We start from the raw sequence: 103,198 nt of genomic DNA on the forward strand, positions 1-103,198 counted from the left end.
GCCCCTTCACCACACCGGGCTCTCCGAGCCTCCCCGGACTACAGCTCCCAGCAGGCCGCGCGCGGGGTGGGCGGCCGTTTCCCCTCCGCTGTGATCGCGGATCGGCAGTTGTACATTCAAACCGGCCAATGGGGACGCGCCGGCACCGGCTGTAGCGAATGGCGATGCGCCTCCCGGGCGGGGCGGGGCCGAGGGGGTGGTGCGGAGGACCAATGGGGAGGCGGAGCGGCAGGTATGAGATGGCGGCGGGAGCACCGGCGCCCGGCGGGCGGCGCGGCGGCAGGTAGGAGCGGGCACCGTGGGGCCGGCCAGGGCCTCGCACTCTCCCGGGGCGGCTGCGGGGCTTCTCTGATCCCTCGTTGTGTTGTGGGTGGCGGCCAGACTCGCTGCGGGCACCCGCACCGCCCGTCCGCAGCGTTCCGCTGGCGGGAGGCGCCGGCCGGTGCCCCTCGGCCCGCCCATTGCGGCGCTCTCCCTGCCTGCAGCCTCTGCTGCGGTGCGGCTGCCGCTCCGCCGCCCCGACACCTTGTGCGGGCTGTCTCTGCCCGGCTGTCCAGGCGACCCCCAGCGCTCTGCCGTGCACGGGCAGCCCCATGGGTCTGCGGGTGCTCGGTGTGGGAGCCCGTAGACACCCTCGTGAGCTCCGTGTCTCGGGGCTGCGGTTCCGTTGTCCCCGTGGGTCCCGCGGCCGGGACGCGCTCCCTGCAGTGTCCCGGTGCTGCATTGCAGGGGAAATGCCGCCAGCTCCTCCTGCGAAGGGAGAGACGCCGTTCCAAACCACCCGCCCTCTGGTTCCCCCCTTAACCCTGCGCCCGAGCTGGCGAGATGAGAATCCCCATTTCCCCCCTGCACCGGCCGCTGCTGCCTGCAGAGGAACGGGCTGTGCCCTGCGGGGCTGGCTTCTCCCGCTGCAGCCGCAAAGCGAGTCCTAGCGCTGAGGCCTTGGCAGTTGCGAGGTTTGGTAGGGTGATGGCACTATATAGACTTGCTTCCCATCTCGCCCTCGTTCTCCCTCGCTTTGTCCACTCTACACGCGTTATTCTTGCTGTCTAAATACACATGTGATGTCAGCTTCACATAAGTCACCTTTAGCACATACTCTTGCATACATACCCATTCTTTAACTGTTGCCAGTAAAATAGTGATGACTATGAGCACGTCACTGCATCAGTGTTATCAAATGACTGCTAGAAGGCTGTAATGTCTCTATCTTTCCTCCCCCTGTGTATCTAGTGTGGAGCTGCAAACTGAGCATCCTTTGATTGGTAATTCCTGTAGACTCGAAAAATGAATACAGCTGAGTGCTGATGCTTCATATCTGTCCTGATTCACAGTGGTGCTGTCCCGTCCTCTGCTGAGGAGGACCCATCTTGATGGCATTTGCTGTGCTTATCCAGAGGCAGTGCTGTGGTGCCTGGGTTGGGGCAGAGCGTTGCTGTGGATGGAGGGATGAAGAGATGGTGCTCAGTGTGGCATGTTTGATGAGGGAGTACCTAAAATGCTGGACCTGGTAAAGGGATAAGTATGCTTTGTGCAGCTGATTACAACAGTTACAGAAAGCATTTTAAATATGACCTGGAGCAGTACAAAAGACTGGACTTATTTATTATGTGCTGGCAATTGTCCTCGGGATGTAATCCTGCAGCTCTTTATGTCCCCTGCAAATGACTGTGTTAAAGCTAAGCCTTAAGTGCAAGTTTTATTCCAATGCTTCCTGTCACCCATAGGTAGCACTAGCAAGTCGATCTCTTGCTTTGCAAGTCTATCACCACAAAAATTTTTTTTTTAATATACTTAGTTACATTTTTAAGTATGCTTCATAACTGTGCCTTTGCCCCTGTTTCTTCTCATCTGGACAGAAATGCAGGTTAGCGAGTAACACTTGCATGCTGCGCATGTGGTCTTACAGCACGCTGACTTAGAGACTGGAAATGAAAGCTGGTTGTCTTAACCTCCCTACCAAATGTTACTGAACATGATAAAAGATGATTTGTGTGGGTCTCTCTGCTGCTTGTGGTCTCTCTAACCTCTGCCTGGCTCTCCATAACTGAGAATGATGATAACAGCGTGCCTGAGAGCTCAATTGCAAAAGAGAAACATCTGTCTGGTTAATGAAGGCATTTAACATTCAATTTGGGCAGTGCCTCTATGCCTCACCAGGCACTCAGGGCTCATGTCAGCTGTTTGATATGGCAGGGGTGGAATGAGGGAAAAAGCTATGGGCCTCGAAGGTGGGATGAACTGGAAAAAGGCATAAGGCGTTTTGCTGAAGTGACTTTAGTAAGTGATGGAGTGTCACTGCATAACTGGACACCAAGAGCTCACATCGTAAACAGGCGATCAAAGGAGCACAATTGCCATCTGTGTTTTACTGGAAATATGAAGTATTTGCTGTAAACATGATTTAATGGCAAAAAGTCAGTGACTTGCTGAGGGTCATGCAGGAAAAATGGTCAATTTCAGAGTTAAAGGCAAGCCTGAACACACAGCTACTTTTCTCTGAAGATAGCCTGGAGCCCACCACATTCCTATTCAAGCATTCCCTTTTTCATAGCCCTCACTAAAATCTTTGAGACCTGGACTTGCCTTTAACCCCCTGCTTAGTCCAAGCCCTGTCAGGCACCCATCCAGATCCGCACTCAAGGCCGTGTTGCATTTGCAGTGTTTTTGTATGTTTGCATGTAACACTCTGTCCTGTTCTCATCCAGTGCCTGGGATGGGCTTGGACAACAGGATCCTTGTTCTGCTACACTTCAGTTTATTGTCTGTTTGCATGCAGGGGGAGCACTGCTTGCCCACATAGCCCAGAGCAGCGTCTGGGACTCCCTGCCAGCCTAGTCATTGCCTTGCTGCTGAGTGCACATTTATATGCACATGAAAATGTCACTGGGCTTCCTTAATGCTCCTTTAATGGTGCCTGGGCACTCAGTTCAGCCTGAAACTGAAGCACTGAGTACTGGACACTGTGCTAGGAAACTGAATTCCTTGTCTTAAAGGTTAACAGTCTCCAGTGCATGGTAGTTTAATAACTGGCATGAACAGATGGGAAGGAGACAGGGCAGCACGGAAATGTTGGTTGCACTGAAGTCAAGCTCCTCTTGGAAACACTGTCCCACTGTATGCTGGGCTAGGCTCTTGATCACAGCTGGGGCCTTGTATTTTCCACTTGTTTCAGAGTTAGCTTTTTCTGTAGGATCTCATTTTCACTTTTCTTTAGCTGTGGCCCTTCCCTTGGCCTGTGTTCTGCTGGGTTCAGGCATGGACCTGCTGTGCTGCTTTCATGCAGCTTTCAGCAAACCTGTGCTGTGATCTGGGGAATGACACCATGAGTTCCTGTGTTCCCAAGTTGCAGGGGTCTTGGAGCCAGCATGGGTAGAGAAATGGGGGGAACCATGGCCCCTTGGTGTGCTAAATCTGTCTGACCCTTTGTTTCAGAGCTTCACAGGTCTGGGGAGCTCCTGGCCTCTCATCTGGGTAATACATTACACTCACTGTTGTGTCTGACAAGCATTGGGCCCTCTTCTCCCAGCGCCTTCTCCCTGGCTCTTGGCCTTTCTCACCTCTACACATGGTAATTGCAATTAAACTATCTAGAGTTTCCTCATAATTTTTGTCAGGAGCTGTAGATAGCAGGGAATGTGATAAGCTGCTTAAATAATTGCCTGCCAGCTGGCTGACAAGAACTTCTAATGTGTTTGCTTTTGGCCTATAAAGCTCTAATAATTTGGACTCTGGCCAAAATATCCTTTCTTCTTGAGTGGTAATGTGGCAGCTCTGATTTTCAGAGGCAGGAAGTTCTCAGGGGAGCCAGCATTAGTTTCCCTTTTTGTTTTTTCTAGAGCTCAGACTCAAGGTTGAAACGTAGCTTTATGGTTTGGGAGTTCCATATGGGCATTCCTGCAGCCCTGCTCGCGAGCTGTCAGATAGCAGGAGACAAGCGTGTGACGGCTGCCTGTGCCTTGGAGAGCGGGAAGCCTTTTAGGAGACATCCTTCACAAGCTCTCAGGGGTGCCTGCAGCTCTCCTCTCGTACACAGGCCACTCGGCACCCTCCTGCGCAGCCCTCGGAGCAGCACATCAACACATCCCTGCTCACCAGGCTCTGCAGAGAAACCGGGTGAATCCAGACAGAGGTGACCTGTCAGGTGGGATGGGAAGCGAAGCCGCTTCTGATCAGTATGGGAGAGTTGCATAAAGTGACAGTATAGGTTACTGCCATAGGAATTTTGTTATCTGTGTGCAATGTTCCAGTTTCTGACATCCTCTCCTGCCCAAATCCCCTTCAAAAGCACTAAGCCCCCATTTTGCTTGCTTTGGTGAGTTAATTGTGCTGCTTTGTGCATCCCTGTCTGTCTGGTGCTGCATGCTGTGCTGCTCTGCGGCTGGCCCAGCCTGTTTATCTCTGTGCTTCAGCAGCCCTGACCAGATGTCACCAGCTTATTTCAATGCTGGCATGCATCCAGGTGTGTGCCTCATTGCAATTCCAGCTTGTGAGAGTTTACACATCTGGAACATGGGATGTGGCCTCTGACATACTCGGTGGTGTCTGCATAGGATTGCTGATGGGAAGGGATTTGATGTGCTCTCATCCTTTGTAAACACCACCATGATATAAAATACAGATGCAGGCATGCAGCTTGCCCACTACACCTCCAGAGCCAAGGAGCATTGTGGAATTACAGAAGTGTAATGAAGAAAAACAAGAGCTGTGGCTTCCTGAGTCCTTTGTCTGTATTTGCCAGGCTGTGACCACAGAACCTTACTCAACAGTACTGTTCGGGGCTGCCTGTGGGTCTTGACCCAGGTCTTGGCATCACCTTGGTCCACTAAAAACAGCAGCAGGCAAGTGACCCTGTGAGTGCTGCAGCACTGGCACTGCGATGTTTGTTCGAGTGCTGACAGTTGACAGCTGGATGGGATTCCCAAATGTATTCTAGGCGCCAGTTGGTGCTACCAATTTTGGGTGATTACCATCCTTTGGGAGGGCTGGAGGAAAACATCCTTTCTGCCTTGCTGGATTGCTCTGAGTTCCCACACTAGTTGCTGCAATAGGTTGCCAATTTTGCCGTGCTAATGTTGTGATTGCTCAATTTTTCATGCCAGAAGTAAACCTGGTTGTTGTGAGGCTCCTCTTTATAGATGGTCATTCTGCTCCGACCAGGGTGCTGGCTTGGAGCCACGAGATTGAGAAGCGTCTACATGATGTATCTTTGCTAGTGTCTGAACTGCATTTTCGCTGCCTCTGGCCTCTTATCTTCAAGTGTAAGGGTGACAATCAAAGGTGCATGCAGCAATGTCTGAATTCTAGAGGCCAAGGAGGTAAAGGCAGGCCTGGGCCATGGCTCTTACTGACTTCCAGGACACTCAAAATGGGGAAGTAAAAAGGTTAAAGACATTTTAAAATGAGAGTAAGCAAAACTATCATTGTTGGCAACTGGAAAGTACCCATTGGCACACTCTGGGGATACAAGACATGCGTGGACCTTGCAGTCCTCCCAGGTAAGGAACAAAAGTGGGAAGAAACTTCCTACTTGGGATAGGAATAAAGTCCCAGAGCAGTCAGTTGGTGAGAGTCCATGGACAGATGTTCAACAAAGAATTTTAGATTACAGAAGAAAGATGTTAGGGTCCATGGGAAGAAGAGGTGTCCCTGTAGTTTGTTATACTTGTAGCCAAAGGTTCTGGTGGGTAATTCTCTAGTGCATGGGGAGAAAAGGCCTAAAATACTTGTCCTAGGCATGGGATATAGTATTCAGCTAACACCTGGCCCCACAGAGTGCCTCAAATCTATGGTATGTTATTCACAATGGCTTAAATTAGTAAAATAAAGCAAAACAAAATTCATTGTTTTGTCTTGACTAGAACTATATGACTGGGGCAGGGAAAACACAGAAATTGTTTCTATACAGACAAGCCCGAGGCCCTGGTGACCTCCCGGAGGAGAGGCAGCATTCCTGCCCAGCATGTTCTGGGTGGTGGGAAGTGACTGAAGGGCTTCCTCAGGCTTCGACCCTCCCACCCTGCTGCAGGGGTCCGGATGCAGCCACATGGTGCCCTGTGGTGCTGCCTGGCTCCTCCAGCACTGCTGGACTGTTGTCTCTGCCTTGCCAGTGCCTGGAGCTCAGCTCTTACATCCTCAGCCCTGCGTCCCAGCCGTCCCTGCCTGATAGCTTTCAAACCAGCTCCTTTGTGCTCAGTCCCATGTTGCCCCTCATGCAGAAGCTGGATTTCTTCTAAATGTCTGCAGTATGACCTGATTATTTTTCCTGTCCTTCCTCGCCCTCCTTTTTAATAGTGTCTACAGAAAAGCTGGCAGAGGTTGGTTATATCAGTCATGCTGACTGATAGTGCTGTCTCTTCTCTTGGGATTCCTCCTTTTCTGTTCCCCCAGCATTCATTTCAGATTTAGCTATCAGCCCTCTGAAGACCAGGGTATTGCCTTTGTTCTGTGTTTGTACAGCATGGAGCACAGTGGAGTCCCCAGCTGTGACCAAGGTTCCCAATGCCACAGTGATAAAAGTGAATAGATCAGTAACGAGAAGAGGCAGCTGCTGCCATCTAAAAAGATTCAGTTTTGGTGCTGATTTCAGTGAAATTGGATCTAAGGCTCCTCTTCTATTGCTGTTCCCAGTAGGGATTTATATTAAAATAAAGACACAAACTTTAGACTGCCTTGAAAGTCATGAAAATTGGAATGGTATTGCTGTTTAATGCTGTTAGACTGTGTTAACCTGATGCTAAAGCATATGTATGAGCTTGCTAGATCCTTATTGTAAAATTGCTGGGTTTCTGGTGGTAGCTGTGTTCCTGCATTTTTACAGAGCCTTGGGTAGGAGGCTGAGCCCACTGCATAGTGTGGGATCATCCAAAGCTGTGGTGCTGGTGCTGGGAAGAAGACTTGGTGAGGAGCACCGCAGTGAACATACGGTTCCTCTCTGAGGTGCTTCTTAGCCCTAGAAGGCATCTGGATGCTCTGATGTTGTAGTGATGGCTGATTGAAGTACTGCTTTGATGACTTTAAAATATTCCAGTGGCTATTATGAAAGAGATCACAAAAGAATTCACTGAGGTCAAACCTGAGAAATTTCATGCTGAAATGGAAATTTCTCGATGCTTCACATATATCAAGCTGTCTCACTGCTGCAGTTCTCTTTGACACTGGCAATATCTTGCATTTTCTTCCAAAGCACACTTCCCACCCGCCCCCTCCAACCCTTTTATCTTCCCAAATAGGTCCATCTCCAGGTTCACATCACAGGTGTGTAGCTGATGTTGCCGTGGTCTGCTTTGAGTCCTTTACTGAGACAGAATTTGAATTCATAGGTTGCAGCAGTGACTGGGATATCCAATTTACCCGCTGTCTAAAAGACAGCCTGGTGTTACATTAGTGCCAGGTTGTCCAGCACAGGCTGCCATTGCATAATAGCAGCTTTCTTCCCCAGCTCCTTGCTGTTTAAATCATAATCATAGAATAGTTAGGATTGGAAAGGACCTCAAGATCATCTAGTTCAAATTGCATATTATTATCTGTTTCCCATAGCCAAAAGGCTGAATCACTCCATGATAGCTTTTAAATGGGAAGAAAGCAAAGCAAAATTTAAAAAGGCAGTGTTATGTAGTATGGTGTACTTCCATGAAGTCTAGAGATAGTAGGCAAGGATCGACATCCACTGTGCTGTGTGCTGTGTATTCATCACAAAAGGACTCTGCCCTGAAGACCTTATGAATATTACCCTAGGCAAAAATTGCTACATGTTTTGATCAACATTTTTCAGAGGCAAATCAGTCATCTTATGAAGAGCTGCTGTGCCAAATCTGAGGCTTGAATGTGATCTTTGTTACACTGTCTTATAAGAATGTCAGTCTGAAGTACAGTCCTCAAAGCAACCTCAACTGTGGAGTCACTTCTAATGTCTCTGGAGTCCATTCCCATTAGACTGCTTTAAAACATATTATTTTTTTTAATCTGGGGAATAATTTGCCTTCTAGTCCTTTTTACTTAAAATGATTCCACATAATTCCACTATGGTTCTTTCATCTCTTTACAAAATCTGGGATGGCTCCTATCTGGCTCTGGAAATACTGTCTTCAGACATCCTTATTAATGGATTCCTTACTCTGGCACGAGATAGGAAGTGATGATACTTCTCTCTCCCTGGGGAAATAGGAGCCAGCTCACATCTGTCCCATCTCCCTTTGTGCTTAGCCAGGCAAAGAATTGCTCATGTTTTGTGTTCTTTAGCACTGCCCGCTTATCTCCCTGCTCTCAGTGTTTGGTAGCAGCCTGGCCCTTTCTTGTAGTCTAAAGATTTTGTTATTACAGAGGGAGATTTTCTTCTATTATCCGCCTTATTTTAATCCTTTCATGAGTTTTACAGCAAAACTAGTCTACTGTGGTGTGTCTGAAGCATTAGGTCCTCAGTGATGACATACAAGTGCGCAAAATTGCACCAGAGATGTATTTTGCCCACTGAATTAGATACATCAGGTTCATCTGAAATCTGCTGCTTCCAGTTTTTCCACTTTCCCAGCTAGACAAACACAGTCCCCTTTTCTTTCTTGGCTGATTATGTTCTCCTTAGGCTGTATTTCACGTTGCTTGAGCCAGTTTTTGCCTTCACACGTGTGGAGTTAGAACAATACAAAATCTGTAAAAGCCACTAAAACAGTTAGGTCTCACCTATATGAATGCAAGCTTGCTGCTGCATGAGTTAATCTGCCTGTTTGCACAGCTCTTGCACCACAGGGTCAATCACCAGGTTTTGCCAGTTAAAGTCTTATTTTTGTCCCAGTTTCCAAGGCATTTCCCTGGCCTGGATCTAGTTACCTTAGGGATTAATTGATTCATCATGATTTTGACCTCCTGCACCATCCACTCCCCATGAAATGATGGGGCTGTCATGCCTGAAGCAAGAACGTTGTGTGTGACAGACAGCTTTCTTTGTGACTTGGCTGGGATCACAGGCTTCGCTTCTGAAAGATACCAGAATGGCAGGAATCTCAGCACAATGTAGGACCCATTTTTTTTAATCTGCTGTCTTAATCACAACCCTATTAGGACAAGATTTTATTATTCTTTGGGATTTGATTTTATTCCTGGGATCAGAGAGAAAGACATTTATTCCTTTATTTTATCATCTTTTTGACGTGTCATAAAGCAGTCTGAGATCACAGCGTGTAGAAAAATATAACTGTGTAATTGCAAGCAAAGCCAAAAAACCCAACAAGAAATCCCTCAGTACACGATTGTCTCCCCTTTGCTGCTGATACATAAACTGTGAGTGTAGGTAGAGTACATCCATCTTCCTTTTTTTAACATGAAAACAGCAGATGGGGCACACGGCTTTTTCTGAAGGTTGTAGTGTGTGCAGCAGTGAGGATTGGCAGGGTTATTGTGTGTAAAGCCAGTGGGGGCTTTATCTTTGCTCAGAAATAGTGGTTTCTCCACATTTCCATTTTGATTAGCAATAATGATACAAAGGCAAATTTTCTATGCGAGGAAGAGCTGCTAATAAAGTGACCTTTCAAAATTAAGTAGCTCATTGAAGTGCCATACCACAATAAGTGTATACAAGGCTGGTCCCAGCTGCGGCAGGCAGGGAAACTGGATGGGAATCTAGAGAAACGTGGAACAGGAAGCCTGAAGTGGATGAACAGCACATGGTGGCACAGTAATGGTAGCAAAGAGCAATGGTGCTGTTCCCAGCTCTGGAGGGGGTGATCTACATGCTTTGTCTTTGAAAGGATCTAAAAGAATGCAAGGCAGGGGCAGAGAGTGTTTCTAGGAAGGTTTCCGGCCATGGAGCTGTGCAGTTAAGGGACTCTGCTATTGTCCTGACAGTGCCGTAGCATCAGTTGTGCTTGGATGCTGTTGGGAATGTGCTTGCGTGGCTTTACTCATGGTAAACACAGTGTAGCTTTGGAGCTATTTTGTAGATTCCTCTTGGATACAGGTGGAGAGCACTTAAAACCACGCTGGTCCTAATTCAGAACCCTGGTTTCTATGTAGGAATTATTTGCCGTTAAACTCCAGCTACGCAGCCTTTGGCAAGAGACATGAATCAATTTGTCCAGCTTTTCTTTTCTGTTTTGTCTCTGTGTGAAGGCTGATGCCCAGTGTGTGCCAAGGGGGCCTTTCAGACCCAATAATGCGCCCTTGTGTCTCGTAGCATGCGTGGAATTTGCATAGGCTGTGCTGGGACAGGCAGGTTTCTTTTGTTGCTGGAAACAAGGAGCAAGTTCTTTTCCCTGTCTCTGCTTCCTAATGCCTCTCCAAAAGCTCTCAGCACTCATGTAAGAAATTTACTTTTTATCTATTTATTTCTGAATTAAATGTTGTTAAACTTTGTGTGACTCGTACCAGGGGCTGTGCAGAGGAGTCCTGTCAGTCTGTTCTAGCTGATGAAATTGCTTAATTTCTGTTCTCTGAATCTAGATAGCTAATTGTCATAGAGAGCAGATAATCTGTGATGCTTGATGTAACTGCTGCAAAGTATTTGCATATCTTCTCTGTGGGGAAACAAAACTGCTAGTGAGTGAATAACAGTGCACGGATCATTGCAGGCAGGGTCACTGGGCCTATACACTTGCTATTAACCCTTCTCAGGATCTGTATTGCCACAGAATGAGTCGTCATGGGTTTTAGGCCAAGGGCTTGCTCCACATTATGGGCAGAGCCGGCAATTGTTTGTGCACTGTAGCCCTGTGCAATGAAACGCAAATCCGATCAGATCGATTGGCAGTTGCTTTTTGGCAGCCGATACTGAGCTGTTGCATTTCGGTCTTGATTTATTGCAGAAAACAAACTGCCGAAAACCAGGCTGGGAGGTGCTCAGGAAAACGTGGTCCCCATTTGGGGCCGGCAGCACGCTTGCTAGGCCGCTCTGCGCCAGCAGCTGGGAGCCTTTAAGAGCTCCCCATAATTTCAGATGACCTGGCAGGCTGCCTTGCAATCTGCCTCCCAGACCTTCCTCCTCACTGTCCTCTTGAAGGAGCCTTTGACATCCATGGGGAGCAGTGGCAAGGGGAGAGGGTTTTGTATGGATTCTCACAATGCAAGCGTTGCTGAGAGCCCGGTTTCCTCCGACTTCAGCAAATCTGAAATCTTGTGAAGCCTGAGTCACAGCTTTCATTGTCTTATTCTGGTCACGCGTTCTGGAAGTCACACCAAGATGGTCTTCAGGTCAAAAATGTACAGCGGTAGCTCAGATAACTGTTGGGTTCACAGACATGGCGTGGAGGCAGGCTGCAGTTCATGTGACCTGTCAGTACCTGCTTTGATGTCCTCCCATTCATCAGCTACTGCTGATTTACATCAGAACAATAAGTTACTGAGATCTCTGAACCAGTGGCTGAAGTGCTCTGTTGCTTGAACCAAAGAATGTAAGGTCCAGTGGGTTGCAAATGCTTTTTGGTGTCAGATGTGCTGAGCAGTAAGTACAGATGTGCAGTGTGGTCTGAACACAGTGATGTGGCCTCCACCCCTCAGCAGAGAGGAGAGGCAGGTCAAGGTGCTCTGGTGTTATGTAGGAAAGCTTTGGAAGGAAAGCCTTTGGCAGGCAATCAGCAGAGCATGTTCTTTCTTTTCACTTCTAAGGGACTTATGTGGTGGGGGGTGCATATCTGTTACCTGTGTTCAGTTAAAGCTCACAGCTAAGGAGGGATATTGGAATGGTGGAAGGCAGATGATTAAAGGATTGGGGAATGTCACACAATGAAAGCACACAGCGTGTGTAAGCGGGGTGGGTAGGCAGCCTCCACCCAGAGTCCTGGAAGAACTGGCACACAGTACTTTATAATATGGTACCAGGGCAGTAGCTTGTGACTGGAGAATAATGACTCTAATCCTCACATTTAAGTAAAAGAGGGTCAGGAGAAGCAAGCTGGGCAACTCTAGCCTATAAGCTGGGCTTCAGAAGCGTGCGAGTGAAATGGTGGGAAGATGGTGAGGGAAGACCTAGAGGCAGAAGAAAATTGGGATAAGCTCCAAGTGTGAGCATTAAAAGTGCTGATTAACCTGAGGTATCTCTTTGATAATCTCTTTATTTTGATTCTAGACATGATAAATGTAGCTTACCTAACCTCTGGTAAGGCTAAGTATCTGTTACAGATAATGCTCAGCAGAGTGGTTTCTCAGACACATCCCTTTTCCCATGCCACATGAGAAACAGAAAAAGCAGGCACCAGGAGAGAATGCCTGCTTCAGGACAGCCTGAAGAAGAGACAAGAACTGGCTGAGCCGGAAAGAGATGTTCTAGGAAAAAGGCTACTGGGGGTTCTCAAAGACTGTGTAGCTTGTGCTAATACTGATGAGTCCATGCTCATTCTGCAGCTGGGAGTGCACAGCTGGGCAGTTATTGTAGGTGCCTGAAAGCAGTAGCAAAACTGTAGGCAGTTTGTCACCTGGGAGGGCTTGACCACATCCCTAGAAGAGCTGTGGGTCAGTGTTATTGTGTGTTTATGATCTTAAAGCTCCAGGGCATGTGAACTCTATCTATGTGTTGATAGGAAGGTAGGGATGATGCAATGGGAACTGAGGAGTGTAAGTGTCCATGAAAAAAATTAAATTGGGATTTAGGCTTTTAGGACACTGGGAGTGAATTTCTGGGGAGGAAGGATGAAAGAACCAAACTTTTTTATGACTGGGAGTGGTAAGTTAATGTAAAGTATTGGGTGTCATCAGCCTGAGCTGGCAGGATATAGATGCAGTGAAAGTTCTACTTGGGCATTGCCATGTGTTGCATATGTTACCATCATGCTATGGAGTGCTAGTCTTGGGCTGTGTTGTACAGGCAGGCCAGAAATGCTTTTGCTCCAAAGGGAAATGTAAGTGCACTGCACTGAACTCTCACTTAAAGGCAGACAGTACTGTTGGTGTTGACTGGTGGCTCCTGTGTCAGCAGATGTCTCCTTCAGGGCAGACCAGCTGGCTGTAAAAATCAATGTAATGAGGAGTTAATGTGGGTTTTTTTCTCCTTCCCTCTTTCCTAGTGATGCCATCTGCAGTTTTGTCATCTGCAATGATTCCTCCCTCCGCAGCCAGCCCATCATCTTCAACCCTGACTTCTTTGTGGAAAAGCTGCGCCATGAAAAACCAGAGGTGTTCACAGAGCTTGTTGTCAGCAACATCACCAGGCTCATTGACTTGCCTGGGGCAGAGCTTGCCCAGCTAATGGGAGAGGAAGACCCAAAGCTCCCTGGGGCAAACAGCACAGCCTCTGGATTTTTTCGTTCTCTGATGTCTCTGAAGCGAAAGGGTGAGTATGGCATGATGCCTGGTGCCCACATTTAAGGTGATGCTGGCTGTCAGCATCTGTTACACATAGTTTACAAAACTGCCCGTGTAGGCCTGTTGTTTTGAGCTTGTGTTGAATGCTTAATACCACAGGGCTTTAATCTCTGGGCATGGCACCTCTGGAAAGGAGCAAATGGCCAGCAAGTTCACCCTGGAAATGTCCTGCCACTTCTAGAGTACCCTCCTCCTGGGGGTTATTGCTGTGGTTTCTGACAGGCTGGCCTTGATGGTGTGCTCAGTGCAGTGCACGCCATCAAGATACAGCTTTGGTCCCTGAGAGTTTCTGATCTGGCTTGGATAGCACTGAGCTGGAGAGGGGTGCCTGAACAAGTCGCAGGTTCTTCCAACACACCAAGATGTCCTTGTCTCTCTGCTTGTCTATGGGAGTCCGTACTCTGTTTTCCTTAGATCATTAGATTTCTTTGTAAGTGACAGAATATCGGCAAAGGCTGAAAGCATCAGGTTCTATGAAGAACAATAACACCCCGGGTTTCCAGGCCACTGCCTTCACTCAATACACAGTTTCCTTCAGTTGCTCTCCCAGATCTCTGAGCAGCTCAAAAATCTGTAAACATCTCCCATTCAAATGCCAGTGCCGCTCTGATTCATGTCCCAATCCACTGAGTCAGTAGCAAAGCTCTACAGATTGACGGTGTTCAAGCCCAGAGTCAGCCCTGAGAGATGACATATTTCTCTTTCAGTCTGAGGCAAAATTCAGCTGGAGTTTTCTTCTGGTAAACTGACTATTCTTATCTTCTCTTTCAAGTTCAGCTCTCTTGGTTATGAAACATTAGCCCTAGGCCTCTTCTCAGAAGTCTGAGGTTTGCTTTTGAGCACAGTTGTGTTCAGATCTTCTCTTCAATGGCTGGCATTTATCACTGTTTTGCTGTAACTAAAAGGCTGTTATAGGTGTCTGTGTGCCTTCTTCCACCTCTGCCCACACTCAAGGGGAGCCTGGTTCTCCTGGTAAGTTCAGTTAAACCTTCTCACTCATCTAGACAGAAACTGCCTCCATCTGGGCACCTCTCACATCCCTCACCAGCTCTGGTTTCCTAGCTAGACTGGCTGTCTGCTGGCAGAGAAGCTGTGGGTAGTTGCCTTCAGATGTTGGCAGTCTGAGGTTGAGCACTTCTAATTAGTCTTCATCTTCCTTTGAGCAGTTTTGCTATTGTGAGTACCTCTGAGAAGGGAGCTATCGCTATGCCATAGTATAGCTTTTTCTTTTTTTTTTTTCTTCTACCTTTATGTAGTTTCTCTAAGTGTTTCTCATTCTACCAAATCTATTCCTCCACTGTGTTTTGTAAGGACAAGCTCTGCAGCCCCACTGCATTTTCCGGTGATAACTTCAACCCCCCCTCACTCCTGGCTCAACCAGTATGAACCTGGTAGATACACTCACCCTGGGCTGGACAGCACTGCAGGGGAAAATACAGTACAGCAAGTGAAGTCCTTTAACACCGTTAGGTGAGAATTATTCAGTATTGCCATCTTGCCTTGCTGCTCCATAATAACAGGTCTTCATGCTGCCCTAAACTGAAGATAGACTGTGCTCGTACCTGATAGCACTCTTGCCTCTGTTCTCAGAGAGTAGCAGGACACTTTTCACTTGACAAACAGGAATGTATGAGTAACCAAGTTGCAAGTGTTCTCCTGGTGTGTATAGAAACTTCCATGTGTTTGTCAAAGCTCTTCAAGCAGAGGCCTGTGAGCCTTCTCTAGCTCATGTTTTCAAATTATCTGTACTTTGCTGGAGCACTGCTCTTATCAGACCTGACATCTCCTGCTAACTCTCTTCCTCAAGAGCTCCGCTTTTCCACATTCAGCCGTCTCCATGGCCATGTGTCTCGCTACAGCTAGGGTAAGCAGATGTTTCCAAGTCTGCTGGCTGCACTCCCGGGCTGCAATGGCAGTGTCTCCCTGCATTGACAGGCACTGTCTGTGAACTCCTTGGCTGAACCCTGAGAAAAAGAAGTTTGTGCCTGCAGAGAAAATCAGTTTCATGTACTGTGTGTTTTATCTTGGAGCCATCATTTGTTTTTCTTCATGTTAGAGACCAGCTAGTACAAACAGGTTTTATTTCTTCAAAGCCAGAGGCCGAGGACCATAGAGCTCAGAACTGATCAAACTGCAAATACTTACAACTTCTTTGAGCATCAGGAAACTCAATCTCATGCTGTTTCTTCATTTCAGAAGCAATCATACAATAACATCTAAGCCTTCCATAACTCAACATCCATTCTCCAAACACAGCTTTCAAGTTTCTTTGAGAATCTAATTCTCATTCAGATATCAACTTCTGACTTCAAAGGTAAATATAATTTGCCAGGCCCTGCATGTCTCAAGAAGATGTATTTTCCTCTTCTCTTCCTGGCCACTATTGATTCTACCTATTGAATGTCAAATGAGTTCAGTCTTCTTCAAGGACAAGAATCTTTTGCCAGCTGTTCTATCCCTTCACACTCAGGTCTGTCAGATCTTAGGTGTGGATCAAGAGCTCACATCACTCTCCTTTCTCCTGCAAGACTGAAGCATGCTTGTTATCAGAGGGAGGTCAGAAAGTTCTTGATTTAACAGGATGTTGAAGTTCCTGGTGGCTTCCCGTGTATTTCAGAATTCCTAGAAGAAACCAGAACATTCTTCAGGTGGAATAAATTTAGTTGCACAGGAAGGCTGTTGAAGAATTACACAGGGTTAACCAAGTCTTTCCACATGTTGTGAGCATCAGCACCACAGAACAGTATTGTCTGTAGTACAACAGACCAAAAGCTAGTAAAATCAAAATGTACTGTGAGGGGGAAAGACAAGAGAAAGCTTGTGGGGGACATAACTTTTATCAGACCAGCCAATGCACTGTTTTGGTTGATGGGCTATCAGTTGTAACAGTAAGAAGGGAAATCTCCAGCCACAGAAAGCTGGGGTGCAGATGCCCAGCTTGCCTTCCGAAGTGGCCCATGCTTCTGTCAGCCTCATCATGGAGAAGGGAGGAATATTCTCTCCTTAAACCTGTTGGCTCTTTGTAGCCTTAGTGCAAGGGCAGGACAAAGCAGCTCTGTGCCTGGTTCCAGTTCCCAGTCCCAGTCAGCCTGGTGTGGTATCATCTATCCAGCATCTTGTTTCTAGCTGCAGTTGAAACCTATGTGCATCTGAGGGAAAAAGAGGTGCTCAGGATTCTGGTTGCTGCCAGTGAAGCCCTTGGGAGTTGCCTCAGTGTTCTGAGGGACAGTGTGCTGGCTTTGTGTATGTGATGGAAAAAGATATTCACCTGCAAGACTGCATTTATTAGAAATACTCTCCTGCTGGGTAGCCATCATCTTCCTGGGAAGCCCCTCTCCGGTCAGGAATGTTTTTCTGCACTGGTTCAATGAGTGCCCTTCAATTAGATGGGCTTCTCACCTAATGTTTCCTCCCATGCAAGGATGTCCTTCCTTTCAGCTCAGTTGTTCCTATCGCTGTACCCTCTGTTATTCACTGGAGTTCTGGAGCTGGCAGCTCCTGCCCATCTGTAACAGCCACATGAGATGAAAGCAGACTCTAGGAGTGTGAGGAGTTGTCAGTGTTCCACATGGAGAAAGGCCCAGCTCATTGTTTTGCTACTGTCCTTTTTTTTTTTATATATAGTTCTCCCTTGTTCAGCCCTTGTACTTTGCTGTACTCAGGCCAGGGCAGCTGACATGGAAGAGAGATTCACTGGGACTGGGGAATTCCAGGGATTACCCATCCCTGAAAAGGAGGTCAGTGTGAGCCAGTCAGATCATGTCTGCTTTCCCCAGGAGTGTTTGTTCTGCTCTCCCATAGACTCATAGCTGTACCTCTTCTTTCTGCTTCCCTCCACGTCAAGCCAGTGAGGATTAATCTGGATTTGGCTTCCCAGGTGCAGAGTGTGACAATGCAGTAGGCACCCAGTCAGTCCAGGCTGTCACATCTGCTCTTCCCACTTAGGTCTTTCCATAAGGTTCAGGCTTGCAGTTGATTCACCCTTTAAAACTGAAGCATCTGTTCTGGTGTTGTTTTCTTTTCAGGAACTATAGAATATTTGCTTTAGCTGATAAAAAACTAATTAAGCTGAGGTAAGAAGCACAATGATGAAGTCCTTGTAAGTACAGCATGGTGAGATGAAGTGACTTATTTTGGAGTGCTTGTGATACCTCACCACCATGGGAGTCCTTGTGACCACCACCCTTGGCATTTTGGGCACTGATTTTTGCATGCTGAGATCCTGTTCTTTGAGGACCACTCATCTCTGTGGCTGTTGGGTTCTGAGTTGTCTGAATACATTTGTTATCTTCTGTTCTGCAGAGAAAGGGGTGGTGTTTGGCTCACCGCTGACAGAAGAAGGCATTGCACAGGTTTCCCAACTAATTGAGTACCTGCACAAAAGTAAGTGACTCTGTCTTGCTGTCTTCCTATCCCGAGGGGTATTTGTTCTGCCCACCTCAGGTGTCTGACGCAGAGAGACTGAAAAGCTCTGAGCTCTCCAGCAGCAGGAGTCTGAGGCTCTGCACTAGGTGACTGCTCCCCAGAGTTGCCCAGCAAATATGTTAATCTCTTTCCCTCTGTGCATGGACTTTTTCTACTGATGCAGCCAGCTTGAAGTCATGTCTCTGAATGCAGGCCACTGAGGTTTGCTGTCAAGCTCTGGAAAGCAGAGGGAGCTGCTTTGGTAAGAAGATGGGAATCAGTCTCTTGTTAATCAGTGGCCTTTTTTCTCCTCTCTGCCAAGCAGATCTAAGAGCAGAAGGCTTGTTTCGGGTGCCAGGCAACAGCATCAGGCAACAGATCCTAAAGGATGCTCTGAACAGTGGTACAGATATTGACCTGGATTCTGGGGAGTTTCATTCCAATGATGTAGCCACCCTGCTCAAGGTGTTCCTGGGTGAATTACCAGAGCCACTGCTCACACACAAGCACTTCCATGCCCACCTCAAAATTGCAGGTGAGTGATCAGCAAGAGGCAGACATGAGCAGAGGGAATTGAACTAACCTCCTCAAAAGCTGGTAATGCTACAGAGCTGCACAGTAGGTTGTGGAGGTGTAATCCTTAAAGGCAGAGTACGATTGAATCTTCCGGCCATCTCAGCCTAATGGTGAAAAGACTGGAGCTGAAAATCCTAAGGAATCAGACAGATTGTCTACCTCAGTCTTCCTCCTCCAGCAGTAAACAGACACCTACAGGAGTGGAGCCCACATTGGTAACCTGCATCTTCATCTGTTTTAAGCCTGAGGTGTCTCCTGAGCAAGGTGTGGTTTCAGTGTATGTAATAGCTGTTACTGAGCTACCTTATCTGAACTTCTCCATTTTGCCTTCAGCCCATTGCAGCTCTTAACAGCTGTGTTGTCCTCAGGAAGGAGTACCACGTATTAACACATCAGCTTAGGAGCTTGGGGGAGAGAACTGTTGTCATGGGTTCAGGACAGCAGTGCGGGAGGTTGGAGATGTGAATATGAAGAGGGAAGGGTAACCATTGCAATAGGCTTGCTGTGAGGGAATGTAATGTGTGTCCTTCATGTTCTGCCTTGTGATTTGGCAGACCTGACGCTGTTTGATGAGAAGGGCAATAAGACCAGCACTCCAGACAAAGAGCGCCAAATTGAAGCCCTCCAGCTGCTGTTTCTGATCCTTCCTGCGCCCAACCGCAGTCTGCTCAAACTGCTGCTGGACTTGCTCTACCAGACCGCCAAGAAGCAGGACAAGAACAAGATGTCTGCCCACAATCTTGCCCTAATGTTTGCACCCCACATTCTTTGGCCCAGAAATGTGAGCAATGCCACAGTGTCTGTGGGTAGGATGTTGCAAAGTAGAAGGCAGAGTCTTGGCAGGCTTATAGGGGAAGAACCAAGATGGGAAGATTAAGTACTGACACAGTGATGTGAGGGTTGGAGGATGGGATGGTGAGGTGGAGCTTCCTGGCAGAGCTCAGTCCTAGTGTTCAGTCCAGACCTGCTGTAGGTTTCATTTGCAACTGATGCTTCATCTTTTTCAGTACAATTGAAAGCACAGCACTGTCCTACTTTTTTCAAGTATAACTCCAGAGAAACCTTGCGGATCTCTCTTGTGCTGCTTGTGAACTGTTTGGTCCCAGAGCAGTCTAGTTCTCCTCCTCAGGAGGAGCTTTGGCTCTGAGCTCTGGTTATTGCTGTGCTCTGAGCCCTGCCTATCTCCTCCAGAGCAGGTCTTCTGCTGAGGCACTGCGTGTCTATGTCCCAGAGACAGCAAGGGCAGCAGAGACCCTTCCTCCCTCCCTTCTAACTGCTGTGCCTTTGGCTGTCTCCCCTTGCCAGGTGACAGCGAATGACCTTCAGGAGAATATCACCAAGCTAAACAATGGAGTGACCTTCATGATCAAACACTCTCAGAAGCTCTTCAAGGTAAGTGGGCTTTGGGGTCTTGCTTTTCCCTGCCCTTCAGCAGGAGACTGAATGCCCGCTGTCCAGGCAGATCCCAAGTGTCAAGTGTATCTTCTGAGTGCTGTCTTTTACAATAGGAGGAGGAGGACTTCTACAAGAAACTGCTCCTTTAGTGAGCAGGGAGGAGGTCTTTGCTGGGCAGGCAGCCCAGGAGGAGGAAAACATCCCAGGGGTGGCTTTGCTTGGCAGGTCAGCAGCATGGTGCAGTGTAACACCACCCTCTGCTGGACACCCAGCACATGCTGCCCTCCTGGGAAATGGGGCTCCTGGGGCCACTGAGCCACCTGGCTCCCCTCGGGATCAGGCAGGATAAGGAACCTGAAGGGACTTCTCCTGGGTGAGTGCTGCCAAGAGCTGAATGCCTCATGCAGCAGGTCACTTTGTTGTGAACTTTTCAACCCACTGCTGTTACAGGCGCCCCTGCAGTCTTGGGCCCCTGTCTAGCTCAGAGCAGGGGGCTGTGGGAGGACAGTCAGGAATGTGAGGCTTTCTACAGGTTCACCCAAGGAAGTGTTTCTGCAACAGGCAGTGTCATGACTTCTCGGGACCTTTCTTGTACTGTAGGCATCTGCTCTTTGCAGAGTCCTCACATAGGAAGTTCCCTTCTGCCTTCTTTCTCGGGCTCCTCTTTGGCTAGCTCAGAGCTGGGGGAATTGCTTGGAGAAAATTCCTGTGGAGCCCTGTGCTTACTCTGTGTTGTACTTGTGCTGGTTGCCTGCATCAAAGGGAACTGTGAGCAGGGACTGCACTGAGCACATGAAATGCCATTGCTTTGTCTGCCCTGAATGGCTGAGTCCTGATGGAAGTGGTGCGTGTGTATGGTTGAAGTGCCGCTCTTGCTGGAGCCAGCACATACTAAACATACTTTGCTCATCATCACAGGCCCCAGTATACATCAGGGAGTGTGCCAGGCTGCACTATCTGGGATCCAGAGCCCACACATCAAAGGTAATGCCAGCAAATGCAGCACCTGCCCTCCATGAAGGCAGAGGCTGTAGTACTATGAATGGATTCTTGTGAGTGAAAGAAGCTGAAAACAAACCAAGTCATTAAAGGATCTCAGAGAGCAGGAGCGAAGGAACCATATGGTGTGGTAGTGCAGGTGGCAGCATTAGGGAAATTGGGCAGAGTTGAAGCATCTGTTAATCAAAAGCACAGGGAAAGCAAGCTACCAGCCCCTGTTTAGCAGCAAACCTGCTCTCTGTGCCCAGTACGTGCAGCACCTGCTCCTTCATGGGGTTATGCCTTCCAAACAGACAGACCTGCTGCAGTGGCCAGGCTGCTTGGAAGTGGGGCTGGGATAAAGGCTTCTTGTTGCCACTGGGACCGATTTGCCTGTGTTGCCAGAAAATGTTTCCCTGCCTCGTATAGTTCCAGAAGAGGGAAGATGAATTGCAAGGAGCTGTACTGACCCTTCTCAAGCCTGGAAGGGCTTCTGCAGCTGGCATCTGCTAGGGGAGGGAAGAAACAATGGTGTCACCTTTGCATTGCTGTCACCTCTTCCTGGCACAGGGCCTGCTGGTGCAGTGCTGCTGCAGAGGGGTAGGGAAAACACAGCCCTGTGCATTCACTGGGGTTGAGTCAGCTCATGAGACTCTTCCCAGCCTGGCTCAAATGGGTGGCTCATTTGGATTAAAGCATGGCAAGCAACTGCTGTCTCCGCTTTCCCAGGACGACCTGGATTTGCTGACATCTGGCCCCAAGGAGCTGCAGCCTCTCAAATCTCAGAAGCGAAGCCGGCTGGACACTTGCCATCAGGAGGAGACCCAGCAGCGCACGGAGGAGGCACTGAAGGAGCTCTTCCGTCATGTCAACAATATGCCTGACTCTGCAAAGAAGAAGAAGCTTATCCGGCAGGTAGTGTGGGGGTGAAAGATATTTTTGGGGTGTGCTTGTCAGCACAATCCTGGGCATAAAGCTAAAGGCAGGGCCTTGAGAGCTCCTTCTAATCCTGGGCAGGCTGGGGTGGTGGCTTTGGGCTGTGTAAGGGGTAAAGCTGTAAAAAGGCAGGGGAGGAGGCTGCCTGTCCTGGATGTGGCTCACCATGGAGCTTGCTGCATCAAGTTGTTCTTTGAGCCATCTGTTTTCCAAGCCAGGGACTTTCCAGTCAGCAGCTCTGCAGTCCTAGTCATGGCCTTGTTGAGTTTTTCCCTCAGAAAAGGAAAAGTCTTGTCCCTTCTTGCCTGCAGGGAGTGGGCAGACTTGTCTCCTCTGTCTCATGAGCATTTCCAACAACCTGCTGCTCCAGAGACTGGTTGATATGGTCAGCACCAGCTGTGGTTGCCAGTCTCCAGCTGCTGCCCAACCCCCTTTCTGCACCAATACCTGCTGCTTTTAGCTAATCTCATAGCCAGCATAAAGCTGCCTCACACCCAAGCTCCCTGTAACCCTGGGGTGGAGATGTCGCCTTCCTCCTCTTTCTTCTCCCTGCAGCAGTGAACTGCTTCTCCCTTTTGGAGTTCTGAAGAGGAAAACTGAGTACTAGACAGAGGACAACAGGTAGAGCAACTGTATAACTGTGCTAACATACTGCCCTCATGTTTCTTCCTAGTTTAATAAACATCCTACAGCTCTGACTCCTGGCTCTGAGGTACCTACATCCCCAGCACCACGACGCACCCGCTCGCGCTCCTTCAGCGGCCTCATTAAGGTAAAGCCATCCTCCGATCTCTGCTCTCTTCTGTGAGTTTCTGATATTGCTCTCTGCTTCTGCCTTCCCCTGGCTTGAATGAGATTCTCAAAGGGTTGAGGGTATTGGCTGCCAAGGAACACAGATCCACTGGGGACAGAAAAGGCAGTACAGTGACAATAAACCCTTGTTAGTATAAAGCATAATCATGTATGAAACACATGGCTGTAGGATCCATGCATCTTTTTGAAGGACTGGTTGCTTCCCAAGATGAGATGAGGACTGGCAGGGAGCTGGTCATGTAGTCTAGCATGTTAGTACACTGTAAGCTGCCCCACAGCAGCATGTACCTGCTTATCAGAGGCTGGTTTCCCTGCCAGGCCGCAGGTCAGCTTCCAAACCCTTTACAATCAGCTGGCTCAGCAGAGTGGCACAGTGTTTCAGATGGTTCTGCTCTACAGTCTTTGTCCCAGCTTGGCTTCCTTTTTTCTTTCCCAGCATCCAACTGCTTACCAACAATGCATCCTGCTCCTTCCCTTTGCTTTTCACTTTGCACTCTAAGCACTAGCCAACAGCCCTCTCTTCTTATGGCAGCGAAAAGTTTTGGGAACCCCAGTTATCCTGGAGAGGAAGAACAGGGATACCACACCAGAGCCTGAGCGAGTCAGCAAAGAGAATGTGCATCTGGTAAGAGCTGCCCCCAGCACTGTTAAAGCCGCTGGTGGGGAAGTATGTGAGGGGTGTTTGAGTGCAATTTGGGCACTCATTTCAGTGAGCCTTGGGGACCTGCTTGCTGTTCTCTGCCCAAGAGAAGGTTTCCAAGTTTATTCTGTGCGATCTTGGTTTTGGGAAGCTGCTCTGAAAGCAGAGCAGATGGCAAGAGCAGCATCGGGACAGGGGAGGCAGCACTGGGCCTCCACTCCAGTATTGCCCCTCTGTTTGTGCTCCTACCCTGGGGACAAACAGTGCATTTGAGTGATAGCTGCTTTCCGGTGGTACAGGCTGTGGATGCCACTTCATTCCCCAGCTCTCTACTCCTCTTCCCTTCTCTTGTTCAGTTACAGAAATGTGGATCTCCTGCTCACATGTCCCAAGCAAAGCTGAAAACTTTGGAGGGCAGAAAAGAGGTGAGACATTTCTTCCTGTGGGGAGCTTGGCCTGCTGAGCTCTGATACCTGCAGAGATGACAGAATGCATGTAAGGCTCTGTAATAACTGCTGTCCCCTGAGTTGTAGCAGTCTGCTCCATGCCGAGCTGCAGGCAGTTGGCATTCTGGAGGCCAAGCCTTGATGGGTTTCACCTAAGCAGGTGTGTACAGCCCTCCTACCTGTGAGCTGGCATGGTGGCTGTCACAGGAAGCAGAGGGAAGCTGACAATACAGTGTAGCGCTATAACAGCCTGTCAGGGTGGCAGCAGGACAAGAATTTGGTGCAGCCCCAGACCAACTGCTGTATTGGTCCCTGTCTGCTCACTGTTTCTTGTCTAGTGTCGTGCTTTGGTAAAAGGTGTGGGACAGACACCGGGGGGAATCCTTGCAGGGAGAGGATAGCATGTTAGCCTGTTCTTGTGCAGTATTGTATGTCTCAAGCATTCCATTGCTCTAATTCTCTGCTCTAGGAATCCTGCAGACGCATGCGAACCCGCCTGCTTTCCAAGGATTCATCATCCCTCTGACTCGCCTCGCACCAAGGCATGGGTGGGGAATGCCCAGCCTCACAAGCTGTGAATCACGTGCTGCACGGAGAGGGGAGTGCTGCAGGCTCACGGCAACCTTCCCCAGCATGACAGCACTCTTGAAACTGGACCTTTGCAAAGACTGCAGGGACTTGTTTCTTTGTGTATATAAATTGTATTTCATCCTACTATGGGGCAAACCACTATCTAACCAAAACTTGTGCAGCATGTCTGACCTGCTGGCTCTGGGAAGAGTGGGAGTGTTTGCTTACAAGGAGAGCTCTCCGCATTGCGGGGCCCTGTGTGCACTCCCAGCTTTCTCTGCAATGTTGCTAGGCTGTGATTTTCTTGCTTTTCTGCCGAGTTTTCAATGCATTGGCTTGTTTTTGCTTCTCCCTTGCTCTGTTAGCAGTGTGAATGATGGACTCCAACCTTCATCCGCACCCTGACACCTTACCCCCAGGCCTCCTCTGGAGCCATGTCCTCCTCTGCTCCCTCTGGGTTCTCTCTGCCCTGCTGTCCCTGTAGGGCTGGAGTGCACAAACGGTACAGAGCACAGGATGGGCATGGGAGGGAGAGGCTTTGAGTGCCATCATTTCAATTGGGGTCAGGGGAAAACAGCTTCCCCAGTAAACTTATTCCTCTGATTCAGCTTGAGCTGGAGGCAGCTCTTGCTCACTGCCTGCATGTTTCCATGGCACAGCTGTGCCTGGTGAGCAAGGACTGTCTCTGCTTTGTGTTTGCTCAGGGAGGCTAAGCTGAGCGGGACAGGAGGTTGGCAAAGGCTGTCTGGGGCAGAACAGTTCAGCCTCTGGAAGCTGGGATGTCTGGGGCAGGCAGTCTTGTGCTGTGTCCAGCGTAGAAAAAACATGAACAGTGTAAGAGGCAAGACAGGGCTTCAGCCATTTGTGATCAGCTGCAAATGGTGCCAAAGGCTTTGGCTTAAGATATCTAAATGACTGCTCAGGCAACTTCCTGATTAGTTAGTCATTAAACTGGGGGAAGGGCTGGGTCTGGATTCAGCTCTTTGGGCTGAGTTGCAGAAATGAGATGAAACCATCTAGATACAGGATAAACCTTCATCACAGCTGGCTAGTGTCAGTGGTCTTGTTAAACTAAAGTGCTCCAGTAAGCCGATCTTGCCAAGTACCTGTCTGCAAGCACTCTTGGGTAGGAAACACAGAGGGTCACTACTGTGAAATAAAGATTTAATCAGCTGGGGAACCATCTAAACACTTCTCAGCCCTTCTCAGTGAAGCAAATAATCTCTGGAATCCAATTATAATTGTCTTCTAATCTTTAAGAACCAGCAGGAGTTAGAGCTCTGTCCTTGACAGCTTTCAGAGACAACTGGTGGCAGGAGGTGTGAAGACTGGAACGTGAGCAGGGAGTTCAGTCCGACGGGCTAGAGCTATCAAAACAGGGCATTAGAGCCCTGTGCAGCTTCGCTGGAATTTGTCACTTTTTTTTTTTACTGTGATTTTGGGTTTTTTGAGCTACAAAGCATGTTCCTCATGCTGCTCTGTCCAAAGGGATGTCCCTGGTACTTTACCAAGGATGCCTGTCCCCAGCCTGACCCCAAATTGGAGGAGCTGCCTCGAAAATGTAGAGGGTAGTGGGACTGTAGATATGTGAGATGGGAGTAGCTGGTGTTAGGAGCCTTTGCGGCAGCAAAGAGCAAGATCTGGTTCTTCAGGGACTGGGCAGGTGAGGATGCTGTGAGGAAAGGCAGAGGCTGTTTGCTGTGGTAGTAGTATGTGCTTTTTGGATGTGTCTGTAATCATTCCTTCAGGAGGCTGAAGATGTCTATGTGCTCTTCAAAGGGCACCATGTGTGCTGCTGACTGCACTTCTACCCTGCCCCTGCAGTCCATTGTTGGTGGAGACCTGGGGATCTCAGCTTTGCCTCTGAACAAAGATGAGGCAGAACTGAAGGTTGAGCAGCAGCACAGGGGGAGCTGAGTCTGGTCTTGCCACCTGTGCTCTTACTTGCATCAGGGGTAGTTGCTGGGTGACACATTTTTTCATCCTATCCCTCCTCTCTCCATTTCCCCTAGCCTACTTAAGCATGTATCTCTTTATGGGTGTCTGCTTGCAAGGCAGTCCTGCTGTTTAAATACACTGCTCCGTATCGATAAGAGGAGCATCACTCTTCTATCCCCTTACTCGTTCTAGCTCAGGGACTCTGTCTGGCTTCTGGCACAGCTGAAATTTGAAGAAGGAAAATTATCTATGGGGCATCAGCCTGGTGTTCTGCATGTCTCAGATGCCTCCCCTGCCAAAGGGGTGCATGCAGTGTCCAGACAGCTGTCCCAGGAGGGGTTTGGTACCCTGGGCTTCAGCCCATGGTGCTGTGCTCCTAATGCTGAGGTGGGGGCTGGCTAACAGATTTGGCCTCTAGGACGCTTGGCTGTTGGAGTCCCAATGTACTCACACTGTCTCACAGGCACAGCAGAGTTTTAGTCATGCCTGAATGTGTCTCATTTGTCTGCCCTGTGCAGTGACTCACAAGGATGCTTCCTCCCAGAGCAGCCACTAACTGTTCCCAGAGTCTGTTATTTCCAAAGGATTTTCAATCTTTGTTCTTATTTATATATGCTATGTATGTACTGTTTCAGACTGCTGCCTTTCTGTGTGTTCATGTGAAAACCCCATATTAAATGCTTTTATTTTTAGTGGGTTTGTTCAGTGGCTTAAGCAGTTTCAATGAGACAACAAGAACTTGGTGGTGCATCCACCTTGAAAAGGAAGGAAATGTCAGCTTAGTGCCTCAGAGCTCCTACCCTTAGGTGCAGGGGTGCTTGCTGAGCTGCTGCCCACCTGCAGGAATGGCACTGGCCTGGGATGGCACTCGCCTCCTATGGCACTAGAGCTTGTTCCCTCTGAAACCCTAAGCGTGATGCAGAATGTCCAGACAGGCTGTCTTTCCCTCAGAGGTATAAAGTTGGACCTCTTCTTTTCCTGTCTTCCCCCTGCTGTCATCCAGGGTGATGGGAAATCAGATTTACAAAGAACACTTTATATAAATAATGGATCAAATGAATACATCTTTCTCTGTAGAACCATTCTTCTCTCGCCCCTCTCGGCTGCTGAGGGAGGATGATTTCTGCTTGCATTTTCTTCTCCTTAATAATGGCATCTCAGATTTTATGCAGATTATTTCTCTGTGAAGTTCTTCCACGTTTGAAATGCCCTGGGCTTGCCTGCCATGGCTCAGACACTCATTAACATCCTCCCCATGCAATTGAAAAACAAGCAGGAGAAGCAAGCGGGGCACGATACGTTTGAAACCAGCGCTGCCTTCCTGCAGGGTGAGCTTCACGTGGTCCCTGTTTTTCTCCAGGGCTGCAGTTAGGTGTCATGGGACTGCTGCATCCCATCTCCCAGAGCCTTCGGAGCAGGAGGGGATGTGCCTTTGTGCACTTGAAAGTGGGCATGGAGTCTAGAGAGACATTTCTGTTCTTGAAGATGTTGAACAAAGGAATGCAAAAACTCACAATACCTATTTTGAATACTGCAAACCCAAATATCACCTCTGTGATGAGCTGTGAATCAAAGTGACAGCTTTATATGGCTTACATAGTTTAAAAAATGAATAGTTTTCAGACCCTGGAGCCACAACCCAAGCACTTACACTTGGCAGCAGTCACTGGGACCGAACACCGGGTGAAGGTACTTGGAGTGGGATTGCTCAGCTTTCAGTGTTTGCTTTGGCCTGCTGGTATTCCTGCACAGCAGTGGCGTTGCAAAGCAAATAAGCAGTGCTCATCCTTCATTTCATTAAACAGTTTTTATCTCAAATTGCACAGCACAGGCTTGCAAATAAGTTCTGCAGAGTGTCACTGCTCTCTACAGCAATTTTTGCAAGTTGTCTGGATTTTTTTTAACTGTTCTGCTCTGGTTCTGGGTTGAAATAAGATGTGTTTTCTCTCCTGAATTACCATGTGTGGCTGGGAGCTGTCATGCTGCTGCTGCATCTCACTGCCTAGGGCAACAGCGGAGACAAAAACACAAGTGCTGCTAGCGCTAGATGTTGGCATCAGCCAGGCCAGTTATCAGGCTTTACAATCTCATTGGCTTGGATTAACTAATATTTTTTCATGGAGTGAATAAATTACCATGTTTAGTTCTGTTTGCTCATCCCCCCACAGAGGGTTTTGTGCTGAAGCTCATCAATTGTGCAGGCACGTAGATGCCAAGATCTCCGTGCTGGGTCCCACACTGACCTTCCTCTTCTGCTGTGGACCAGGGTGCGATCTCTGCTGGCACCAGCTCTCCAGCCCCATCCTGCTTCAGCCCAGCTTTGTTCCTGGGACATGCCCATGCATGAGGAATGCAACGGGGCTGCTTCTGGGCTCTTGTGTCTTGATGCAAGGAGAAGCTGTCCCCAGCCATGCACGATGGGGTCAGATTCAGATACTGCCCAGCACTGGCCTTTGAGGTGCTGATTTCAGTCTGGGCTGGGGGGAACAGAGCTCTCCTTTCCTTGCTGAGTCCCAGCTGGAGCGGGCATTAGGGTTAGGGATCATCCCTCCCCAGTCCCACCTCTCCTGGATTAAGCAGGGCTCCCCTCCCAGGCTAAGCCAGGCTCCTCTGCCTTGCTGCTGGGAAGGATTTACAAACCCACCACCAGCCCTCCCGTGGCGTGCCTTATATGACATTTTAAACCTGCCTTCTTTTGCACCAAAGAGAACTGGGTCCCACTCTGCTTCTGGCTGAAGCTGCTGGGGCTGAGAACTGGGATGAATGGAGGTGCAAACCTGCCTCGGCCATCACGGCTGTGTGTAACTGGGTGCATGGGCGGGGGGGGTCCCAGTTGGCCTGAGGTTGTTTTGGGGTTTGTTTCTTCCAACCTTTTTGCTTACAAAGCCTGAGCCGCACTCCCCGAGGGAGCAGGGTGTCAGCGACCTCCTGCACAAAAGCCTCTGGCTCCATTGTGCCTCGCCAAGGCCGTTCTGCAGCAACAGCGCAAGAGGGGGCTGGCAGCACACGCTGTGCGATGGGACCCAGTGCCCACCCCGCAGCACTGAGGGCCCCAGGGCCAGATGTGCCTGGGGGATGCCTGGTTCTTCCTCCCTGGCTGCATGGGGATGTGCATGGAGGATGAAGAGGAGTGGGAGGCTGGGTCTATAGGTAAGGTGAACAAGAGCATAAAACACAGAGAAGGGTGAGGGAAGAGGCTGGGGTCAGATGCCCTCTTGCAAGGGACAAAAATCAGCTCTGCAGGTGGCCCCTAGCATGGCTGTCTAGCTCTAGTGAGAGTCTGTACCCACATCTGGTGCTGAGCAGAGCTGTCATAAGGCAAGCTAAACCCTTTCCTTCTCCTCTTCAAGTTATTTTTGCTGCTGGTATCCTGCCATTCTTCAGAGCCAGACCCTGCTAGCCAGTCACTCAGTCTCATGCCTTTGGAGCTGCTGCTCCTTCTTGCAGCATGAGCATCCTGAAGGTGCCTCCTTTACAATGTGGGAATTGGGTGATGGAGGCAAAGTGTGGCTGGCACCAGCTCTCCCATCCCACGTTGCACAGAATCTGACTTTCTTCCAGCCTGTAGTAGCTTGTGAGGCTGGAGGAGGAGGAGTGAGGATGTGGAGACACACGCTCACAACTGTGGGACTGGCAAGGCACAGACAGGCCGCCCGCGCCTGCGGAAGCACAGTGAGCCTAAGCGGGCACACAGCTCATTGACTGCATCCCAGCGTGGGACCGGCTGCCAGCTAGCTCCGTAAATATAGAGCAGAGGCAAGCTTGTCTGCACCCAGCGCATCTTCATTAACAAAATCAGGACGGAGCTGCTGCCTCTCACATCCATCAGGCTGAGGCACTCCTCATTTCTCAGGTTAAATGTCTTCCCAGCTCAGGGATGTCAGTGCAGTGGGGGCTGCAATAAGTGAAAGGGGTTGGCGGGAACAAGCCCTGTTCCTCTAGCAACAAAGCCCGGTGTCTCTGCTCACCCCATAGCCAAGGTCATCAGCTGAATCCTGAAAGCCCACCTGCTCCTATTGGGAGACGTGATTTTATGCTGGAGGAGCTGCAGTTTATAGCACCGCCGAGAAATATGTTGGATGTGCTTGGCAACAGCAAATAGGAAGTTAGTCTATTAAACAGTAAATTATCCCTCCAATGCATCTTCATTGAGAAGGGTTAATGAGTGGCTCCAGGCAGAGTGAGCAGGGAAGAGCCTGTGTGTACGCACAGCACGGATGTGGAACAATCGCTACATCTGGGGACCCTTAGTCCCTGATCCCACACTGCACCAATTGCTGGTTCCCATTTTCTCGTGTGCAAGGAGCTTTGCAAACACCTCCTTGCCTGTGGTTTATTCAAACCAGCTTGTGCTGCACCACAGAGCTCCCCGGTGGTTGGTGTGTCCAGCCGGGAACAGCATCTCCCCATCTGCGTCCAGGCTGCTCGGCACAAATGTTTTCTCTGTGGGCTAGAGCCGGTTTGGGGAACTGGGGGTGCTTGGCCCCTTTAATCAGCTGCACCATCTGGGGTGCAGGAGGGATCTGGTGCCTTGCAGGCTGTTCCCCTCCTGCTGTTCTGCAAGTGTTCAAGGCAGCAGGACAGGCTAGGCTTCCCTTGCTTGGATGGTCCCTGTTGCATGAAGCGTGCGAGCATCAGCATCCCCCACATCATCCTGGGGGACCTGATGGGTGCTGTTCCCTTCACTTGGTCCCAGTGGTGTGGTCCCAGGCAGTGGAGCTGCCTGCTCTCCTGCAGTCAGTGGGGCCAGGTTCACAGGGCGATGTTGGCACAGGATGATGCTGGCCAGGTTCACAGGGTGATGCTGGCAGTTCTTAAGGGTGATGCTGGAAGTGTTCGCAGGGTGATGCTGGCAGTGCTCACAGGGTGATGCTGGCCATGTTCACAGGGTGATGCTGCCAGTGTTTGCAGGGTGATGCTGGCAGTGTCTGCAGGGTGGTGTCTAGAGGGTAATGCTGGTGGTGTCTATAGGGCAATGCTGGCCATGTTCACAGGACAACACTGGCAGTGTTTGCAGGGCAATGCTGGCAGTTCACAGGGTGACGCTGGCCATGTTTGCAGGGTGATGTGTTCGCTGTTTGACAGCGAGGTAGGGCTTTGTCTCTGAAGAGACACCAAAAAGAGTGCATCACAGCCCTGCCTGTTGCTGCTCCTGCTGCTGCTGCTGCTGCTGCTGCTAACCAGAGGAGATTTACTGTGATCCCAGCACCCTGGCTGCCTGCAGCAGTCCATAATAAACCCATCAAAGGCATTGTTGTGCTGCACAAGCCCAACAGGTGCCCTGACAGGGCCGATACACTGGCCCGCTCTCACACAATGCCTTGCTCTCCAAAGCCAAGCGTGTCCGGAGGCACAAAGGCAGCCTGGCCTCCCAGCACGGGCCATGTGTGACAGACATGGCCCTGGCCAGCACAGGGGCAGCTCTGCTCGGGGGCACACTGGGCAGCCAGAGGTCACAGTCACTGTGCTCTGGGCACATCCCCACATGGGCCTTGTGGCCACTGCTCCCAAACCACGTGTGTTTTGGTGATGCTGCTGGTGGGAGGAAGGGTTTGAAGCACAGCCAGGTGCAAAGGGAGCCAGATCCTGCAGTGCCCCTCAGCAGGGAAGCTGGAGCAGGCACCATGTAAGCATGCTTGTATTAGGTTTGTGTGGCAAGGTTTTGGTGGCGTGAGGGCTGCAGGAGTGGCTTCTGAGAAGGTGCTGGAAGCGTCCTTTGTGTCTGATGGAGCCAATGCCAGCTGGCTGGATCTACCACTGGCCAAGCTCTAGACCATCAGCAGTGGTGGTAGCATCTCTGGGGTAACATATTTAAGAGGGGAACACTGCATCATGGCTGCCAGAGAGAGGAGTGGGAACATGTGAGAGAAGCAGCTCTGCAGACCCCAAGCTCAGTGCAGGAGAGGAGGAGGTGTTCCAGGAGCCAGATCAGAGGTTCTTCTGCAGCCCCTGGTGCAGCCCATGGTGAGGCAGCTGTGCCCCTGCAGCCCATGGAGGTCCATGGTGGAGCAGATTCCACCTGGAGCACAGGGAGAACCCCACACCAGGGCAGGGGGATGCCCGAAGGAGGCTGTGACCCTGTGGGAAGCCCACACTGGAGCAGCTCCCGGCAGGACCTGTGGCCCCATGGAGAGAGGAGCCTGCGCTGGAGCAGGTTTGCTGCAGGACTTGTGATCCCATGGAAGGGGCCCACGCTGGAGCAAGAATGGTGGAAGGTACTGTCAGTGTGATTTTCTAGTGTGAGATGTCCCTTCCCATTGCAGGGGGTTGGAGCTAGATGATCTTAATGTCCTTTCCAGCCCAATTGCTTCTATGATTCTGTGATGAGCCACTGCCAGCTCTGATGGGGACCCAGCACCAGCCCAGAGAGGTAATGGGCTGTGGCTCATCCTGGATTGGGGGAAATGCCTGGATGCTGCCCAGGGACCTTGGCTTGAAACTGGCAGCATTTCTTGTTTGAAGTTTTGTAGCTGCTTCGCATCTCTGTGCACGACAGGTCTGGCACGTACCCTGGAATCCTTCCCCGGATCTTCCCATGAAAACTCCTCTCCTACAAAAAAAGCTTCTGCTTCATTTTAACCAAACCCAGAGCCCATCAGACGATCCAGATGGTCTCTCCCTATATCAAACAGTTTGGCCCAAATCCCGATAGCAGACGGCAGGACCAGGCCTCCCCTGATATAGGGAAGTTTGGGGTTATTTTTCTCCCTGCTCCTCATCCATATTCAGAGGCACCCTGGCCCTTTCCAGGACAGCTGTTTCTCTCTGGAGCCCACACTATCCCGTAGCTGACTTGGGATCACCCAGATGAGCCAGGCAGAGGTATGGGAGCAGGGTCTCAGTGCACAGCCTGCCCCCAACACTGCTGTCCTGCCCCACTGGGCTCACTCAGCCCTCACTGTGTTGGCAGCCCTGGAAGGGGGTTGCTTGTGCAGCCAGAGCAGTGGTAGAGGGCTTGGCTGTGGCCAACAGCCCAGCCCTGTGCGATGCTCCATGGAGCTGGCTGCAGGGCACGTGGTGGCAAGGAGCTCCCACAGGAGAGCAGGAGTTGAGGTTCCTGATGGACAAACTGTGGACGTTGGCCTGAAATGGGGTTTTCAGCCCTTTACTCCCACTGGAACTGGGACAAGCAATGGTGGCCTCCAGGCAAGCCCCTGCTGGCCACTTGCTTTGCCAAGCTCCCAGCACTGGCTGTAAGGTGACAGGGTGTTGCTGCAGCTGGACACAGAGACGGAGGGAGCCTATTTATTCTGCAGATCACAAGAACTTGCCCGGGGCAAATGCCTGCAAAGGGAGGAAACAAGATCCCTCGTTCTGCTCCTGCCTTCCTGCCAGCACCAGAGGTAAAGGGCAGGTTAGGAAGACCCAGCTCTGCTCTGCTGGCTAAGGGGTGATGGGGAGTATGAGAAGGAGGGGGATCACATCACACTCATAGCATCCCGCTTTGTGGAACACCAAGCCAGCAGGAAACAACCTTCACACCCTCAAAATTCTGCCACAGTCTGTCACAGGGCTCCTTTGGGTGCCATTGCCACCAGGGTCCCCGGGAGCGCCAGGGATGGCTGCAGGGCCACCTCTGCTGAAGCTGTGCCAGGGAGCAGTCGGCTCCCGGAGGCCTGGGAAGCAGCTCATCTTCCTCGCTGTCAGGACTGCTGGGTAGCAACGAGGAACAAATCCCTTTCATCCATCTGAGGCACGGCTTCCTCCCGGGACAGGGGCCAGAGGAAGGAGATGTCACAAAAATGCAGACAGATGATGGGAGCCTACACTGGGGATGGGAAAGGGCTGCTGATCAGGGCCAAGCTGGTGTGTGTGTGTGAGGTGTCCCTCACCAGAGCAAAACCCTATGCAGTCACCTCCATCTTGCCCTGATTGAGGAGCCTGTGGAGCTCCATAGGCTGAGGGCACTCCTGATTTAGGAACCTGGGACCTGCCACTGTCCCTGCAAGTACCCCTCTGGCTGGGGAAATGAGCATGCAGTGGGGTGTCTGTGCTCACACACCTCCTCCAGCTGCCGGAGCCATGCGGGAGGCTCCCACCTCCCCTCCTTCCATAGGAAGGATGTCTTCCAAGGAGGACATCTGCAGCAATTGCTGCCAGCAGCCGGAGCTCTGCTGGGCATCCAGAAATGCTGTTGTATTCCTTAAGGACTCAGCCCTTGGGGCCATGGGGTTACAAGTGTTTCAGGTGCCATAATAAAGCAGATGACCAGCCCTTCTGGTTACACCATCCTGCTTTGCATTTGCAGACCTCAGGGAAGAAAATGGAAGGTAATACAATGAACCCAATGCTCACATTTCTGAGATGTCAACCGTTTGAAGCCAAGCTCACAAGATTTCTTGGCTTTCCTTCTTTTTGCACTGACATAGGTATATTTTGCCTTTTTCTTCCCGGTGAACTGGCCACAAAGATATTCGGGTTGCTTTATTTCTGAAGACATTCCCCAGAGTGGGAAAGGACACAGCTTGTGCACAGCCAGGGCTTTAAGATTTGCTGTCTGTGCAGGGGGTGAAGAGCGGAGTGGAGATATGTGCTCAGGTTCGCCCTGCGTGCTGGGGTCATGGCCACAGGGTTCCCATGAGCAGACCAGGTACCATCCTGGCTGACAAATGCCAGCCTGCTGTGTGGTCCCCACGCCTCTCCTGGGCTCTGGATGATGGAGAAGGGGCTCTGAACTGCCGGGTGGGAGACAGGCCGTGGGAGCCTGGGGCACCCCGGCAGACGCAAAAGCTTTTGGCACTCCAGAGGAGAGGTGGGAATGCTCTGCTTGCCGCCGCACGGTTCCCAGGCTGTTTCTCCTGTCTCTGCAAGTCCCTCTGCCCGCACGCTACCGGCTCCCCTTGCTGCACCCTGCAGCCACCTCACAGGGGGATCGGCTGCCCCCGGGCCAACCCCGCTGTCCTGGGAGTGGGGACACCGAGCCGGAGCCCACCTCGCTGCACGGCCGGGGCGGTGCAGAGCCCCGACGGCTCCGGGGGTGCCGGGGAGCTGCGCGGCCAGCACGGCTCCTACCGCCGGCGGCGGGGGTGCGGGGAGGGGCGGTGGCGGCGGCGGGGGGGCCCGTCGGGGCGGGCAGGGCGGAGGGAGGAGCCAGCGCGGAGGCTGTGCCTGGGCTGCGGGATGGGGCGGCAGTGAGAGCGGGCGGGTGTGCGTCGACGGGGCTCTCGCCCCGCAGCCGAGCTGAGCCGTGCCCAGCCGTGCCGTGCCCAGCGCCGCTCCGCTCCCCGGTGATGCACAGCGGCCCCTCCGTCTAACCCGCTGCCCGCTGCCATGGCGGCCCCGGCCCCCGGGGTCCCGGCAGGGGTCCCGGCAGGGCTTCGAGCCGCTGCCTGGCTGCTGGCGTGCGCCGCTCTGTGCCGGGGCCGCGCCGCCGCTTGCCCTCCGCTGTGCGCCTGCAGCGGCACCACGGTGGACTGCCACGGTACGGCCCTGCGCGCCGTGCCCAAGAGCATCCCCCGCGGCACCGAGCGCCTGTGAGTACCGCGGCGCTTTGTCCGGCCCGGCGGAGCGGGAGCGGCCGCGGCGGCGGGGGGGGTGTGAGGGAGACCGGCGGGGAGCTGGGGCCGGGGGCTTGTTCTGGGGGTGCCTGCAAGTGCCCAGCGCGGGGATGCGTGTGTAAGAGCCCGTCGGGAGTGTGTGCAGGAGCCCGTCCATGGTGAGCATGTGCAGAGTCCGTCCGTGGGGTGTGTGTGCAACAGACCGCTCAGAGGGGTTGTGCAAATGCCCGTGGGGCCATGTGTGAACGCGTGCCCAAAAGCAGCGTGTGCAAGAACGTGGTGGGGTGAGTACATGTGCGGCGTCCCGTTGAGTGAGGGAGCTGTGTGTATGTAAAAGTGCTTGTCCAGCGGATGGGTGTGTATGAGCCGGTTGGGTGAGGGTATGAGCATCATCCCCTCCATGAGGCGGGTGCAATAGCCCGTCGAAGTGGGGAGCAGTGTGTGCGTGCAAGAGCCCGTTGGGCAGGGTACGTGTGCAGCCCTTCGTCTGTGGGAGGGGAGTCCAAGGGGTCCAGCATGTGCAAGTGCTTGCCTGTGCCAGTGTGTGTGCGAGCATGTGGAGTGGGGCTGGAATTGCATGTCCCGTGGTGGGTGTGTGGCTGTGACTTGTCATGGAGTACACATACAGCCGGAGGGATTTCCTAAGGGTCCCAGCCACCCCAACCCCTACCAATGCTGGGCACCCCTTTGTTCCCGGGAAGCCTTCCTGGGAGTGCTGCACATGGTGCTAGGATCAAGCCCCATTCCTCCATGGTCCCCTTGGGATTCTCCCGGTGTGACCAGCCTCCAGTCGTGCATGCGGCTCACCCAGTCCTGCCCGTCGCCTGTGCTGGCACCTCACTGCTCATCAAAGCTGCTGCCCCATTCCCCCTGTGCTGGGGATGTCCCTGGGTCCCTTGGCTGGACCCCATAAGGACAGCTTCTTCCACAGTCGTGGTCCAGCCATCTGCAGGGGTCCTGTGGCTGCTACTGGGCTCCCCAAGCGGGAGGATACCCCTTTGATGCTGCACGCTGCTGAGCAGGTCTCCATGCTTGCAGACTGCAGTGGGTCCTGCTCTGGGGAGAGGGGCATGAGATGAATGTGTCCAAGCTGCTGCTGGCAGCAGATTCCCAGTGTGTGGGTGCCCCTAGTCCTGGCAGAAGAGCAGGGATGTTGCCAGCCTCTCCTCTGCTTGCAGTGGAGCCTGGTGGCACAGTAACCCCCAGCTCCAGCCGTGGGGCCAGGCTAGACTGAAATCCCCCTTGCAGGACAGGGAAGAATTGGGCTGCTTCCTTGGGCAGCAGAGCTGCAGGATGCATCCCGGGACAGTCACATACACAATGCTGTGCTGCCTCCCGTTATTGTAGTGTGATGTGCCCTTTGCCTGCAGCTAGGGAGAGACCCCGCAGGCAGGGACTGCAGGCAGCCTGGCAGCACCCAGCACATCATGCTGGGATCTCTGCAGGACACCACTTCAGTGGAGTTTTTTCTTCTCCCACCATGATTATCCTCATACAAATGATTATCACAGCCCAGCGACCAGCATCTGCAAGCTGCAGTCCCATAGAGCTGGTTTATGCGCTCCGAGAGAGGATCCCCCTTTCCTCTGTGCCCAGGGCAGGAGGAAGGTTTGTACATAGCCTGCACCAGTCCTTTCTGCCCCTCGGGGAGCCCGGTGGGCTCTGCAACATCGCCTTTCCTTACACCATGGGGGAGCATGGGCAGTGAGCCCCATCCTCTGGTGCTCAGCACTGCTCAGACAAGGTGATGCTGGAGTGGGCTGATGGAGGACACTCTTGGGTGGGCACCTTGCTCCTGCCCTACAGGGCATTTCTCCCCCTCTGGCAGTGGGTCCCACTTGCTGTCTCCTGTTCTGCCTCCACTGACCTGGCCCTCCATGTCTGTCACCGCTCAGAGACGTGGGGTTTTCTGTATTCATGCAGCTGCCGATGCCGGATCTGCTGGCTGGGTTGGGCCAGACGTGCTGCTCTCTCGTGGGTGCTGTCTGCTGGATAACTACTTCCCGCTGTGTTGCACACCCTTGCAGGTGCTTGAGGGTGTCTGTGCAGAGCAGGTCTATCTCCAAGCAGTGAATTCCTGCTGTAACAGCTCGTAAGCGAGTTCACATTCCCTGTAAAGAGGCTGCAACCTCGCAGGCTCCAGCTTCTCACCGCTTGATGGAGCAGGGTCAGCTAGCAACCACAGGGGAGCCTGCAGCAGGCTCTGTGCTCCAGACTTGCTGTCTCCAAGGACTGGTTTGCTTTGGGAAGCCAGAAACCTCTCAGTGGTGCTCTCCACTACCTGCCTCTTTTCCCAAGCCCTGAGATGTGCAGTGTGAGCAATGCCGACCTCACCACGAGTCCTACAGTGCCAGGGAGCAGTGCTGTCCTTGCTGTCACCTTTCCTGCCTGTTGCATGCCAGCAGCCTTGTGGGACAGCCAACAAGGTGTTTGAGGGCTCCAGGCTTTCTCCAGCCTGTCTGAACCCCGTGGTAGCATGGGTTGAACCCCTGGTCAGGGCACTGCTGCTACCTCAGCCACACGTGCTGGCACTGCCAAAGTCACCATGGGATCCCAGCAGCATCCTGTGATGAGGTCTGAGATCCATCACCTTTGAAATACACCCTTTTCCTTTGAAGAAGAGGGAATTATTTACCCTGCAGAGTCACTGCAACTTTGGAGAATCAGGGGCTGGGGACAAAATGTCTTTTCTTCTGCTTGAAGGTTTCCCCTGTGATGCCTCCCCAGTGCCATGCCATTGGTGGGGAGAGGCATGGCTGGAGACGTGTCTAGGATGGAGCATGGGTGATGCCTGCATGGGGGGACACTGGACCCTCTTTCCTTGCACCGGGCACAGCACATTGCTCTCTAAGTGCCTTCTAATCTGCAATCCCACCTCTGCCTGGATCAGGCATCAAGCAGAGAGGCTTACGCTGCAGCAAGGCAGGAAGCAGCAAAATCTCTGGGCACTTTGGAGGGCTGCCTGTGCTCCTGCCTACGCCGCTGGCAAGCACGATAGAGCAGGTCCTGGAGGCATCATAGGCAGGATGGGATGATAATCCTCCAGCATTACAATGCTATCTGCTCCCTGGAGCCCGTTTGGTCTCAGCTGCAGGAGGAGATCTGTGGGAGAAGGACATGGTTCCGTTCCCTGTTTACTTGCTTTTCTGTTGTTCTTTCTTTGAAAGCACCTCTGAAGAGCAGACTGCCCTGTCAGGGGGTTCCTCTCCCAGTACCAGCAGGATCAACGCAAATTTGCCACTGCCAAATGGCTGCTTCCAGCCCAGGTCTTTGCTCATGGGGGATGAATGGAGTCTGATGGTGTTGCACTTGATCTTGTTTTTGAAGTTTTCAGCTGACAGCTGAGAATTGCCCCACTCACCCCTTTTGTCCCCACTCTGGTGGGTTGAACATCCCCCATCTCACTGTTGGCTGTGCCCCTCTCCCCCATGTGGAGGCAGAGGAGCTGGGGTTTGGGGGTCCCCACCACCACATCCCCCTTTGCTCTCTCTTCTCCCTCCTAAGGTCTCTGGCCTCAGCATTGCATGGGGCTCCCATTTGCCTTGTTCCACCAACTTGGGGTTTGCTTGTGCTGAGAAGGGCCCCATCCAGACTGCAGCCAGCTCCACCAGCTCTGCTGTCTCTGCCATCTGCATTGGCACAGAGAAGGGGTGCTGAGCTCCAGCCTTTGAGCAGAGGAGTGTGATGCTGTGGCAGCCACACTTCAAAGCATGCTTGCTTGCTGCCCAGCTATCCCCTGCCCAAAGCGAGCTCCTGGTCAGAGTGTGTTTAATTCATGCACCCACATCTCCCTCCAACCGGCTAACCACAGTGTCTTGCAGCAGCAAGCACTTGTGTGTTTGACACCAGTTGTTGGGCTGTGTCTCCTTGGGGACTTCCGGGAATGTTAATTCTTAGGAAGCACCTTGGAGGGGGTCAACCTCTCTCTTTCCTGGGTGCCTGGACAAGTTTCTGGTGTTGCAGATGAGGAAGCTGGCGACAGAGGGAGAGTGCAGGCTCTGCAGAGCTCTGAGGCAGGATGCAGGACGCAGGATGCAGGACCAGTGTCCATCCAGGGTAGTGCCTGGCTTGTCCTGCTGACCTCAGCTCTCAGGAGAGCCAGTGTAGGGCATGGGCAGGATGCGGGCTGGATGGGAAAGGCAGCCCACTCACAGCCCACTGCGGTGGCTTCCTTGGGAGCCTTCCCGGACAGAGGAAATTTGCAATTCTATTCCAATTTCTCCCTTCAGCTACGTCCAAGGCAGATGCTGTCTATATATCACCATGGTAACGCTGCGTTCTTGCTCTCCATGGAATTGCATGCTGGAAAAATATTAGTTTAAAAAACTATGTCGTGTTTGTATTGACTGGAGCTGAGGCTGATAACGGAGGATCTATTGTCCCCTGGTTGGGAAAAGTCACCAGTAACAGGCAATAAAGCTGGTTGGATTGGCCTCTGGTGACCACTTCTCACCCCGCGCAGCAATTGCTTCCCTATAAACCCTTCCCTGGCTCTGTTTTATTGCATCCTTTAAAACAGATATTTTTGCCTTAAATGTGCTGCCACTTTGCTCCTCCGGGGTGATGCATTGTGCTGTGGGCAATTCCTCACTGCTGAGGTGAGAGCAAGGAGGGGGATTTGTTCCTGGCTGTAATTGTGGGTCTCTGGTGTGCACCTTCAAAAGTAGTCACTGCTGTGCCCAGAGCCTGCAGCCACGGGGTGAGCTGGACACAGCAGCAGTGGTGCTGGTGCAGGGTAGCACCCTGGTACACACGGGCACAGAAACCATCTAGCCGAATCCTTACAGGATATACATTTGCTTTGAGTTTCATGCTTCCCTGCTTCATTGTTTCCTACTGAACCTCCAGCCAGCAGAAGAGACAAGGCAGCTATAAAATGCAAAGGATGCTTGAGAGACCACCACAAGGAAGCAGAGCCTGAAGCATGGGGAACAGAAGGGATTTGGGTGCCACCAAAGCAGTGTGGGCATGGAAAGGGTGACTGGTGCAGGGAAAGGTGTATGAGCCCATGACCCCACATTGAGAGGGGCTTCCTCCTTCATCCTTGGTCCAGTCTGCTCTCCTGGGTGAGTGAGATGAGGTCTAGAGCAGGACATGTTCATGTGTGCAGGCATAGAAGGGTGAGGTGGGCAACCAAGGAGCCTGTCTTTGTCTCACATCCGAGTCCTTTATGGTTCCCTGCCCGCTCCTGAGGTACTTAGTGCTGTGGATGCATCCTCTTTATCTTTATTGCTACCAAAATAACCTTTCATAAAACCTGACAGGCAAGGAGAGATTTTTGTGCATGTTTAGTGGAAGGTAATAAAAACCAGTTGTGCGTTAGCAAATGGCCCTGTCCCAGGGGATGTCAGATCCAGATCCCTGGCAGGCTTCCAGTGTGAGCAGCTCCAAGGCTGGCCCCTGTCCCCACACAGGAGACAGCCAGGGAGGGCTGCAGTGGCCCGAGCAGAGAGCAGAGTTTTTCCTGCTGTACACCACAGGCTCCAGTTAGCAATGTGGACAGTGAGAGGTGATGCTTTGCAGTCTGGTCACTAGGGTTGTGGCACTGTTGGAAGCAGGAAGGGAATGAGGTGGGATGAAGGGACCTCTCTATGGTGCAGGGTCTGTCCCCTTGGGACCATCTCAGGCTTTCCTGCCACATAGAAGCTCTGAAGCTGTGCTGAGTATCTGCTTTCCTGGCATGCATTTTGGATGCACTTGCTGCTCAAAATAGCAGAGCGAGTGTCCTATGGGGGAGAGAGGCTGCTAGGAAGAGGAAGATCAGAAAAAAGGGAAGATTAATTTTTCAAGCGATGGAGCCAAGGAGCAGCTTTGGGCACCAAGAGTGGGAGAGATGCAAGTTCCTGGCCCTGGGTAATTCTCAGCAGGAAGAAGCCTCAGCTCCAAAATGGGATGCTCCAGTGGTCTGGGGTTGAGCAAGCACCTGTAACCAAGCAGTTTGGGTGCACTTGACCTCCTATCCCTGCTCTGAGTTGCTCCAGGAGGGATGAGCAGAAGGAGTTTGCTGAGCAAGGTGCAGTTGAATTGGAGCTTGATCTGCTCAGTGGCAGGGTGAAGCCACTGGGAAGCAGAGGAGCCAGAGGAGCAGAAATACTTCTCACCAGGCTACCCAGCACAGCACAAAAAGCCAGATTTGAGGAGTATCAGGCAGATCTGTTCCTTTGTCTGAGCCTCAGTTTCCCCATTTGTGGAACAGAACCAACTGCTGCCTTTGCTCAGTCACACCGCAGCTCAGGGAGGGTATTATTTTCAACCTGAAGGTGACACACCACGATGCTGTGTGCGTGTAAAGCATTCCCTGACTGTGAGTGGCTGATGACTGTGGTATGAAAACCCCAAAGAGATGTTAGGAAGAGCAGAAAGCCTTCTGGACCCACACTGTCAATGCTGGGCTTTGTGGGTTCCCCTTTGGCTAAGAGCAGCTATTCTGAGACAAACCCAAACAGCTGCTCTTGGAGCTCTCCCCTTTTGGGCACATCACCCTGCAGGCATTTAGTAAGGGGGTGCTGGCGAGTTGTTCACTCTGGGGTACAAGGCACACTTATAGGGACTTTGATGAATCTTATGAGCACCTTTGCATTTCCTTGAGGGGTCTGATCAGGGCAGGGATGGGAAAGAAAAGGAGGAGAAGGTGCTGAGCCCCTTGTGCAGCAGTGTCAGCCTAGTGTGGGTACTCAGTGCCCCCTCCCTGAGCAGCAGCACCCCTGTACCCCCCTTGGAGAGGATGGGTTTAGCACCCAGCTGTGCCCCCAGGGGCTGCAGGAATGCATTGGGTATCCTGGATGCTGGTACTGGAGGGGACCAGCTCTGTGAGCCCGTGCTGGGGCTCCGTTACATTCAAGCAGCCATGTGGAATCTTGAGAAGACTTGAAAAATGCAATAAAAGCATAGGATGAAAGGTTGCAGCTGTTCTGCCCCCCAGTGCTGAGCACAGGGGTCAGACCGGGCTCTGAGCCTGGTCCATGTTTCCATTAGCAGTCTGTGTGATGAGACACGAGCTGCTCATGACATTTGCAGATGCAAGCCAGGCTGGGATAGATGCAAAAGGGCTGGGGGACAGCTGCGATTTCAAATTGGGTTTGGCAAAGAGGGGGAATGGGATGACAAAAAGGATGCTGTTGCCTGGGGACTCAAGGGAGGTGTTTGGTAGGAGGGGGTCACAAGCAGCACAGATGTGAGATGGGAGAACAAACTGAGCAGGTCCTGCCCCTCAAAAGCCCCTCAGAAGAGTTCTGCCCTGGGAGATGGGGCTTGCTGGGGCGAACAGGGATTGAGAGGGACCTGCGTGGGCAAGGGAGCAGCCTGATCTATGCAACGTGGTGTCTTGGGCAGGCAGGGTTGGGGTTCATTTGCAGCAAGAGGGGTTCAGGTCAGAGTTCTGGAAATGGTCTTGAGGCAGGAGCAGTGACATGCTGGAATAGGGCACGGGAAGCATCAGGCCCTGTCCCTGAAAGAGCCATGTATGCATCTGTCAGGATTGATGGAGGGCTGCAGAGATACTGCTGTGGGGTGTGTGACCTTGCAGCCTTCATTTCTCCGCTTCCCTGATCATTATCTGGCACTGCTGGCTCCAGCTGGGGTCAGGCCTCTGGGATGAGAGCTACAGAACCACTGGGAGGGGAGCTGTGCCCCTAGGGGCCCCTGCTCTGAGCCAAGGGCAGAACAGCAGAGCAATGGGGACCATGGAGGGAGGGACACATCACATCAATGATGCAACTGCCAGCCAGCAGGGACCAGGACTGTGGCAGTCCTTGGCTTGAGGTCTGCAGGAGCATGGCTGTCTGCAGGCATTGCAGGCACAGACCTCTTCCTCTCCTCTGCAGTCACCACCACCCTGTGCTGGTGGGGCTGGGACAAGTGGACATTTGTCCACATGGGGGTACAAATGCAGGGTTTCATTCTGTCTTCTTCAAAGTGGGACTCCAGGGAGCACAGCAGTTGGGATTTCTGCCTCAATGGGAGAGCAGAGCTGAGCTGAGCACAAGGACAGGAGTCACGTGTGTGCCAGATAGCTGATGCTTTTGCAAGAGTGTGGATAGTGGGATTGTGCTGTCTGCTCCTTCCCCTTCCTGCTCCTGATAAATCAGTGCCCAGGGAAACACCACTCATGTTGGCTGTATTTAATAAATTACCTCTCAGTGTTTGCACTCTCTGAGGTTGTTACTGAGTTAGCGTAGCTCCAAACCCTGCAAAGGGAAAAGGCACATCAGGCCCCCCGTTGGGAATGGAATAAGCCATTCAAAGCTAGAAACCAAATATAAACCCAGACTATGCAAATCCAGTCTAACGAACTCCGCTGCAGCACAGACATCCCATCTGGGAGTGGGATGATTCTCAAGCAGTGTAGCAAAGGGACTGCTTGTTTTAATGACTTTCCTCTTCCCAGGAAGAAGTGGGAGGGGGGTTGAAAAACCCGAAAACTTGAAGGTTGCAAATGAAAATCCTCTGCCTCTCCAGCACAGGGTAAGATTTGGATGAACACGAGGATGCTTTCTGGTATTAAATCCTATGGATTAACGGCAAAAGAGCATCCCCTGCATCTCTGCTTTCAAATCACAGTCCAGAAATGCAACCAATCTGCCAGACAGGTCCCCAGACACATCAGTCCTTATCAAAGCTCTGCTGCGTGGGGCAGGGCAGGTTGTTTTGCTTCACTAGGAAAGGGCACAGAGGAAGCGAGTGAGCAGCTGAGCCATGGGGGTCTGGCTTTCTGGGCACAGAAGACTGTAATTTATCACCATGAGGAATGGAGGGGGTTTAGAGGGGAAAAAACGGCACAAAGTTAAATAGCAGTGTTGCCTCAGCATCCTTACAAATAAGCTTTACCTGCTGTTCATTCCCATCTTGGTTGCAAAGGCCATCATTTACCCGAACAAAGGCAAGGGGGGATGCTGAGAGCTGTTGTCAGGGAGCACGCAGGGCTGGTTCCTGAGCGAGCAGGGCTGTGAAGGGGCCCTGGAACACTGCCCTGCTCAGGGACAGCCATCAGCCCCCGAGCTGGAGCACCATGAGGCTGCTCAGTGAGCACGCAGGGAGCAGAGGCTGCAGTGGGTTCTCATGTCCCTTTTCAGCACATTCTGCTTGTGCCTCCTTGTGCTGGAAAGGCTTTGGGTTCAGGCTGGTTTATCCCAGAAGGTGCCTGTGAGATGTGGAGGGACTGTCCGTGTCCAGTCCATGGCTCTCAGGTGTTCCTGTAGATCTCCATGCTGCTCTGGATGCTGGTGCTCCAGGCAACCCAGAGGTGTTCAAGCCTGCCTTGGGCTTTGCAGGTTGAAGTGTAAATCTTGGCTTTCATATGGAGCAGTTTTTAAATCAAGCCTCTCTGCTGTCTGTGGTATTGGAGGTTTCCTAACTCCCAATTTTCACTTACACATTGCAGCCAAGCTGATGTTAGATGTATCTAAAAGAAGATGACATGCAAGTCCTGCCGGGGACCTTCCCTCAGCAGGAGCTCAGGGATGGGTGCGTTACCTCCAGCATGGCCCTATGGAGCCTCCAGGCAATCTGCTTTGGCTGGGGCCCCTTAGGACATTTGGAGAAAACCACTCCTGAAGCTGAGGTTTCTCCCTGCCCTCAGCTGACCCCAGGGCTGTGGTCCATCAGGACACATCTGGATGACCAAGCCACCCCTCCTGCAGTGACAGATGTCCCTACAATGCCCCAGTGCCTCGTGCTTGTAACTTACAGCCCGGTTGTGGGTTTTGCTCTCCAGGAGAGGGGCAGGACTGAGCTCCACCGGGTGCAACTTTGCGGGATGGAGCCCCAGCTCTGGGAGCCAGATGTACATGCTGTGCACTGCTGTATAGGAGCTGGGCGAGCTGTGGGGCTGCAGAGCCCGAGTGTGGGTTTCAGTTTAATCGGCGGGGCTGGGGAACCTCTATTCATTCCCCGCTTGCATTCATCTGTGTCCTAGTAACGTGCTCTCCCAACCTCCTTCCCAACACAGGCACACACGGCTGGATAATGGCAGGAGCCCGGCAATCTCAGGCGCTGAATAGCGGTGTAATTACGAGGCTATAATGGCGAGCTGGAACTCATTAGCCATTATCAGCCATTTGAGCAGGACAATGGCAGCACCCTGGGGTGCACGGCTGCGCTGGCTGTAGCCGGCACGCTGCTCAGTGGCTCTGAGGACAGCCCGATGCTGACCCTGACCCCTTTCTTGGCCACAGAGCCCAGTGGAGGGAGACTGGCTCTGGATGGGAACGATGGACTTTGTATTCAGCCCCTCGTGTGAGTGGGGGACTCCTGCTCCTCAGACCCGCTGGGAGGTTAAAGAGCCCTTGGTGCTGGGGCGCTGTCCAGGCACCACAATCTGCTCTGGGCTAACACCGCCTGCCTCTCCCCTTCCCTGGCTCCAGCAGCTTGTTCTTCCCTTGACTGCCTCCTCCTCCTCTTTTTAGTTTATTTCATTTCCTCTTTATTTCTGTGTCTGTATTCAGTGCAGTCTGCAGCGTGGGAGCCCTCCCCAGGCTGTGCATTCGTGTGGGCATCCTCCATCCCCAGCACATGCCGTGGGCAGATCAGCCTCATGGCAAGGAGCAAACACTGCTGAGGAGGAAGGCTCTCTCCTGCTGCAGGGTGCTGCACAGGAACTGCAAGTCTGCAGACTGTGCGTCCCAGGGCTGAGTCCTGCTGTCCATACAGTGCTCACAGCCCAAATGCAGAGAGGCACTACACAGCCGAGACTGCAAGGGGCAAATCTCTGCAGCTCCCCACTCAATGTATTTTAAAGCAAGACAATCCTAGCAGGGGCATGCTTGAGACTGTGATGTGGAGAGACAGGGAGGTGCAGCCTGCAGGCCAGGAGCAGAGCCCCTGCCACATGTGGGTCCAGCAGTGGGGCACTCCTTGCCATTCGTGGGTGTAGGCACCCCAGGTGCTGCTCTTTCCCCTTATTTTCACCGGTGGGGTGAGCAAGCTGGAGCAGCATCTCCCTTGTGGCTGGAGTACCTGTCCCTGTGCTAACCCAGGGCTTTTGCATGAAAGAGATGCCAGGAGAAGCACCTTGTCCTCTGCAAGTGTCTCTTGGAAGGTGAAACTGGAAGTGTGGCTTATTTTCCAGCCAGAAGGTGGGAGATGGCTGCACACTGAACCAGGTGTGATAAGTGTGGGTGACTTGTAGCTGGGTGTTTGCAGGGATCCTGCTTTCCTGTGGGACAGTGGTTTTGCTTTCTTATTACCCCTGCCCTCTCTGAGCCGCTCTGCATTTTGGATGGCCCTAATGGGTGTTTGCTGCATTTCCAGAGTGCCGTGATGTGCATCCAGCCAGGCGGCTGCTGGCGTCGCTGGGCTGCTTATTGCATTGCAAAGAGTTTTGGGGCTTCTGTTCCAAGGGAGGCATGGAGCACGGGGACAGGGAGATGGGGGATCTGGGCAGCCCCTGCACCTTGCTGTTTTGTGGTCCATGAAAGATGCCAGCTGATGCACTTTCTGGCCAGCCAGATTCCTGTGTGCCCAGTAAGAATGAGGGTCCTCTCCAGAGGTAGGAGCCAACCCTGCCATACTGGTGATGGGCACAGAAATGCAGGCCTGCCCTTTCTGTGGGACAGGCTCTTACTGGGGAGCCCCAGTGCCTGGACACCTCCTGAGCTCTTCCTTGCTGATCTCTGCCTCTTCCCTCCACAGGGAGCTCAATGGCAACAACATCACACGGATCAACAAGAACGACTTTGCTGGTCTGAAGCAGCTCCGCGTCCTGTGAGTTCCTGGCAAGGGGATGTCTGCTGTGATCCTGGTGGGGACCGTGCTCAGCTTATGGCCTCTCCTGGGGCTGGTAGAGATGATGCTGAGCCCTTTGCTGGGCATTTACCAGCAGTGGTGGGCTTCCAGACAGGAGGGAGTGGGGAGAGGGGGGCCAGGTTGTGTTGAGGAGATGGTGGGAGCAAGGCGGCCCTGAGTGCAGAGGAGCACTGGGGACACTGCCAGTGACATGGAGTTGCTGAGATCTGCCTTCTGGAAAGCTGACCCTTTCTCTCCACAGGCAGCTGATGGAAAACCAGATCAGCACGGTGGAGCGTGGGGCATTCGATGACATGAAGGAGCTGGAGCGGCTGTGAGTGCAGGGCATGGAGGCGGGTTGGTGAGGGGCCACCAGGCTTAGTTGCAGAGAGCATCCTTTCCTTAAGCCATAAAGTTTCGGTGATGTCTGACTTCAAACAGCTCCTCTGCTGTGTAACAGTGGTATTTTATTGTGGGAAGCAAACCCATTTCTGTGGATCTTAAAAAGTCCTTTCTGATGTTTTTTGAGGTGAGGGGCAGGTTAAACACAAATCACTCTCGCAGTTACCAGCTGTGTCCTGCGCGTTACCGAGGGAGCCATAAGTTCCAGTCCAGTACTCAGTAAAACAGCTCAGCAGTTTAAAAACCCTGAGCAAATATGAGGAGCTGAGCGAGCAGCAGGTTAACAGCGCAGTTAAGCAGCAATCAGCAGTTAACAGCTTGGAGTCCTGTCTGTGTGTAATTACAACATTGTGAGGAAGTCTATTAATGCCCCATTGGTTGCCCCAGTGCTGTGAGCAGGACAGGGGTGTCCTTGCCAGGTGGGATGCTCTGCTCTAACAGTTCCTCTGGCTGAGCCAAAGGTCCCAGCTGTGCCTGGAGCTGCTGGCTGGGTTGCAGGCAGGGTGACTGCCTTGCCCCCAGAGCCCTGAGCCCTTCCTCCTTCCCCACAGACGGCTGAACCGCAACCAGCTGCACACCCTGCCTGAGCTCCTCTTCCAGAACAACCAGGCGCTGTCACGGCTGTGAGTACCCCTGTGCCAGTGGGGCTCCCCTCCGGGCTCGCTTGGGGGGCTGCTGGGGGGTTTGGAGGGGCACTGACATCCCTGCTTCTGGGGGTTATGCTGATGGTTACTGGTGTCTTGTCCCAGTGAGAGCCTGGCATGTGGCAGGGGAATGCATCCTGTTTCTGAGCAACATGCAGCATGGTAGGGCATTGGCTTTGCCTTGTGGAAGACCTGAAATGGGTGCTCTTACAGGCTGTGTTGAATGTCTCTGCAGTGTATAGGGATGTGGAAGATGGTGGGGGCAGTTTGGGCTGGGGCTGGCACCACCAAGCTGGGCTGTGCCTGCACAGTGCCAGCTGCAGAGGTGCTGCAGGCCCTGCAGCCTCCTCTCTGCATGCAGATCACAGGCTCTGGAGCAGGGTGCCCTTACACCCTAGATTGGGTGTTCATGAAGGGAGGGTGAAGGAGGATGTCCCCAAGGGGTTGCATGCTGCCCAAAAACCTCTGCAGGGCACAGAGAGCCCCAAAACCCTGCTCAGGAGCTGCCTTTCTGCTGGTGTATGGGGCAGCCTGGGGAAGGAGGGGGAAGCCCTGCCCAAGGCTGTTCCAGCCCCTCTGTCTGCTACTCCCTCCCTACCTGTCCCCATCATTGCCTGTCCCTCTGCACCCATAAAAACACTCCCAAGGGACTGTCTTTTGTTGTACAAGCAGCTCCTCTGCTCCTTCTCCCTCCATGAAGCAGCAGGATGCCTGGGGAGGGCTGTGGAGGTTCTGATAAATACTCTTTCTGTGTTGACTTTCCCTTTCCTGGGGCTGCTTCACGTGGGCAGCATGGTTCTAACTGCCCATGCAGCAGTGCCAGCATGGTTCTAACTGCAGGAACTCCTCCTAACAAAGCATTTACTGGCTCTCAGCTATGTCAGGCACCATGCACGGTGGGAAGGGGGCTGTGAGTAAGAAAGGTGCATTTAAATGGCTGAGAGAACTGGGGCTGTTTAGTCTGAAGAAGAGAAGGGTCACTGGGGACATCATCACTCTCTACAACTGCCTGAAAGGAAGTTGTAGTGAGGTGGGGTTTGGTCTCTTCTGTCATGTAACAAGTGACAGGACAAGAGGTAACATCCTCTGTCTGCAGCAGGGGAGGTTAGGTTGGATGTTCAGAACAATTTCTTCACCAAAAGGGTGATCAGGCATTGGCACAGGCTGCCCAGGGAAGTTGTGGGATCACCGTCCCTGGAAGTGTTCACAAACTGTGTAGATAAGGCCCTCAGTGACATGCATTAGTGATAGACTTGGCAGTGCTGGGGTAATGGTTGGACTTTATGGTCTTAAAGGTCTTTTCCAACCGAGCTGATTCTGTGATTGTATGAAACTTGGGCTGGATGCTCCCCGTTGCTCTGAGAGATGCTTGCACCCTGTGGCTGATTCACAGTGCATAGGAGCATGGCAGCTGTGGCTGAGACATGAGTTCTCTGCTTACAGCATCTTGTATCTCCACGTCTCAGCTGTGAGGTGAGGATGCCAGATCCCTGCTGGGGCAGGGTATGAGTGAGTGAAATAACTGAATGGGCTGAGACATTGCCAGCACAGGCATGGCCATGTTGGGGCCAGGCAGCCCTGCCTGCACCTGCGGGCTGCGGCTGAGCTGTTTTGCTCAGCAGTAATTCTGTTTAATTCCAGCAGTGCCAGGGAGTCGGTCCTGGCGTCCGGCTGGAGGTGGTGGAATGAAGGGTTAAAACACAGTGGGTTTGCCAGCATGGGATGTGTGAAATGGTGGACCCGTGCCAGAGATGGGCCTAGGTAATGGCAGCTGATAGCGCAGGCGTTCAATTAATTATCAAACGGCATTTGTTGAGCTCAGCTGTGCTGTATCCTGGCGCCAGCAAGAGCCCATCCTCCTCCAGCACCCGCTGCATGACAAAAACACGGTGGGGAGCATTATTTCACAAACATTAATGTTTCCCTTTCAATCTTCCCTAGATTTGAATACCAGGCTCTTTCTATCAGCAAACCCCATGGTTCATTGGAGAGATGCAGGAATCAGCCCCCCAGACGGGTTGTGTGGTGTGCCCCTCCATGGGCTGTGAAAAGGTGTGCACAGCACCATGAGTACCGCTGGGGGTGAGGAGGGGTGTGCAAGGTGCTCCTTGTAGCCATCCCGTGTTCAGGTGTGTTTCAGCCTCTGCCTGTTGTTTGGCTGTTGCTTCTCGCATTGTGGTGGTTGTTTTGGACCTATTCCCTCCTGCCCTGCCTTGAAGCAGTTTTCTGCCAATCTCTGCCATGCCAAACTCCACTTGGACACCAGCATCAGGGTTTTTTCTTGTGCAATGTGGGGCTGTGTCTGTGGTGCCATGTAGTGGGAGCTTTGATGGGAACTCAGAGAAGAGGGTCCCTGCAATGAGGCGTGGGAAGCTGTGGAACTGAGACATTCACCATCCTTCCCTGCAGCACATTACCCACATGGTACCTGTGGTATTGAGGGCAGAGTTGGGTGCTGCATTTGGGCAGCAGTCTTATACATTGGAGGACTTGCAGCTCCCTCTCCTCACAGCTGCCTGCTGCTGAGGTGTTTGAGGATGGTTTTGGGGAACAATGGGGCAGGGGGTGCCCAGGGCAGAGCTTGTCTAGACACACTGTCATGCTGGCTTAGCAGGAAGGTGGGATCTGGATCGGTGCTAGTCCAGATAGTGTAGGAGGTCATAAGGACACTCTTAAATTGCTGCAAACCTGGCTCAGGCTACAGTGATATGAGTCAGTGGGGAGTAGGTTTAAGCTGAGTTGAAATCAGCTTGCCTTGAACTGAAACCAGAGCCTCTCCACCAGGCTTTGCACTTATTTAACTGCTGAAATGGATCTGGGGTGGCCTCATTGCTTGGCGCCCCTTCCCTGCCCCAGAGGCAGACTGAGACCTGTGCTGGTCAGGAAGAGTGCTCTTAGCAGCACCATGCTCTTGCAAACCCTGGTCTCCAGACCATTTCCAGCAAGCAGTGCCCGTGCGAGCTTCCCCTTGCCCTGCCTGCTGTGGCCACCCACAGCATGCTCCCCTTGAAGCCAGGGCATCTGCTAGGTCCTCGTCCTCACACCCTGGTACTGGGAGGTCTCAAATCAACAGAAACTGGCTGGGCAAGTCAGGCTGAGATCTGTGTAGCTGGGAAATGAGGCTGGCGGATGGGTGGCAGCTGAAGGAGAAAGCCAGGGATGGATGCAGGAACCAGTGGGGGTTGCTTAGGTAGGTACTTGGGTGCTGGCCTCTTCTAGCCTTAGCATCTTTAGCAACACATCAGTATTATGACAGCAGGTTAAGGCAGGTCTATTGAATGTGGGGTAAGGGATACCAATAGAGCTGTTTTCCACTGTACCTCGAGCTTCATGGAAATACCTCGGAAGCATCAGACCCTGGGCTTGGGTAGGGATGGAGAGCTTTTTGTCCGCCGCCTGGCTCTGAGTGTCAAAGCCTAATCCACAGCGGTGGTGCTTTGTGGTCTCCCAGCCCAGCTGCAATTAGTTACTCGGATCTTGGCTATAAAGAGCATTTGTGCATCGGGATAATGGAAAGGGTTGGAGTTAAACCTGATCCGTCAGGGCTTAAATAAACTGGGAAATGGCAGGAAAGGGCCAGTGGAAAGCAAATCTCAAATGAGGGCATGGGGGAGGTGAGACGCCTTGAGAGGAATGTTTTCCCCTCGGTATTTGGGAATATTGACCTGATGCCTGCCGGAGACCATCTCGGGCTGAGGTGGTGGCGTTGGGGGGGTGTGCCAGTGCCTCAGCAATGAGGCAGAGGGACTCTCCACATGGTGTCCCTTATTTATACCCACAGATAACTCATTAAGCAGCCCCGGTGGCTGGAAATGGTGCTGATCTGAGGTTTCGCTGCAGAGCGCCTGACCCCAATGACCCCATCTCAAAATGGGCTTAATTAAACTGTCAGCACTGGACAGAAGAACAAAGCACCGTGGGCCTGGGGGGGGTGGGGGGTGGGCAGGGTCCCCCAGCAGCTCGCTGGGGAAGAGCACATCTCCTGTGAGGTGGAGAGCTGGTACAAAATGGATCTTTCCTTCATCGAGAACAACCCAGACAAGAAGGTGACCTCTGCTATTGCACTGCCCAGCACTGGTCCCTGGTGTCCCGCAGCCATGAGCATCTCGACTCCGCACAGGGTTCCCAGTGCAGCCCTACAACACACTGGGAGTCAAAGGGGTGCTGGCAGACCTTGCTTCAGCATCTCTCTTTAGCTGGCAGGAGCTGTCTTTTCCCTTGGGAGCGGGACATCCAAACCCTTGAGTTTCTCTCTGCTCCCTTGGGAGGGACAGGGAAGGATGGGAGAGGACTTTTGTAGTCCTGTCTCACTTCTCTCCCTCAAAACCCACCCCCTGAAGCTGCTTCTAAGCCCTTTTGGGCATCCTGGGTGGGGGATGCGAGGAGGAGAGAGGGGGCTGAGGTGGCCATAGCAGCAGGGTGAGAACAGAAATGCTGCGGGTGCATCGTCGGGGAAGCAAAGACGTGGGCTTTGGAAATGTGCTAAAGGCAGCCAGGATGACTATAAATAAATGGTTTGCTGCAAGGGAAGCCGAGCTGGCGTGAGGGGAGAGAGGAGCGGTGGGTGCTCGGCTGCAGGGAGCTCTGGGGAGATGTTCCCACAGGGGAGCAGTGATCCTGGCTGGATGTATCCCCCGGGAGCAGCCACACAGGTTTCCCTCATTGCTGCAGCTGCTCCGTGCTCAGTGGAGTGGGAAGCTGAGAGAGGATGAGCAGAGAGTGGGGAAAAAAGGTCTTGTCTCCAGAAACAGGAAGATTTAGGACACAGGCCACGGTCTGTTGGTTCCTGTCGGACCCATGCCAGCAAAAATTGTGGAGACAGTTCTGCACCCGAGCTGGCAGCCAGGCCCAGGGGGAAGGGCCGGCGGTGCTGCCCTCCCGTCTGTAAGGGCAGGGGCTCCCTGGAAACAGCATTAACATCTCAATCAGGACCGGTGGCTTTCTGAGCCCGGGACATGTGAAATGCTGTAGGAGCTGGGGGGATTGTCACGCTCCTGTGAGGCAGCCGGAGCCTGCAGAGGGGTAGTGATGCTCTACACTTCCTTCCTTCTGTCTGGGAGCTGAGACAGAGACCAGGGGCTGATACAGCCCCCCCCCCCCCCCCCCCCCCCCCGGACCAGGGGTATTTAAAGATGTGGTGATGAGGGAGTTCAGAGCTGGGCTGCAGAGGGCACTGCAGCTGTCTGGGGAGGGAAGGTTGCGTTATGGTGAGCTCTGGGGCTGGTTCCTGTCACCATCCCTGCATCTGGCTATACCGAGCCCTAATTGCCTTTGGAAAAGCAGGCAGAGAAAAATGGAGCTCTGCTAAATAACTTGAGAAAATGCAAATGACATCCTTCAAGAAGGAGCAGGCCACAACCACGCAGGAGGAAGCTGTGAGCTGAGTAGTAGCAAAACAGGGTGACAAGTGAAAAAGGAGCTGTCAGAGAAAGGAATAACAAAACAGGCCCTGCTTGGATGGGGCTGGCTGCATGTGGGAGGTGTTACTTGCGAGACTGTACCAGTGACCATTCCTATTGGCACTGCACTGGGAAAAGCCCCAGATAGCAAAGGGAGAGATGGAGAAATGTCAGGACAAAACCAGTGTGCTCGGTGGTGGCTGGGTGATGGCTGGGTAGTGGAGCAGCCCATGTCCCGGTGGTGGGTGGCTGTGCTGGTGCCAGCTGGGGAGGTGCAGCTGCAGGGGGGTGCTGCAGGGAGAAGCTGCCAGCAGGGGGGATGCTGCCGGGGGATGCGGCTACTGCAGCTCTGCTTCCCTCCCGTGAGGGTTAGTTGCCTGCCTGAGCCCTGGTTTTGATCAGCAGGGGTTTGGTGCCTGCCTGCGTGTTGGATCCCTGGGAATGCTGCCGCAGCAGTGGGCTGGCTCTGGCTGCGCGCCGGCTCTCCTGTGCCAGACACCCGCCCCGTCCTCCCCCGGCTATAGCTCCTGTTGGGGCTTTGGCTGAGGTTTGCTACCTCCAGCAAGGTTCTGCATCCGGCGCCTGCAGCCTCTGTGTGGGAAAGGACCTGCAGGCACCACGTTGTGTTTTCATCTTTCTGTGCTGGAGCAGGGTCACTCCAGCTCCCCAGGCATGCGGCCCTTTGCTCTCTGTACGGATGTCTGTGTGCTGGTGGCCCTGTGCAGAGCTCCATGGTCCAAGAGTTGGAGCAGAGAGCAGCTCCCCGAGAAGCAAACATCCCTGCTTCCACTTCCCCAGCATCCCGTGTTTCTGTCCCAGCTGCCCCCTCTGGCAGTGTCCCCCTCCCCTTGCTGGGCAAGGGCCAAGTGTCTCTGCTGTCACTGTGCCCACATTTTGGCCGTTGTCCCCTTGACTCCGAGTGCTGTACCCCCTCGCGCTCCCCAACAAAGCCCCTTCTGTTGGGGACAGAGCAGGGCTGGGGGGGCCAGGCTGGGACACGTCCCCCCGAATACCAATCAGGAGGAGGAGCATGGTAGCTGAGGGGGGGACCTGTGGGGTCTGCATGCTGCAGGACACCCCCCACCAGCCAGGGGGGTGGGAGGGGGAAGAGAGGCCTTGCCACAGCCCCCAGGAACAAAGAGTCAGTGTGGCTTGTGACAGCTCTAAGGAAACGCAGGGAAACAAATGTGCCACTAATAGGTGGGGAGGTTACCTAGGAAAAGATGCTGCCAGGCAGGCTGGAGGCCGGCCCCCTTCCCAGCCGGCTGGCAGGCAGTGAGGGGCTGGGGCTGGCACCCCCTGACTCAGAGGGGACATAGGGAGCTGCAGTGGGGCCAAGGTGAGGCAGGTTTGTATGCCTGCATCTGTGGGGACAGCATCCTTATGAGCACAGCAAGGACATCTCTGGGTTTTGTGTGGCGTGTCCCTGCTGGGAAGCAGCAGTGCCGTGCAGGGAGCTGCTGGCTGACTGCGTGCTCTCCCCCTTCTTCCTCCTCCGCTAACGTGCCGCAGACCTCAGCTTTCTTTGGGGGGGCCAGGAAGACTCCGTGGGGGATCCTGATTGCAGCCAAACCTCAAAGCCTCATGAACTAAACACTTGTTTAAGATCTTTTTATATTTAAGTGCTTCCATAAGCTTCTGGGGACTTGACTCACAGTCTCTGGAGGGACAGGAGTGCCAGGGCGAGGGCTGCTGCCGTGCCCCAACTTGCTGCTGAGCAGCCCCCCTTCTGCTTCCCATCAGCCTGGGCCCCCTCCCACCGGGGTGATGAAGCAGACCCTGCACGGAGGTGCCCCAGCTCCATCCTGTGCCATTGTCCCTCTGGTGAGCTGCTGGGAGCGGGCATTGCCAGCCGGCTGCCTGGAGATAATCTGTCCCCTCCCTCCGTGCACCCTGTTGTGCTCCTGCCCCGCGGCTGGCTCTGGCTCTCTGGGTGTTGAGCTGCATCCAAGGTTTCCGTGGCAATGAGTGGGGTCGATCCCCACTCCTGGGGTTCCCTCCTTGCGCCACCGGCTCTGCTGGGTGCACCCTCACTCTTGGGTTGAGTGCAGGCTTTTGTAATGTTATTAAAGCAAAGGGGTCTGGGTCTGCAGTGAGGGGCAGCTCCCAGCCCCCTACCCCCTCTGGCAAAGTCCGCCCCCCTCCATGTGGCATCATGCGGAGCTTCCCGGCCCAGCTCCCAAGTGATCCCTGCCACACTGGCAAATGGGAACCTACAACACACAGGAAAGAGTGATGGAAAATCATGTTGTCCTAATGCTGGGCAGCAGTGCTAATTACACAGCTATTAAAACACAGGGTAATTACTTGTTCCCTCCCCGCCTCACAGCTCATTGCCTGCATTGTGCCACGTTCACCCCTTGGTTACCTCTGGTCCCCTGAAAGAGTTAAAAGAGCACTCAGAGAGGCCAATCCTTTTGTCCTTATATTTTGAGAGCAGAATAAAGGCATTTCCTCCCTCCTGTTTTCAAATCTCAGATAGCAGAATGGTTCAAAGTACTATTAAAGAATAGTGAGCAGAAGTAGCCTTTGATAATTTGACTTTCAGGATGTGGAAGACAGAAGTCTTATGCCATGGTTTTAGGGTGAGTTATAACTTGGTATGCCTGCATGTAAATCCCACAGACGTGTTAATGTACACAGCCAGGTGATCAACCTGTGTTTTCTGGTTGATTCTCCTGTGGGTGGATGCTGAACCCCCTCTTCAATGCTGCTGGGACTGCTGTGAAAACGAGCAGTCAGCGGTTTCCAGCAGTGCTTCCCACAGCTGCCTGCAAGGGTGTCTGTCTGTGTCTGCTCTGTGCTGCTCCAGAGGGGCCTGTGGTGCTGTCAGCATCGGTGCTGGACCATGCAGCCTGCAGCCCGATGCCAGCAGCTCTGCTGCCTGGGGCAGTGGGATGCTTTACCCACTGCAGGTCATTTTCCCTGTGCTAAAGTGCTGTAAAGACAAAACATGTGAGTGTGAGTGGGGAAGATGCTGCTTCTCATGCCCGGGGGGTTTCCTGGTGTGGCAGGGCTTGTAGGCATTGCCAAGGGGAAGCTGTCCCCTGCTTGCAATGATAGGCTGGGAGCATCCTGCTTTGGAGATCCCATTTCCCCATGTGTGCCAACCACTGTCTGTGTGCAAAGAAACCTGGATAGCAGCATGTGGGGGGTGGATCTGGGGAGGTGAGGATTCATTTCCCAGATTCTCATCTGTGTTAAATTAATTATCATCTCAGCTTATCGTCACTTAACCAGTGAGACACAGACGTCTGCGGCTGGGATCCCCACTGCCCTGCAGAGCTAAGCAGCATGCGGATTAGGGGGTCTTACCAGCTGCCCCTCCTGGCCCCTCCATGGTTGTTGCACCCCCTTTGCCCCCGGAGGCTTTGGTCCCTATTTGTGTCTGTATTTCCCTTCAGGACAGGAAAAGCTGGATTAATTTTTACTGCTCCCAAAGGAGCTGTTGGTAATCGAAGACATCTTGCTGTCTTGTTTTCTGTAAACCAGGAGACAGGAAAAGACTGGGATGGTTTAAAATGGTTTCCTTGCCCCCCTCTTCTCCCTGTCTGTTCCTCACTGCCCCTCTGATGGGAGATGGTGTTTGGGGCAGAGATGCTTGGAGAAAAAATCACTCAGACTTTTTCCAGGGCTGGGAGAGGTTTCTCTGGGAAGTGCAGGTGGAAAGAATTTGACCGTCCTCTTGAGTGTTTGGGAAACAGTAATTTTGGGATCCTATGAGGAGGAGAGTATTAAACATGGAAAGCATGGGAACAGCACCCCAAAGTGCCTATCACCCCAGAGCTGAGAAGTCCTCCATCCCCAGAGCCCCCTCCCACAGCAAAACTATGAACCCAGAAGTCCTATTCCTGTATTGCCCCAACTTTTCCATCTCCATATAGCTCTCAAAGGAGCTTTTGTCTGCCTCCAAGCCCCACAGGTGGGTGGGCTCTTCATCCCCCCTCCCTTACCCCTGAGCTGGGATGCTTTTTCCCAGGGGCCACTGTTAGCTCATCACTATGCGACACAGGCTTGTGGGTTGCCTTGGCAACTGGGGCCTGGGGATGCAGGTTGGGGGTTGATCCCATAGTGGGACCCTTATGGGATGTTTGCTCAGGGGCTGGTGATGCTGTTTGCCGTGGACCAGCACGTACCCAGCAAAACACACCACGGTGAGCTTTGCTGGGTATGTGCTGGTCCACGGCAAACATAGTGGAGATGCAGGATCAGTGTCCATGAGTGGTCCATGCATCACAATTACATCCCAGCGATGCTCCACTGCAGCTCCTCTCCACTGCACAGCCACACTGCTACTACCCAGCAAGTACCCCCAGTTCTATTAACTACTAATCATAGGGATGAAGTGTAGCGGGACTGGGAATCTGTGCTCGTCGGGTGAACAGGAGCAAGCAAGCAAGGAGCAAGCAGGGGGGCTGGCTGCATTCCCGGGACTCAGCGGCATTTCCAGCTCTTGCTGTCTGACCAGAGGCATTTCCACCTCCCAGCGTTGCCATTCCACTCTGGCTCGCTTGTTCTCTTCCCTATGGGCACAGCGTGTTGCTCATTCCTGCATCCTACGATTTCACAGCATCCCCACAGCCGGGTGCTAATGAGATTAGACCCAAGCTTTAAGATGTCTCTCTCTATCCTTTGCCATCCAATTACACAGCCCGCATGGTATCTGATTGCCTGCGAGAGGGGAGGACTGGGGCTGGCTGGGATGGGAGAATGCAGCTGGTCTTTCTAGGTATCAGCCCTGCCCCGCCGAGTGGTTTTCTTTCTTTTCTTTCTTCCTTCCTTTTCTCTCCTTTTTTTCTGCTCCCCCCTTGGCTTTGAGCTGCTTCGTTTGGCTTTTTCATTGCTTCTCGATGTGGCGGCTGGGCAGAATTTGTTTAAATTAACTGCTTGAATGGCAGCGTTTGTGTGTGTTGGTGTGGGGGGGGGGGAGCTCAGACAGCACCAGAATGGATGAGGGGGGATTAAAGGTACCTAATGGCTTCCAGATGGGCATCCCGGACTGGGAAACACCCCCACAACCCCAGCTCAAGCCGGGGGCCACTGGCAAGGAGCTCAGGGCTGGGAATTGGGATGCTATGGTGGGCAGCTCCCTGGTCTACTGCAACAGAGCGGCTGCTCCTGGCACCAGAGGCACCTTCCCTGGCTGGCCTGGAGCTCTGGGGTGCGGTAAGCTCTGCTGTCCCCACTGCAGGCTCTGGGGACAACCACTGTGTGTGAGTCCAGCTTTAGGAGGTGCCTCAGCTGCATCGTTAGCTGACATTGCAGACACAGCCTGCCACAGCAGCACCGCTGGAGCAGCAGTTTCTCCTCAGCAGTCTTGTTTACAGTGTGAGGAATGGTAATATTCAGTCTGACGCCCTCCCCCTGGGCTGTAGGGTAGCTCGGGGTGCTCGCTCAGTCCAGCGTCACCTCTGCTGCAGACATCAGGTATTTTTCCTTACTTACAGATGGAAAACTGAGTCCCAGAGTCAGGAGGTTTCCCAGTTGCATTTTCCAGTTCTGTAGGGTTTAAAGACATGGGGACAGCCCTCCCTGGCTCTCCAAGGGCTGTGCCCCCATCGATGGCCAGATTTCTCCTCCAGACCTGCTGCATGGTGCCAGAGCTCCATGTTTGCAGCCTCTCCTGTGGCAGTGCCTAGCTTGGAAGCACGTCAGCCCCAGGTGTGCAGGAGTGAAGGGCTGCTGGGGAGTGGTGTTGCTGGCAGGGACCACACGGTCATTGCTTTTGAGTTTTATTGGTGGCAGAGAGCAGGAGAGGGGATGAGCTGTGAGCTGGCCGGCTGCTGGGAATATCACCCATGCTGTATAGGATGGTTCATCATTTCACAGGGGATTTACACTTAGGGGAGTGGGCTGCAGAAAAGCCCATCAGATTTAATGTGAGTGAGCATTGAGTAGTACATTTTGCTACTAAAGCTTGAAAAGCCCTGTTCCCAATGGGAACAAGCCCGCTTGCCCTGCAATGGCTTTTTGCTAAGGCAGCAGTTTGCTCTGGCATATCTGGCTTCATCCAAGCAGATGGACAAGCTGCAGGATGAGGACAGACAAGGACAGGAGACCTACAGCAGTGCTCCCAATCCAGGGCACTCCAGGCAGAGTGGCAGGGGTGTGTGGGGGGGTGGTTGGGAAGCACTGGCCAGGCTCCCTCACCCGCTGACCCTTGGCTGACGCTGCCAGCCCCCCCCCGGCCCATCCTTGGCCTCGCATCCCCCTGCCCCAGCTCTCATTTCCTTCCACAAATATTGAGAAAACAAACAAAGCAGCTACAAGGGGATGTCCCCGCTCCTCTCTGCACGCAGCCGCCTCCCCTGGGAGCCGTGCAGGTGCTGACCCCACATTCCTCAGCCCAAGGGTTAACCGGAGAGAAAGCAAATATTGGCTTCTCTGGGGGATGCCCCAGCCCATGGCCAGGGATGCCTCTTGCCTGAGGAAAGGGGCTCATGGGGCAGGCAGGTCTCCATCCCTGGCAGGGGTTGTTGCACAAGTCTGGCTCTTCACCCTGGTAGCACGAGGTCCCCACCGTGGTCTGAGCCTGCTCCTTGGGGCCAGAGGTGCCCTTGCATGGCAGGGACAGGCGAAGCCATGTGGGTGACAAGCTGGAGGGTCATTCTGTGCCAGGCAGTGGCTGTGGTGGGCTGGGGCATGGAGGTGTGCTGCCAAGGCTCCCCCTCTACCTGTCACTGCATCTGTACCCGGGGTGCATTTCTGTGCCTCAAGGAAACGAGGGCATGTGGCTGGAAAGGACTCATGGCAACTGCACCCATGTACAGTGCAGCGCTGATGGCAAGAGCCAGTGCTGCCACCTCCTGCTGCCACTGCCTGCCACTGCTCTCAGCTGGGCTCCTCACTCTGTGTGTGTTTTTGTGGCCCAGGAGCTGCTCCATGAAGTGGGGGACCCATGTTGATGCAGGAGCCTTTTCAGGCATCCTGCTCCCTGGGGCAGAATCTGACCTCAGTGGGGTCCAGCGAAGTGCATCCTCCCTCTCCCCATCCTTCAACTCCCTCCATCCTGGTCTTGTCTCTTAGCAATTGCCCCCAGCCAGGACCTGGGCTCTGTAGGGAGGGATGTGACACTTTCTATTCATCAGTCACTTTGCCACCTCTGGAGTGACACGAGGCCGTTAATCCCCGTGGCATTAGTTGGGCTCAGGCGCAGTGAGCGATGGCAGAGCATCCCTGCGACGCCTCTGCTCGGGTAGCAGCCGGTTGCTCTGCCTCCAGCTTGACACCGATCCACACTACAACAACGATCTGGGCTGCAATCAGGGAGGAATTAAAGGATAATTAATGCCAATCCACATGGAAAATTGCTCTCGTCAAACAAACCTGATATCATTTTTTTTGATGAGCTGACAAATTGGGTTGATAAGTAGCGACTGCGCTGACATGATATACCGAGACTTCTGCAAGTCATTTTACTCTTGCCTGGAGGATATTGCGATGAAAGCATTAATATTCTGCAGAAATCAGTGTAGCATTTCTGACAGTGTACTTCATTGGTAGACTTCCATGGGGAATTGGCAGCAGTCGCCTTTCTGGCAGGGTGCAGTGGGGGTCTGATGGTGGTGAACTGATGCTCACGACCTCTACAGAGCTGCGGTGGTCTTGCGATCTCTGGTCTGAGTCTCCTGGGCTCTTGTTGCCTCCTCCTTCTGCCCTGTGCCAGCTGAGGGTGAGTGGTGTGCTGGGCAATGAAGGTGATGTAGCCAGGGAAGAAACTACCTGCACCATCATAGAGCTTGTTCTGGGAGGAAACATGAACTGACTGGTGAAAGGGGCAGGGCTGGTGCTGCTGGCGGGATGCCGGTCCAGCAGGATGCTCCTCCTGGAACACCTCTGCTGGAAAACATCCTTGTGCAAGGTCATGCAGCTGGGGAAAATTAATGTAGGTCACAGCTACAAGACGGGAGCAGTGCCTGGGGATGCAGTTACACTGAAAAGGACTTAGCAGCCATCGTGGCAGCCTGCTCTGGGATGCAGGCTTCCAGTGCTGTGGTTGGGGAGTGATGGATGAGCAGAGCACCTCTGGGCTTGGGGGAAGGGTTGCTCTTTTGGGGGGCAGTGGGGAAGCTTCCACTGAGCATCATTTCTGCTTCAGGGCCCATGGTTTAGAGAGATGCTGGGAAATTAAAAAATGCTCAGAGAGGAAGTATGGGATAATTGGAGGTCTGGAAAACCTGCCTCCCAGTGAAAAGAATTAAAAAGCTCGGCCTATTTAGTGTATGCAAGAGGAAGTTAGGAGGGGGCTGTATCCCCATCTCTGCACACCTGCGTGGGGAGAAGCCTGATTGCAGGCACCTCATTAATTTTGTAAAAAAAAGAGGAAAAAGGGAAGCAGCAAAAAAAAAATCACTCAGTAACTGGAGGCTGAGACCAGAGAAATTCAGACTAGAATGAAATTTGGCTGTTTCTCCATGAAAAGCAATTAACCATTGAACACTCAGGTGGGAAGAGGTGAACTGGATGTCCTATACAGCTGCAGAGGGGACTGTATTTCTCTCCCCAGTGTTGAAAATGGGAAGGGACAGGGATGGAGAAGAATTCCAGGGAGAAATGTGTCTGGGCTAAGTGTGCAGACATGTCCCAGTGATAAAGTGTCTTCTTCTAGGTGAGGGATGGCACCTCATCTGCTGTCCCTCTCTGGGCACTGGGGACATCAATCCAGCTCCTCCATCCCAGGCCAGGACCTTAATTGCCCACAAAGCCCCTGAGCATCCCTGCTCTGCAAGGCTGGCTGAGCAAAGGCTCTTCTCCATCTGGGATGATACAAGGTGATGCCTGAGCAGGCATGTCTGCTGCTGAGGACAGGGCTGCTGGGGAGGTGGGGGGCTCCCAGGCTGCCCCCACTGCTCTCAGCCGGGCTGGGGGAGATGGAGGTCCACTGGCGCCGGTCTTCCCACGCTCTCCCATGGGGAATGCTCAGGCGTGGCCTTCCCGACCCCTGTGCTGCAATCATGTCTGAGCATCTTTAGTGGAGCTATATTTTACTGGTGCAGTAAAAGGGAAAGACAGCTTTGCTTTAATTTTATAAGCTACAGATTACCTTGCCTGGTTAGGGACTGGCTGAGCTTTGCAATGGCTCTGGCTTGGAACTCATTGGGCAAATAGAGGTGGGGGTTGAAGCTGCTGTCTCCCCTGTGCTGCTTCCTTGCCCATCACAATTGTTCTTCCTCCAGTGCACCCATTTCTCAAAGCCAGGCAGGATTTGCTCCTCTCCTGTTCCCATCCTTTGCTGGGAGATGCCAGCAGTGACCATAACAGCAAGGCCAAAAGGGAGTGCTCCCTGGTTGTCCAGCCACAGGGTTTTCCTGGCTGCTGTTCCCCCAAGATTGGGCCTGGGACAGTCAGAAGGCAAAAGCTGTCTGTAGCTGGGGATGTGGCTCTGAGCATGTCCCACCCTGGCTGCACATTTGGCTTCAGCTCCTGCAGACCAGCAGGATGCTGTGGGGAGCCATTGGTGTTCCTTGAGCAGGGCAGAGTGTGCAGATGCCCGTGTCCCCTTGCAGGCTGCCGACCCCTGATCCCCGGGTTGTAGGAATGCATTTACAAGCTCTGGGAATCATTGTGCTCCTGTCCTTGCAGCCTGCCGCTGCCGGGGCTGGGTTTTGTGCTCTTGCTTCTTGTTCTTCTCCAGCCTCTTTCACAAAGACACCTATTCTCCCCCTGTGCCCCGGGGATTTACACAGAAAGCTCACCCTCAACACGGCAAAAGAAAGGCGCAGGCGGACCGGGAGAGGAAGCTCACACAAAATGTGGTGTGTGGTTCTTTGTGTCCCCTTTGTAATTCCTATGCACAATGAACTGCCCCGGCCACCCACCAGCTCTGGGGTACCCCAGGTGCCCCGTCCTCCCTGCCCCACCAGGTGGCAGCGGGCAGAGCTGGGGATGCTCCTTGCTAGGCAGCCAAGAGCGCAACCTTTGTGCTTGGGAAAGGGGAAATTTGGGCAGGATGGAAATCGCCATGTTCCAACAGCAGCAAAAAGCCCCCTTGCAGAGCACTGAGGGGGTCCCTCCGGCTGAGCCCTTCCATCAGCCCAGCTCTGACGGCTTTTAACATGCTAATGACCCTCTCAAGAGCAGGAGCAGCTCTGTGTAAAACCCATGTTCAGGCCTCGGTCATGGACATTTGCTCGGAGACAGAGTGTTAAATATTTATCCTCCCCGCCTCTCCCCCCCAGCTCTGCAGGCATTAACAATAGCGATCCCAACCGGCCTCTTCCCCCTCGCCGGGAACATGTGGCTCCCGGACCATGACAGCGAACGTTATCGTTTGTACCTGTGAATTATTGATAAGGTATAAGATAGTTCTTGCAGTGAAAAAATAATGAGGGGGAGAGGCTCTTTGCAGCCTGGCAGGGTGGGTGCTGCTGCTAACCCTCTTCTCCAGGGCCAATACAGGCGGTGGGACCCCATTTCTGCTGGGCCCCATCCACCATCTGACCATGCTGGCCCTTAACAGCATGCAGCCAGCACTGTGCTGCCTTGGTGCGTTGTGGCTCTGCCCTCAGCATGGGTCTGGCTGGTGCCTGCCTTCCCAGGGGAGGTGGGCAGCTGCCCTCCCTCCCCAGCCCCATGCTGCGGCAGCCACCCCTGCACTGGGGGATGCTCGCTTGGGCAGCTGCCTGTGGGTCATAGAGGTGACAGGGATGTCCCATCTCTGTGGGTCAGCTGCCCACCCTGCGGTGCCTTGGTGGGGAAGGGGCAAGTATGGCCCAGCCCAGCAGACACCATGGCTGCAGTGAGCAGATGGGGTTTTGCCTGGAGAGCCTCTCAGCTGGGAGGGCTGAGGGCTTGGGACGTCTCCAGGGGCTGGAGGAGGGAGAGTGCTCCTCAGTGCTTGGGTTTATGGCCACTGATGCGCACTGTCCCAGTGCCCTAATCTGTCCCTAGAAAAAGAGGGACGAGGCTGTGGAGTGCCTGGGAAGCAGGTGGTGGTTCTGGAACAGTGTCTGTTCTCTGGCTTAGAGCTGTCTTTTGGCTGGGAGCTGAACTCAGTGCATCCGTCCCCTGAACTATGGAGGTGAGAGCCTGTCTTAGAGATCCCTTTGGTCTCTGGTGGGTCTTGCTTTAGCAAGGCTTTTGAGTGTAACCTTCTGCTGGCAGTGGGATGATCACACACACTAGCCAGGTCAGCTGTGACCTGATCAAGACAAGTCTTGAAATCATCTGAGAACAGAGGGCAGATTTAGCTTAGACATTAGGCAGAAGTTCTCCCCTGTGTGGGTGCTGAGGTGCTGGCACAGGGTGCCCAGAGAAGCTGTGGCTGCCCCATCCCTGTCAGTGTTCAAGGCCAGGCTGAATGGGGCTTTGAGCAACTTGGTCTGGTGGAAAGTGTCCCTGCCCATGACAGGGGGTTGGAACTGGATGGTCTCTAAGATCCCTTGCAACCCAAATCAGGCTGTGATTCTATGTCATACAGGAGGGTGCAGATGGCTCAGAGAGATCTTGCCATCAGTGGCGTGGGCAGTCCGATTAAAATCAGGGTACTTCCTTAAAGCCAGTTCAAAGCCTGGCTTTGAGGTACTTAGACTCTCAATCCTGCTGCTCCCCGCTGCTAATGTGGGAAGAGCATTAGTAGGAGAGTCAGGGCATTAGTGTACAGAGCTTGGCCTGATCTGGGGCTACACATCTGTGTTCCTGTGCTGGGTGATGGGGCACCATGGCATTGAACCCAGCCCAGGGACAGTGAGGGCCTGGGTAGCAGCACGGCTGGGATGAGGCACCCTCCTCCCTTGCACAGAGCCCTTGCTGCACTCCACAGCTCCACCACCCAGGACAGGGCTGCCCAGACCTGCCATCCTCCAACATCAGGTGTTGCTTTCCCAGGCTGTGTCTGAATGCAGTGTCCTGGACTCCAGGGATGCAGGACATGCTGTTATTGCTGACAATGCAGGAATGTCTGGGAGGCACAACAGCCCCTGCCCATCACTTGCTGCAGGCTGGGCCATGGCAGGGAGCCACGTGGGCAACACTGCTCCCTGCATCCTGCCCTATTAGTGGCTCCTTATGGAGCCTGGGCTGGTGGGTGAGAAAGGATACTGCTGGGGGAAAGGCTTGAAAGTGAGAATTGAGTGATTAAGAGATCCCCTGGCCTGCGGGTGCTCCAGCATCAGGCAGTGTTATGCCTGTAAGCTACAGCATGGGAGCCATAGTGACGAAGGGGCTGCATACAGTTCCTTGCTCCTGGTGCAGCAGAGCATCCCTGAGCTGGTGACTGATCCCTCATCTCCTTGCTCACCCTCCCACTCCCTGACTTGTCTCCAGTTGTGCAGCAAATACAGGACAGAACACTTGGATGTCAACTTTGAAGTGTGAATTTCAAACACTCCCTCTGTCCTCATCCCCTCTGCAGTGTCTGACAGGAGGCAGAGGCAGTGGCAGGAGCACCAGGCACATGAAACAGCATGGTTCAAAGCCTGGTTCTCACTTGCAAGCTGAGTTAAGTTTGCAGGCAATTACCCAGTGATGTTCCCTGCCTTCCCTCCCAGCCTTTTCCCTTGCAAACTGACTGCTCTCTGGCTTTGCTTTTAGGAGAAGAGCTGATCTCATGCCTGCAGGTTACAGTGGGGATGCTTCAGCCCTCTTGTGCCCCATCCTGTGGTCCCCATGTGCTGAATTGGCTCACACAGAGCCTATGTTGAGGATCAAGGCACAGAAGCTTTTTGTGCAGGGGCAAAGCAGGGCAGCAGTGCTTTGGCCTCATTCAGAGCTGACACATGAGGACAAGGCCGAAGCCAAGTCCTTTTCTTTCCATCTATCTGTGGCCAGAGGGGTGCAATGCAGAGGGCTCATCCCGTGCTGGATCCCAGGGTGCTGCGGGATGCTCATGTGCTCAGCTGGGGCTGTCTGTGTGCAGGGGGAATGAGGCCCCTTCCCCTTGTGAGGCAGAGGCAAGACAGTGTGTGTGAACTCGACTTCACAAGACATCAAATGCGCTGCAGTCGGATGGAAATTGGCTCTTGGAGCTCCTTTCTTCTGGCACCGAGCAGCTCCCCGCTCCCGCTCCCCCCTTGGCGGGTGGATGGGATGATGATAGGAGGAAGTGCCTGCTCCCCTCCAAGCCATGATGCCTGGGATCTCATCTCCAGGCTCGCTGACAATTTGCATTAATGTTTACTTAACTAACCGGGAGCCCTCTTACATCCCACCCGCCTCGGCGGGGGAAGCTGCACAGCTTGTGGGGGCAGCAGAACCATCAGAGGCATTTCTGGGCTGTCTCCTTTGTGCTCCAGGAATCTCCAGCCCTCAGGAACAAATCCTTGTTGCCGGAAGAATGGGCCCTTCTCCCGGCTCACTCAGAAAGATGCCCCAGATTCCTGCCCAGCCAGTGCCCTGTGTTGTTCCTGGGCAGGATTTCAGTGGGCGAGTGGGCTAATTTGCAGCATTTTACATATGTAATATGTTGACAGGAATGCTTTTAAATCCCTATGATATTTAATTAGGAGGCAGCTTTTGGTGTATTAGGTGGGAATGGGGCTCTCTAATTAGTTATTGGTGATTTCATAGCCGTGAAGGTAATTAAGTTAAGTAAAAGCTGGAGGCAAGCTCCCATGCATGCATCCGCCCTGTTTTGGATCTGCTCTGGGATGCAGCGGGGTCAATACCAGTTGTCTGGCCTCAGAGCAGTGTGTACCGATCCTGGGCTGCTGTGAGGGACAGCCATTCCCCACAACAGGGATCGTGCCCAACCCACAGTCCTGGCCAGAGCAGGACATCTCCCACCATGGTCAGGAGGTGTTCTCCAGCCACCTCCCTTGGGGCTGACATGTTCTTGAGCCTGTGATGCATTTGTCTCCCAAACCTGGTATTTTTATACTCAGACTGGAGCTGGGATCTGGTAAAATATGAATCATTCAAGAGATGTAAGAGTGGGCAGAGTCCTGGGCAGACTGGGGTGTATTTATAGCCCACAAGTGTTGGAATTTGCCTGTTTCTTAAGGAAAAAAAGAGGTTTTCAGATCTGGCCATGCTGAGAGCCTTGCTACCAGCTCTGCAGGGCCTTAAAGATACAGGTTTATGGCAGCATGGAAAGGAGCACAAGGGCCAGGCTGTGCTACACAGCCCCTGCTCGCCTCTCCCATTGTAGGGGACCATGCTTGGGGCCCGACCCCTGCCCTATGCCCACACTGTTTGTTCAGGGGCACTGACATGGGCACATGCATTCCACTGGGGGTTGTGGCAGCAGCTGTGGCTTGGGGTAGCAATACCTGGAACTGGCCATGGCAGAGCATTCCATGCTGCGGTCATTCCTACCCTTGGGGGTAGCAACACCAGCAGCATGGGTGTGTGGGCACCAGCACCCAGAGCTGCTCCCGTGCCCTGGCCATGCTGCCATGTCCTTGCACCAATGCCAGTGACAGATGGCACATGTCCCTCCCCAGTCTGCCCTGTGTTCTGCTGCATCCCATGTTGGGGTTCCAGCCCCAGTGGGAGATGGGGCTCACAGGCCACCCAGCTCCCTCCCAGAGGGCTGATATCTGCCTGGCTGTGCTGGTATGGGTCTCTCCCCCTTTGTGGGGTTTGCAGCCAGAACCCCACTGTTCGGGAGATTTCATCCCCCCTTTAATCTTGGCAGTTGGAAGCCAGGGAGCCGATAATGATGCAGGAGTGTAAATGTCAGCAGGAAACCAGCTTCAATCAGAACTGTTAAAAATAAACCTGCCAGGCCTGCTCTGGCAGGGGCAATCAGCCTCTGAGCTCCTCTCCCCGGGTCCTAGAGCACAAGCTGCAGCCATGCTGAGCGGCACCAGGCCACTGGAGCAGCTGTGCTGGATGCTGGCTGCAGTGCTGGCAGATCCAGCCCCTGCCAGCAGCTCCACTGGGGCTGGGAAGAGCCAGCCAGGGTGCAGGGCTCTTCCCTTAGCAGGAATCCCCACTGCAACCCCATCTGGGTTTGGGCTAAGTTTTAATCGGAAGAGTGTAGCATGGGAGAGGGGCATGAACGTGTGCTGCTTCTGCTTTCGTAGGGATCGCCATGAGCTATGTGCACTGGTGTAGCATGGGTGATGGTGGTGAGATGCTCAGCCTTCTGTTAAAAGCCTGTGGCTGTAGCTACCTCCTGGGAAATGCACAGCTTACCCCTTCCCTGCTCTGCTGGGCTGTGGCAGGAGATGTGGACATGCAGACAACACAGCCCCTGGGTATTCAGGCACATCCAGAGTCTCTTGGGGTCTCAAAGCTGGTGTCCCCACCTCAGATGAGACGCACTTGGAGCAGAGACAGGAACTATGTTGTTAACCACAAAGATAATTATGCTTGGGGCAGCTTGCAAAAGGATGTGGGGCTGGTCCATCCCTTTGAGCCTTAACATGGAGTCTGAAGGTCTGTGTGAAACCAGGTGCCCACAGCTCAGGGCTGGGGCTCCCTGCCCTATGCCTTGTGGTCAGGCACTGGTGCCAGGCCCACTGCTCCTCTGAGGCTCCACTGGGGAGAGGCAGGAGGAGCATCCAGATGTGCCTCTGGCAACTCATTTCTGCCTCCCCGAAACAAGGAGGAGCTGTTGATCCCCAGCACAGTCAGTGGGCAGCAGTGTTGTATGGCCAGGGGCTGCAGCTGCACTGACTGCCTGCAGACAGAGGCTTCCCCATGGTGTGGTTTTGTGTTAGGGACTCTTCACAGAACGTGTCTGTGCAGAGCAGCCCTGCGGGCTGCTGCAGCTCCCTGTCCCCTGGGGCATGGCCATGGCTGGGTACTGCTGCCCCAAACCCTCTCGAGATCAATGCCATTGGAGCAGGGGTAGCCCCAGCCTGAGCCCAGGCTAGTGGCAGGGCTTTGCTGCTCTGCCAGCAGCTTATATCCTGGCTTTGATGTGTGCCACATGGGATGGAGTCTCTTTATCTGCCTGTTGGGTTTTCCCTGCTCTGTGCTCCTGTGCTCAGTTCCCATACTTGGGCACTCTCACAACCTCGTGATTGTTCTGCCCTGTTTCCCACCCTCATTTCCCATTGGACACTCTTCCTATCAGGGCTGTTTCCTCCCAGCCCTGTGTAAAATCACATCTCTTTCCAGATGCTGGGCTGGATTTGAGCTGTTCCCCTGGCTCCACTTCAGTTGCCAACGGGGGCTGATGTTTTTCACCCCACAATGCATCTCTCACCTCGTGCGCCAACCGCAGCTCTGTGGTCTCTCCCAGGTGCTTCCAGGAAGCCAGGCTATCAGATGTAGCTCCTGCTGGGGCAAGAGTTTTGCCCCTCCTAGTGCTGGGGCTGGGTGTGAGGAGCCTGAAGGATCCCTTGGAATACCAGGGCATCTCGCCAAGTAATTCCGGCTGGGTCTTACAAGGTTCAGCAACGGTTTCAGAACATCCTCCAGGCCAGAAGGAGTTTGCTTTAGCCCTTTCCAAAACCTGGACCAGGGTTTAGAGTTGCTATCCCAGGACCTGCAAAGCTGAGGATCAGATCTGCAGCATCCCAGATCAGCAGCATCGCTCCTTGGCTTGCCAGCCTGTGCCAGATCTGGGACAGCAGGGACGCAATTCTCAGCTTGGCTCAGCCTCATTCACACCTCGGAAGAATCCAGGAGGGCCGGCAGGGCTGGCTTCACACTTATTAGCAATTAAAAGCCTCGGAGCTTGGGAGTCCATAGGCTCTGAGCTCACCAGTGCCGCAGCCCCAGGGGCTGAGCCTGTTAACAGGAGCTGCAGCCTGCTCCCCACAGGGCTCAGGGCTGGCCCCACAGAAGTGTTATTTGCTTTTTCATTTACACCTTGGATGGTGTTGCAGCCTGGTGTTCAGGATGTCTTCTTGGGCCCGAACTGCCGAGCAGGGAACACACGCTGTGTGCTGGAGGGTGCGAGGCTTCATGGCACACAGGGCTGGAGCCTGGCACCTCTCCCGGCATGGCACAGCATCGTCACCCAGCAGGGCCTTCTGTGCATAGGGTTGTGTGGGGTGAAGGAGGATTGACCTTGTCCTAACCATCATGGGGCTGTGTATGAGGGTCTCATTGTGGCACACTGTTGTCTGCTGGAGGTAGAACCATGTGTGGTCCAGCAAATCCCTACCAGCACTCCCCAGCTCTCTCTGCCCCAAGACCTGAAGCTGCTGGGCTGTGGTACCCTGATTTGCTGGATGGCCTGGGATGTACTGTCTCCTTGAGCACTGAGATGCTTGGCTGTGGGTAGTGGTTTTCCCCTGCAACAGAGAGCAGTGGGGCCATGAGCTACCGGGGAGGCTGGTGGGGCTGGGGAGCCTGGCATGCAGCACCAGAGAAAGGGATGGCTCTGTGCCTTTGGTTGCAGCACATCAGGAATATGCTGGGAATGAGCCGAGGGATGCAAATGTGAAGCAGGTAGGTACGCAGGCTGGAGGGTAGCGTGGGAGCTGGAGAGAAAACACTTTGGTGGAGGGTTTTGTGGGGATTTGCCTCTACGAGACAGTGAGAGGGAAGCAAAAACATAAAAGGAAGGAGGAGAACAAGCAGCTCAACACCAGAGTGGAGGGGGCTTGGAGGTGGTGAAAAGCATGGATGGAGAGAAACAGGAGACCATGCAGTGATGGGGACACTGGCTGGGTGCCTCCTGGAGGCTGTGAGCCAGGCAGGTGCTTCTTTTAACACCCAGTGTCCAGCCAAACACTTGCTGGAGGGGACAAGGCCTCATCCAGCGGTCGGTGGAAGCTGGGGGACACACATCAGCAGCACAGCAGGAACCTTTGCATACAGTGGCAGGTTGGCTTCTCCTGGCTGTGCTGCAGGGCACTCTCCTGCCCACCCCAGCCTCTGCCAGACCATGGAGCACCAGGCACAGTGGGTGTTGTGGCTCTCCTGCAGAGCTTCAGGATGCTGGGGAGCTGGTGGCCATGCCTTAGCCTCCCCTTCCTGCAGATAACGAGGTTGCAGGAACAAAGGGACAGTGTGGGGAGGGGGCAGTTACAGGCACACAAGGTTTGCAGCTTGTTATTTCACTTGTGTTTCCATTAAAGCTGCTGCTTTTAACTTGTTTCAATCTCTGAAGAGGCTTCAGGGTGGGTGGCAGATGCTTTACTCCCCCTCCCTCCCCTCTTTTCCTTGGCTCGCTCCCCTTGTTCCCATAGCATCACCTTCCCACGGAGTCCTGCGGCTCTGGCTGTGCAGTGCAGCCCACGCTGGAGCCGCTCCTTGTCAGAGCTGGATGGGATCCATGGGATCCCCCACACAGGCTCTGCCCTGCTCAGGGCTGCTTAGCAAAGCCTGGCTTACAGTGCCTTCCCTGCATACACCATCCCACTTGAGATGGGTGTTGCATGTCCCCAACTCTCCTCATGCCCAAAGATGAGGGGCTGGTGTCACCTACCATGCAGGCACACATGTGCCTCGGCATCGCCAGTACACCCATTCAGCATATGCAGGCACTGTGGTGATACAAGCCACTAGTGCTCGGGTAAGGACAGTGGCCCAGGTCATGGTGTGGGTCAGCAATGTCCCTTTGAAGCTGCTGAGATTTATGTGTGCCCTGAAATGTTCTGCTAAATCAGCATCACCGCCCTGGGGCTGGGATTCTTCTCACTAACTGTTGCCATGAGCATATGTTCCATTTTACACATGCTCTGCTCGGCTGTCCAAGCAACAAAATCCTCCAGCTTTAATGTTTTGGGAAGCATCTGCATCTCCCAGGAGGGAAGGGACAGGGGCCAGAGCCCGGGGTCAGCACGGCGGTTTGGGAAGCTTTTCCTGGCAGGGGAGCAGTGTGAAGCATTGCTCCCTGATCTGGCAGTGTTCAGCTTCACTCTTCTCTGTTTGTACATGGTGGCAGAATTTGATTTGGCTCGTGTCACTGAGGTTTGCGGTCTGAGATGCTCAGCACACCATGATGATGTCTAGCAGTGTGTTGGCTTGCTCCAGCAAAGGATTGTTTTGCCCTTATATGCATGGGCCTGGCAAGGATGAGCTCTGATCCATCAGTTTCACTGGTGCTGCAATAACAAGAAGTGATTATTTATTGTTGCTTGGACAACAATATTAGACCTTGGTGGATGTGACCTGGTATGTCATCCTGCCCACCAAAACATCCTGAGGACTCTGGTCCCTTTGGAAGGACTGTCCCAGGGCCAGGAATCACATACCCCACCAAGGGTGGTGTGTGAGCGGGTGATGGACATGACGAGGCTCTTGCACAGGGTTGGGGACCCCCACGGCCGGGCAGCCTGTATGAGTCAGAGCATAGGGACCCTGCAACATGCAGGTGGGGACATGAGCTCTGCTTTCCAGCTGGGTGGGGATAGAGGCACTCATGAAAGTGCATATAAAGGACAAACTCCCCATGTCACCCAGCAGCAAAGAGAGGAGGGGCAGAAGGGGCCAGCCGTGGCTTTCAGGCTGCTGTGGTGGCTAGAAGAAGGATTCCCTACCTTTGCACAGCCCTTCACTGTGCCACAGAGATGTCTCCTGTGTTGAATACAGATTGCTGCCACCATCCTTGTCCCCTCTGGCTGTTCCATCCCTGTTCTGTGCACCCTGTCCCCAGTACCCATCAAGGCTGTCTGTGTCGGGAGGCAATTTCTGTGGCTGCAGGTTGTGGTCTCCCCCAGCACGCTGCAGCACCCGGAGCCAGGAGGATAATGAGATCTTAATAGTCCAATTATACCCCATCGATTTACTCAGCACGTAATTGTTGGCGGCTGGGGCTGCCTGATGAAGCGCTTGCTCGGCTGCCAGCGGGGAGGGCTGTGCTGCACCGCCCAGCCTCGGATGCTCCTTGCAGCAACCAGCTGCTCCTCCTTGAACAGGGGGCTACAGGAGCAGCCCCCTCCCTGACCTGCTGGCCTCACCGCCCAGAACAGGCAGGGACAAGAGCGGCAGGTAGGGATGGGAGTGGGACCCCTGGCACCGTGCCCTGGCGTGGGGCTGCCCCCGGGTTGACATCCCCCCTGCTGCTCTGGGAGCAGAAGGGTTGTGCATCTCTGCCTGCCACTAAACCAGGCTGACAGGAGAAGTGACTCCCGGTGGGTGACAGTTTCTGCTGGCTGAGCAGGGCTGAGCCATCAGCCGTGTCTGGCAGCCTGCACCAGGCAGTGTGGTGGCTACCAGAGGTGTGCTCAGCTGGGCTGCTGGCAGCAGGAGCCAGCTCTTGAGCATCCACCTGCAGATGTTCCTTGCTGCAGCATGGCACTGCAGGTGCATCTCTGTGCTTTTCTTCTATTCATTTCCATTTTGAGCTTGTTGTGGCTGGGAGTCCCATGGACTAACAATGCCTAATTTGGAGGAGTCACTCTTAGCTGTGATTTTAAGCTTCCTGTTGAGATATTGCTGGTCATCCCTTGTTCTGGTGTTGTGATGTTAATAATGTTCTCTTTCGCTCTCACTGCACTTCTTTGGACTCTGTCCCATCTTGTCCCATTCCCTTTCTGGCCCCTACAAAGTGCCATTTCCATGATCTCACAATCTCTTTCCTGAGTGGCAGTGACTCACACTGAGCCTGCCATGCTGCACCCTGGTTTGTTTGCACCATCAGGCTCTGATGATGCACCTTGTCCTGCGCAAACACCATCAGCCTCAGGGGCCGGGGTCACAGAAAGTAGCAGGCAGCAGCAGGCAGAGCAGAGGCTCCCCATGACCCTGGGGACGGGGTGGGAGGTCTGTTCATCCCCCTTGGCCAGGATGGAGCTGTGCTGGCAGCTGGGACAGCAGAGCCCATTAAAAATCAAGCAGCCTGATGTAACACTGGGTGCGTGCTGTGGGAGCCTGAACCTGACACAGGGCCCTCTCACACCAGGGCTGGGGACCAGAGCAGGTGACACAGTGGATAAACCCCTGCCATGTTACCTTGGCATCCTGCTAATGCTGCAGCAGGGAAGCTATCCCCAACTTCCAGTAAGAAGCTACTCCAGGACACTCCTTGGGAGCTGAGTCCTTGCAGCATTAGGGACTTGTGTCCATCACCTCAAGCTTGATTGTGTGGCTGGAACACATGGGTGACTTGTTTCCCCCACTGTGGGGCTGTGGAGGCTGAAGTAAATGGGTGCAGCTGCTCCTTCTCTCTGGTGAGAAACAGGAGTGCAAAACCCCCATGGGGGATCTGGGCTGTTGGCTACTAATGCGAGTGCTGATCAGTCTATTGATCAAGAGTCTTTCTGTCCCTTCACACCCCCCTTGGACAGCTGTCAGGTGATGGTATGAGCAGCTGTGCTGGGGCTGCCCCATCTCTGCCCATCTCTCTGCCCTGGGCAGGCTGTGCTGGGACAAACAGCATGTGTGGGGTCACCTGAGGGACACCAGGCTACTTAATAGCTGCTGGTGCCATTCTCCTTGCTGGCTAGTCCTTGGCAGGTCCTTTGGCTTGGGGAAATAATTGCTGCACCCTGACATAGCCTCCTCTGCACAGCATCAGTGAGGTGAGGCTGGCATCTGGAAAACACCTATCCCAGCCCAAAATGCTGGTGCTACCTGGATCTCTGTGGGTTTGGTTGAGAGGGCAGCTGCCTTGTCTGCTCAAGACCTGGTGGATGGTTTCTGTGGCTGAGCTGGTGTCTGAATGACTGCTGCTGGTGGAGCAGAGCTGAGCCACAAGCAGGGGCCTGTCATACAGTTTCATCACATCAGCTGGCAGCAGCTGAAGGGTTAATGCCTTTGACCTGAGACAGAGAGGGTCTGGGAGATCCCTGGATGCTAACGAGATTGCAGCATGGAAGCTGGGGGGGAAACAGAAGAGGTGAGCATCCTGCTGCGGGTCACCCCCTGGAGCCAGCAGCCAGTCCTGGGCACGTGGGTCCCCACGGCGTTGTCTCCACAGCCCTCACCGGAGCGCTGGGATAGGACACGGGCGGCAGCTTTGGCCTGGACGGGTGCGCCGCGGTAGCCGCTGCCAAGCCGTGCTTCCTGGCGAGGGGAACGCCATGCCGGAGGGCTGCCAGGCCGCCCCAGCGCTCTTGGCAGGCGGCGGGGGGCTCGGAGGATGCGGGGCCAGCGCCGCTGGGAAGCAATTACCTCCCCGCTGCGTCCGGCCCTAATCCCCTCACACGGCGCGAGGAGCCGGCTCGCCAAACAAGGCTCAATCAGGTTAAAGTGTGAAGTCAGGATTAGCCGAAAGAATGAGAGCGTGGTAATAGCCCCGGCCTCCCCGCCCGGCCGCCGCAGCCCCCTGCGGCCCCCTCCTCCCCGCCCGCCCTCCGGCCCGCCGGGCTCTTGCCGCGGAGATTAAGGCTGCCGGGGTTTGTTTGCCTGAGTGGGCTCCCCACTGGGAAGCGATGTCGAACAGTTTTGCTCGGGTGCCCCGCTAAGTGCCGGGCAGGCCGGCGCCGTGGGGGGTTGGCTCCTGCTGCCGAGCCCCTGCCAGCCCCGGGGAAGCCGTGTCCCTGCGCCTGGCTCCTCGCTGAGGCTCCCCGGGTACCGGGGCGGGGGGGGGGGGGCAGGAGAGCCAGCACCAGGGGTATCTCCTGACCCGCTGCAGATAGTGCACCAACAACCATCAGGTATGCAGAGGGATATAAGACCTGAGCAGGGAAGTCTCCAGAACCCCAAACGCTTGACTACTGCGGCGCAGCTAGGGGGGGAATTGTGTGGACATAGCCTGGCCATAAGGCTTTTGGGGACGTGGAAGGAAAAGTGGACACCCTCCTTCCCATTGAGCAGCCGTGGGCTAGACCTGGACTGCTAATTAGCAAGCACCTGCTTGGTCAGAAAGCCCTGTGGGAGGTGAGCAGTGTCCCCCATCACCTCCTCATCCCTTATCATCATCCCCTCTTTGCAAGCCCAGGAGTATCAGAGCTGTCTGCACCCTGTGCCGTGCGGGGAGAAACTCCAGCTGCATGGTCCCTGTGGCAGAGGGATAGGAGGACAGTGGCTATGTGAATACATTGGCTCCTTGGACATCCCTGGGTTCAATAGCCAGAAACTTCTAAATGTGGAGCTTTAGGAAAATTCCTGGAAGAAAGTCCAGAAAGGGCAGCTGTGATAACAGGACAAGGGCTGCTTTCCTTTCCCCTCTTCTGTCTGTGCCCATTTGTCGACTGGTCCTCAGCGGAGCTGTTGGATCTGTCAGTGCTCATGGTCACTGCTGCAAGCTGGCACTCTGCATGCGATGGCAGAGACTTGCTTGTACTTGGCAGGGTGTGAGGTGGCACCGGCGCAGCAGCCAAGGGTGCTGCAAGCCGCATGCAGAGCGAGGAGAAGCCGTGCCATCTGCTGTTTCTTCCGTGCCAAAGTGTAAAGCAAACATAGCTGGGAGCTATGAAACACCAGGAGGGAAGGGGCCGTGCCTTCTTCCAACGCCGGGGCGAGGATCCTGCAGGCAAAGCATGTGTTTTGTCCTGGTATTGTCAGCTGTGTAAGCATGCCAGTGATGTAAGCCCAGTGCCAGGCCCTCTCTGGAACCCTCACATCCAGTGTCTGTCCCTCTTGGCGTCGGTACCCCCAATGGCAGCACTTCATCGGTGGCTGTCACGAAAAGCTGTGAAGGGGGGAGAAGCCTTGCAAAGTCAGTTGCAACCTAGCAGCGTTTGCCTTGCGAGCTGTAAGTGAGCAGCTTGCAGACAGACGCCTGGGTTTACTCCCCGGGCGCAATGGGACTCCCATGTGCTGCGAGTGGAGAAACACGAACAACGATTCCATGAGGGAAGCAAACAGGCTGCAGGCAGGGGCTGCCTGGGCAGGCAACAGTGGAGCTGGGAGGAGGGTGCAGAGCACCAAAGTCTGGTGGGTGCTCCCATGCTTAGCTCCACTGCGACTGGTTTAATGTTGGAGAGCAGGCAGCTAAGAGGGACTGTGATGCATTGCTAGGAAGAGTGGTGAAATTCATCTGGAGTTTTCTAGGGGCTTCCTTCTAGTACAACCCAAAAGGGAAAAAGGGTTTTGGGGCAATGCTACATTTTTCTGCAAGGTCGGTGCAATTCCTGGGGGTCCCTGGGCTCATTGCAACTCTAGCAGAGGATGAGAAGGTGTTTACTGGTGTTTTCCTCTCTGGAGAGTGCAAGGTGACCCCAATCCCTTTGGGCACAGCAAGCAGTACAAGCAGAGCAGGCAGCGCGAGCAGAGCGGGGAGTGCAGGCAGAGGGGTCAGAGCAGGCAGAAGGGTCAGAACGGGCAGTGTGGTCTGAGCAGCGCGGTCCGGGCAGCCTGGCAGTGCCGCCGTGTGGGTAGCGGGGAAACCACGGCTGCTGCGCGGCCGGCTGCTGGCAGGGGAGCTGGGCTTCACCCTCCCCAGGAGCGCGGTCCCCTCCAGGGGCAGCATCTGCCTTCCTCTGCCCCAGCAATGGTGCTTTAGCAGCTGGGTTTGGGTCCCCAGGAACGATGCAGAGCCATGCACCAGCCCCTGCCCGCTGCATACGGTGCTGGAGCGATGGGAGCTGTATGGGAGCTCCTTGGTGGCTGGGCAAGCCCACTGTCCTTGGGTTTTCCTTCTCATGCATCTGTGCAATCAATGCTGGTGCTTCTCTCTGGGAACATTACCCTGTTGTGGCAGTGAAGCTTTTGGCTGAGGTGAAGTCCCAGTTTGGAGACCTTTAGGTCATTTGCAAGCAGCCTGTTGGACACACCGAGCCCATTTTCTGGAGCAAATGAGGGCATGGGAAGGAGGGTAGTTGCTGTGCCTCCATCCTGACCCAGCACGACTGCCCGGGGATATCAACAGTGAACAGGTTTTGTGATGAAGCAGAGCTGGTGAGCCCTGAGTGTGAAATGCTGGCATGTAGTGATACCCCAAGCCACCTCTCAGGCTGAAATGGGGGCTGTCTGTGCTTAATCTTTGTGGGATGCCTTAGTCCTGCTCCTCACTCACCCATGGACTTGCTGCATCAGACAAAATGCTGTTTTGTGCCTCAGTTTCCCTGTGTCCTGAGGGAGCTGTGGGCTGTGCTGGCATGGGGCCATGGGCGTGCAGTGCAAGTACCCACTGAGCTTGGAGGAGCTCTTGGCCCTTGGACTGAAAGAGAATGGCTGCATGGGAGACATGAGGCACAAACTGGGGCACCCCAAGGATGGCATGACTTATGCCAGTCTATCTGGACCCTACTTGAAATAAGATTGTTGATTGTCATGGTCATTAAAAGCCAGCCCAAGCCTGGTGTAGGATCTGACCCACTGCCAGCCCTGCAGCACAGAGCCTGTGTTGGCCCGGTGTGCCCCGGCATTGCAGAGCAGGTAATTACACAGACAGTGCAATGTAGTGATGAAGTAATTAATGACCCGATTATTTGTGCCCTCTGAAGTGCGGGGCAGGCTCCATGGGAATGCCTGCTGCAGCCGCTAAGTGTAATTACCAGTTAATCAGCAGGGGCCTGTAATTATAGCAGTCAGAGGGTATTTAAGTACAGAGGGTTTTCCCGGAGCTATGCCCTGCTGCTCTGCTTGTCAGACAGCAGTTCCTGGGGACCCCCGGCTGCTTGAGGCCACCATGGATGGAGCCGGACTTGCCTCAGGTCAGCCAACAGAGTGATGGGCAACCGAGGACCTGAGGCCAAATTACAGTTTCCCAGAGCCCCAGGGGATCACTGAGTGCCAGGGCATGCCCCTGCCTGTGGCACCCTGGTCCCAAGCGGCATCATGCTTTGCAGGCACTGATCATATTTGTTTCTGTGTCTTTTTTCTGCAGGGACTTGAGTGAGAACTTCATCCAGGCCATCCCCAGGAAAGCTTTCCGTGGAGCCACCGACCTCAAGAACCTGTGAGTCCTGACAGGGATGGGCACAAGGGAGTCTGGGATCAGACCCAGTGTCAGGAAGCATTGGGAGCTACAGATCACTCTCTGCCTGGGCTGTCCCAGTAATGCTCCCTCTGTCTTCCTCCTTCAGGCAACTGGACAAGAACCAGATCAGCTGCATTGAGGATGGGGCTTTCCGTGCCCTGCGGGGTCTGGAGGTCCTGTAAGTGGCCAAGAGCTGGCTGGAGCCTCCAGCATGCAAGCCCCATGTGGGGTGAGGGTGTCCCTGGGTGCTCCCCATTCACAAAACACTTGCAGGCACACTCTCCCATTTATGGCATGTCCACCCTGACCTGTCCCCATTTGCTTTCCTGCAGGACCCTGAATAACAACAATATCACTTCCATCCCTGTGTCCAGCTTCAACCACATGCCCAAGCTGCGGACGTTGTGAGTGCCGGGGCCGTGGGGGTAGGAGGAACCCCCTGGGCTGGAGTAGGGTGTCCCCAGCTCTTCTCCTAGTGCTGGCAGCATCCATGGGGAGGGGATGGAGAGGACCCTCCTGCAGTGCATCCCCAAGCACTCCCACTCTAGGTGGCCTTGGGAACTGGCATGGATGCTCTCAGGCTCCTCTGTGTCCTCAGTGTACCTTTGTGCTGAGCCATGCTGGGGCGGCTGGAGGGCAGTGGGGTGTTCAGGAGCTGTCCTGGGGGCACTGACTGCCCTGTCCACCCGCAGTCGCTTGCACTCCAACCACCTCTTCTGCGACTGCCACCTGGCCTGGCTCTCACAGTGGCTGCGCCAGCGCCCCACCATTGGGCTCTTCACCCAGTGTGCTGCTCCAGCCCAGCTCCGTGGTCTCAACGTGGCTGAGATACAGAAGAACGAGTTCACCTGCTCCGGTGAGGGGGACAGGAGGCAGTGGGTACCAGGCAGGGACATGGACTGGGGGGACAAAGGCTGTCCCATTGCTGCAGCCCACCTCCACTCTGCCGCATGCCTCAGCTCAGAGCCTGAATGTATGCACTGGGCTTGGCTTGGGTCAGCACTCTTCCTGGTGTGGGAACACCTAAACCCTACCAGTGTGACAAAAGGTGCATCAGGCAGTGCCTTTCACATGGGGTTGGGGTGCACCAGGACCTTGTGCACCCACTCAAGGGTGCTATGAGCTGTCCCAGCACTCCGAGCTGTCCCCAGGCTCCATTCCTTGGGGTGCTGCCACCCATCCACCTGGCTCAGCTCTTTTCAATTTCCATGCTGGTTGCTTTCCCAAAGGACAAACAGACTCTGCACGTGCCCAGCTCTGCAGCTTGTCCTCTGGCTCCTGCCCAGCCATGTGCACTTGCAGCAATGGCATCGTGGACTGTCGGGGCAAGGGGCTGACAGCCATCCCTGCCAACCTGCCCGAAACCATGACAGAGATGTGAGTACATCCCCACACCATCATCACTGGCTATGGGTGTCTGAAGGCAGTGGGGACAAGGGGGCAAGCCCCACACTCAGCCATGCTGCCCTGGTTTAGCCCTGGATTTAGCTGCATTAAAAATGTAAATAGGGAAATAATCTCCTTAGGGGAATCCAATTATGGTGCAAAGCCCCTGCTGGGACGGCATGCAGGGCACTTGCAGGGCAGCAGGTTCCCCCAGACCCAGGGTACTGGGAGGGAGGAGGTGCTCCCCACACCCCAGCCAGCACGTTCCCCCCATCCATGGCACCCCTCTCTGACAGAGAAAGCCCAGACCACAGGCTGCAAGTTGTCCCTGGGGTGAATGGTAAAACCCTGGTGGGGTAACTTACTGCAAGCTTTTGGGTCTTGCAGCTCTCCAGCTCTGTCAGTGGGGTGCTGTGATTCAACCAGCCCTACAGCCCTCATCTGTCCCCCTTCCCTTTGCAGACGCCTGGAGCTCAATGGCATCAAGTCCATCCCCCCAGGTGCTTTCTCCCCCTACAAGAAGCTGCGGAGGATGTAAGTGTGCAGTCCTTGCCAACTCACCCTGAACCCCAACACTCTTCACACTGCTGCTGTGAGCCCCCAGGCCCCCACTCCGATGGGCTTGGGGCACTTGGTGTGACATGGGTGCCCCAAGTGGCAGGGCTGGGATGGGGCCTTGGATGCCCTCAGCTCTGTATGTTGAGTGCAGGGGGTGGACCCCTGGGCCCAGCAGGACATGGGGGCATGGGGGGCATGGGGCAAAGAAGAGGGAACCAGGGCACCTTGTCCTTTTGGTTTTCAGAGACCTGAGCAACAATCAGATCTCAGAGATCGCCCCTGATGCCTTCCAAGGACTGCGCTCGCTGAACTCCCTGTAAGTGCTCCTCACTGGGGTGTGTTGGGTGGTGTGGGATGGATATGGCATGCCCTGAATCGTGCCCCACACCACTCTCCCCCATGTCTCTCACACCAGTCTCTCTCTCCTAGGGTGCTGTATGGCAACAAGATCACAGACCTCCCCAAGGGTGTCTTCGGGGGACTTTTTGCCCTGCAGCTGCTGTAAGGCACTGGTGGCTGGGTGGGATGCTCTGCGGGGACACCAGAAAGAAGTGAGGTCCCCAGCGCCCATTGTGCAGTGAAGAGGATCCTCAGGCTCACCTTCCTCCCTGCCAGGCTCCTCAATGCCAACAAGATCAACTGTGTGCGAGCAGACACCTTCCAGGACCTGCAGAACCTCTCACTGCTCTCGCTCTATGACAACAAGATCCAGAGCCTGGCTAAGGGCACCTTCACCTCCCTGCGGGCCATCCAGACCCTGTGAGTACCCACACCAGCTCTGATGCCCAGGCAGGTGCCTGAGGGGAAGCACCATTCTTGGGTAGCCAGAGCTGGAGCTGGTGGTCACCCACTGTCTATGGTGCAGGCACCTGGCCCAGAACCCCTTCATCTGCGACTGCAACCTGAAGTGGCTGGCAGACTTCCTCCGTGCCAACCCCATTGAGACCAGTGGTGCCCGCTGTGCCAGCCCCCGGCGCCTGGCCAACAAGCGCATTGGCCAGATCAAGAGCAAGAAGTTTCGCTGCTCGGGTGAGAGTCATCCCCATCCCCGTGCCATGCTCAGCCCTGCCCCAGCCCCGTGTCCGTGTGCTCAGGGTGATGATGTGCTTTTCATTCCACAGCCAAAGAGCAGTATTTCATCCCAGGTAAGAGGAGAAGACACACATGTGTATGCATGGGGGTGTGCATGGCGCCCTTTCGGCCAGGCTGCCTGGGGGATGGTTGTGCTGGAGCCCCACAGTCTGGCCTGGAGCTGCATTTCACATCATTTCTGGTTGCTGAGTTCCCAGGTGCTGCAGTAACAAAACTGCTGGGTAGCAGGATGTGTTCCAGCATCTCCCCTTGTGCTGTTACCCAGATGGGCACAGAGGCATCCATGTGGTCCAGCTCTGGTTGCAGGAAAGGAGAGGGTGCTGGGTAACACAGCACCCTGTGTACCCAGGACAAATACCCCTGCAGATAAGGTGTTTTGGGCACGGAGAGGAGTAATTTGTGCATAGCTCTGGGATGAGGGGAGCTGGGGAAGAGCCCGAGACCAGCCGGGGTTGTGGGAGGACCAGAGAAGGGAGAGCAGGCACAGCCCCGGTGCCTCTGCCCTTGGGACCCCACACTGCCCTTCCCGGTGCACAGGGACGGAGGATTACCAGCTGAACAGTGAGTGCAACAGTGATGTGATCTGCCCCCCGAAGTGCCGCTGTGAATCCAGCGTGGTTGAGTGCTCCAACCTGAAGCTCACCAAGATCCCAGAGCGCATCCCACAGTCCACAGCAGAGCTGTAAGAGCCTCCTCCCTCCCAACCTGCTTTCCGTCCTGCAGCCAGAGCATCACCAGCGCTGGGGTTTGGTTCAGGGTTGGTCTGTGCCAGGCCCTTTGCAGCCACCTCCTGAGCTCTTTTCCCTGCTGCCCCCCCCCCCCCCCCCAGGCGCCTGAACAACAATGAAATCTCTGTCCTGGAGGCCACTGGCATCTTCAAGAAACTCCCACATCTGAAGAAAATGTGAGTATCAGGCAGGTACAGCTCAGTCAGGAGTGCCTGGGGGCTGGGGAGGCACATGGGGTCCTGATGCCAGGGGCAGCCTTGAGTGTGAAACAGGGGGCATGGACCAACCCAAGGGTCACCTGAGGAATTTGCCATCATGGGGAGCTCAGTGGGTCACGGGGGAGGCAGGTTTCAGGTTGAGGTTGGGGCAGAGGCCCCTGTCCCAGCCTGCTTTCCCCTCTCCACAGCAACCTCAGCAACAACAAGGTGTCTGAGATCGAGGATGGGGCATTCGAAGGGGCATCCTCCGTCAGTGAGCTGCACCTCACCGTCAACCAGCTGGAGTCTGTGCGGAGCGGAATGTTCAGGGGCCTGGATGGGCTGAGGACCCTGTGAGTGCCCCTTTCTTCATGAAGACAAGGATGGGGATAACCCTGCTCCTTGCTCCTGTGCCCTGCCTGTGATCCTGGGCTGGTGCTTTCTGCATCGCTGCTCGGCCAGCTCAGGAGTGACTTATCCATCCACTGGCTGTACCCAGAGCTGGGGGGCAGGTTTTTGCTATTCAGGGCCTGGCTCAGCAGCAAGGTGGGCACAGCCCAGGCACTGCCAAGGTGGGTTCCCTCATGATGTCTGCCTGTGTCCCCTTCCTTCCACAGGATGCTGAGGAACAACCGCATCAGCTGCATCCACAACGACAGCTTCACAGGGCTGCGCAACGTCCGCCTGCTCTCCCTGTATGACAACCAGATCAGCACCATCACACCGGGTGCCTTCGACACGCTGCAGTCTCTGTCCACGCTGTAAGTCTCGGGCCTCAGCAGGGATACTCCCAGACTGTCCCCATCACACTGGGGGGGCGGCAGGGGGAACCCTTGCCCATTGGGTGCTCAGGTGATGCCCTCACACTTCCTCTTGTGCAGGAACCTGCTCGCCAACCCCTTCAACTGCAACTGCCAGCTGGCCTGGCTGGGGGACTGGCTGCGCAAGAGGAAGATCGTGACGGGGAACCCGCGGTGCCAAAACCCTGACTTCCTCCGGCAGATCCCGCTCCAGGACGTGGCTTTCCCCGACTTCAGGTGTGAGGAAGGTAACTCACGGGCCCCGTGGTGCCGGGGGTGAGAGGGGATAGGGCTGCTTATCCCAGGCTGGCACCATGATCTGCTTGTCCCAGCATCATCCTTGCTTCCAGGATGGTCAGCAGTGTCCTGTAACAAGCCGGTAGCTCAGAGGGGACTGTCAGCTCTGATGATGCACATATTTCCCTTCCTGGTACCCAGCCCTCAGGGCTACGTTCAGATCCCACAAGATGCTCTGAAGCTGGGAGAGGAGTTTGCACCCACTGCACCCTGTGGCCCTTGTACATAGGCAGGTCTGTGCTGGCAAATGCTGTGCCCTGTGTGCTGGCAGGAGCGGGTGTATAGGCAAAGCCCACCAAGATTCCTCCTGCTTCTTCCCTTCCCAGCCTCACATGATGGAGCTGGGCAGATGGAGCAGGCGGGGAATGTGCCTGTTGAGAGAAAAGACTTCTTTTTAAAGTTTTTTTTTTAATTTAGAACAGCTTTTGAGCCCTCTGTAAAATATTTACAAACACATCACCATTTCTTCTGCTTTCCCTCCTCCACCACGTCAAACGCTGAAGGGTGCTTCCTGAGCCTTTCCCAATGGTGCGAGATAGCATACGGCTGTTCTGGGGATGCCTCTCCCGTGGGAAGGGGGAGCAATGCTGGCTCCTCCAGCTGCTCCATGCAACCACTGCTGCCTCTGGGAGACGGGTGAAGGAGGCTATTTCAGGAGGACTGGCAGGGCTGAGCTGCTTCTCATGCACCCTCCTCTCTGCTACCCCTGGGACTGGGGTTTTGCTTGAAAAGGGTGAAAATCAGAGCAGCCTGGAGCTGTCTGACAGCATCCATCCGAGTGGGGCAGGCGGTTTCTGGGTGCAGGAGTGATTCCTGCACTGCTGACTCTCAGCTGGTCTGAGGCTGTTGCCCACAGCACCCTCCTCTGGGGGAGTGAGGATATGGTTGGCATGGGAGGGGAGCAGTCCTAGGTGAGCACAAGGCATCGAGTCCAGCCTCAAGTGGTGCCCCAGGTGACTGTGGCTCTCTGTGCCCGGTGCAGGTCAGGAGGAGACGAGCTGCATCCCCCGTCCGCAGTGCCCGCAGGAGTGCACGTGCCTCGACACCGTTGTCCGCTGCAGCAACAAACACCTCAAGGCCCTGCCCAAGGGGATCCCCAAGAACGTCACGGAGCTGTAAGTGGTGGCCGAGGGCCCAGGCTCTGCCACAGACTTTGCAGCTCTGGGTGAGGGGTTGTGCAGGTGTTGGGGCAGAGATGCCCCACAGCTCTCTCCCACAGCACCATCCTAGCCTGGCAGTGACCCTCACCCAGCCAAGGGACCCTGTCCAGCCCCCACCCCAGCAAGGGGCTCAGTGGGAGACTCTGCTGACTCAGGGCTACTAATGGTCATGTGTAAGGGGTTGTCACAGCAGCTGGGTCCCTGCTCTTTGGCATCTTTGGGAGGGGGCAGCTGTGGTCCCCAAGGAGCTCTGCAGTCCCAATCAGCCTGCCATCAGCAACAGGGACAGGGCCACCCTGCCTCTGCCAGCTCTGCAGCCCTGCTGTGCCATCACCTCTCACCAAGGCTGTGGGGATACTCTGGGCAGCCCCAGCTCCAAGCACACAGGCAATGGAATGTGGTTTACCTGGGTGTCAGGGAGATACCCAAGCAGCCGTGCCAGCTCTGGATGTGCAGTAATGCCCGTTGCTGTGAAAGGGGCTCTGCTCCTGTCTGGAATGGGGGACAGCAGCAAGTCCTGTGTGCAGGTGGTGCAGGCACTGGTTATGCACATACATGTGTATAGCAGCACCTCTCACCCCTGCGCTGTCTCACACACCCCTCCTCTCTCTGCATCCTCCACAGTCTCACACGTGCCTTGGGACTGGTTTCTGCTGCCCACACTCACACTGGATGTGTAAGCAGAGCACATGGCTGGCTGCGCTCACACACGTGGGCTGCTTGGAGGCTGTCCTGGGGACCAGCACACAGAGCTCTCAAGTGTGCCCGTGTGCTCTCACACTACCTGCCCTGCAGCCCAGGGGTCCCCTGAGAGCCCCAGGCCCTGCATGCTGGGAGAGAGGTGATGCTGGAGATGCTCTTTAGGCACATAAGAAGCTGCACAGGAGAACTTGGGGGCAGAGGGAGGGATCTCTGGCTTCTCAGTCATCTTGAGATGCCTTTGTTCTCCCTTGCAGCTACCTGGATGGAAACCAGTTTACTCAGGTCCCGGGGCAGCTCTCCACCTTCAAGTACCTGCAGCTTGTGTAAGTAGGCAGGAGCAGGAGGCCAGGCAGGCAGCTGGTCCCACTGCTGGCAGTGGTGGGCAAGGACAGGGGCTGTCCCCAAGGTATGTGATTCTGGGGAAGGGCCTGATGGTGTGCAGGGACCCCTGACATCCCTCTGCATTCCTGCTGTGCACTGGGAAACAACTGACTGCAGTGATGCTCAGCCCCTGGGTGCTCACAGCCTCTGGTGGCAGTGGGCAGGTGGCATTCCTGCCACCACCCTGTGTGCCAGCCCTGCTGCTCTCTTGGAGGCTGTGCTGCTGTTTGCATCCCACTGCAGCTGAGTGGACAGGGCAGCACCAAGGGGGGGACAGGGCTCAGCTTGCTCCAAGCCCTGGGGTTTCTGTTTTACAGTGACCTGAGCAACAACAAGATCAGCTCCCTGAGCAACTCCTCCTTCACCAACATGAGCCAGCTCACCACCCTGTAAGTACGGTCCCTGTGGTATGCCACAGAACTGAGCTGTGGGGGGCTGTTCCTAGGGGACCCCGAAGATTGTGGGGTGCTGGGGACACCAGGGTCTCTCCGCTCCGTGTGGGTGAAGCTATAGTTTGATCTGACACAAAGGGAGCATGCAACCATGGGGTGGGCTTCTTGCAGCACACAGAGGTGCCCGCAGCACTGTGCTGCCTCCTTCTTGCCCTCTACAGGATCCTCAGCTACAACTCCCTGCAGTGCATCCCTCCGCTGGCCTTTGAAGGCCTCCGCTCCCTCCGGCTGCTGTAAGTACCTGCCCATAGCCCTGCTCACAGCCCCTGCTGCTGCTTGTGTCCCCGTGTCCCTTGTCCTTGCTCAGGGCTGGGTGCAGGTGGGCAGGGTTCAGGCTGCAGGAGCAAGGGGAAAGGACTCAGCCTCTCGGAGCACATGGTGCCTTTGCAGCAGTGACAGGGTGGTGGGGTCCAACTCTGCTATCCGTGCCTGGACCCACGGGGTGCTGCAACCCTGCTGGTCACAGTCCTTGCTGCCCACCCTGGAACTATGGGCATTACAGGACCCTCTGTTCTCTGCAGGTCTCTCCATGGCAATGACATTTCCAGCCTCCCCGAGGGCATCTTTGCAGATGTCACCTCCCTGTCCCACCTGTGAGTATCTCCTGCTCTGCAGGTGCAGGGCTGGATGCATGCTCAAGAGACCTTTAAAAACCATGGGGCTAAGCCCAGATTCTCTGGGGGCTGAGCTGTCTCCTCTCCTCTTCTCTGGGCTGGTAGCTGGGACAGTGTTTGTGGGGCACTGATGTGCTCTGGCCCCAGGTCCAGGTGTGCAGCTGAGCCTCCCAGTGCTTCTGGTCCTTGATGGAGGTGGTGTGGGGTCCCACCAGGTCCCCAGGGTCCCTTAACATGCAGGTGAAGCCATGCAAGATGCTGGCACAACCATGGGTTGGCAGGGACTGCTCTGACCCATGCCAGCGTGTCATTAACCTCCTGCCAGGGTCCTCACCCACAGCAGCCCAAATCTCTCACCAAGCATCCTCCTCCCTCCTCTTTGAGGGACCCTGTACTGCAGGAGCACAGCCCCATACCCATCACCCAGGGCAGGGATTTCACTTTGTTCAGGATGACTTTTCAGTCCCTTCCCTGTTCCTGCTAAGTGGTTCCTACCCACCCTCCCGTGGCTGGTCCTGCTCCTGGCATCCTGGGGCTCTCAGTCTGTTCCTCCAGCCTGCAGAGAGCATCTTGATTTCCAGTCCTGGCCTCCCCGTTTCTTGGGAGCAGCACTGCTCCTTCTGGTCTCCCCTGGCTCTTCACTGGCTCTCTTGCTGAAGCGCAGTGCTGCGGGTTCCCAGAGAGCTGAGCTGTGTCACCAGCCGGCGCTGTTGGTGCTGTAGGAGCAGGTTTGCAAGCACCAGCAGAGCTGCTGTCCCTAGTGACTGCCTCCCTGCCTGCCATCTCCTTCCTTCATCACACCTGTCAGTCACACTGGTCCTCCACCGCTGCTGGCCTTTGCAGTGAAGGAGGGTGCAAAAAGGCATTGAACCCCTCAGCCTCACACAGCACCCGCTGCTTCCTGCCCTGCTCTGCTGTGGATCAGGGCAACCCTGCTCTCTTGGAGCAATTCCTTGCCCTCCCCTAATGCTGTCCCTATGAGCTCTGGCTGTGACCTTGCTGCTTGTCCGCAGCAGCCTGTCCCGGTGCCCCTACCCTGCACTGTGCAGCAGAGCCAAGGCTGTCCTCAGCTCCCGTGCACTGGATCTGATGTTTCTGCACAGCCTCAAGCCCAGGCAGCTTTGTCCAAGTACTGGAGAGGGTCTCACCAGGATTTCTGTGTGGGCAGTGGAGGAGAGCTCCAGCACAGAGCATTGGGACCCCCAACACATGGCAGCCCAGCCAAGTGATAGAGTTGTGCTCAAGGTCTCCAAGCCTGGTTCCCTCTGAGGGGCAATGGATGCAGTTTTGTCCTTCCTCTCCCTGCAGAGCCATCGGGGCCAACCCCCTGTACTGCAGCTGCAACCTGCGCTGGCTCTCCAGCTGGGTCAAGACAGGGTACAAGGAGCCAGGCATTGCCCGCTGTGCAGGGCCCCCTGAAATGGAAGGCAAGCTGCTGCTCACCACCCCTGCCAAGAAGTTTGAGTGCCAAGGTGAGAGGTGCCTGTGTTGTCCATCTGTCCATCCTCAGGCAGGGCAGCAGGTGCCATGGGGGCCCAGGCTATCTCCTGCTTGGTGCCTGATGTTCTGTGAGTGTGGGGGACTCCAGCATTTAACCTGTTGAGCTGCCCTGAGGAGGGGGCAGAGCAGGAGGCTTGTCCCTTTACCTGGCTGGTGGCACGTCCCTGTGTGACTGAACATGTGGCTGTCCCCAGGTCCTTGGTGGGGCAGGCTCTGCTCCCTACTGTGGCTGGAGCTCTGACCCTCTGCTGGTACCCACAAACGGGCACCTCTCCATCACTCTGTACTACATCCCTGGCTATCTCTGTGCCTCCCCTCCCACAGGCCCACCTGCCCTGAGCGTCCAGGCCAAGTGCAACCCCTGCCTCTCCAGCCCCTGTCAGAACCAGGGCACCTGCCACAATGACCCCCTCGGTTTCTACCGCTGCGCCTGCCCCAGCGGCTACAAGGTACCATGGTCCCTGGGGTCCCCAGTGCAAGGGAACATGTCCCTGCAGAGGGGAAAGGAGCAGCAAGGGCTGCCCCTGGGGCTCACTGCCAGCAGGACTGTCTGCCCTCCCTGCACACCACAGTGCTGCACTGAGTGTGATGGGGCAGGGAGAGCTGGGCACAGTGCTGTGCCACCCTCCTCGCTCCCACCTCTCCATCCCTCCCCAGGGCAGGGACTGCGAGGTGGCACTGAGCATCTGCTCCTCCAACCCCTGCCTCAATGGGGGGACCTGCCAGCCTCAGGATGGGGAAGGAGCTGGCTTCAGGTGAGTGCTGAATGGGAACCCAGGAAGGATGGGTGTTTGGGCAGCAGCTGGGATCCCCAGCATCCCTCAGAGATAACATTTAATGCTTCCCTCCCCTTCTACGTGCTCCCTTAGGCATATAGCTGGGCTATTGCATTCGTGTGGTAGCTCCAGCCTGTGCTCCTGCTCTCTGCAGCTCTGCCTATGCCTCCTGCCAGCACAGCACGAGCAGGGCTAAGCACTGGCTCTGCTTCCCTATGTCCCCAGCCCTGCAGGGCTGAGGGCACGGGGGACAGAGCAGGTCCTACCACCACAGAAGGCATGGGGAGGGATAACACAGTGGGATTTGGGGCTGGGATGTGGCGGCTGCAGCAGGGTTGACTGTGGGATGGGGCAGGATGTGGCCTGGGATCACTGCTGCTCCCTGCAGGGCTGCCATGCCCTTGCACAACCCTCACTACCCTGAACTCTTCAGGCCATTCCAGGAACCAGAACACAATTAGTAGATGAAAATAGCTATCAGGATGGGGTGAGGAGGTGGGCTGCACAGCCACTGCCCCCCCCCCAGTGCTGAGTGGCCTCTCAGCCTGTTGTCGTGGCAACTCAGCATCCTCGCAGCCTGCTGCGGCTGCCATCCTCCCTGCGCCTGCTGTGCTGCTTGTTTCACAGGAACCACCCCAAAATGCTCCATTTCCCACCCCTGTGCCCTGTGCCCCATGCAGGTGCCTGTGCCCAGTGGGCTTTGAGGGTCCGAACTGCCATGCCACCAGCGACCCCTGCAAGGAGCACATCTGTGAGAACGGGGGCTCCTGCGTGCCCACTGCCACCAACTACACCTGCCTGTGCCCTGCTCACTACACAGGTACCCGGAGTGAGGGCTAAGCATCCCCAAACCTCACAGGCCTGGCAGGGGTATGTGCCCACTGCTTCTCCCTTCTCACTGATGAGAGCTAATAGCTCCTCTGCCAGCTGTCCCAGTGCCCATCACCATGGCCTCTAGGCCCAGCCACATTGATTTTGGTACATTCAGCTGAGCCCCCACACCGTGGGATGCCCTTGGTGCCTGACTCAGGCAGGAGCTGCCTGCGGCCACAGGCCACAGCCATGGAGCCCCATGACTATGGGGGCCTGTAGCAGTGCAAGCTCCTGAGCATCCCTGGTATCCCTGTTTCTACACTGCAGGGGATTTCTGTGAGCAGCCACTGGATTTCTGCTCAGCCGAGCTCAGCCCGTGCCAGCACGGCTCTACCTGTGTCTCCACAAGCCAGGGGCCCAGGTGAGCTCCCTCTCCTCAGACTGCTTTGTCCCAGCTGCGTGGTGGGGGAGACTTGCTTTTGTGGGGCTGCAGCTCAGAGGCAGGGAAGGGGTTATGGGGAGGGGGATGCCAGGAGGAGCAGGTACCCCCAGGCACTGGGGAGAAGGAAGGCGCAGCCGTGAGCCCTCCTCCTGCCCCAGATGTGAATGTGTGCCCGGCTACGTGGGGAGCAACTGCAGCGAGGACTTCGATGACTGCCAGGACCACCGGTGCCAGAACAACGCCCGCTGCCTGGACGAGGTGAACGGCTACTCCTGCCTCTGCACCGAGGGATACAGGTACTGCTGGGAAGATGGGGGACACTGGGGATAGAGGGGATAGTTACATGGCACTGTGCAGGAGGAACCAGTCCTGGCTACCATGTCCATCCATTCGTCCATGCATTCATTTCCTTCAGTGCAAGAGGAAGGTTTGGGGCTGGAGGTGTGGGTCTTCAGGGAGGAAGGCTGGGGGAAGCCAGCATCCCTGGGGAGGGACCCCAGGGCAGCGCTCAGCATCCAGGCATCCCTCAGATGCCACTGGCTGGAGAGCTTCCCTGGGGACCCAAATCAGTGGAGGGCTGTCAAAGCCCCATAGGGAGCTCTCCCATCCCCATGCTTAGCAGCACCCTTGGCCCCACAGCGGCCAGCTCTGCGAGATGCCGCCCCCTGCCGCCAGCCAGCCCGGCCTCTGTGAGCGAGCCGAGTGCCAGAATGGGGCTGTGTGTGTGGAGCGGGGTGCCCGTGCCCTCTGCCAGTGCCTGCCCGGCTTCGGCGGCCCCAAGTGTGAGAAGCTGCTGAGCGTCAACTTCGTGGACCGCGACACGTACCTGCAGTTCACTGACCTGCAGGACTGGCCCCGGGCCAATATCACCCTGCAGGTGAGGGCTGGGGGGGCATGGCGATGGGGGGGGGGGGTGACAATGGGGGTGCTGCCCCAGGGATGTGGGCTCTCACCTCTCCCCTGCCAGGTCTCCACTGCTGAAGGCAATGGCATCCTGCTGTACAATGGTGACAGCGACCACATGGCCGTGGAGCTGTACCAGGGACACGTCAGGGTCAGTTATGACCCCGGCACCCACCCCAGCTCAGCCATCTACAGGTACCTACCACCCCTTTGCCACCTGCCGTGCACCACCACCCCCATTGCAAGGGCTTGGGGGGTGTCCCCAGTGACCCAGCTGTCTCCACCAGTGCTGAGACCATCAATGATGGGCAGTTCCACACCGTGGAGCTGGTGACCTTCGACCAGATGGTGAACCTCTCCATCGATGGCGGCAGCCCCATGACCATGGACAACTCGGGCAAGCACTACACACTGAACAGTGAGGCCCCCCTCTATGTGGGAGGTAGGACAGGGGCCTGAGGGCTGACCGGGGGACGTGGAGGGGTGGTGGTGGGGACATGGGGTACATCCGTGTGTGCTGATGGTTCTGCTCTCCCCAGGGATGCCTGTGGATGTCAACTCAGCTGCCTTCCGCCTCTGGCAGCTCCTCAACGGCACCAGCTTCCACGGGTGCATCCGCAACCTCTACATCAACAACGAGCTGCAGGACTTCACCAAGACACGGATGACGCCAGGGGTGGTTCCGGGCTGTGAGCCCTGCCGCAAGCTCTACTGCCTGCACGGCATCTGCCAGCCCACTGGTGCCCAGGGCCCCGTCTGCCACTGCGAGCCTGGCTGGGACGGGCCCCACTGCGACCAGCCCCGCGGCGGCCCCTGCCAGGGGCACAAGTGAGTGTCCCTGCTCCGCTGGCTACCCCACAGCAACAGTCTTGTCCCATTGTCTGCCCTGCAGTGACCCATCTGCTCCGTTGGCTGTCCTGAGGCAATGATGCTGCCCCATTGGCTGTCCAGCAGTAATGGTCCTGAGCCATTTGCTGCCCAGTGTGACCCACCTGCCCCACTGGATCTCTGACTGCCCCATCACTACTGCCCTATTCCATTGGCTCATTGGCTGCCCCACCACAGCAGCCTCACTCAGCTAGCTCATTGTCTGCCCCTTCCTCCTTGGCTGCCCCACCACGACTGCCCCACTCCATTGGTTCTCTCTCACTGTCTGTCATTCATTGCTCTTCACTGGCCACCCTCTCATGCTCGCTCTCTCCATTGGCTGCCCTCCCTCACGGCCTGCCCTGCCCACCCCTCCTACTGCCTGTCCACTGCGGTCCCCTGGGACTGGCTCGTGCTGCTGGTGCCATGAGCTGGCGGTGCTACTGCACTGAGCTGTGGGGTGCCACACCAGACCCATGGCATGATGGCTGTGCCATACCAGTGCCATGCTGGTCCCACATGCAGTGCTGTGCTGGTGCCATGCTGGCACTGGGCCATGCTGGCCCCTGACAGTCTTGGGTGCCCACAGGTGTGTGCACGGGCTGTGCCTGCCCCTCGACGCCCTCTCCTACACCTGCCAGTGCCATGAGGGCTACCAGGGCACCCTCTGCAACCAGCCCACTGACCCACCTGACCCCTGCCACCGCCAGCCCTGCGCCCACGGCTACTGCCGCCTCACCCCGGGTGGCCAGCCCACCTGCGAGTGCCACGACGGCTACACCGGAGCCCTCTGTGACCAAGGTAGGAGCTGGGGCAGTGGTGCTGGGGGCAGGAGCAGCCCCATGCCGGGATGCCAGTCTGAGCATTGCTGTCCCACAGAGCCGGAGTGCCGCGGCGAGCCGGTGCGGGACTACCACCAGGTGCAGCGGGGCTATGCCATCTGCCAGACGACGCGGCCAGTGGCCTGGGTGGAATGCCGAGGGACATGCGGGGGCCCCAGTGCCGGCTGCTGCACTGGGCTGCGGCTGCGGCGCAGGAAATACGCCTTCGAGTGCAGCAACGGCGCAACCTTCGTGGAGGAGGTGGAGAAGCCCAGCAAGTGCGGCTGCAGCCAGTGCCTGTGAGCGGCCACTGGCCCTGGTGAGCCGGGGGGCCAGCGGGGAGCCCTCCCAAGAGCCAAGGACCTCGCTTTGGTGCTGCTGGCTGGGTGTTCCTGGACTGCACCAGAGGAGCCCTGCGGAGGGCAGAGCTGTTGCATCTCGAGGGTTGGGAAAAAAGGAAAAAGAAAACCCACAAAGCAAATGTGTAGATAGAGAATTTTTTAAGAACTGCAGCTACACAGACGTGTGGATAGGGGGTGGCCACTGCCCAGCTCCCCCCATCCACTCCATGCGGCACTTGGCCTATTCCCCAGTGCAGCCCCACAGCCACAGAGGGCAGCATCTGCATCCCCTGGTGTGTCCCCTCCCTGGAGGCCCCATCCCCTGTGTCCAGACCAGTGAGCCAGGGTCTTTTCCAACACCCGGGGCTGGAGCAGAGGGGCTTGACATGGCAGAGCTTCTTGGGCTGTGGCTGGCAGAGGGCTGTGCAGTGTAGCTGACACCCTGTGGTCCTGCGAACCCGGAGCGCTGCTTCACATCCTCTCCTCTGGCAGCCCTGGACTCCCTGTTGAGGATCTGCCATTGCCCTGATGGTAGCAGCAGTGAGTTCCCAAATGTCAGCAGCTCCACTGCCACAGGCTGACCCACTGGTGGCACGCCAGGGCTGTGCGCTTGCCAGCGAGGCTCCAGGGTGCTTGGGCACAGCTCCAGCCTATTGTGGTGGCACAGGTGCCATGGAGCAGGACCAGGGTGGTCCCAGGCACACTCTGTGGGTCACAGGCAATGATGTGCAGATTTCTGGGGGGGTCCCAGCACCAGCCCTGCCACTGTGCCATTAAGATGGAGAGGGGCTCCAAGCACCCTCAGCCCAGCTGGGTGGCTCTGCTCAGAGGTGTGGAGCAGCACAGACACCTTTTTCCCCCAAGCTCAACACTGTGGAATGGGTTCTGCTGCTGGGCAATGATGCTCTGTGTCCCCATGGTCCAGCCAGCAAGGGTATGACAGCTGGGGTGCGGGTTTGCCATGGCCATCACCGGTGCCCGTCACTCAGGACCTCAGCCTCGTGGGTGCCAGGGCTGCCTGAAGAGGCTGAAGATGCTCAAGCCTGGAGCTGACACTGCTGCCATGACAGGTCCCACCAGATCCTGGACATGGGTGCTGATGCTTGGGCAGCTCCTCTCCAAAGTCAGCAGTGCTGGTGGACACACTGTGGGACCAGGCCCAGCACCACTGCCAGTGCAGCACAACAGACCCCATGGTGGGGTGCTACATGCACCCAGCTTCCACAGCAGCATCACTGCCTGTGGGGACCAAGGATGGTGGGTGCCGGACCTGGGACACTGCACGCAGCTGGACAGTGCATCACCGTGTCACCGGGGTGGACAAACTCATCCCAGGGCTGCAGCACCAGGTTTCTCCAGCACACTGCTCCAGCGCATCGGCATCAGATCTGCACTGCAGGCTGTGAACTGGCTGTGGGCATCTCCACTGCTTGCATCCAGCTTTGTGGGTGCCATCACCATCCCTGCTCACCAATGGCATCCAGGACATTCCCACCACCATGGGGATATGTTTCTGCCATCGACGCCCTCTCCACAGGAGCCCCCTCTGCTGCACAGAGGAGCCAGGACATGTCTCATTCTGCCCATGGCCCAGCTGGGGCTTGGTTGTGTTGTGTTTCTGTTCTTGCTGTACGCTAACCGCTAAAGTATCTCTTTATACAGAATACTTACAGATTCTAATATATATTTGTATTTCATTTTGTTATAGTATTTTTATATGTTCGGGGTCAACAAATGATGTTTTCTTTTTGTTTACAGATGCTACTGGGCAGGAAAATGACGGTGGCTTTGTTTGCCTGTGGGGTTTTTGTGTGTCACTGTTGAAGACGCTGGTTTGTACTAGGCTGGCGAGGGAGGCATGAGCATCCTTCCGCTGGCAGAGGCTGTATTGTTTTAGGAGATGTTTGGTATTGTCTATGTTGTCTTCCATGTGAACATGACATTTATTCATTCAGAGGCTTGGCCTCTTCTTTCCTGGAGGGGAGAAGGGGGTAGCTGGTGCTGGGGAGCTGCTGGGAATGTGAGGAGGTGGCACAGGCTGGGAAGAGTTGGTCCTGCCATGGGTGATGGAGCAGTCCTGGCCACCTCTTCGGGACAGAGAATTGCCCACATAGAATCACCTAAGTTGGAAAAGACCTTCAAGATCATCAAGTCCAACCATCAACCCAGGACTGCCAAGGCCACCACTAAACCATGTCACTACATGGGGCAGGGATGTGCATCCTGGGCTGAGGGCTCATCACTGGAGAGAGCTGGGGTTATTCATTCAGTGCCTTGCAAAAGGAGCCATTATTCCCTTTGTCATGAGCGGGGCAGCATTACAAACCGCAGGGCTGGGTGCCTGCTGCCATGATGCAGTGGCTGCAGGGGACATTGGGCACCTATAACTCTTTGGGGTGAGGGAGGGGGATCCTGGGCAGGTCCCCAGGAACACCGAGCAGTTGTACTCTTTGTCCCACAAATCCATGGCGGAAAACAGCACCACCAGCTCAGACACCAGTAAGGGAGCACTCAAATCCCACCTGGTATTTATATACCCCCCCTCTCTGGAGGGGGGTCCCCTGCTTTGGGCACTCGCTCACCTTGGCCTTTCCCCAGTTATCACACCAAACACATGTTGATATCAAAGAAACGTTTAATAAGCTGCAATAAAATACGGACCTTTAGAAAGCTCATAGGGTGAATATCGACAGTGGAGGAAGAAAAGAAAACAAGGTGGTGGGAATCCTTGAGGAGTTCAGATCTGAGTCAGGGACCTTTTACCTGGAACAAGAACACAACTTCTTCCATAGGCTAGGATGAAATAAGACAGGAGCACAGAGTTCACAAAATGTCAACACTTAGAGAGTCGATACATATTCAAAGTTCAAATGACCCAGCTCTTATAGCTATACATATTGATTTAAAGCAACTTAATATAACTTTATTTTCTTTTTATATATACACTTTCAAAGGTTCGTCAGGTGAGGTATGTAAACATTATCTAATGGAAACCCCTCTCCACATTTCCAACCGAGAATTCACAGCAGACAGTTCATTTTCCCAACTCGCCATGCATTACTTCCTGCTCCCCAAAGCACCCGGGAATGCCGTCCCAAGGCACAGCCACCGGCTCCATTTCCCACCGCTGGTCTGTACAGTTCACATTGCTTAGGCTCAAACATACAGTACCGGACAGGAGGACTTTTCAGCTCAGTGTCTAAAATTCATACAGAAACAAACAGAGAAACAAAACTCTCCCGGGGAAGCAGACACGGATGAAGGAAACACATTTGCCATCAGGGTGGAGATAACAGTTAAACAGTGAGTGTCTTGAGTGAAAGAATCATTGGGGTGTTGTTGCTTTTTTTCCTTTGCTTTCTGTTTTGTTTTGACCCACCTGCTCCAAGGGCAAAGGAACCATGGGGATGGTGAGGGGTCCTGCAGGGCCAGCACCCAGCAGCACTCCCCATGCCACCCTCCAAAGTCAGAGACCCGTCACCATGAAAGCAGCAATGACCCCGCTGATGCTTCCCCACACAGCAAACAGCCCCAGGCAAAAAAGGGGGTTAAAAAGACAGAGAAGAAAACTCCAAACCCACTTAGGAAAACCAGGCAAATGACCTCGAACCGCACAGAAGGAGAATTCAAATTGCAGCATGGCAAGCACATGACCTTTTGGAGCCAGCACTGGGACTGTAACGGTGACAGTGGTGCACTCCCTTGGGTCACCCGTACCCACAGGAATCACAGGAGCTCCGAAGGCGGCTGCTCCCTGCAGGAAATTCACTAGCAGGAGTTTGCTAACAGGACCTACCTACCCTACCCTGGCCATTTGGGGGGGTTCCTTGGGGGTGAGGTAGCCCCCACCTCCTGCATCAGTGGGGATCCCTAAGCCAAGAATCCCCACATATGCTGTGCCGGACCGAGCCCCCGCCAGGAGCGGGGTTATTCCCACCCAGCCCTGAGCCCCTGCCATTGAAACAGACATTATTACTACAAATCTTATTGCTTGCAGTGCCCCCCACCCCGGGGAACAGCCATGGGAGCAAACTGCTTCCCCAGGGACCGTGGCCATCGACCAGGCTTGACATCATCAAAATGAGATGAAGAGAAAGAGTTAATGCTTCAACCTTGATGTGACATTAAAAACCACCACCACCACCCACCCCAGCCCATCCCGTGTCCCACCCCCCGCAGTAGCCAGCCCTTTGGTTGCGGCACACTGGGCAGTACAGCCCCACCAACCAACACACCAGTCAGAACAAGAACCTGTGGAAAGCCCATGAAATAAATATCTTTAAAAAACTATTTACAATATTAGATCTGTGAGCATGAAGTGAGAGAAAAATGCTTTTTCCTGCCCCAAGAAAAGCTTAAAAAGTAGGTTAGCATCCTGCCGCCTAGCACAACACTATCTTACATGGCACCTACACATAATATATATTCACATTTCATTTTAAAATTAGGTACTCTTACAAACAGACTTAGAAAACATTGGCTAGCAACGCAGCCCGAGGGACCCACGCCACGAACACCGTCCGGCTGCATCCCAGCTCCTCCGGCTGCCCCCAAGCTGCCAACGTGCCCTGAATCGAAACCACCAGCTGCCCCCCCACTGCCCTTCAGGGAGAGGGTGGAAGTGCTCGTGAAGGAGAGGGCTTGTCCTCGGGGATGGGAGGAGGAAGGACGGGAACTGTGATTTCTGCTAAGCCTAGGGGTGAGCTTAATACAAACAAGAACTCCTGAGAACATCTTAGAACAGATGGATTCATTTCACAACCACCAAGCTAAAGGATGGGCTGAACGGATGCTACGACACACAGGGGGAGAGCTGGGGACGGTGTGGGGACATCGTAGCTTCGTGGTTTGCTCACAAAACCTATCATTACAAGGAAAGCTGCAGCAGCCTTCCCTGGCAGGGGTGAGCCTGCCTCTGCCTTACTCCTGGGACATCTGGGTGTACAGCCCAGGAATGTGGACCCGAGGATGCCTTGGCTGGGGCTCAGCCCTCTTCCCCTGGCACAACCGCTGGCAGTGGAAAGGTGGGAGCACCTCCCTGCTGCCCCAAGGCACTGCCATGCCTATGGAAGGCTGGGAAATGTGGCTTTCCCAGTGACCTTCAACTGGGAATGCAGTTAGGCGAAAGAATATGAGCTGGAGAAAGAAACTGTCCATTAGAAAGTCTTAAAAACAGGGCAGCAGTACATCTGTGTCCTTCTGAGATTACATTTCTATTTCCTAGGATGTTACTAGGGGCTGGAAAAGCTTCTGGGAACACTGGCATTTCCAGAGGCGCCATGTGAGCAGCTGGGATACAGGCCTGGTTGGAACTTTTTTCATCTGCACACCAACAAAAAGAGGCTTGGAAAGCTCACCAGCCTTGTCAGTCCAATGTCACAGAGCTTCCCCTGGCATGGCGGGCACAGGGATGCAGAGAGCAGTGGGGACAAGTTCATCCTGCCCTCCATCACATGGAGAATGATCAGCAACACAGCAGAAAGTTTGCTGCAAGCACCAGCACCAGCTAGCCAGCTCTTTGGAGAGGTTTGCTGCAAATGCGTCTCACTGATGTGTAGGCAGCTGAACACAGAACCACCACAGCACACAGCAAACGTGAGCAAAACCAGCCTGGTGGCTGATGAATATAAACATGCGCACACCTCGGATGTACCGCACATACCTCATCAGCAGAGAACCCATTCCAGGGATAGCACTGCTAGACAAGTACCTAACAGCAACAGACAGAAGGAGCCATCCCAGGCACAAGCTACAGCTCTCAAGCCCAACAGACAAACTGTGACTGTGAGCTCACAATACCAGCCCCTCACAGAGGTTAGGTAAGATGGGTGGCTCCTGACCACACGCAGTGTGAAAATGGTGAGCTGCCAACGAGAAGGTGAGAGAGGAGAAGGTAACGTGCAGATGAGAAAGGGGGGCTGGTAGCAAAGTGACAGTAAGGACATTGGTGAGGTGCAGAGCTAAGATGCTGCTCACGACACATGCACCAGGGAGCTGGGATAAAAACTAGTTTCAAGGTTGAGAAAGTGGCCACCAAGGAAAGCCAAAGTAATCAAGGAGAGGTCTGTTGTGTGGGACACAGACCTTGTGCTGAAATCTGGAGCTGAACAAGCAGAGCAGGGAGCTGTGACGTGGCCCAGAGGAGAGGAGCGCAATGAGGCTGCAGAGCTGAGGATGGCACTGTGGTAGTGCCAGTGGGCAGATCCGCACCGTAGCAAACGGAAACGCACTTGATGCCTGCGTGTAATAAGGCAATAAATCATGTTGCTTAATTCCTTCCGTTCATTAAGATCATCTGCAGGTCCCTGTGCATCCCTTGCATTGCGTAGAAGCTGCATTTATTGGAAACAGGCTGCTCTAAAGCAGGGGCTGTGCCTCAGCAGCACACCTCACTGCTGCCTTGCTGTACAGTACAGAAACGAGTAGGGCATGTCCTAGGACATTAACAAAGAGCAACAGGTTATATATATATGGTAGTACCTCCACTCATTTTTGTGTCTCTTGTCTACTGTTTTAGCTGAAACTTGGCTGCATGGAGAGATGAAATTGGGAAGTAAATCGAGAAGAGAGTAATGCAACATTAGGAGTGATTGGGAAAAAAGAAAAGAAGAAACAATTCAAACATCTGGGCACTGATAAAGAACCTGGAGCTACCCAGGCAATAGCATACTGCCATGCAGTCACCTCACATGCAGACCCTTCCATTTGTTAGCAAATTGCAGCATTGCTCCTTCCTGCCCCAGAATAAAGCACTCACAAAAGTAAGTGCAAAGCACATTAAAAGGGGGTCGTGTAGTCTGCAAGACCTGGCAGCTACTACTTATGTCAAGTGGAGAATGCACACAGGAGAGGCAGAAGGGCCAAGACAGCATCTCCAGGAGCAGTGACAGAAAGCAAAGGAGCCCAGCAAGGAGCTGGGGTTTTCTTCAGAGCAGAAAGCCTCTGGGCTGTTGTAGAGATGACAGCCACCCCTGGGGCATCCTCCCATGGGGTAACCCAAAGGATCGCACGGATCTGTAACTCACAGAACTTGTACAAATGCACCAGTATTGCCACCTGGAGAGGTCAGGCCCAAGTGCTTCCTGCAGCCCTAGCTGATGGCTTCACCCTACCCATCCTTGGCAAACAAGCCTGCCCTCCATAAAAGTTACCTGCGTGAGTTAAAGCTGCAGCCACTTTGAGTCTCAAGCCATGTTGCCTGCACACTTCCCAGCATGGTCACACCAACCTCGCTCCCTCCTGAAGACCTGCAACTCCCTGCCTTCAGCATGGAAAATCTCCATCCAATCCAGCCAAAACACAGCAATACAAGAGAAAACTACAGACGGAGACTGGAAGTTCAAAGGGGCAGAAGGAATATGGTTTTCCTTTTAGCATCTCTGATTTTTCCACAAAACAGATCCTAGCCATTCATCTCTGGAGCTGACACCTGGCAGGCACACTGCTGGGAAGCTTGGCATGCTGCTCCCACCACCACCTAAGCCAGGCAGCACACACTGAACTGGGACAGATGCTGCTGTGCTCCCAACACCAGTGTGATGCCTGCCATCACCCAGCCTTGTGATGCTCAAGCCAAGGAGTGCAGGGGAAGCCCTGGCACACAGAAAGACAGCCAGGAGGCTGGAGCAGCATCATCCCATCTGAAAAACTTCACCTGCTTTGTCAAGGATGGTGAAGGATGGGGAAAGGGGGATTTGCTGCAGGATAGTGGTGTGAGAAGAGAGGTAAGAGGGGTGTTTGCACACATGACTAGCCTAAGGTAAGGTGAGGAAATTCCAGGCCCACATGCCTGCAGAGAGGCTGCCCCAGCCAGAGGTCAGAGGAGGACCACAGGTACGGATGGAGAAGCAAGAGGGAAAGACAACCTGTAGGAAAGGTACAGATCAGTCATGTAACTGCCACCAGTGCCCTCCTGCCTCACACCTCCCCTGAAACACTTCTAAATCTTTTCTGATGGAATGTTTGACATATTTAATGCATGCAGTAAAAATTAAAGTAACAGATAACTTCATAGTAATCTGTACAGGGACTGACAGGCTAGATTTAATCACTGCCTAGCTGTTCAGAGAGTTAACTTATTCTAGCATGATTCAAAGGAAAGGTGAAGGATTTTATGGGTTTTTCTTTTTACATCAACCATTTCATAGTAAGAGGAAAATGTGCTGCAGCCTTGTTTGCGTCAGCGCTGGGGGAAGGGAATACCTGCAAGACAGCAAGAGGTGCTCTGCAAAGGGCGTGCGAATCTCAAACGCCTGGTTTCATCCTCTAAACTAAATAGGTACAATGAAAGCTTTAAAAGACAATTATCTGCTCTCCAGCTCCAGTCCATGGGCTTCGGGATCTGGAGTTCAATGCCAACTGTGAAAAGCAATTCCTGTTGCAGCTGAGCCCTCTCTAACCTCTGCCCCCAGATCAGGCATCTCCTGAATGCATGCCCTGCAGCACAGCCTTGCTGAGCAAGGACCAGCAAGTGGCTGTTAAAGGTCAGGTCACCCCAGAGCCCGCGGTGCCCCCTCCAGCACTGCTGCTCCCTGCATCAGGATCAGTGCAAACGGGCTTTGTGAAGGCAGAGATGCAATGGCTCAGCAGGGTCCTTGCCCTGAGCACAGACCCCAGCAGTCACTTCTCAGCCACTGATCATCTTCCCCCAGCAGAGCCACATGCTCTGTGTACTTGTACCGGGTCTGTCTCAGAGGTGTTGCGCAGGGCAGAAGCTTGGCTGCTTTCACACTCCACAGCACCAGACACAAGCAAGGACAAACCAACTGCACCTTGCCAGTAAAGCGATGAAATGCAAATTACAGTATAAAACAGATTTAAGTCAGTCCCTTATCCCAGCCCTATGCCAACTGCAGATTCTGGCTTTAGGAAGACACTAGAAAAGATGTGCACAAAAGCACAGGGTGAGGGCCAGGGCTCCTCTTCTGTAGAGCACCAACATCAGAAGGAGCTTGGGCACATCAAAAGGGAGAGATTCAACCTTTAGTGAAGCACTGTGGAAACTCCTTTGCCATCAGAGACCACAGAAATCACCACAAGGGCAGCAAAATGGGAGATCTGTCCAAATGCACAGCACGGCATGACCAATTCATCCCTGAAGCCAGCAAGAAATAAAGACGGATACAGCC

General features: G+C 54.4%; 2 protein-coding genes across 5 annotated transcripts; both read left to right on the forward strand.

The window, feature by feature from the left end:
* Positions 1-222: 222 nt before the first annotated feature.
* Positions 223-26,675, forward strand: ARHGAP19 (Rho GTPase activating protein 19). Of its 2 annotated transcripts, none has more exons than XM_034061960.1 (12): positions 223-283; positions 12,990-13,255; positions 17,590-17,670; positions 18,017-18,226; positions 18,822-19,048; positions 19,573-19,659; positions 20,581-20,646; positions 21,370-21,555; positions 22,250-22,348; positions 22,922-23,014; positions 23,386-23,454; positions 23,945-26,675. In XM_034061960.1, exons 1-12 carry the CDS (start codon positions 240-242, stop codon positions 23,999-24,001), a joined length of 1,485 nt encoding a protein of 494 aa, XP_033917851.1. In that variant the 5' UTR covers positions 223-239; the 3' UTR covers positions 24,002-26,675. The 2 variants fall into 2 exon arrangements, with proteins under 2 accessions (XP_033917851.1, XP_005144137.2); XM_005144080.3 differs by lacking the exon at positions 223-283 and adding an exon at positions 10,234-10,292.
* An 8,431-nt stretch (positions 26,676-35,106) lies between these two features.
* SLIT1 (slit guidance ligand 1) lies at positions 35,107-96,026 on the forward strand. Of its 3 annotated transcripts, none has more exons than XM_034061434.1 (37): positions 35,107-35,456; positions 47,109-47,180; positions 47,464-47,535; positions 48,155-48,226; positions 79,148-79,219; positions 79,347-79,418; positions 79,573-79,644; positions 79,933-80,096; positions 80,470-80,617; positions 81,089-81,160; positions 81,429-81,500; positions 81,614-81,685; positions 81,800-81,943; positions 82,050-82,213; positions 82,306-82,329; positions 82,814-82,958; positions 83,106-83,180; positions 83,411-83,554; positions 83,819-83,962; positions 84,083-84,249; positions 85,281-85,413; positions 86,415-86,483; positions 86,859-86,930; positions 87,155-87,226; positions 87,515-87,586; positions 88,916-89,079; positions 89,432-89,556; positions 89,765-89,862; positions 90,564-90,703; positions 91,024-91,117; positions 91,297-91,434; positions 91,778-92,236; positions 92,329-92,483; positions 92,581-92,869; positions 93,498-93,709; positions 93,788-94,048; positions 95,829-96,026. In XM_034061434.1, the coding sequence occupies exons 1-36, from the start codon at positions 35,254-35,256 to the stop codon at positions 94,030-94,032; spliced, it is 4,707 nt and encodes a 1,568-aa protein (XP_033917325.1). In that variant the 5' UTR covers positions 35,107-35,253; the 3' UTR covers positions 94,033-94,048; positions 95,829-96,026. The 3 variants fall into 3 exon arrangements, with proteins under 3 accessions (XP_033917325.1, XP_033917324.1, XP_033917326.1); XM_034061435.1 differs by having other exon boundaries at positions 35,108-35,456; positions 91,778-92,015; positions 92,106-92,236; positions 93,788-96,024; XM_034061433.1 differs by having other exon boundaries at positions 93,788-96,024.
* The last annotated feature ends 7,172 nt before the right edge of the window (positions 96,027-103,198 follow it).

This window comes from Melopsittacus undulatus, chromosome 4 (genome assembly GCF_012275295.1).
Source record: "Melopsittacus undulatus isolate bMelUnd1 chromosome 4, bMelUnd1.mat.Z, whole genome shotgun sequence".
In the NCBI taxonomy this organism is placed as follows: domain Eukaryota; kingdom Metazoa; phylum Chordata; class Aves; order Psittaciformes; family Psittaculidae; genus Melopsittacus; species Melopsittacus undulatus.

Excerpts from the sequence above, each read along its gene's own strand:
- ARHGAP19 (XM_034061960.1), top strand. The coding sequence starts at position 240 with ATGGCGGCGGGAGCACCGGCGCCCGGCGGGCGGCGCGGCGGCAG. Across the intron at positions 13,256-17,589 it reads GATGTCTCTGAAGCGAAAGG|AGAAAGGGGTGGTGTTTGGC; the intron begins GTGAGTATGGCA and ends TCTGTTCTGCAG. Across the intron at positions 22,349-22,921 it reads CCTTCAGCGGCCTCATTAAG|CGAAAAGTTTTGGGAACCCC; the intron begins GTAAAGCCATCC and ends TTCTTATGGCAG.
- SLIT1 (XM_034061434.1), top strand. The coding sequence starts at position 35,254 with ATGGCGGCCCCGGCCCCCGGGGTCCCGGCAGGGGTCCCGGCAGGGCTT. Across the intron at positions 79,419-79,572 it reads CTGCGGGGTCTGGAGGTCCT|GACCCTGAATAACAACAATA; the intron begins GTAAGTGGCCAA and ends GCTTTCCTGCAG. Across the intron at positions 82,959-83,105 it reads CCACAGTCCACAGCAGAGCT|GCGCCTGAACAACAATGAAA; the intron begins GTAAGAGCCTCC and ends CCCCCCCCCCAG.